At 37.3% G+C, this 141,932-nt stretch overlaps 11 protein-coding genes, 2 long non-coding RNA genes, 1 other non-coding gene and 3 pseudogenes across 36 annotated transcripts; 6 read left to right on the top strand and 11 right to left on the bottom strand.

Moving 5' to 3' along the window:
• Positions 1-24,946: 24,946 nt before the first annotated feature.
• LOC147942390 (uncharacterized) lies at positions 24,947-27,014 on the bottom strand. The gene is made up of 2 exons (XM_087456040.1): positions 26,302-27,014; positions 24,947-25,094 (listed from the first exon to the last, which is right to left on the bottom strand). Exons 1-2 carry the CDS (start codon positions 27,012-27,014, stop codon positions 24,947-24,949), a joined length of 861 nt encoding a protein of 286 aa, XP_087312166.1.
• Positions 27,015-34,341: 7,327 nt separating this feature from the next.
• On the top strand, positions 34,342-42,902 carry LOC104698784 (uncharacterized). 7 transcript variants are annotated; one of them, XM_087452865.1, is made up of 20 exons: positions 34,342-35,515; positions 36,032-36,491; positions 36,683-36,770; positions 36,857-37,038; positions 37,236-37,372; positions 37,659-37,725; positions 38,322-38,451; positions 38,548-38,662; positions 39,082-39,157; positions 39,231-39,413; positions 39,588-39,748; positions 40,106-40,211; positions 40,425-40,629; positions 40,742-41,010; positions 41,186-41,307; positions 41,561-41,705; positions 41,783-41,875; positions 42,066-42,139; positions 42,246-42,299; positions 42,412-42,902. In XM_087452865.1, exons 1-20 carry the CDS (start codon positions 34,563-34,565, stop codon positions 42,722-42,724), a joined length of 3,933 nt encoding a protein of 1,310 aa, XP_087308991.1. In that variant the 5' UTR covers positions 34,342-34,562; the 3' UTR covers positions 42,725-42,902. The 7 variants fall into 7 exon arrangements, 6 of the variants coding, with proteins under 6 accessions (XP_087308991.1, XP_087308996.1, XP_087308995.1 ...); XM_087452869.1 differs by having other exon boundaries at positions 34,474-35,515; positions 36,688-36,770; XM_087452866.1 differs by having other exon boundaries at positions 34,474-35,515; positions 36,652-36,770.
• Positions 42,903-42,932: 30 nt separating this feature from the next.
• Positions 42,933-44,982, bottom strand: LOC109124906 (actin-related protein 6). Of its 2 annotated transcripts, none has more exons than XM_010516401.3 (6): positions 43,898-44,982; positions 43,742-43,805; positions 43,579-43,663; positions 43,439-43,489; positions 43,302-43,364; positions 42,933-43,219 (listed from the first exon to the last, which is right to left on the bottom strand). In XM_010516401.3, exons 1-6 carry the CDS (start codon positions 44,774-44,776, stop codon positions 43,090-43,092), a joined length of 1,272 nt encoding a protein of 423 aa, XP_010514703.2. In that variant the 5' UTR covers positions 44,777-44,982; the 3' UTR covers positions 42,933-43,089. The 2 variants fall into 2 exon arrangements, with proteins under 2 accessions (XP_010514703.2, XP_087308997.1); XM_087452871.1 differs by having other exon boundaries at positions 43,934-44,959.
• Positions 44,983-45,270: 288 nt separating this feature from the next.
• LOC147942389 (uncharacterized) lies at positions 45,271-45,591 on the bottom strand. Its single transcript, XM_087456039.1, has one exon. It carries the CDS (start codon positions 45,589-45,591, stop codon positions 45,271-45,273), a length of 321 nt encoding a protein of 106 aa, XP_087312165.1.
• A 260-nt stretch (positions 45,592-45,851) lies between these two features.
• LOC104790619 (proteasome subunit beta type-6) lies at positions 45,852-48,726 on the bottom strand (the record flags this gene model as incomplete). Its single annotated transcript, XM_087456038.1, has 5 exons — positions 45,852-47,864; positions 48,011-48,085; positions 48,169-48,253; positions 48,318-48,373; positions 48,598-48,726. Coding segments are annotated over 5 exons (399 nt in total), but the record flags the coding sequence as incomplete, so codon positions are not given.
• LOC147942388 (glutathione S-transferase T3-like) lies at positions 46,325-47,495 on the bottom strand (annotated as a pseudogene). The gene has a single exon (XR_015558855.1). The product of XR_015558855.1 is annotated as a glutathione S-transferase T3-like (transcript).
• A 3,733-nt stretch (positions 48,727-52,459) lies between the features above and the next one.
• On the top strand, positions 52,460-55,551 carry LOC104790618 (zinc finger BED domain-containing protein DAYSLEEPER). The gene is made up of 2 exons (XM_010516400.2): positions 52,460-52,710; positions 53,433-55,551. Exon 2 carries the CDS (start codon positions 53,440-53,442, stop codon positions 55,405-55,407), a length of 1,968 nt encoding a protein of 655 aa, XP_010514702.2. The 5' UTR covers positions 52,460-52,710; positions 53,433-53,439; the 3' UTR covers positions 55,408-55,551.
• Positions 55,552-55,622: 71 nt separating this feature from the next.
• Positions 55,623-59,934, bottom strand: LOC104790617 (putative glycosyltransferase At3g42180). Of its 2 annotated transcripts, none has more exons than XM_010516399.2 (4): positions 59,420-59,934; positions 58,831-58,982; positions 56,677-57,052; positions 55,623-56,466 (listed from the first exon to the last, which is right to left on the bottom strand). In XM_010516399.2, exons 1-4 carry the CDS (start codon positions 59,690-59,692, stop codon positions 55,804-55,806), a joined length of 1,464 nt encoding a protein of 487 aa, XP_010514701.2. In that variant the 5' UTR covers positions 59,693-59,934; the 3' UTR covers positions 55,623-55,803. The 2 variants fall into 2 exon arrangements, with proteins under 2 accessions (XP_010514701.2, XP_019102236.2); XM_019246691.2 differs by having other exon boundaries at positions 55,756-56,466; positions 56,625-57,052; positions 59,420-59,699.
• Positions 59,935-61,108: 1,174 nt separating this feature from the next.
• On the bottom strand, positions 61,109-61,865 carry LOC147942387 (uncharacterized). Its single transcript, XR_015558853.1, has 2 exons — positions 61,654-61,865; positions 61,109-61,458 (listed from the first exon to the last, which is right to left on the bottom strand). It is a non-coding gene; the product is annotated as an uncharacterized LOC147942387 (long non-coding RNA).
• Positions 61,866-62,371: 506 nt separating this feature from the next.
• LOC104790615 (pentatricopeptide repeat-containing protein At3g42630-like) lies at positions 62,372-64,085 on the top strand (annotated as a pseudogene). Its single transcript, XR_015558852.1, has 2 exons — positions 62,372-62,500; positions 62,588-64,085. The product of XR_015558852.1 is annotated as a pentatricopeptide repeat-containing protein At3g42630-like (transcript).
• On the top strand, positions 63,619-68,735 carry LOC147942386 (ATPase 8, plasma membrane-type-like). Of its 11 annotated transcripts, none has more exons than XM_087452852.1 (14): positions 63,619-63,831; positions 64,355-64,440; positions 64,686-64,773; positions 64,889-65,245; positions 65,330-65,644; positions 65,727-66,173; positions 66,268-66,390; positions 66,493-66,597; positions 66,702-67,011; positions 67,104-67,618; positions 67,699-67,872; positions 67,958-68,140; positions 68,221-68,390; positions 68,481-68,735. In XM_087452852.1, exons 3-14 carry the CDS (start codon positions 64,723-64,725, stop codon positions 68,575-68,577), a joined length of 2,847 nt encoding a protein of 948 aa, XP_087308978.1. In that variant the 5' UTR covers positions 63,619-63,831; positions 64,355-64,440; positions 64,686-64,722; the 3' UTR covers positions 68,578-68,735. The 11 variants fall into 11 exon arrangements, with proteins under 11 accessions (XP_087308978.1, XP_087308983.1, XP_087308984.1 ...); XM_087452857.1 differs by having other exon boundaries at positions 63,691-63,831; positions 64,715-64,773; XM_087452858.1 differs by having other exon boundaries at positions 63,691-63,831; positions 64,355-64,475; positions 64,715-64,773.
• A 12,181-nt stretch (positions 68,736-80,916) lies between these two features.
• On the bottom strand, positions 80,917-86,433 carry LOC147942385 (uncharacterized). Of its 3 annotated transcripts, XR_015558848.1 has the most exons (4): positions 86,221-86,433; positions 85,719-86,002; positions 81,415-81,464; positions 80,917-81,228 (listed from the first exon to the last, which is right to left on the bottom strand). It is a non-coding gene; the product is annotated as an uncharacterized LOC147942385 (long non-coding RNA). The 3 variants fall into 3 exon arrangements; XR_015558849.1 differs by lacking the exons at positions 80,917-81,228; positions 81,415-81,464 and adding an exon at positions 82,609-82,911; XR_015558850.1 differs by lacking the exons at positions 80,917-81,228; positions 81,415-81,464 and adding an exon at positions 85,247-85,495.
• Positions 86,434-86,555: 122 nt separating this feature from the next.
• Positions 86,556-91,576, top strand: LOC104790614 (protein ENHANCER OF LHP1 1). Its single transcript, XM_010516393.3, has 12 exons — positions 86,556-87,030; positions 87,136-88,259; positions 88,394-88,570; positions 88,665-88,778; positions 89,184-89,288; positions 89,632-89,766; positions 89,862-89,917; positions 90,007-90,109; positions 90,202-90,318; positions 90,619-90,745; positions 90,844-90,974; positions 91,087-91,576. Exons 1-12 carry the CDS (start codon positions 86,754-86,756, stop codon positions 91,207-91,209), a joined length of 2,589 nt encoding a protein of 862 aa, XP_010514695.2. The 5' UTR covers positions 86,556-86,753; the 3' UTR covers positions 91,210-91,576.
• Positions 91,577-92,049: 473 nt separating this feature from the next.
• On the bottom strand, positions 92,050-92,829 carry LOC104790612 (uncharacterized). The gene has a single exon (XM_010516392.3). The coding sequence runs from the start codon at positions 92,816-92,818 to the stop codon at positions 92,255-92,257; it is 564 nt and encodes a 187-aa protein (XP_010514694.1). The 5' UTR covers positions 92,819-92,829; the 3' UTR covers positions 92,050-92,254.
• A 15,973-nt stretch (positions 92,830-108,802) lies between these two features.
• LOC104790611 (peroxidase 32) lies at positions 108,803-111,550 on the bottom strand. Its single transcript, XM_010516391.3, has 4 exons — positions 111,272-111,550; positions 109,950-110,141; positions 109,463-109,631; positions 108,803-109,386 (listed from the first exon to the last, which is right to left on the bottom strand). Exons 1-4 carry the CDS (start codon positions 111,497-111,499, stop codon positions 108,917-108,919), a joined length of 1,059 nt encoding a protein of 352 aa, XP_010514693.3. The 5' UTR covers positions 111,500-111,550; the 3' UTR covers positions 108,803-108,916.
• Positions 111,551-113,882: 2,332 nt separating this feature from the next.
• LOC147942384 (pentatricopeptide repeat-containing protein At4g18975, chloroplastic-like) lies at positions 113,883-115,275 on the bottom strand (annotated as a pseudogene).
• Positions 115,276-128,443: 13,168 nt separating this feature from the next.
• LOC147942383 (small nucleolar RNA R71) lies at positions 128,444-128,552 on the top strand. The gene has a single exon (XR_015560588.1). It is a non-coding gene; the product is annotated as a small nucleolar RNA R71 (small nucleolar RNA).
• The last annotated feature ends 13,380 nt before the right edge of the window (positions 128,553-141,932 follow it).

The following is a 141,932-nucleotide window of genomic DNA, read 5'->3' as shown; positions in this document are numbered from 1 at the left end:
TGTTTTTGTTGTCAAAATGTGTGACAATCCAATGCATCTAACTAATGGTAATATTTTGAGATGATTTGGAGTGTTTAGACAACATTTATACCCATTTTGTCCCGAAACATGCTAAAACCAAAAAAATATTGATTCAAAGCAGTAAACAGCTTTGTTTCTGTTTTTAGGGACAGAATTTGTGACAATCCAATGAGTTTAACTAATTATAAGAGTTTGGGTTGAATTTGGAATGTTTAGACAAAACTTATACCCATTTTGTCCCGAAACAAGCTAAAACCGAGAAAACATTGATTCGAAGCAGTAAATAACTTTGTTACTGTTTCTAGGGCCAAAATATGTAACTATCTAATTCATTTGACTATTTATAAGAGTTTCAGTTGAATTTGGATTTTTAGACAATACTTAAACCTGTTTTATCCCGAAATAGGCTTAAACCGAGAAAACGGGCTACAACCGAAAAAACATTGATTCAAAGCAGTAAACAGATTTGTTACTGTTTCTAGGGTCAAAATATGTAATAATCAAATGCATTTGACTAATTATAAGAGTTTGTGTTGAATTTGGAGTGTTTAGACAAGACTTATAACCATTTTGTCCCAAAACAAGCTTAAAACGAGAAACAGGCTAAAACTGATAAAACATTGATTTGAAGCAGTAAACAGATTTGTTTGTGTTTCTAGGGTCAAAATGTGTGACATTCCAATGCATTTGACTAATTGTAAGAGTTCGGGATGAATTTGGAGTATTTAGACAACACTAATACCCATTTTGTCCCGTAACAGGCTAAAACCAAAAAAAACATTGATTCGAAGCAGTAAACAACTTTTTTACTGTTTCTAGGGTCAAAATATGTAACAATCCAATGCATTTGACTAATTATCAGAATTTGGGTTGAATTTGAAGTGTTTAGACAAGACTTATACCCGTATTGTCCATAAACAGGCTAATACCGAAAACATTGATTCGCAGCAGTAAACAGCTTTGTTACAGTTTCTAGGGTGATAATGTGTTGCAATACAATGCATTTGACTAATTGTAAGAGTTTGGGATGAATCTGGAGTGTTTAGACAACACTTAAACCTGTTTTATCCCAAAACTAGCTGAAACTGAGAAACAGGCTAAAACCGAGAAAACATTGATTCAAAGCAGTAAACAGCTTTGTTACTGTTTCTATGGTCAGAATATGTGACAATCCAATGCCTTCGACTAATTGTTAGAGTTTGGGATGAATTTGGAGTGTTTAGACATCACTTAAACCCGCTTTATCCCAAAACAGGATTAAACCGAGAAAACTGGGTAAAACCGAGATAATATTGATTCAAAGCAGTAAACAGCTTTATTACTGTTTCTAGGGTCAAAATATGTAACAATCCAATGCATTTGACTAATTATAAGAGTTTGGGTTGAATTAGGAATGTTTAGACAAGACTTATACCCATTTTTGCCAAAACGAGAATACAGACAAAACCCAAAGAAAACATGAATTCAAAGCAGTAAACAGCTTTGTTTGTGTTTCTAGTGTCAAATGTGTGACAATCCAATGCATTTGGGGTGTTTAGACAACATTTATACCCATTTTGTCCCGAAACATGCTAAACTGAGGAAAACATTGATTCAAAGTAGTAAACAGCTTTGTTACTGTTTCAAGGATCAGAATGTGTGACAGTCCGATGATTTTAACTAATTATAGGATATCGGGTTGAATTTGGAGTGTTTAGACAAAACTTATACCCATTTTGCCCCAAAACAAGCTAAAACCGAGAAAACATTGATTCGAAGCAGTAACAGCTTTGTTTCTGTTTCTAGGTTTAAAATATGTAACTATCGAATGCATTTGCCTATTTCTAAGAGTTTGGGTTGAATTTGTATTTTTAGACAATACTTATATCCATTTTGTCCTGAAAAAGGCTAAAACCGAGAAAACATTGATTCGAAGGAGTAAACAGCTTTGTTACTGTTTCTAAGATCAGAATGTGTGACAATCCAATGCATTTGACTAATTATAAGAAATTGGGTTCAATTTGGAGTGTTTAGACAAGACTTATAACCATTTTGTCCCAAAACATGCTTAAAACGAGAGAACAGGCTAAAACCGATAAAACATTGATTTGAAGCAGTAAACAGCTTTGTTTGTGTGTTCTAGGGTCAAAATGTGTGACATTCCAATGCATTCGACTAATTGTAAGAGTTCGGGATGAATTTGGAGTATTTAGACAACACTTATACCCATTTTTTCCCGAACAGGCTAAAACTGATAAAACATTGATTCGAAAAAGTAAATAGCTTTATTACTGTTTCTAGTGTCAAAATATGTAAGAATCCAATGCGTTTGACTAATGATAAGAGTTTGGGTTGAATTTGGAGTGTTTAGACAAGACTTATACCCATTTTGTCAAGAAACAGGCTAAAAATGAGAAAACATTTATTCGAAGCAGTAAACAGCTTTGTTACAGTTTCTAGGGTTCAAATATGGAACAATCCAATGTATTTGACTAATTATAAGAGCTTGGGTTGAATTAGGAGTGTTTAGACAAGACTTATACCCATTTTGTCCCAAAACAGGCTTAAAACGAGAAAACATTGATTCGAAGCAGCTAACAGCTTTGTTACTAATTCTAGGACCAGAATGTGTGACAATCCAATGCATTTGACTAATTGTAAGAGTTTATGAAGAATTTGGAGTGTTTAGACAACACTTAAACCTATTTTATCCCAAAACAGGCTTAAACCAAGAAAACAGGCTAAAACGAGGAAAACATTGATTCAAAGCAGTAAACAGATTTTTTACTGTTTTTGGGGTTAAAATAAGTAACTATCCAATGCATTTGACTAATTATAAGAGTTTGGGTTGAATTTGGAGTGTTTAGACAAGACTTATACCCGTTTTGTCCCAGAACAAGCTAAAACCGAGAAAACATTGATTCGAAGCAGTAAAAGCTTTGTTACTGTTTCTAGGTTTAAAATATGTAACTATCTAATGCAATTGACTATTTATAAGAGTTTGGGTTGAATTTGGAGTTTTAGACAAGACTTATACCCATTTTGTCCAGAAACAGGCTAAAACCGAGAAAATATTGATTCGAAGCAGTAAACAGCTTTGTTTGTTTCAACGGTCAGAATGTGTGACAATCCAATGCATTTGACTAATTGTAAGATTTTGGGATGAATTTGGAGTGTTTAGACATCACGTAAACCGGTTTTATCCCAAAACAGGCTTAAACCGAGGAAATAGGCTAAAACCGAGATAACATTGATTCAAAGCAGTAAACAGCTTTGTTACTGTTTCTAGGGTCAAAATATGTATCAATCCAATGCATTTGATAAATTATAAGATTTTAGGTTGAATTTGGAGTGTTTAGACAAGACTTATACCCAATTTTCCCAAAATAGGCTCAAAACGAGAAAACAGACTAAAACCGAGAAAACATGAATTCGAAGCAGTAAACATCTTTGTTTGTGTTTCTAGTGTCAAAATGTGTGACAATCTAATGCATTTGACTAATGGTAAGAGTTCGGGATGATTTGGAGTGTTTAGACAACATTTATACCCATTTTGTCCCAAAACATGCTAAAACCAAAAAAACATTGATTCAAAGCAGTAAACAGATTTGTTACTGTTTCTAGGGTCAAAATATTTAACAATCCAATGCATTTGACTAATTATAAGAATTTGGGGTTAATTTGAAGTGTTTAGACAAGACTTATACCCGTATTGTCCCGAAACAGGCTAAAACCGAAAAACATTGATTCGCAGCAGTAAACAGCTTTGTTACAGTTTCTAGGGTCATAATGTGTTGGAATACAATGCGTTTGACTAATTGTAAGAGTTTGGGATGAATCTGGAGTGTTTAGACAACACTTAAACCTGTTTTATCCCAAAACAGGCTGAAACTGAGAAAACAGGCTCAAACCGAGATAACATTGATTCAAAGCAGTAAACAGCTTTGTTACTATTTCTAGGGTCAAAATATGTAACAATCCAATGCATTTGACTAATTAAAAGAGTTTGGGTTGAATTTGGAGTGTTTATACAAGACTTATACCCATTTTTCCCAAAACAGGCTTAAAACGACAATACAGTCTAAACCCAAAGAAAACATGAATTCAAATCAGTAAACAGCTTGGTTTGTGTTTCTAGTGTCAAATGTGTGACAATCCAATGCATTTGGGGTGTTTAGACAACATTTATACCAATTTTGTCCCGAAACATGCTAAAACGACGAAAACATTGATTCAAAGCAGTAAACAGCTTTGTTATTGTTTCTAGGGTCAAAATATGTAACAATCCAATGCATTTGACTAATTATAAGAGTTTGGGTTGAATTTGGAGTGTTTAGACAAGACTTATAACCATTTTGTCCCAAAACAGGCTTAAAACGAGAAACAGACTAAAACTGACAAAACATTGATTTGAAGCAGTAAACAGCTTTTTCTGTGTTTCTAGTGTCAAAATGTGTGACAATCCAATGCATTTGACAAATTGTAAGAGTTCGGGATGAATTTGGAGTATTTAGACAACACTCATACCCATTTTGTCCCGAAACAGGCTAAAACCAAAAAAACATTGATTCGAAGCAGTAAACAACTTTTTTACTGTTTCTAGGGTCAAACTATGTAACGATCCAATCCATTTGACTAATTATAAGATTTTGGGTTGAATTTGAAGTGTTTAGACAAGACTTATACCTGTATTGTCCTGAAACAGGCTAATACCGAAAACATTGATTCGCAACAGTAAACAGCTTTGTTACAGTTTCTAGGGTCATAATGTGTTGCAATACAATGCATTTGACTAATTGTAAGAGTTTGGGATGAATCTGGAGTGTTTAGACAACACTTAAACCTGTTTTATCCCAAAAAAGGCTGAAACTGAGAAACAGGCTAAAACCGAGAAAACATTGATTCAAAGCAGTAAACAGGTTTGTTACTGTTTCTATAGTCAGAATATGTGACAATCCAATGCCTTCGACTAATTGTTAGAGTTTGGGATGAATTTGGAGTGTTTAGACATCACTTAAACCCGTTTTATCCCAAAACAGGATTAAACCGAGAAAACTGGGTAAAACCGAGATAATATTGATTCAAAGCAGTAAACAGCTTTGTTACTGTTTTTAGGGTCAAAATATGTAACAATCCAATGCATTTGACTAATTATAAGATTTTGGGTTGAATTTGGAATGTTTAGACAAGACTTATACCCATTTTTCCCAAAACGAGAATACAGACAAAACCCAAAGAAAACATGAATTCAAAGCAGTAAACAGCTTTGTTTGTGTTTCTAGTGTCAAATGTGTGACAATCCAATGCATTTGGGGTGTTTAGACAACATTTATACCCATTTTGTCCCGAAACATGCTAAAATGAGGAAAATATTGATTCAAAGTAGTAAACAGCTTTGTTACTGTTTCAAGGATCAGAATGTATGACAGTCCGATGATTTTAACTAATTATAGGAGTTCGGGTTGAATTTGGAGTGTTTAGACAAAACTTATACCCATTTTGTCCCAAAACAAGCTAAAACCGAGAAAACATTGATTCGAAGCAGTAACAGCTTTGTTTCTGTTTCTAGGTTTAAAATATGTAACTATCGAATTCATTTGCCTATTTCTAAGAGTTTGGGTTGAATCTGTATTTTTAGACAATACTTATATCCATTTTGTCCTGAAAAAGGCTAAAACCGAGAAAACATTGATTCGAAGGAGTAAACAGCTTTGTTACTGTTTTTAAGATCAGAATGTGTGACAATCCAATGCATTAGACTAATTATAAGAAATTGGGTTCAATTTGGAGTGTTTAGACAAGACTTATAACCATTTTGTCCCAAAACATGCTTAAAACGAGAGAACAGGCTAAAACCGATAAAACATTGATTTGAAGCAGTAAACAGCTTTGTTTGTGTGTTCTAGGGTCAAAATGTGTGACATTCCAATGCATTCGACTAATTGTAAGAGTTCGGGATGAATTTGCAGTATTTAGACAACACTTATACCCATTTTGTCCCGAACAGGCTAAAACCGATAAAACATTGATTCGAAACAGTAAACAGCTTTGTTACTGTTTCTAGTGTCAAAATATATAACAATCCAATGCATTTGACTTATGATAAGAGTTTGGGTTGAATTTGGAGTGTTTAGACAAGACTTATACCCATTTTGTCAAGAAACAGGCTAAAAATGAGAAAACATTTATTCGAAGCAGTAAACAGCTTTGTTACAGTTTCTAGGGTTCAAATATGGAACAATCCAATGTATTTGACTAATTATAAGAGCTTGGGTTGAATTTGGAGTGTTTAGACAAGACTTATACCCATTTTGTCCCAAAACAGGCTTAAAACGAGAAAACATTGATTCGAAGCAGCTAACAGCTTTGTTACTAATTCTAGGACCAGAATGTGTGACAATCCAATGCATTTGACTAATTGTAAGAGTTTGTGAAGAATTTGGAGTGTTTAGACAACACTTAAACCTATTTTATCCCAAAACAGGCTTAAACCAAGAAAACAGGCTAAAACGAGGAAAACATTGATTCAAAGCAGTAAACAGATTTTTTACTGTTTTTGGGGTTAAAATAAGTAACAATCCAATGCATTTGACTAATTATAAGAGTTTGGGTTGAATTTGGAGTGTTTAGACAAGACTTATACACGTTTTGTCCCAGAACAAGCTAAAACCGAGAAAACATTGATTCGAAGCAGTAAAAGCTTTGTTACTGTTTCTAGGTTTAAAATATGTAACTATCTAATGCATTTGACTATTTATAAGAGTTTGGGTTGAATTTGGAGTTTTAGACAAGACTTATACCCATTTTGTCCAGAAACAGGCTAAAACCGAGAAAACATTGATTCGAAGCAGTAAACAGCTTTGTTTGTTTCAACGGTCAGAATGTGTGACAATCCAATGCATTTTACTAATTGTAAGATTTTGGGATGAATTTGGAGTGTTTAGACATCACGTAAACCGGTTTTATCCCAAAACAGGCTTAAACCGAGGAAACAGGCTAAAACCGAGATAACATTGATTCAAAGCAGTAAACAGCTTTGTTACTGTTTCTAGGGTCAAAATATGTATCAATCCAATGCATTTGATAAATTATAAGAGTTTAGGTTGAATTTGGAGTGTTTAGACAAGACTTATACCCAATTTTCCCAAAATAGGCTCAAAACGAGAAAACAGACTAAAACCGAGAAAACATGAATTCGAAGCAGTAAACATCTTTGTTTGTGTTTCTAGTGTCAAAATGTGTGACAATCTAATACATTTGACTAATGGTAGGAGTTCGGGATGATTTGGAGTGTTTAGACAACATTTATACCCATTTTGTCCCGAAACATGCAAAAACCAAAAAAAACTTTGATTCAAAGCAGTAAACAGATTTGTTACTGTTTCTAGGGTCAAAATATTTAACAATCCAATGCATTTGACTAATTATAAGAATTTGGGTTGAATTTGAAGTGTTTAGACAAGACTTATACCCGTATTGTCCCAAAACAGGCTAAAACCGAAAAACATTGATTCGCAGCAGTAAACAGCTTTGTTACAGTTTCTAGGGTCATAATGTGTTGGAATACAATGCGTTTGACTAATTGTAAGAGTTTGGGATGAATCTGGAGTGTTTAGACAACACTTAAACCTGTTTTATCCCAAAACAGGCTGAAACTGAGAAAACAGGCTCAAACCGAGATAACATTGATTCAAAGCAGTAAACAGCTTTGTTACTATTTCTAGGGTCAAAATATGTAACAATCCAATGCATTTGACTAATTAAAAGAGTTTGGGTTGAATTTGGAGTGTTTAGACAAGACTTATACCCATTTTTCCCAAAACAGGCTTAAAACGACAATACAGACTAAACCCAAAGAAAACATGAATTCAAATCAGTAAACAGCTTGGTTTGTGTTTCTAGTGTCAAATGTGTGACAATCCAATGCATTTGGGGTGTTTAGACAACATTTATACCAATTTTGTCCCGAAACATGCTAAAACGACGAAAACATTGATTCAAAGCAGTAAACAGCTTTGTTATTGTTTCTAGGGTCAAAATATGTAACAATCCAATGCATTTGACTAATTATAAGAGTTTGGGTTGAATTTGGAGTGTTTAGACAAGACTTATAACCATTTTGTCCCAAAACAGGCTTAAAACGAGAAACAGACTAAAACTGACAAAACATTGATTTGAAGCAGTAAACAGCTTTTTCTGTGTTTCTAGTGTCAAAATGTGTGACAATCCAATGCATTTGACAAATTGTAAGAGTTCGGGATGAATTTGGAGTATTTAGACAACACTCATACCCATTTTGTCCCGAAACAGGCTAAAACCAAAAAAACATTGATTCGAAGCAGTAAACAACTTTTTTACTGTTTCTAGGGTCAAACTATGTAACGATCCAATGCATTTGACTAATTATAAGATTTTGGGTTGAATTTGAAGTGTTTAGACAAGACTTATACATGTATTGTCCTAAAACAGGCTAATACCGAAAACATTGATTCGCAACAGTAAACAGCTTTGTTACAGTTTCTAGGGTCATAATGTGTTGCAATACAATGCATTTGACTAATTGTAAGAGTTTGGGATGAATCTGGAGTGTTTAGACAACACTTAAACCTGTTTTATCCCAAAACAGGCTGAAACTGAGAAACAGGGTAAAACCGAGAAAACATTGATTCAAAGTAGTAAACAGGTTTGTTACTGTTTCTATAGTCAGAATATGTGACAATCCAATGCCTTCGACTAATTGTTAGAGTTTGGGATGAATTTGGAGTGTTTAGACATCACTTAAACCCGTTTTATCCCAAAACAGGATTAAACCGAGAAAACTGGGTAAAACCGAGATAATATTGATTCAAAGCAGTAAACAGCTTTGTTACTGTTTTTAGGGTCAAAATATGTAACAATCCAATGCATTTGACTAATTATAAGATTTTGGGTTGAATTTGGAATGTTTAGACAAGACTTATACCCATTTTTCCCAAAACGAGAATACAGACAAAACCCAAAGAAAACATGAATTCAAAGCAGTAAACAGCTTTGTTTGTGTTTCTAGTGTCAAATGTGTGACAATCCAATGCATTTGGGGTGTTTAGACAACATTTATACCCATTTTGTCCCGAAACATGCTAAAATGAGGAAAATATTGATTCAAAGTAGTAAACAGCTTTGTTACTGTTTCAAGGATCAGAATGTATGACAGTCCGATGATTTTAACTAATTATAGGAGTTCGGGTTGAATTTGGAGTGTTTAGACAAAACTTATACCCATTTTGTCCCAAAACAAGCTAAAACCGAGAAAACATTGATTCGAAGCAGTAACAGCTTTGTTTCTGTTTTTAGGTTTAAAATATGTAACTATCGAATGCATTTGCCTATTTCTAAGAGTTTGGGTTGAATCTGTATTTTTAGACAATACTTATATCCATTTTGTCCTGAAAAAGGCTAAAACCGAGAAAACATTGATTCGAAGGAGTAAACAGCTTTGTTACTGTTTCTAAGATCAGAATGTGTGACAATCCAATGCATTAGACTAATTATAAGAAATTGGGTTCAATTTGGAGTGTTTAGACAAGACTTATAACCATTTTGTCCCAAAACATGCTTAAAACGAGAGAACAGGCTAAAACCGATAAAACATTGATTTGAAGCAGTAAACAGCTTTGTTTGTGTGTTCTAGGGTCAAAATGTGTGACATTCCAATGCATTCGACTAATTGTAAGAGTTCGGGATGAATTTGCAGTATTTAGACAACACTTATACCCATTTTGTCCCGAACAGGCTAAAACCGATAAAACATTTATTCGAAACAGTAAACAGCTTTGTTACTGTTTCTAGTGTCAAAATATATAACAATCCAATGCATTTGACTTATGATAAGAGTTTGGGTTGAATTTGGAGTGTTTAGACAAGACTTATACCCATTTTGTCAAGAAACAGGCTAAAAATGAGAAAACATTTATTCGAAGCAGTAAACAGCTTTGTTACAGTTTCTAGGGTTCAAATATGGAACAATCCAATGAATTTGACTAATTATAAGAGCTTGGGTTGAATTTGGAGTGTTTAGACAAGACTTATACCCATTTTGTCCCAAAACAGGCTTAAAACGAGAAAACATTGATTCGAAGCAGCTAACAGCTTTGTTACTAATTCTAGGACCAGAATGTGTGACAATCCAATGCAATTGACTAATTGTAAGAGTTTGTGAAGAATTTGGAGTGTTTAGACAACACTTAAACCTATTTTATCCCAAAACAGGCTTAAACCAAGAAAACAGGCTAAAACGAGGAAAACATTGATTCAAAGCAGTAAACAGATTTTTTACTGTTTTTGGGGTTAAAATAAGTAACAATCCAATGCATTTGACTAATTATAAGAGTTTGGGTTGAATTTGGAGTGTTTAGACAAGACTTATACCCGTTTTGTCCCAGAACAAGCTAAAACCGAGAAAACATTGATTCGAAGCAGTAAAAGCTTTGTTACTGTTTCTAGGTTTAAAATATGTAACTATCTAATGCATTTGACTATTTATAAGAGTTTGGGTTGAATTTGGAGTTTTAGACAAGACTTATACCCATTTTGTCCAGAAACAGGCTAAAACCGAGAAAACATTGATTCGAAGCAGTAAACAGCTTTGTTTGTTTCAACGGTCAGAATGTGTGACAATCCAATGCATTTGACTAATTGTAAGATTTTGGGATGAATTTGGAGTGTTTAGACATCACGTAAACCGGTTTTATCCCAAAACAGGCTTAAACCAAGGAAATAGGCTAAAACCGAGATAACATTGATTCAAAGCAGTAAACAGCTTTGTTACTGTTTCTAGGGTCAAAATATGTATCAATCCAATGCATTTGATAAATTATAAGAGTTTAGGTTGAATTTGGAGTGTTTAGACAAGACTTATACCCAATTTTCCCAAAATAGGCTCAAAACGAGAAAACAGACTAAAACCGAGAAAACATGAATTCGAAGCGGTAAACATCTTTGTTTGTGTTTCTAGTGTCAAAATGTGTGACAATCCAATGCATTTGACTAATGGTAGGAGTTCGGGATGATTTGGAGTGTTTAGACAACATTTATACCCATTTTTACCCGAAACATGCTAAAACCAAAAAAACATTGATTCAAATCAGTAAACAGCTTTGTTACTGTTTCTAGGGTCAAAATATTTAACAATCCAATGCATTTGACTAATTATAAGAATTTGGGTTGAATTTGAAGTGTTTAGACAAGACTTATACCCGTATTGTCCCGAAACAGGCTAAAACCGAAAAACATTGATTCGCAGCAGTAAACAGCTTTGTTACAGTTTCTAGGGTCATAATGTGTTGCAATACAATGCGTTTGACTAACTGAAAGAGTTTGGGATGAATCTGGAGTGTTTAGACAACACTTAAACCTGTTTTATCCCAAAACAGGCTGAAACTGAGAAAACAGGCTCAAACCGAGATAACATTGATTCAAAGCAGTAAACAGCTTTGTTACTATTTCTAGGGTCAAAATATGTAACAATCCAATGCATTTGACTAATTAAAAGAGTTTGGGTTGAATTTGGAGTGTTTATACAAGACTTATACCCATTTTTCCCAAAACAGGCTTAAAACGAGAATACAGACTAAACCCAAAGAAAACATGAATTCGAATCAGTAAACAGCTTGGTTTGTGTTTCTAGTGTCAAATGTGTGACAATCCAATGCATTTGGGGTGTTTAGACAACATTTATACCCATTTTGTCCTGAAACATGCTAAAACGACGAAAACATTGATTCAAAGCAGTAAACAGCTTTGTTACTGTTTCTAGGGTCTAAATGTGTGACAGTCCGGTAATTTTAACTAATTATAGGAGTCCTGGTTGAATTTGGAGTGCTTAGACAAAACTTACACCCATTTTGTCCCACAACAAGCTAAAACCGAGAAAACATTGATTCGCAGCAGTAACAGCTTTGTTTTTGTTTCTAGGTTTAAAATATGTAACTATCTAATGCATTTGCCTATTTCTAAGAGTTTGGGTTGAATTTGTATTTTTAGACAATACTTATATCCATTTTGTCCAGAAACAGGCTAAAACCGAGAAAACATTGATTCGAAGGAGTAAACAGCTTTGTTACTGTTTCTAAGATCATAATGTGTGACAATCCAATGTATTAGACTAATTATAAGAAATGGGGTTCAATTTGGTGTGTTTAGACAAGACTTATAACCATTTTGTCCCAAAACAGGCTTAAAACGAGAGAACAGGCTAAAACCGATAAAACATTGATTTGAAGCAGTAAACAGCTTTGTTTGTGTTTCTAGGGTCAAAATGTGTAACATTCCAATGCATTTGACTAATTGTAAGAGTTCGGGATGAATTTGGAGTATTTCGACAACACTTATACCCATTTTGTCCCGAACAAGCTTAAACCAAGAAAATAGGCTAAAACCGAGATAACATTGATTCAAAGCAGTAAACAGATTTGTTACTGTTTCTAGGGTCAAAATATATGTCAATCCAATGCATTTGACTAATTATAAGAGTTAGGGTTGAATTTGGAGTGTTTAGACAAGACTTATATCCATTTTTCCCAAAATAGGCTCAAAACGAGAAAACAGACTAAAACCGGGAAAACATGAAGTCAAAGCAGTAAACAGCTTTTTGTGTTTCTAGTGTCAAAATGTGTGATAATCCAATGCATTTGACTAATGGTAAGAGTTCGGGATGATTTGGAGTGTTTAGACAACATGTATACCCATTTTGTCCGAAAACAGGCTAAAACCAAGAAAACATTGATTCGAAGGAGTAAACAGCTTTGTTACTGTTTCTAAGATCAGAATGTGTGACAATCCAATGCATTTGACTAATTATAAGAATTTGGGTTCAAATTTGGAGTGTTTTGACAAGACTTGTAACCATTTTGTCCCAAAACAGGCATAAAACGAGAGAACAGGCTAAAACCGATAAAACATTTATTTGAAGCAGTAAACAGCTTTTTTGTGTTTCTAGTGTCAAAATGTATGAAATTCCAATGCATTCGACTAATTGTAAGAGTTCGTGATGAATTTGGAGTATTTAGACAACACTTATACCCATTTTATCCCGAACAGGCTAAAACCGATAAAACATTGGTTCGAAACAGTAAACAGCTTTGTTACTGTTTCTATTGTCAAAATATGTAACAATCCAATGCATTTGACTAATGATAAGACTTTGGGTTGAATTTGGAGTGTTTAGACAAGACTTATACCCATTTTGTCAAGAAACAGGCTAAAGCTGAGAAAACATTTATTCGAAGCAGTAAACAGCTTTGTTACAGTTTCTAGGGTTAAAATATGGAACAATCCAATGCATTTGACTAATTATAAGAGCTTGGGTTGAATTTGGAGTGTTTAGACAAGACTTATACCCATTTTGTCCCAAAACAGGCTTAAAACGAGAAAACATTGATTCGAAGCAGCTAACAGCTTTGTTACTAATTCTAGGACCAGAATGTATGACAATCCAATGCATTTGACTAATTGTAAGAGTTTGTGATGAATTTGGAGTGTTTAGACAACACTTAAACCTATTTTATCCCAAAACAGGCTTAAACCGAGAAAACAGGCTAAAACGAGGAAAACATTGATTCAAAGAAGTAAACAACTTTTTACTGTTTTTGGGGTTAACATAAGTAACAATTCAATGCATTTGACTAATTAGAAGAGTTTGGGTTGAATTTGGAGTGTTTAGACAAGACTTATACCCATTTTGTCCCAGAACAAGCTAAAACCGAAAAAACATTGATTCGAAGCAGTAACAGCATTGTTACTGTTTCTAGGTTTAAAATATGTAACTATCTAATGCATTTGACTATTTATAAGAGTTCGGGTTGAATTTGGAGTGTTTAGACACCACGTTTACCCATTTTGTCCCGAGACAGGCTAAATCCGAGAAAACATTGATTCGAAGAAGTAAACAGCTTTGTTACTGTTTATATGGTCAGAATGTGTGACAATCCAATGCCTTTGACTAATTGTAAGAGTTTGGGATGAATTTGGAGTGTTTAGACATCACGTAAACCCGTTTTATCCCAAAACAGGTTTAAACCGAGGAAATAGGCTAAAATCGAGATAACATTGATTCAAATCATGTTTTGTGACAATCCAATGCATTTGACTAATGGTAAGAGTTCGGGATGATTTGGAGTGTTTAGACAACATTTATACCCATTTTGTCCCGAAACATGCTAAAACCAAAAAATATTGATTCAAAGCAGTAAACAGCTTTATTACTGTTTCTAGGGTAAAAATATTTAACAATCCAATGCATTTGACTAATTATAAGAGTTTGGGTTGAATTTGGAGTGTTTAGACAAGACTTATAACCATTTTGTCCCAAAACAGGCATAAAACGAGAGAACAGGCTAAAACCGATAAAACATTTATTTGAAGCAGTAAACAGCTTTTTTGTGTTTCTAGTGTCAAAATGTATGACATTTCAATGCATTCGACTAATTGTAAGAGTTCGTGATGAATTTGGAGTATTTAGACAACACTTATACCCATTTTGTCCCGAACAGGCTAAAACCGATAAAACATTGGTTCGAAACAGTAAACAGCTTTGTTACTGTTTCTATTGTCAAAATATGTAACAATCCAATGCATTTGACTAATGATAAGACTTTGGGTTGAATTTGGAGTGTTTAGACAAGACTTATAACCATTTTGTCAAGAAACAGGCTAAAGCTGAGAAAACATTTATTCGAAGCAGTAAACAGCTTTGTTACAGTTTCTAGGGTTAAAATATGGAACAATCCAATGCATTTGACTAATTATAAGAGCTTGGGTTGAATTTGGAGTGTTTAGACAAGACTTATACCCATTTTGTCCCAAAACAGGCTTAAAACGAGAAAACATTGATTCGAAGCAGCTAACAGCTTTGTTACTAATTCTAGGACCAGAATGTATGACAATCCAATGCATTTGACTAATTGTAAGAGTTTGTGATGAATTTGGAGTGTTTAGACAACACTTAAACCTATTTTATCCCAAAACAGGCTTAAACCGAGAAAACAGGCTAAAACGAGGAAAACATTGATTCAAAGAAGTAAACAACTTTTTACTGTTTTTGGGGTTAACATAAGTAACAATCCAATGCATTTGACTAATTAGAAGAGTTTGGGTTGAATTTGGAGTGTTTAGACAAGACTTATACCCATTTTGTCCCAGAACAAGCTAAAACCGAAAAAACATTGATTCGAAGCAGTAACAGCATTGTTACTGTTTCTAGGTTTAAAATATGTAACTATCTAATGCATTTGACTATTTATTAGAGTTCGGGTTGAATTTGGAGTGTTTAGACACCACTTTTACCCATTTTGTCCCGAGACAGGCTAAATCCGAGAAAACATTGATTCGAAGAAGTAAACAGCTTTGTTACTGTTTATATGGTCAGAATGTGTGACAATCCAATGCCTTTGACTAATTGTAAGAGTTTGGGATGAATTTGGAGTGTTTAGACATCACGTAAACCCGTTTTATCCCAAAACAGGTTTAAACCGAGGAAATAGGCTAAAATCGAGATAACATTGATTCAAATCATGTTTTGTGACAATCCAATGCATTTGACTAATGGTAAGAGTTCGGGATGATTTGGAGTGTTTAGACAACATTTATACCCATTTTGTCCCGAAACATGCTAAAACCAAAAAACATTGATTCAAAGCAGTAAACAGCTTTATTACTGTTTCTAGGGTAAAAATATTTAACAATCCAATGCATTTGACTAATTATAAGAGTTTGGGTTGAATTTGGAGTGTTTAGACAAGACTTATAACCATTTTGTCCCAAAACAGGCTTACAACGAGAAACAGGCTAAAACTGATAAAACATTGATCTGAAGCAGTAAACAGCTTTGTTTGTGTTTCTAGGGTCAAAATGTGTGACATTCCAATGCATTTGACTAATTGTAAAAGTTCGGGATGAATTTGGAGTATTTAGACAACACTCATACCCATTTTATCCCGAAACAGGCTAAAACCAAAAAAACATTGATTCGAAGCAGTAAACAACTTTTTTACTGTTTCTAGGATCAAAATATGTAACAATCTAATGCATTTGACTAATTATAAGAATTTGGGTGTTTAGACAAGACTTATACCCGTATTGTCCCGAAACAGGCTAAAACGGAGAAAACATTGATTCGAAGGAGTAAACAGCTTTGTTACTGTTTCTAAGATCATAATATGTGACAATCCAATGCATTTGACTAATTATGAGAAATTGGGTTCAAGTTGGAGTGTTTAGACAAGACTTATAACCATTTTGTCCCAAAACAGGCTTAAAACGAGAGAACAGGCTAAAACTGATAAAACATTGATTTGAAGCAGTAAACAGCTTTGTTTGTGTTTCTAGGGTCAAAATGTGTGACATTCCAATGCATTCGACTAATTGTAAGAGTTCGGGATGAATTTGGAGTATTTAGACAACACTTATACCCATTTTGTCCCGAACAGGCTAAAACCGATAAAACACTGATTCGGAGTGTTTAGACAAGACTTATACCCATTTTGACAAGAAACAGGCTAAAACTGAGAAAACATTAATTCGAAGCAGTAAACAGCTTTGTTACAGTTTCTAGGGTTCAAATATGGAACAATCCAATGCATTTGACTAATTATAAGAGTTTGGGTTGAATTTGGAGTGTTTAGACAAGAAATACCCATTTTATCCAGAAAAAGGCTAAAACCGAGAAAACATTGATTCGAAGCGGTAAACAGCTTTGTTACTAAATCTAGGATCAGAATGTGTGACAATCCAATGCATTTGACTAATTGTAAGAGTTTGCGATGAATTTGGAGTGTTTAGACAACGCTTAAACCTATTTTATCCCAAAACAGGCTTAAACCGAGAAAACAGGCTAAAACGAGGAAAACATTGATTCAAAGCAGTAAACAGCTTTTTTACAGTTTTTGGGGTTAAAATAAGAATCAATCCAATGCATTTGACTAATTATAAGACTTTGGGTTGAATTTGGAGTGTTTAGACAAGACTTATACCCATTTTGTCCCAGAACAAGCTAAAACCGAGAAAACATTGATTCGAAGCAGTAACAGCTTTGTTACTGTTTCTAGGTTTAAAATATGTAACTATCTAATGCATTTGACTATTTATAAGAGTTTGGGTTGAATTTGGAGTGTTTAGACAAGACTTATACCCATTTTGTCTAGAAACAGGCTAAAACCAAGAAAACATTGATTCGAAGCAGTAAACAGCTTTGTTACTGTTTCAATGGTCAGAATGTGTGAAAATCCAATGCCTTTGACTAATTGTAAGAGTTTGGGATGAATTTGGAGTGTTTAGACAACATTTAAACCTGTTTTATGCGAAAACAGGCTTAAAATGACAAAACAGGCTAAAACCGAGAAAACATTGATTCGAAGCAGAAAAAAGCTTTTTTACTATTTCTACAGTCATAATGTGTGACAATCCAATGTCTTTGACTAATTATAAGAGTTTGGGTTCAATTTGGAGTGTTTAGACAAGACTTATAACCATTTTGTCCCACAACAGGCTTAAAACGAGAGAACAGGCTTAAACCGATAAAAATAGATTTGAAGCAGTAAACAGATTTTTGTGTTTCTAGGGTCAAAATGTGTGACATTCTAATGCATTCGACTAATTGTAAGAGTTCGGGATGAATTTGGAGTATTTAGACAACACTTATACCCATTTTGTCCCGAAGCAAGCTAAAACCAAGAAAACATTGATTCGAAGCAGTAAACAGCTTTGTTAATGTTTCAAGGATCATAATGTGTGAAAATCCAATGCATTTGACTAATTGTAAGAGTTTGGGATGAATTTGGAGTGTTTAGACAACACTTAAACCTGTTTTATCCCAAAACAGGCTCCAAATGAGAAAACATGCTAAAACCGAGAAAACATTGATTCGAAACAGTAAACAGTTTTTTTACTATTTCTACGGTCATAATGAGTGACAATCCAATGCCTTTGACTAATTATAAGAGTTTAGGTTGAATTTGGAGTGTTTAGACAAGACTTATACCATTTTTTACCAAAACAGGCCTAAAACAAGAAAACAGACTAAAACCGAGAAAACATGAATTTGAAGCAGTAAACAGCTTTGTTTGTGTTTCTAGTTTCAAAATGTGTGACAATCCAATGTATTTGACTAATGGTAAGAGTTAGGGTTGATTTGGAATGTTTACACAACATTTATACCCATTTTGTCCTGAAACATGCTAAAACCAAGAAAACATTGATTCAAAGCAGTAAACAGCTTTGTTACTGTTTCTAGGGTCAGATTGTGTGACAATCCAATGATTGTTAACTAATTATAGGAGTTTGGGTTGAATTTGAAGTGTTTAAACAAAACTTATACCCATTTTGTCCCAAAACAAGCTAAAACCGAAAAAACATTGATTCGAAGCAGTAACAGCTTTGTTACTGTTACTAGGATTGAAATACGTAACTATCTAGTGCATTTGACTATATATAAGAGTTTGGGTTGAATTTTGATTTTTAGACAAGTTTTATACCCATTTTGTCCACAAACAGGCTAAACCTAAAAAACATCGATTCGAAGCAGTAAACAGCTTTTTTACTATTTCGACGGTCATAATGTGGCAATCCAATACCTTTGACTAATTATAAGAGTTTGGGTTCAATTTGGAGAGTTTAGACAAGACTTATAACCATTTTGTCCCAAACCAGGCTTAAAACGAGAAAACAGGCTAAAACCGATAAAAAATTGATTCAAAGCAGTAAACAGCTTTGTTACTGTTTCTACGGTCAGAGTGTGTGACAATCCAGTGCCTTTAAATAATTGTAAGAGTTTGGGATGAATTTGGAGTGTTTAGACATCACTTTAACCCGTTTTATCCCAAATCAGGATTAAAACGAGAAAACAGGCTAAAACCGAGATAACATTGATACAAAGCATTAAACAGCTTTGTTATTGTTTTTAGGATAAATACGTAAAAAATCAATACATTTGACTAATTATAAGAGCTTGGGTTGAATTTGGAGTGTTTAGACAAGACTTATACCCATTTTTCCCAAAACAGGCTTAAAACAAGAAAACAGACTAAAACCGAGAAAACATGAATTCGAGGCAGTAAATAGCTTTGTTTATGTTTCTAGTGTCAAAATGTGTGACAATCCAATGCATTTGACTAATGGTAAGAGTTTGGGATGATTTGGAGTGTTTAGACAACCTTTATACCCATTTTGTCCCGAAACATGCTAAAACCGAGAAATCATTGATTCGAAGCAGTAACCAGCTTTGTTACTGTTTCTACGGTCAGAATGTGTGACATTCCAATGCATTGGACTAATTATAAGAGTTTGAGTTGAATTTGGAGTGTTTAGACAAAACTTATACCCATTTTGTCCCGAAACAAAATAAGACCGAGAAAACAATGATTCGAAGTAGTAAACAACTTTGTTACTTTTTCTAGGGTAAAAATATGTAACTATCTAATGCATCTGACTATTTATAAGAGTTTGGGTTGAATTTGGATTTTTGGACAAGACTTATACCCATTTTGTCCAGAAACAGGCTAAAACCGAGAAAACATTGATTCGAAGCAGTAAACAGCTTTGTTACTGTTTCTAGGATCAGAATGTGTGAAAATCTAATGCTTTGAACTAATTATAGGAGTTTGGGTTGAATTTGGAGTCCTTAAACAAAACTTATACCCATTTTGTCCCAAAACAAGCTAAAACCGAAAAAACATTGATTCGAAGCAGTAACAGCTTTGTTACTGTTACTAGGATTGAAATATGTAACTATCTAATGCATTTAACTATATATAAGAGTTTGGGTTGAATTTTGATTTTTAGACAAGACTTATACCCATTTTGTCCAGAAACAGGCTAAACCTAGAAAACATTGATTCGAAGTAGTAAACAGCTTTGTTACTGTTTCCAGGATCATAATGTGTTACAATCCAATGCATTTGACTAATTGTAAGAGTTTGGGATGAATTTGGAGTGTTTAGACAACACTTAAACCTGTTTTTATCGCAAAACATGTTGAAACTAAGAAAACAGGTTAAAACCGAGAAAACATTGATTCGACGCAGTAAACAGCCTCTTTACTATTTCTACGGTCATAATGTGTGGCAATCCAATGCCTTTGACTAATGATAAGAGTTTGGGTTCAATTTGGAGTGTTTAGACAAGACTTATAACCATTTTTTCCCAAAATAGGCTTAAAACGAGAAAACAGGCTAAAACCGATAAATCATTGATTTGAAGCAGTAAACAGCTTTGTTTGTGTTACTAGGGTCAAAATGTGTAACATTCCAATGCATTTGACTAATTGTAAGAGTTTGGGATGAATTTAGAGTATTTAGACAACGCTTATACCCATTTTGTCCCGAACAGGCTAAAAAAGAGAAAACATTGATTTGAAGTAGTAAACAGCTTTCTTACTGTTTCTAGGGTCAAAATATGTAACAATCCAATGCATTTGACTAATTTTAAGAGTTTGAGTTTAATTTGGAGTGTTTAGACAACACTTAAACCTGTTTTATCCCAAAACAGGCTGAAACTGAGAAAACATGTTAAAACCAAGAAAACATTGATTCGAAGCAGTAAACAGCTTTTTTACTATTTCTACGGTCGTAATGTGTGGCAATCCAATACCTTCGACTAATTATAAGAGTTTGGGTTCGATTTGGAGTGTTTAGACAAGACTTATAACCATTTTGTGCCAAAACAGGCTCAAAACGAGAAGACAGGCTAAAACCAATAAAACATTGATTCGATGCAGTAAACAGCTTTGTTACTGTTTCTACGGTCAGAATGTGTGACAATCCAATGCCTTTGAATAATTGTAAGAGTTTGGTATGAATTTGGAGTGCTTAGACATCACTTAAACCCATTTTGTCCCAAAACAAGCTAAAACCGAAAAAACAGGTTAAAACCGAGATCACATTGATTCAAAGCAGTAAACATCTTTGTTACTGTTTCTAGGGTCAAAATATGTAACAATCCAATGCATTTGACTAATTATAAGAGTTTGGGTTGAATTTGGAGTGTTTAGACAAGACTTATACCCATTCTTCCCAAAACAGGCATAAATCGAGAAAACAGACTAAAACCGAGAAAACATGAATTCCAAGCAGTAAACAGCTTTTTTTTGTTTCTAGTTGCAAAATGTGTGACAATCCAATGCATTTGACTAATGCTAAGAGTTCGGGTTTATTTGGAATGTTTAGACAACATTTATACCCATTTTGTCCTGAAACATGCTAAAACCAAGAAAACATTGATTCAAAGCAGTAAACAGCTTTGTTACTGTTTCTAGGGTCAGAATGTGTGACAATCCAATGATTTTAACTAATTATAGGAGTTTGGGTTGAATTTGGAGTGTTTAAACAAAACTTATACCCATTTTCTCCCTAAACAAGTTAAAACCGAAAAAACATTGATTCGAAGCAGTATACAGCTTTGTTACTGCTTCTACGGTCAGATTGTGTGACAATCCAATGCCTTTGAATAATTGTAAGAGTTTGGGATGAATTTGGAGTGTTTAGACATCACTTTAACCCGTTTTATCCCAAAACAGGATTAAAACGAGAAAACAGGCTAAAACCGAGATAACATTGATACAAAGCAGTAAACAGCTTTGTTACTGTTTCTAGGATCAATATGTAACAAATCAATACATTTGACTAATTATAAGAGCTATGGTTGAATTTGGAGTGTTTAGACAAGACTTATACCCATATTTCCCAAAACAAGCTTAAAACGAGAAAACAGACTAAAACCGAGAAAACATGAATTTGAGGCAGTAAATAGCTTTGTTTGTGTTTCTAGTGTCATAATGTGTGACAGTCCAATGCATTTGACTAATGGTAAGAGTTTGGGATGATTTGGAGTGTTTAGACAACCTTTATACCCATTTTGTCCCGAAACATGCTAAAACCGAGAAAACATTGATTTGAAGCAGTAACCAGCTTTGTTACTGTTTCTACGGTCAGAATGTGTGACAATCCAATGCATTTGACTAATTATAGAAGTTTGGGTTGAATTTGGAGTGTTTAGACAAAACTTATACCCATTTTGTCCCGAAACAAAATAAAACCGAGAAAACAATGATTCGAAGCAGTAAACAACTTTGTTACTTTTTCTAGGGTCAAAATATGTAACTATCTAATGCATCTGACTATTTATAAGAGTTTGGGTTGAATTTGGATTTTTGGACAAGACTTATACCCATTTTGTCCAGAAAGAGGCTAAAACCGAGAAAACATTGATTCGAAGCAGTAAACAGCTTTGTTACTGTTTCTAGGGTCAGAATGTGTGACAATCCAATGCTTTGAACTAATTATAGGAGTTTGGGTTGAATTTGGAGTCCTTAAACAAAACTTATACCCATTTTGTCCCAAAACAAGCTAAAACCGAAAAAACATTGATTCGAAGCAGTAACAGCTTTGTTACTGTTACTAGGATTGAAATATGTAACTATCTAATGCATTTGACTATATATAAGAGTTTGGGTTGAATTTTGATTTTTAGACAAGACTTATACCCATTTTGTCCAGGAACAGGCTAAACCTAGAAAACATTGATTCGAAGTAGTAAACAGCTTTGTTACTGTTTCCAGGATCATAATGTGTTACAATCCAATGCATTTGACTAATTGTAAGAGTTTGGGATGAATTTAGAGTGTTTAGACAACACTTAAACCTGTTTTATCGCAAAACATGCTGAAACTAAGAAAACAGGTTAAAACCGAGAAAACATTGATTCAGTAAACAGCTTTGTCACTGTTTCTTGGGTCAAAATAAGTAACAATCCAATGCATATGACTAATTATAAGAGTTTGGGTTGAATTAGGAGTGTTTAGACAAGACTTATACCCATATTGTCCCAAAACATGTTAAAACCAAAAAAACATTTATTCGCAGTAGTAAACAGCTTTGTTACTGTTTCTAGGTTCATAATGTGTTGCAATACAATGTACTTGACTAATTGCAAGAGTTTGGGATGAAGTTTGAGTGTTTAGACAACACTTAAACCTGTTTTATCCCAAAACAGGCATAAATCGAGAAAACAGGCTAAAACCGAGAAAACATTGATTCGAAGCAGTAAATAGCTTTGTTACTGTTTCTAGGGTCAAAATATGTAACTATCTAATGCATTTGACTATTTCTAAGAGTTTGGGTTGTATTTGGAGTGTTTAGACAAGACTTATACCCATTTTGTCCAGAAACAGGCTAAAACCAAGAAAACAATTATTCGAAGCAGTAAACAGCTTTGTTACTGTTTCTTGGGTCAAAATAAGTAACAATCTAATGCATTTGACTAATAATAAGAGTTTGGGTTTAATTTGGAGTGTTTAGACAAGACTTATAACCATTTTGTCCCAAAAGAGGCTTAAAATGAGAAAACAAGCTAAAACCGAGAAAACATTGATTCGAAGCAGTAAACAAATTTGTTACTGTTTCTATGGTCAAAATATTTAACAATACAATGCATTTGACTAATTATAAGAGTTCGGGTTGAATTTGGAGTTTTTAGACAAGACTTATACCCATTTTGTCCCAAAACAGGCTTAAAACGAGAAAACAGGCTAAAACCGGGAAAACAAATTCGAAGCAGTAAACAACTTTGTTTATGTTTCTAGGGTCAAAATTTGTGACAATCCAATGCATTTCACTACTTGTAAGAGTTCAGGTTGAATTTGGAGTGTTTAGACAACACTTATACCCATTTTGTCCCGAAATAGGCTAATACCGAGAAAACATTAATTCTTTGCAGAAAACAGTTTTGTTAATGTTTCTAGGGTCAAAATATGTTACTATCCAATGCATTTGACTAATTATAAGAGTTCGGCTTGAATTTGGAGTGTTTGGTCAAGACTTATACCCATTTTGTCCAGAAACAGGCTAAAACCGAGAAAACAATTATTCGAAGCAGTAAACAGCTTTGTTACAGTTTCTAGGGTCAAAATATGGAACAATTCAATTTATTTGACTAATTATAAGAGTTTGGGTTGAATTTGGAGTGTTTAGACAAGACTTATACCCATTTTGTCCAGAAACAAGCTAAAACCGAGAAAACATTGATTTGAAGCAGTAAACAGCTTTGTTACTAATTCTAGGATCATAATTTGTGATAATCCAATGCATTTGACTAATTTTAAGAGTTTGGGATGAATTTGGAGTGTTTAGACAACACTTAAACCTGTTTTATCCCAAAACAGGCTTAAACCGAGAAAACAGGCTAAAATCGAGAAAACATTGATTCAGTAAACAGCTTTGTTACTGTTTCTTGGGTCAAAATAAGTAACAATCTAATGCATTTGACTAATAATAAGAGTTTGGGTTGAATTTGGAGTGTTTAGACAAGACTTATAACCATTTTGTCCCAAAAGAGGCTTAAAACGAGAAAACAGGCTAAAACCGAGAAAACATTGATTCGAAGCAGTAAACAAATTTGTTACTGTTTCTATGGTCAAAATATTTAACAATACAATGCATTTGACTAATTAGAAAAGTTCGGGTTGAATGTGGAGTTTTTAGACAAGACTTATACCCATTTTGTCCCAAAACAGGCTTAAAACGAGAAAACAGGCTAATACCGAGAAAACATTAATTTGTAGCAGAAAACAGTTTTGTTAATGTTTCTAGGGTTAAAATATGTTACTATCCAATGCATTTGACTAATTGTAAGAGTTCGGGTTGAATTTGGAGTGTTTGGTCAAGACTTATACCCATTTTGTCCTAACACAGGCTAAAAACGAGAAAACATGCAAAAAACGACATCTTGAAGCTTTGTCTTTCACTTACACACATATTATCTTCATCCCTTTCATATTTTCTATTGTTATCAACAAAATCACCCTCAAATTCTTGTTTGGAATGAGTTGAAGCTTTGTCTTTCACTTCCACACAAAGTCAAACCATATCTATTTTCGAAATTGTCTACAATTCGCAACATACACTGGAGGTGTATCTTGTGGTCATTTCTGCATAATCTTCTTAGGAATCATGTAGCTCAATTCAACATCAGAACATCTCCTATCCAAAGCATAATCTTCATAAACCATCTCAATGAAATCCTCCAAACGCGTGTTACCATCAGCTGATAACATTCGAGATGATCTCTTGCTATCATTAGCAAACAACTATCTTCCTCTTCAAACATCCATTTTCAACATACAGGAATTATCTTCTCCATCTACAAAGAGTAGTTGATTAAGAAAATGAGTTCGAACAGGGGTTTGAAGAGAAGATGATTAGAAGACGAATTCGAACAGAAATCTTGAATTGAGACGAGTGGAAGAAGATATAGAAGGAACGAAAACAAGAGGAGGTAACGATGGACTAATTTTGATGAATACGATGAAAGGGTCGAAACCTAAATTGGACGGCTTAGATTCCTTGATCTAAGATATTGGGCGATAAATCTGCGACAAAACCAACGATAAATCTGTATAAACAAATCTGCCACCAATATTTTCTGAATATAAATTTGCGATAACTAGAAATAAGTTTGTAACCAAAAATCTGCAGATAAAGGTTCTTAACAAGTCTCTATGATTAAGTCTACCACCACTAAAAAGTTAGTTTAGTCAGAATTATGTCTGCGACCGATTATATCAAACAAATCCGCTGTCACTAAAATTAAGTCTATGACAAAAATAAGTCTAGTGTAACATTGAATAAAAATGTGATTATTACGAGCCAATCTAGCAATTATCTTTACTCAATACAACTATGTAGCCACTTGCACACTTATTATAAGTCTATAGTTACGGTAAATAAATTTGTAGCTACTTAACATAAAAAGTTTGTACATTAAGTCTGTGGTTAGAAAATAAATCTATAGGACAAAATAAGTCCAGAAGAACAAATCTGTCCAACAAAGAAAATTTGTGTATCGTCATAAAAGTCTATAAGATATGTATGTGGTTGGTAGACAAAAAGTATGCTACAGTCTATAGTCAATACATCAGCCACAACGTAACAACAAATTTGTGGCGAAAACAAATATGTCACAGATTGTAGAATAAATATGTTGCATAAAAATGTGTAAAACAAATTTGTAAATTAAAATCAAATCTGCAAAAAAAAAAAAAACTATGCAATAAAATCTGTCACAGATTTGTTTTACACATTTATCTGAAATTTCGCGAAATTCAATTTTTTTTCGTTTTGCCTTGATGGCACTAAAATTTTAATGGCATTTTTGTTATAATTTTTTTACAACATAGCATATAAAAAGTATTGCAGAGATTAAAAAACAAAAATATTTTTTTTTGTCAACAAAAAATTAGCTCAGAAGAGCCAATAGGATGGAAAAATGTTTACAAACAAGACATTATGCGGAGAAGTACGCGCTTGGCTTGCCAAATTTTCCGCATTTACGTTTGCATTTCTAAAAACAAAAGATAAAGAGAAAGAATAAAATTCCTCCCTGTCACTCTTGATGTCGTCGAGGTATGTCGAAAATGCATGAGGAGAAGACACCAACTTCAGCAAGTCTGAACAGTCCGTGTAGAAAGCCACTTCACGAAAACCATGTCCGATCATACAGCGCATAACCCACAGGAAAGCTTCGACTTCAGCATGCAAGGGAGAAAGACTCCGTCGGAAATTCTTAGCCCCCATGGTTGGCGTCGGATCCTGAAGTTGGGTACAAATCCATCCTACGCCTGCCAATGAGTCACCCGCCTTCCAAGAGCCATCAATAAAACAACGGTAGCCTGAATAACTAGCAGAAAGAGGACTTGCAGACGTCCTCAGCCTTAGGTTAGAGTCGGGTTGAGTGGTATTGAGATCCTCATCCGCACCTTCCTCCTGGGCCTGCTGCCAAGTTGTCGCCTCGCCTTCCGCCACCCGAATAATCTCCTCAGGCTGCTCAACTTCATTCTCGAAAACTCTTGCGTTCCTTTCTTTCCATATGTACCACACAATCCAAGGAAAGGCCGAAACATTAGAACCCGGATTCTTAGGACCCAAAAATGATCCAAATTTGAATACACTGACCCCATCGGAAAGGAATTTGCTCCCACCGGTACCTGACATAAAGCCTAACCCTTACGAGCCGGTGGGCAAAGAAAAAGAGTGTGGTTCACTGTTTCCTCATCAGCACCACACCGTACACATCCCAAATCACAAGGCAGCCACGCTTGTGCAAGTTTGTCGGAACCGAAAGGCATCCGGACATTACCTGCCACATAAAATGTTATAATTTTGGTAGACATTGAACCTTCCAAACGCTAGATAGGAGATGAGTAATTTCCGCCCCGCAACCACGAGAAGCATAAGGTTGAACCAAGCACGAGAAGCATTGCATTTGGTCTAAATTGAAGCATGTTGTGATTTGATGTCATTTCCTACTTATAAGAACCTAATACTGACTTTTAATTATCAATTTGTGCATTGCTTTAAACTCATGGATACCATACAAATATTTGGATCATCTTTCCCCTTTTTACCACTCTTGTTGGTCCACGTAGCTGATTCTATCATTAAGATCAGTTTCCATTACCCTTAACTTATCCTTCTTTTAAGCCATGTTTATTCTTGTGTGTAAGGCCTTTTTGGGATTGAGCTTGGTAGAAAGTGTTAGGTTTTAGCTGACAAGAGTAAAGCCTTGTGTAGTTCTAGTTTGCAATCTTCAAACTAGATAGGACTAGGTGGTTTAATTTTTGGGTTTGATACTTGGTTGAAAAAAAAATGAAAAGAAAAAAAAAGATAAAGAAAGAAAGAAAAGGTTGGAGTCTTTAGGAGTGGAATGTGTTTAAATAAATTTAAGCTCTAGTGAAAGAATGGGAAGTATGAAATTGTTAAAGATGGTTCTGATCAAAGAAAAAGAAAGAAAGAAAAGAAGAGTCTAGCAAAAAGCTTTTATGTCTTAAGGAATAAAGAGAAAAGGGAACCATAACAAATAAGAAAGAAGCCCCATTCCACTAGTTAATTCAAATAAGATACCTCTCCTAAGACTTAAAAACAAAAGAGAAAAGGGTATTTGAGAAGAGATGAACACAAAGGGTAGAACTAGGACAATTTAAGATTAGAATCATAGGATAAACACTTTGAGTACCTTTGGGTAGACAAGGTTTTGTTCTTGTATGTGTCTAAGTGTTCTTACCTTTAGCCTTCTTCTAAAGCTCAATCCATTTTTATGAGAGAACCTTGATATTGATAAGCCCCACTCTAAAGAGAGATCATCATTTTCTCTAAAACCTTTATTATCAAGCCAAGTGAGTTTAATGCATTGCATAAGTTGATTCATGTTCTTGTTTAATGAATGTTAAAGGAAATGGTTTATTTGAACGTATGTAGATGTCTAAGGCTTAAATCAGTAAAGTTTGTGATAGGCTTGTCTAAAATCTTTAAGTACAACTCATTCAACTTTCATCATAGTACTAGTAACTTGGACATTGATTCTAGCTAGTTTATTAGCAAGCTTTAGGAGCTGAGATCCCACTTTGAAACCTCACTCATCTACTTATGTCTTGTTTATTTGCTTGAGGGCAAGCAAAGACTAAGTTTGGGGGTGTTGATGTTCATATATTTCACCTTTTTTTACCCTAGTATATTCACATCTTCTGCATGATTTACCATCCAGTTTGGCCATTATTGAGTAGCTTTACGACTGTTTATGCATTAGAGTAGATTTGCATTGCATTTGCATAGTTTCTTGCATAAACATGTGATTTTGGATCCTAAGGAGCATGGAAGGATGCTGAGAAGGATTTGAGCTATCAAGTGAAGAAGATCAAGGAGTTAGAGCAGAAGGAACCAAGTCCGGAAGTCCACTCGACCACCACACTCGACCAGACATTCGACCGAGTGCGGAGAGGGACTCGACCGGATGGAAGAAGCAGAAGAAGAGGTCACTCGACCAAGCACTCGACCGAGCACCTGGTCGAGTAGACCGAGCCGCCTTCCTATTTTGTCTTCTAGCCATTTTAGGACTTCACCTCTCTCCTATATAAAGTCCTTGTACCTCATGGCCGCAAAGAGAGCACCTTTTTAGAGAAATAATATCTAGACCTAGTATTTACCCTTTTGGGAATTATCTACTTTTTGCCTTTCTCTTGCTTAGATCATTAGCCACTTTTGTATTATCTCAAAAAATCTTTGATACTTGTTGGTTCCATAATTTTCTAAGTACTGAGAATTTGAGTTTGATTTCTTCTTCAATATTTTAGATCTCTATCTTATCTATCTAATCATGCAAGTTTCATTGATTTTTAGGTTTATGATTTTGTTCATCATGTTTAGTGATTGTGAGTAGTGTGTAGAGATCTTAAAGATGGATTAGGCTGGGCAAAGGTTATGGGTGTTTAGATTGATCAAGCTTTATTGTTATACATCTCTTCTAGATTAGATATGCTCTATGCTATCTTTATACTGAGAAGGTAAGGATAGATCTTAAGCTTCTTAACTTCACACCAATGTTTAAGTTTCTAGATAAAGCTAATACTAGAGATTATCATGAAGCATGCTAAGAGATTAGATGCTTAAAGTGATTTTTGACATTGATGATCTGGTTGTTTCATGCCTGCTTTTATATGTAATAGCTAGTGAGAGCTAGGTCTAAGAGTATCTAACTTGATTGTTATTGTCATGAGAATGGATTAACAAGTATTGGAAGATCATTGTCTAGAGATTTTTCATTATTGATTAAGGTTTGTTGATTAATCTAGATAACCATAGTTTGAGACCAGCCCATGAATCCATCCTTAGGACCTTTCTTTGTTTATTGATTTCCTTGTTTAAGTATTGTTATTCGCTTGCTGTTTGATTCACTTTCGTTTTGCTCTGTTTTGATTGTTGTTTTGCCTCTGTTCTTCATCCGTAAGTTCACTCGACATCCCACTCGATCGAGCATCCGATCGAGTGCTTGATCGAGCATCATCTTGTGTTCTTGTTTATGTTCTGCATTTACTTGTTTCACTACTTGTTTCATTTCTTGTTCCACTCCTGTTGCATACATTTCGTTTCTGTTTGATCCTGTTTCTTTACTTGTCTTGCACTAGTTTAATTCATGTTCTTGTGTAGCCTCAAGCAATCAGGATATGAATACTTATCTAAGTCACTCCTGTTGCTTTGTTTTCACTGTTTACTTTGCATTTAGTATCCTGTCTTAGTAGCTTTACATTCTGCATTTTATCATCATCATTAGGGTTTTAGTTCAAAACATTCATCACATTTGGCTTGACTTAGATAAGTATTCATATCCTGATTGCTTGCATCACACTCATTATGGATTGACATCCTTTATGCTACAACAACATAAGGGTAATTGAAACACCTTGCATCCACCTGTTCATCATCCATCATCTCTATCATCATTCATTCATCACCACCATACAACAAAAAAGAACATGTTTTACAAAGAGCGAGCTGAAACAATACTCCTCCACCCATACGAAGGAGAGTATGACCGAATTGGTTCCATTGGATTGGAATTCTTATAATACCTACCTTTAATAACTCTGGCAAAAAGAGAGTCTGGAGCCTCAATTAGCCACCATAATTAGTTGGCCAACAATGCCGAATTAAAATCGTCCACATTCCAAAACCCTAACCCGCCCAACTCTTTACTACAACACAATCTCTACCAGGCTAACCAATGCATACCCCCCGACCGATGACTGGAACGCCACCAAAATTTTGCCACTGCACTGGTAAGTTTGGATGTGATCGTTTTGGTAACCGAAAACAGGACATCACAAACGTCAGGACCGCAGTTGCAACTGACTTAATCATCACCTATTTTCCCCCTTTCGACAGCAGTCTTGCTGACCAACCATTTGTCCGACCCTGCAGCCTATCCCGAACAAATGAAAACACCTTCATCTTAGACCCACCCAAGCTCTCAGGTAAACCTAGATATGACCCCATTCCGCCCAAATTTGTTATCCTAAGAACTCCTTGGAGTTCCATTTTTTTATCCACATCAACCGTATGACCAAACTGAACAGTGGATTTGTCAAAATTGATTTGCTGTCCCGAGGCAGCCTCATACTGTCATAATAAATCCAAAATAACCCCACATTGTTCCTTATCCGCCTTGCAGAAAAAGACTATCATCCGCAAACAACAGATTCGTGATTGGCGGAGATTTATTTGCAACATTAATCCCTGTAATGAGCTTGTCTTGCTTCGCTTTTTGGATCTTTGCGATCAAAAATTTTGTACACAAGATAAACAAATAAGGAGATAAAGGATCCCATAGACGTAATCCCCTCTCTTGGACTATAAATCCATTAGGTTGACCATTCAGAAGAACTTTGTATTCAACCGAGCTAACACAAAACATAATCCACCCGATCCATTTTTCCCCAAATCCCATTTTCCGTAGTAAATTTTCAACAAAAACCCACTCCACCCTATTATATGCCTTGCTCATATCCGTTTTGATTGCCATAAACTTCCCTTTACAAAACGGATTAGTCTGTAAGCCATGAAACATCTCTTGAGCAATCAGTATATTGTCTGAAATCACCCAGCTAAGAACAAAAGCTGATTGGGTCTCCGAAATAAGCCTCGGTAAAACCATCTTAAGTTGTTGGCACAAAAATTTGGAAATAATCTTGTAGCCAACATTACATAAACTAATCGGACGTAATTCTGCCATCTGGGTAGGCTTTGCTACCTTAGGGATAAGATAAATGTGAGTCCTATTTAAACACACATCAAAAACACCTTCGTCAAAAAAACGATTAACCAAAGCCACAAGATACCCTTTAACAACCCCACATGCCTTTTGGAAAAACAAAGCTGTCATTTCGTCCGGGCCAGGAGCTTTATCCAGATGCATCATAAATAAAGTCTGTCTTACCTCAGCCTCCGTAGCTGGGGCTGTTAACCGCACATTTACCTCATTCGTAATGACAGTGTGGACCTCACATAAGACCTCACCAAAATTTTCCGGATTAATTGAAGAAAACAGATCCGCAAAATATGACACTGCTGTATTGCATATATCAACATCCTCCGTAGACCAAGCCCCATTCTTGTCAAAAAGACCCGTAATCCGATTACGTGCCCGTCTCTGCTTTGTTTGAGCATGAAAATACTAATAATTTTTATCCTCCACCTGCATCCATCTATTCCGACTCTTCTGATACCAGTAAACCTCTTCATCCCGATAAGCCTCCCGTCATCGGCCATTAAGATCCGAGATTACCGACAAAGGAGTTGCATCATCCGTTTGAGCAACGTCCAACTGGTGTTTTAAATCCTCAATCTTGTCTCGACCAAAAGGAACATGTGCTTTACGCCACCGAGAAATAGCCCGCCTACAACTCACAATTCGCTCCACAAAACTAAATTGACCCTGAGGATGTTCACCACCCCATCCCACCGAGATCGCCTCCATCAGCCCCTCCTTCCCAACCCAACGACGATCGAACGTTAAACACATTTGTCCCCGTGACCATTTTGCACTAATGTTTACCACAAGAGGCTTATGATCAGGAGCGATCATAGGCGAATATTCTGTAACCGTATCAGGAAACAAATCATGCCAATCCTCATTACCTAATGCTCTATCCAACCGACATTGAATTGGTTTATTATCCCGCCAACCCCCCCCCCAAGAAAAACTGTCTCCAAGATAGGGAAATTCCAAAAAACCACAATCTTGAATTATCCCATTAAAAGAAAGGAATGAAGACGCAAGGCGCAGCTTTCCCCCTCGCTTCTCATGATTCCCTGTTAATTCATTAAAATCTCCAACCACAAACCATGGAGAGGACCTAGTGACCCCCATCCTTACTAAACGTCCCAAAACAAATCACGATGATTGGGAACCGGATCGCCACAAAAAATGTTAAGTGGATTAAACGTCCTTTGTAAACCGCTTCAATATCAATTAATCAGTTCGACTCATATAAAATTGAAACTTGAAAAGCATCCTTACTATAAAACAGAGCCAAACCACCACTGCAACCAATCGGATCTACTGTTTTTAAGTTTTGGTAACCAAAATGACCTACTAAACTTTCCAGCAGAGTTGAAGATTGTTTCGTTTCCATAAGAAATAAAAAAATCAGGTCGATGTTCCTTCCATAAATCCCGAAGATGTCCAATAATGGCCTTATTGCCGAGACCTTGACAATTCCAACTCAAAATATTCATTTAAAAAATATTATACATTTTGGTGGAACCCCACCCATGCCTACCTACTCTAATCCTTCAAAAGATAGGGAAAAACTTGTGCCCAAGGGGAGAACCCAAAAACCATATTTCCAACCAAGAGACCAAACTTAAGTGAAAAATAAAAACATAAAGATAAATAACCACACTCCCCTGTTCGAAGAACCAAAAATATAGTTCTCTCATGACCTTTGACAAAAAAAATAAGTATATTTTGGTGACGTATGTGACCAAATCAATTCTTTTAAACTTTTCTGCAAACCAGGGTGTTAGAGTCTTTGAGCTCCTATGGATCTATCAACAACGATTTATTTTTTTCTTATATATCTATATATGTTTGTTGTACGCTTGTGTTTGATTAGCCTATTTTATCCATTCATTAAATTGATGAGCTTCTACTCGTTATCTTCCTTTGGGATTGAATGAATAATGGTAACAATTATGTTTGCAAAAAAAAAAAGGGTTTCTGACCAACCAATCAAGGTTGAGAAATTAGAATAAAATTAATTGGCATAATTAAAGAAACAAACAAAATTATAAGCATGTTAATAAATGAATCCCAAATAGTTCAAAGATGAAAATATAAATTAAATAAAACAATCTAAAAGTACTACAATAAATTTTAAAATACAGTAGTAGAAAAAGAAGACTCATATATTAATCTTTTTTTGGATCAACATATTAATTCTTACTTATTCCTAACTGAAAAAGGAGAAAGTAGGAGAAAATTTTGGTTTAAAAAAATAAGAAAAATTTACCTTCTCATTAATTTTTCCCCCAATTAAACAAAATTGAAAACTTTGTTTTTGAATAAATTATTTAAATATGAAACGATCTATGTTTATATAAAAGTGAGTATTTATGAAATTTAGAATTAATAATTAACTGTATATTATCTTTTCCCTTTTTCTATTTTTTTGTAAAATTAATAACTTAAAATTAAAAATAAGTAAATAAATATAGTTTCGAATTTTATGAAATATATATATATATATATATAAAATCTCCTTATCATTATTTAGAAAAACTTTGTATCTATTTCTTTATAAATAATATTTTTTTTGTAATCAAATTCTTTCTATTAAATATTAACTTTTATATATGTTAAAATCTGATATTAATAACTTGACACATGTCAAAATTTTGTTAATGACTAACTTTCAAAATCCAACTTTATGTATACTAAACCAGTTAATGTATCCTAATAACGAGAAAATAAGAGATCTCAAACAAAATAACCAAAAAAAAAAAGAAGATTTGATCGATGACAAGGAAACAAAAGAGGAAAAATAAAAAAAACTCACACAACTCATGTAATATTTGTTTGGCTCCACTATTTATATATCCTTATTATATTCTGAGTGGCATTTCATTGTTCTTTGTTGAAAATCAAAATCAAATGAGACAGAGAAATTGAAAATTCGTGAGAGATTGATAAGCAGAAAGGCTGCAACAATGGCGGCATCGAAGTTGTCACCAACCGATACCTGGGGTTCGACTCTCCCTGGTCCTCCCAGCCGTAACAACTTCGGATCCGCCGATCTCAGTCCATCCGGTCTCTTTGCCTTCTCATCTGGCTCCTCCGTCTCTGTTGTCGACTCTCGTTCTCTCCAGCTCGTTTCCACTATCCCTCTCCCTCCTCCTCCCGGTGCTCTCTCTCCATTCGTCACTTCCGTCCGTTGGATCCCTCTCCCTTTCCCCCGTGATCTACTCTCCACCGAGCCCTCCGCCTCTCACCTTCTCCTCGCCGTTGCCGATCGTCACGGCCGTGTCGCGCTCGTTGACTTCCATCTTCGCTCCGTCGTCGTCTGGCTTAATCCTTCCTCCGATCCCAAGCTTGGGGTTCAGGACCTCTGCTGGGTTCAAGCTCGACAGGATTCTCATGTCCTCGCCGCGATTTCTGGATCTTCTTTTCTGTCACTCTACACAGTCTCCGGTGGACTTTTCTGGAAGTACGATGCCGGTACGGAGATTCTCTCATGTCTCCGCCGCGATCCCTATGATTCTCGCCATTTCTGTGTGCTTGGCCTCAAGGGGCTCCTATTGTCGGTTAAGGTACTCGGAGACACTGAGAACGACGTTGTGATTCAGGAGATGCAGATAAAGACGGATTTCACTGAGCTATTGAGGTTGGAAAGAGATGGCAATTCATCATCTTCTTCGCCTGCTTCAGCCGCATTTCCGTTATACTTTGCTAGATTTGCATTCTCGCCACACTGGAAGAATATACTGTTTGTGACGTTTCCTAGGGAGCTATTGGTCTTTGATCTACAATATGAGACACCCCTCTCGACCACGCCATTACCTCGTGGTTGCGCCAAGTTTCTGGATGTTTTGCCGGATCCAAACAAGGAGTTGCTTTATTGTGCTCATGTCGATGGTAGGCTCAGCATTTGGCGTCAGAAAGGGTAAGATATTTTTGTCCTTTATGGGTGAAAAGATGGGAAGAATATTTTAGGTATCATATTTTAGGGTAATGGTGCAATGTTAATAGCCTTGAGTTATCTGCTTCGATATGTTTCTTTTATTATTCAACTTTCTTTAAACTTGACGAATGTTTCTGAGAACTTGCTGAACTAGAAAGCTTTCCAAGTTATATTAGCTCATGTTTGATTATTGCAATCATGCTAATCTTTGAGAAAGTCAACCTCATTAGGGATCAATTCATAATTATAATAGCTTCCAAATCTGAAGTTCTTATCTGGTGCCCAGAACTTGTTCTGCATCTCAGGGGAAGAACCAATCTTTACCTATCTGGTCATACTTTAACTATCTGCTCTCTAGCTTCCTTTTATATAGTGTCTGAGAATTATGGTTTGAAAGAATCAGATGCATATGACTTTGTGTCTTCTAATGTTGATCAAACTTGGATACTCCTGTTCTGGTTGCTCATCTAAACTTCTCCTGGTTACATATCATTGCAGAGGAGAACAGGTGCATGTCATGTGTACCATGGAAGAGTTTATGCCATCTATTGGACTGTCCATCCCGTCTCCTTCAGCTCTGGCTGTTCTTCTCAGTCAATCGGACTCCACAATGCAAACCATTACAAAACTTTATCCAGATGAAACTTCTTCTGTGGATTTTGATAACCCATTTGACTTTTACGATGAAAGTATCGTTGTTTCCAAGACGACCTTTTTCTCCCTATCTGATGACGGTAAAATATGGAAGTGGGTCTTAAGTGCTGAAGGTGTTGAAGATGCTCTAAAAAATGCATCAGACTTGGACATGAGTATCGTAGGGGCTGATGTAGCACTCCCTGGAGCTATTCAGAAGAAAGATTTCTCAAATCTGGAGGATGGATTAGTTGTTACCCCTACAAATAAAAGCAGAGGTCAGACATCAAGTTCCTCCTTCGGAAGATCAGACCTATCATTTAAGGTAGGTGGCTGGAAGAATTTTGGGTTAACTAGTTACTTAATCACTATATAGTTGTTCCTCCAGATGTTAGAAGGTTGGTCTTACCAGGTTCATCATATATAGAGTTATGTTTTCCACAATAATTGTTTTGTGATCTTATCATTTTTTTCCTACTTAACAGGGCCTTTACTTGTTTACATCGCTCAATGCAGATCAGCCTGACTGGACAGCTTCAGCTTCTCTCTTCCACAGTCTCTACACTTGCTGTACCATCTCCGTCTCTTACGGCATCCCTAGCAAGTTAGTTGTAGTCTTCCTTGTATATGTAATACTAAAAGTGTTCCTCAGAAAACTCAAATGATTAAACGGATTGATTTCAAATGAAGGAGGGGGTAACATCCCTGCGGCAGCTGTTCCGTTGGTTGCTTTGGGAACTCATAGCGGGACAATCGATATTGTTGATGTATCAACAAATGCTGTTGCTGCAAGCACTTCTGTTCATACTGGTGTTGTTAGGGGCCTTCGATGGCTTGGAAATTCAAGATTGGTTTCATTTTCTTACAGTCAGGTGTGCAAATATATTTCAAAAGGAGCATGTTGAGTCTCATTGCTTTCATCTGTTTTTTCCTAGTGATTCCAATTTATGATTGGTTTCTTCCAGGATTAAGAAGAGTGTTAGGTTTAGTTGAATTTCCCTTGCTTATTCTAAAGCTTAATAGAATTGGGAATTGACATCCGGCATCATGCATCGGTTTGTGTTTTCAGGTGAATGACAAAAGCAGAGGCTACATAAATAAGTTAGTTGTGACTTGCCTTAGGAGTGGGTTGAATAAACAATTTCGTGATTTACAAAAGCCAGAACGTACTCCCATAAGAGCTCTTAGAACTTCTTCTTCCGGAAGGTTTGATTTTAATTTAATTTTTTTAGCTCGAGTATTTGATGCATAATAACAATGTGACGAATGCTATCAGGTTATCATTAATAATTTAAGCTTAGGAACATGTCTCTGGCTATTAAAGATCTGTCCCATTATCAGATGACAAATGTTAAATTTCAATCATAGAAGAAATTGGTTTACTATGTCAATGTTGAGGAACTATTGTAAAAGTGGAAGTTATTGGCTCTAGAGCGTCTGGATACCTCTTCTAAAGCTAACAGATTTGTTTTTTTTTTATGTTCTGATGCAGGTATCTTCTAATTCTTTTCCGTGATGCTCCTGTAGAAGTTTGGGCGATGACCAAGCATCCTGTCATGGTGAGTAAAGCTCAACCCCAATGTACCTTTGCTTTTCTACTTGACTTAGTCTCGTTGAATAGATGACAACAACTCTTTCTGTCTCATATGTTTACAAGCTTAGAATTGCACTTATACTCTGTAACTTTTCATCCATATGACATTTTCTTTTCTTTTGATGGCCAATTCTACATTTCATAATTTCTCATCCCTATCATACTTTATTCGTATATCCATTTACTGTCAATGCTTTTTGCAAGTGAAACTTGAGTAAGGAGGTATAATTTTGCACCACATAGGTTTGGACAAGCATAATGCCTAATAAGATCAATTATGCACAAAAAGGTTAAAGCTTGTGCCTTAAGATTTTTTAAGAGATTCATTAAAGCAACATACTTTCTGTGGCTTCTTATCTTGCCTATCCTCTTTCCGAAGTGCTGGAAAGTCTTTATTGCCATCTCAAGAAAAAAAGTAATGATGGTGTGTAGAATGGGTGAGAACGAGAACCAAAAGTGTTCTTAATATAAATATACTCTTGCATTTGAGGCTTTTAGATTCTGTTTATTAATATTTCATATCTAACTAGTGGAGCTTTCATATTCCTTCTAATTTTATAGCTTAGATCATTAGCTCTTCCTTTCACGGTAGTGGAATGGACGCTTCCGGCAGTTCCACGCCCAGGTCAAGGCGGTCCTTCTAAACAATCTCTCTCAGCATCCGAAGGAGTAGCTGCTCCAGCAGACTCTAGTGAGATGTTTTTGACAATTAAATCTGTGTTATCCTAATTTTACCCAGTCTTTGATGCTTTTTTTTCTAAGGGTTTGGTAATTGACACATCTGCAGCGTCTGTGGGCTCGGATGGATCGACTGAAGAAACTGTAGAGAGTTTTGCATTTGCACTAGTAAATGGTGCCCTTGGAGTATTTGAAGTCCAAGGACGTAGAATTCGAGATTACAGGTAAAAACTGATGGTTCCATTAACTCAATTGTTGTTCGGAAATTTTTCTTTCCATAGCAATTCCTTATCACAATGCAGATCATAATTAAGGGCTTTTAAATTTCTCTCTGTTTCTGAGAAGATAATATGAAATAGTGATTGCACGTTATTGCTTGCCTATTGTAGTGTTCCTTTCTCCTTATTCCATCTTGCTATATCATTTGTTTCTAATGCCATCTGTCATTAAATTCTTTCCTAAAAACAATTTGTGAGATAATGAGTAGATCTTTGTTGTCCAATTTCAGAAAGCGCAGAACTGCGTGTTATTTTTTTATCAGCTGCATTTAGATGAATTCGCAATCACGTTCTTGAACTTCAATTGTTGTGTAATCTTCTTCCTATATTCACTGACATATAGATGATCCCGCCTCTATTTCTAGACCCAAATGGCCATCTACCTCATTCGTTCCCTCAGATGGATTGGTTACAGCCATGGCATATCGCTTGCCTCATGTGGTTCGTTTCTTTTCACCTTCCAGTTCTCTCTCTTATTTTCCTGTGGAAATCATATCTTGCTATCTCTTTCCAGGTTATGGGAGATAAATCAGGAAACATAAGATGGTGGGATGTAACAACTGGACAGTCATCTGCATTTAATAGTCACAGAGATGGAATACGGAGGATCAAATTTTCACCTGTTGTTGCTGGAGATCGCAGTCGAGGGCGCGTAGCTGTGCTATTTAATGACAATACATTTTCTGTATTTGATCTTGTGAGTCTTAAGAGGAATTTTTGCATGTTTCTTGTGTTTTCAAAGGTGGTGTACTAGTATTATGCAATGTGAAGGGAAAACAAGAAGAAGACGGGTTTCATTGATACGTGTTTGAAATTGTCTGTCAACTTAAAATAACTCTTTTCTGACAGTTGCTGCTGAAAATTGATGCAGGATTCACCAGATCCGCTAGCCCAGTCACTTCTACAGCCTCAAATTCCTGGCACTCTGGTACTGGAACTTGATTGGTTGCCTCTGAGAACCGATAAGAATGATCCACTTGTTCTATGCATCGCTGGGGCTGATAGCACCTTCCGGCTCGTTGAGGTTACTGTGTATGTGTACACCTGTTCATTGAAAAATTATGATTAGTTTCTCCCTTTATCACTACAACGGTATTGAATAGGCATGTCTAGTTGTTTTTATATTTTGTTTGCAAGATGAATGTGCACCCTAAACCCTTGGAGAAAAGAACAACCCTTTCTCATGACCATGTAGGTGGGATGGTGTAGTGGAGTTGACAACTAGGCCACCCTTGTCCCTAGGTTAGGACTTAGGCATGTCAGGGTTAGGGCGAATAAAATAGTTTTCTTTTGTTTCTGAGGTGCATTATTATTGATCTAAGTTGGAATTGGCTACAGTCACTTACTTTGCTATCTTTTATTTCCAACTTTTTCTTCTGGATTTTGCAGAAATGAAAAAAAAGCTGGCTTTGTGCCCCAGTCTAAATCTGTAAAGGAGAGGTTTCGTCCTATGCCTATGTACTCCCCTATCCTACTTCCTGTACCACATGCACTGGTAACTTCCTTTAAGAGTGACTTCTTGGTTTACTTCCTGAAGTCTTTGTGGCATCAATCTTTGTTTACTTCTAATATCATGTAATTCAGAAGATACTAATGTCCTGCATTATCTTTAGGCTCATATAATCTCCTAAGACAGGTTCCGGGTATTGATATTCCGATTTACAGTAATGGTTACTCATGAAAATGTGTCTGATTATTATACATGCAGGCACTGCGGATGATTCTACAGTTAGGAGTGAAACCATCTTGGTTTAATACGTCTAGTACCACTTTGGAGAAGAGACCTCATTTGATCCATGGAATGGCTTCATCCTCTAAGGATCTTCGGAGTTACATGATTCAGTTACCACCTTTAGGAGACCCTGTCGTGCCAGAAATGCTGCTGAAGATACTAGAACCGTATCGGAAAGAAGGTTGTTTCATTTGTTTACTTTAGTGTAGTGTCACCACAGATTAACCTCTCTCTGTTAATATATCTGTTTAAGTATTCTAGTTTCTAACCTTCTTTAATTTCTTTCATGCCAGGTTGCTTGCTGGACGATGAAAGAGCAAAACTGTACGCTGATGTGGTCAAGAAAGGTTATGCTGCAAGATTTGCTTTTGCAGCTGCTGTTTATGGTGAAACCTCAGAAGCACTTTTCTGGTTGCAACTGCCTCAAGCCATTCGCCATCTGATGAACAAGCTGACGAAAAGGTCTCCGCAAAAACTCCCTTCCCCTGCTTCAGGAGTTGATGAAGCAACTATGCTGAGTAAGATATCATCTACTGGTGTATGGGCACCTGAAGCCAGGAAGGTAGATTCCATGTTCAGTTTCAAAATAAAACTCTTTTCCTTCACAAGATTAGCCATTCCCTTCTACCAGGATACATATAGATGATATGTTTGATTTTGGAAATGATGTTTAGATCGTAAATTTCCATTAACATAGTGTTTGTTGGTGAGCTTATATTCCACATTTTCCTGGACAGTGTGATGGTTCACTTAGATTGATGGCTTTTGAGCGAGAAGAATTACGGAAACGTGCTAATGAACGTCTTCCTTGGCATGAAAATTTGGAGGGGGAAGATTGCATTCAAAAACAAGTACACGAGTTAGTATTTCACTTTTAGAATGTCTTTATTGTTATTGTTTCAGTTTATTACTTGAAATTATGTCTAGTTTTTGTTGTAGATCCTGTGAGAAATGGAAACTATATATATTTTAGAAGCTTTTTAAGCTGAGAGAAAGATAGTTGTGTCTTGTATTGGTACATTATAGAATTTAGTTTTCGAATCTGAGTTTCCAGTTCCATGCTTTAAGTTTTGCTGTGAGAAGTGAATTCACTCAGTAACTTTTATGACCAGGCTGATTTCAGTTGGAAATTTGGAAGCTGCTGTGAGTTTGCTGCTTTCTTCCGCCCCAGATTCTCCCTACTTCTATCCAAATGCTCTCCGAGCTATTGCACTCGCTTCAGCTGTGTCTAAATCTCTTCTCGACCTCGCACTTAAGGTATCTTGTCTTGGTATATATGGTGGTCTTTTGTGTCTTAAAAAAATATCAGTCCATCACTTTTGTTACACACGTAGGTTGTTGCAGCCAACATGGTAAGGACCGACAATTCGCTCACTGGTACTCATCTTCTATGTGCGGTCGGAAGACACCAAGAAGCTTGTTCACAGGTTTAGCTTCCTAATCTCCTTCGTGATACTAAATATTGCATATTCTTCTGAACTAATGCTTCGACTGGGATTATCATTTTATTCTTATCATAACCATTTTATTAATTAATCACTAGGAAACGTTTTTTTAGCTGTCGTTTAATAATAGACAACGTTTTAGACACCAACTTTCGACCTTTCTAATATGCAGCTACAAGATTCTGGACGGTGGACTGATGCTGCTACCTTGGCTGCCACACATTTAGAAGGATCGGATTATGCTAGGTCTTTTCTTTTACTGTTTCACACTTTCACTGTTGGATCTGATTTATATTTCTATGAATCAGTTTATCTCGTGCCCTCTCTTAAACCACTCCCTCTTTATACTCAGGGTATTGCAGAGGTGGGCTGATCATGTTCTCCATGCGGAACACAATGTCTGGCGGTACTGTATCATACTCATCTTCGATACTGTTTAAATTGGATAATTTAAAAGTGACGTAGAATCCTCTAAAAAGAATCTCATAATCAAAAAGAATTACGTTGTATTGATGTAGGGCGCTTATTTTATATGTGGCTGCTGGTTCCCTGCAAGAGGCGCTAGCAGCTCTCAGAGAGGTGCAACAGCCTGACACAGTAGCCATGTTTGTGCTCGCCTGTCAGGAGATCCATTCAGAAATTGTAACCGAGCTGTCAAGCCTAGAAGATGAATCTGAATCTGAATATGCTTCTGGCGAAGGCACAGTACCTCCCGATCTGCCTGGTCTTGAACCAGGGAAGGAAGAAGTGACGGCAGTTTGCGAATATTTTCAACAATACCAGAGAAAGCTAGTGCATTTGTGCATGGACTATCAACCCTACACGGACTGATGAGAACTTATACAGCCAAACTCTTTCTCTGGCTTGGCAATTATATATTACTTTATCTCAGATAAACACACATGGGACTCTCAACCCTACACCGATGTTTCTGTATGTTGTACCTTAAGCCCTTGTTCTGTGTAAAATTGATTTTTAAGACCATATCAATTTCTCTGGTTGTTTGTTTGTTTGGTGGTTATTGGTTAAACGGTTGGAATTTTTCGAATTTCGGAAATTTAAGATCAAAAGGAAAACAATAACAATACACTTGGGTGTTTGGTAACGCACTAACGCTATGGTCATGCATTACAAATATACGACACACGACATATAATGTGGAGAATAACAACTCAGTTGATATTTTTTGGTTATCCTCAATGAAAGAATCTCCTCCGACAACGAGCTGATCCAAGTTCTTCATAGTCAGCCTTGGTGACACACATGGACTCAAAATCCGGGCTGGAAGCCAAAAGTGAACCCCCTCTCCATACACCTAGTATTGGGCTGCAAAAAGTAACAGCATCTTCCAAATAAAAAACGCTGCAAAAATTAAGGAAAACAAAAGGAAAGTATTGAGTTTGTTTACTCCTCCAGTGTTGTTATCTTCACATCAAAGTGGTCTGGGACTAGTGGTCGAAGCTCTACTTCCCTGCAATATATCAGACATCAACATCTCTAATAAGCATGAACCACTTTCGCGAGGGACTTTAAATTAAGACTTACAGTCTCTCCTTAAGTTGTGGAAATAATGTGCTTCCACCAGTTAAGATGATGCTGCCACAAAGACGGTCAAGGCTTTAGACAACAAAACTAATTCACTGGCAACTGAAGCCAAAAAAAAAACTGTATCCATTTGGAACCACCTTTGATACAAGACTGGTTGCAAATAAGAATGACATGAGCTTACAGCTCGGACAATGCACTCTGCAAGTCCTGCCTGATTCATCCCTGTCCCAAAACAAATAATTTACCATCATCAATCTTCTATGTACGACGACATTCGAACACTCTTTCATCGATACAAACCTAAATCCGCAGGCTGGAATAGCGTCTCAGGTACAAGAAAGCGCTCATTCGTTAAGTCAATCTCCTGCCAAAAAAAAACAAAAAAACCCTCACATTTAAGAGAAATCTCAACCTGCATAGAAGAAGGAAAAAAAAAAAAAAAATGGGAAACTTCACATTTTTGTTCATGTCAGCCTTCTTCCTGTCCCCAACCTTTGCCATGAAATCAGACTCCACATGATCTTTATCTGACAAGCTAAGAAACCTCTTAGCCGCTTGAGGGTCTTTGACATAACCTTTAGTATGTGTAACACCATCAGGAAGAACATATGTAGACTTGATAAGATTATTTCCACTTCTAGCAAGGCGGAGATCACGAAGAAGGTCAAGTGAGACAAAACAAAGCTTCTCCTTAGCATCATCAACTAAAAAAGTTTCATCCATAACATTTATAGATCTATAAGAGACCAATTCCTTCAAGTAATTAGTGAAAGCTTTGCCTCCTAAATCAATCCTCTTAATGGCGTGATTAAGAGTGAAATTGTGAAGAACAGGAACAGCGTGAGTGAAGGAGAAGCCACAATCAACAACGAGACTACACTGAGTCTTTGAGAGGACTGAATCAGGCTGACGACTAGCTTCATAGAGATGAACAAGAGACTGAGGATGAGCTACGTAGAGAGAAGAGAATCCGAAGTCCTCGAAGACAAGCTCGTCGGTGGAACGCTGAACGGAAGGGATCGAGAGTGGTGGCTCAGTGAGGAGGAGAGAGGAGGAGGAAGGAGTGATGTGGAGGAGAGAAGTGAAGAGGTGTGACCAGATGTCGCGTTCTAGGTCAGAGTTTATGAGGTAGCCACGGTCGATGGGGCGGCGAACAGAGGCGGAGGTGAGGTCGATCTCCTCGGCCAGAGTAGTGAGTGGTGATGGGTGGAGGAATTTCTTCGATGAGAGAGGTTTGTAGAGACAGTTTGGGATTACGGTGGTGGGATCACGCTCCCCGCCTTGTCCAGCTTTGATTAGACCGCCGCCGTTGTCTAGAACCACGATGTTTGACATTGATGACGACGGGTTCGCCGCCGGAGAACACTCTTCTTCCAAGTATTTTGTTTTCTTTAATTTTAAAATTGGGTTTAGGAACTAAGGGCATGTCCATCAAATAATTTAAGCAAAGTATCTTAAAACATATTTTATTCTTAATTTTGGAAAAAAAAAAAGTAAATTAAGAATTTTTAAAAAACTTTAATATTTCATGGATCTGTGTTAAATTTGAGATTCTTAAAAATATATATATATATATATATATATATATATATATATATATATATATATATATTATTGTAAATTATTATGGTATTTTATTTAAATTTATAATACTTGTATACTTTTAAAAATTGGTGAGCGATCAAAAATATTGATATCATTTAATTTACCTGTGGATCTAAAAATGTGTGTCATATCCAGAGGTTTTGTAAAGCTACAACCTCGAAAACAATTGTTGGATTTCCATATCCATGTGTATATTGACATTTCCATGCAGTTGGACAATTCCTCTACTCCCAATGCATATAATCTATGCTTCCTATCATTCCGGAAAATCCGCATAGTCGTTGAAGATCTTCTGGTGTGGGTCTGCGTAGGTACTCATCTCCAAATAAATGAATGATTCCTTCAACGAACTTTTCCAAACATAACATCGCAGTGTTTTTAGCAAGCTGGAGGTATTCGTCAACCGCATCCGCTGCAGAACCATATGCCATCATACGAATTGCTGATGTACACTTTTGTAGTGCAGAGAGACCTAGCCTTCTGCTACCATTTCTTCTTTGTTCAAAGTATGGAAGTTTTGTTGAGAGTGGTTCAACAATACGCATGAACAAGGGTTTGTTCATTCTAAAACGGCGACAAGAGATTTGAGAAGAATATGTTGCATCTTCACAGAAATAATTATCCCATAAGCGTTGGTGACCTGCTTCACATTTTCTTTCAATGTGGGCTCGTTTCTTCTTCTTGGGTGCAAACTAATTCATTGCTTGATCGAAACGATTCTCTAATGCTTGATCAAAATAATTGTCGAATGTTTGATCAAAATACTCATCCATCATTTCTTCAATGTTATTAGAAGAAGATGCCATTTTAAAGAAAAAAGAAAAATATATTGTAAAAAGGGAAGAAAATCTTGTAAAAGCTTGATATTGTGGGTACAAAATGGAAATGGAATAAGCTCTAGCTCTCGTTTATGTGTCTACGAAGATGCTCTTATGTAATGACGAGATTGTGGAGATGCAAAAGCATGATATTCTCGTCTGTGACCAAGTACATAGGTCCGTGAACCAAAAGCAACATGGATGTGACCAAAAGCTTCTTGTCCTAGCCATCCGCTTCTTGTCCGTGACCAAAAACTTGTTGTCTTCTTCTTCTTCTTCTTGTCGTCTGTGACCAAAAATCTTCTTGTCTTCTTCTTCTGCTTGTCGGCAATCCTGATGGAAGGACAAATAGAAACAAAAATCAATCATACAACCAAAATAGTTATCTAATTTTAAAACCAAACTACATGAACAACAAAGGAACATATACCAAACTGAACCGAATGAACAACACATATCATTGTAAACAAGTTAAACTCATTACATAGGCGATATCATTACATATCATTAAAACAAGTTAACACCATTACATATCATTAAAACAAGTTAAACTCATTACATAGCCGATAAACTCAAAGTCAAAAGCATGATGCAACAACTGAAAGAAACAACACAGAAGCAAACATACACTCAAAACTGAAACTAACTTGACAACATGTCATTAATTATATTATTCTTCAAAGCGATTTCCATTTCAGTCAGAGGCTCAGTTTTAGCAAGTAGACGGTCAAGAATTTTATGTTTACTTTGCTTCTTTTCAATCATACTATGTTTCTCTTTCAAGGCAAATTCCTTTTGCCTTATCTCCCACATGTTCTGAAACTCGACAAGAGAAGCGCCTTCTGGCAACTTTATTGGCTTGTTTACAAGCCTTTTACCTTTCACCTTTGTTGCCTTAATACCAGTAGGCCGAACTTCCTCCTCTACATGAGTAACTGGAACCGAGCTTGATGATTGTGAATGAAGATCATCACACTTCCTTCTCTTTGATGCTCCATTACCTTTCGCAGAATTGGATCACACCATTTTTTATCATTGCGAAGCTCCCTCCAAGCATGCTCAAGGGTGAACTTCACCTTATAATCATTTAAGAAGATTTCATTGGCCAATTTCATGACATCACCTTCATTCTGGCCACTTGATTTCAGCTTTGTTGCAGCCTCATAGCTTCCAACAAACTTGTAGACTGTTTCGTTGATCTTCTGCCACCTTTGCTTACAATGCCTAGGCTCTCTCTTTTCTACACCAACTAGCTTAGGACTTCCAGCACAATATCTTGCGATTCGTGAACAAAAAGTACTAAATTTTTGATCAACAACAACAATTGCATCTTTGCTAGTGTTGAGCCAAGCACCAATGAGCACCACATCTTTTGTGTGTGACCACTTCCTTCTACGCTCCTTTGATTTCTGTTCACCTATAGTCGCCTCCTTAGCATACGAATGGGTTTCAAGAGTGTGGCTTTCTTGTTGACTAGTTAACAGGTCCATAAAACCTTGACCTTATGGATCCATAGACAAGTTTTTGGGTTGTGTTTAAAAGAGGATCGAGAATAATGAAGGGTTGATGGTCTGGTTAGGTGTGTAAAGGAGAAGAAAGGTATGTGTTTAGCTTCAGCTAAACACATAATAGATAACTGGAAGTGAGGTGTAAGTGTATTTGATTTTTAAATGTGACATGTAATCAGTGACAACTACCAAGCATTGAGTTTAACCTAACACTAGACAATAAGTGTTTAACTGTGACAACAACCAACAATGTGTGTTTAAGTTTGCAATTAATGACAAGTACAAAGCAGTGAGTGTTTAAGTGTGACAGTTACCAAACAGTTCTTGTTCAATTTAATGATGCAAATTCATGATGCAAATAGCCGAAAGATCAAGAAAGAGAAAGATCAAGAAATAGAAAGATCTGATACATTTACCTTTTGGATTCCATAGCACGAATTAGCTAAAACGAGAGTTGGTAGCCATTAAGCTCCTTCCAGGCTCCACACACACCTTCAACAAAAATTCCAAACTCAGTTTATCCAAACTATAAAAATAAGAACACATGCTTTTAGTTAGTTAAAGGTATCCTATAAAGGATATCAAAATTTGAAACTTTAGTCTTGCTTCTGAGAATTTTGGTCAGAGAGATGACTTACTATGACAGTTCGTACAACGCCTCCACTGGCTCCATCACGGGCGATGACTAGTGATACCGCCTTCAGAACAAGTTGCTGCAAAATACAATAGCAAGGACCAATTACAACAAATGGGATTTGCGAGAGTTTGGCAAAAGCAGAAATATAATGATAGTTACCTCGGCTTCTTCTTTGGTCATGTTTTCTTTCCAGGCCTGATCAAAGAACCCGTAAAGATATACAAACTGTATAATCTTCAGATATATAAGCTAACATAAGCATAAATTCGTCTAGTTTCGTCGAATCAAGGCACTAACGAAACACTCACGTATCCTGGTGAAGGAAGTAGCGAACATAGTCAGAGACAACTTGAGAATCAGCAGCCTCCAAAGTGTACAAGAAGAGAGCTAGTTGTAATTAGTAAAATGCATCTTCAATAACCCAATAGCAAGTTAATATTGAACAACAAAACATCCAAGTAAGAGACCCAACAATCAAAAGAGTTTCAATAAGAAGTCTAGCGAGCAAAACAGTCACCACAGAATTGGTCAAACAAAAACAAAATTGAAATCCCTAAAGATAGATCCAACAAAGCGAGAGGTTAATACCAATCTAGAGCGGCAGATGTAGACATTGTCAGTGAGTTGAGTGATCGTATCAGAAGCCCTGTTCGCTACGTACTTCACGGGCGATGCCTGTTGAGTTTGATCTGCAATCAAGCAGCCTCCTTCCTTGAATCATCCACCAGTCAACAGACGAAACATCACTGAACAACAGTATTCAAAGGCCAACAATAGTATTCGGTTTCACCAAACTCCATAGGTCTCGTCTCACCTACAGAATACAACACAGAACATCACAAAGAAGACAAATAAAAATCAATGTTACAAAACCACACAACAATAGAGATCAAAAACGAAAAGAAGAAGAAGCAAAATTGGAAGGCAAACCGTGGAGGAGGAAGAAAGAGAGAGGCTGGTTGAGGAAGCAAGAAGGTGAACATGTAGCAGACACAATCCCTCCCAAGTTCTGGCTTCATACAGACATACACGTCTCAATGGTTTTGCAATCCTGTCCAAACAAAAAACTGAGGAAAAAGATGAGAACAAAGAAAAAAGATGAGAATTTGCAAAGATGTATCCATATCTACTACGCCGCAAGATTCACATTTACCAAACACATGGTTTCTTATGATCAAATAAAGTATAAAACGCAAGTATACAAACAAACAAATCAATTTCAGATTCTCAAACAGCTATCATCATACAACCATAATTTTACTAAAATCGATTCCAATTCGTATAACTCTAATTCTTCTCACATCCATAAAACTATGATGCATGTCCATCTACAGATGAAATCAATAAGATTCTGACCAAGAAAAAAACTTACATAGCATCTGATTTTGTTAATCAATTGGCTCTCGAATTGATGAACGGAGATCGTCGATGGTGTCTCTTACGGTGGAGATGTGATGCCTCCTGGTGAAATCCACTTTCCGACTAAACCACCTTTCAATTCTCGGCTTCTTCTCTATGGAGATGATATCGCCATCAATCGGGAGAGAGAAACGAGACAGAAAACCACATAACAAAAAAATAAAAGAAAACTTTATTTTTCACTCACCCAATCGGAAACTGACACACCAACCAAATTTCTACAAAAATCTAAAACATCCTATGTAACCATCGATCCTAAGTTAAATCATACAAAAGAGAATTAAATTTAATTTGTTATAATACTTTAGCAACTCTTAAGCAACTGGTTAAATTTTTTGATGGAGATGACCTAATGGTATAGCTAGAAAGCCTCAACGATTTTAAAGAGAAACTAGTAAATTACCTCACTAGTGTTTCACCAAGGGAATTTTCCCGTGTTACAATGAGATTTTGTAAACCAAATGTATATATATGTTTTAACATGTTTGATTGAAATTTAACGCCGTTTAATAGTTCCATTACGGCCACTAAAACGCTGTTAAGTTTCAGATTGAAATCTACCAACTATTTAAAGATTTTATTTGACACCAATTTAATATATCAGGTATTTTTATTTCAATCAAAAACTGTTAGATAGTCAACGTTCAAATAGAATTAATTTTGAGATTTAGGAATTTTTCCATATACATAATAAAAAAAACAAAGTACAGAGATTCTCCCTTTTATCAAAGTTAAAGCTAGGGAGTGTTACTGGTATATGATTTAATAAAAAGTTTAGTGTTATCTAAAATTTATTGTTATTCAATCTTGTTGAAATTTAGTACTATTATTTTTGTGATTTGTAAAAAATTATTTAAAATTTTAACAACTCTTTCATTTATCCACTTTCTATGATTTTATTGAAGTCATCAAAATTCTTCATAAATTATTGTATCTTTGAGAGAGGGAGAGAGAGTGGAGATTTCTATTTAACCAAAATTTATTCCAAAGGTAACTAGATTAATTGTTTTGTAGATATTTTTGATTTAGTTAGATTTTTACTTCCTATTAGTCGGGTTTTTTTTCCCGTTTACTTATGTTTTCGACTATTAGAATTTCAGTTTTCTTTTGTTTCTTTTTTCTTCTACATGAATTTAATTTCAAATTCTGTATTTTTGTGATTGGGTTTATCTCTAGCTTTCTCCCTCTCAATAACAAAGTAATTTTTATGTCGTTATTGTCGATTAGGCTTGAAGAAGACCTTCTACTTAGATCTAAGGCGGAACTTTAGCTTTAGAGATTGAATTATGTTGAAGCTTTTTCAAGGTTGTTCAGATGAATCTCTAGAGAGAAGGCTCAAGAGCGTGACTACAAGTTTCATCTATTTATAAACACTTCTAATGTTTAAGACAATTATCGGCAAGAGAATTGAAAATCGATACTAAGGTTGTTCTTATTACTCTGGACCATGTCGTCCTTTTTTTCCCTATGGTCATTTGCATTAGAACAATGTGGAAGCCCTTGGTTAATTCAATTAGTTAGGGACATCGGAACATATGAACCAAACAATATTTCTTGGGGCTATTTCTCTATTTCTAAACTTTTATTATTATTTTTTAAACTAAAAATAAATTTCAGTGTATTGCCATTTTCTAGTATTAAAAAATTACGAAGATGAGAACCAAATCTAGACTTTTTCTAGGATAACTGGATAAGTATACATTTTGTCCACCAAAATAATATTTATCTATCATGTATTTTTTAGGCAACTAAAAATAATATAAATTTATATTTATTCTTCATGACATCTTGTAAATAATAACTGTTATTTATTGGTACTAGACATAATTTTAATATTTGTGGACAACTTATGTATGTTGTAATTTTTGTTACAGAAATAGTTTCTACGACCTAATAATGTATTTTATTTCAAGTCATCACTGAACACACATCATAAATTTTTTTGTTTTGAAAACATTCAAAATTCCCACTTTCCCATTTCCTACCTGTCACCAATATTTTTTGTTCATCACATTTTTGTCCATAGCCTCCAGATAGAGTCAACATTATTTACTCTAAATCCTAAATAGTAAAATCTACCCCTAAAAACTATACCAAAATCTAAAATTTTAAATTCAAACCTACAAAAATAAATTATACATCCTTAAAATCAATCTTTTGTGTTATGGGTATTTGGAAAAAAAATATTTTGTGGTATTTTGGGAAAGAAAATTTAAAATATGGTCTTTTTAGAAAAAAAAAATTAAAATGTGGTATTTTGAGGAGTTCTTCAATAATAAAACTGGAGAAAAATCCTAAATATTTGTAAGCAATCAAAAAAATTATTCGGTTTGGCGTTTTTTAATCAGACCAAATTTAACCGAAAACTTAATTAAAATAAAAAACCAAATGAATTTTAAACTTAACAAATTATTTCGGTTCGGTTCGGTTTTTTTGCCCACCCTAAACAGGACATGTGAAATAAAAAAGGGTCCGTGTGAAGATGATGCGTGTGTCCGTGCGAGCGAAAGAATTTTGCTTAGATACATACTGACTGAACAGGGACGACGTCCTATTTCCCCCTCCGAACTATCATATCGTACCAGATTCACCTCAATCTTTGACCTCGATCTATATCTCCTACGAACTTAAGTATTCCATCTATTTCTACCCGAAGCCATACTTCTATTACTATTTCCCCTTCGAAATATCATATATCACCTATTGCTCCATGAATCTTGGTTTATACGATTTGCTATTGGTTTACTATTTAATTAACCAACTAATGAACTCATTTAACCGGATTTGACCAAAATTTAATCCAATTACAAAACTAAATCAAAAAAACTTGAAAAACAAAAATTCCCAAATCGATTTTTCTTCTCTCTTCTTCTCTTTTTCTTCTTTTCATTAGAAGAAGAATTCGAAACCCTGCAAATAATCAATAATAAAACAGGTAATCAATTACATAAACTTAGATAATTTACACATGATTTGACCAAAAGGTTGATATTATATATTTAAAAGCCCAATAAGAGGCCCAAATATTCTCAGAGTGATATCAACCTAAACCCTTATTTAGACGCATTCGATAAAGATAATAACAAACTTATCTCTTTCGTCTTCTCTTTTTTTTTTTTTCATCCAAAGGTCCAATTAGCCTCTCAAGCCCAAATCTCTCTTTTCAGAGCTCTCTCTCTCTCTTCGCCGGAGATCGGCTCATACCTCCGTCACCACCGTACGATACCGGGGATTTTCCCTTCTCCTCCTCGACATAGAGTTTCAATTTTCCCCTCGCCGCAGGTACTGGTTCTCGAAACCCTATCTCTCGATTTAATATCGCCTTATTTTCTTGGATCTGTTTTCGGGATTTTTTTTAACAAATTGTGGCTCGTTCGTATCTCGAGTGTTTGGTTCCTGCTTTTTGAAATTGTTATCTTAGATCTACTCTGTGAAAATTCTCAGCTTGGATCTGCTAATTTCTGAAATAATTCAACATTACGCCAATTTTACTGGGTAGAAAAAGTTTTAGGTCGTTTAAGGAGCCAAAGTTTTAAAAAATTTCTCATGGAGGCAAAGGTAGTTTGAATAACTTGAATTGTTGTTTGTGTGTGTGATTTAAAAGAAAAAGCCCGATCTTATGTGCTCTGGTCTGGTTTTAGTTCCTTTGTTTGAATCACCTTCGTTGTGTTCAACTTTTGTAATCTGGGCTCTAGTTTTTGTTTTGCAGCCCATGTTTGATCGACTCTCAGGACCTTTAAAAATTCCAGATCTGTGTTTTGTTTTGTTTTTTTTTTTTTGTTAAGTGGTTGGATCTACGCGATAGCTTGAAATACCTGTTTTGCCCCTAGATTATTTACCGTGGGTCATGGCCTTGTGGAATAGGCCCAATGATTAAATAAATATTTAAATAGTTTAGTCGTTTTAGCCTCCCATCAATTTCGGATAATCGTTATAACTTAATTACAATTCTGTGATGTGTGGGCTTTGTAATAATTTATATTTGTTTGGTTTTTGTAATGTAGCAAGAAGATGGAAACAGCTTTGGAGGTGTACAATGATGACACTGAGATGAAATCACCAGAAACCCAACCCATCAAGCGTCGCAAGAAGAAGTCAATGGTGTGGGAACATTTCACAATCGAGTGTGTAGAACCAAATTGCAGAAGGGCTTTCTGCAAAGGATGTAAGCAGAGCTTTGCTTACAGCAACGGTAACAAAGTTGCTGGTACTAGCCATCTTAAGCGCCACATTGCCAAAGGGACTTGTCCTGCGCTTATCCATACACAAGACAATGACAACAACCAACTGATGGGTACTCCTTACACCCCCAAGAGTGACACCCCGAGAAGACGTTACCGAACCCAGAACGGTAGTTCCTATGTTGCGTTCAATCAGGACAAGTGTCGTCAGGAGATAGCTAAGATGATCATTATGCATGACTACCCTCTTCACATGGTTGAGCATCCAGGGTTCATCTCGTTCGTGCATAGTATTCAGCCCCACTTTGATGCTGTGAGCTTCAACAACGTTCAAGGAGACTGTGTGGCGACTTACCTTGCAGAAAAGCAGAATGTCATGAAGTCTCTAGAATGGATTCCCGGACGCTTCTGTCTGACGTTGGACTTCTGGAAGTCTAAGCTTACTCTTGGGTATGTCTTTATAACTGCTCACTTCATTGACAGTGATTGGAAGATACAAAAGAAGCTTCTCAATGTTTTGATGGAATCGTATCCAGAAGCTGACGAAGCATTGAGTCTTGCCGTTGCCAATTGTGTTTCTGAATGGGGTCTGGAAGGAAAGTTGTTTTCCGTCACCTTCAACCATCCGGCAAGTAACCCCGCGGTTGAAAATATCAGACCTCTACTCTGCATCAAGAACCCTGGGATTCTGGATGGTCAGCTAGTAATAGGGAATTGTGTTGCCCGGACATTTAGTAGCCTTGCTAAAGATGTGCTGGAGAAAGGAAAAGATGTGATCAAGAACATCCGGGACAGTGTGAAGCACGTGAAAACCTCAGAGTCCCATGAGGAGAGGTTTGTTGAGCTCAAGGAACAGCTTCAAGTTCCAAGCGAGAAGCTACTCTCTCTTGATGATCAGACGCAATGGAACACAACCTATAAGATGCTCGTTGCTGCTTTAGAATTAAAGGAAGTCTTCTCGTGCTTAGACACTGCTGATCCTGACTACAAGCAACCTCCTTCAGCAGAGGATTGGAGGCATGTTGAGGCACTTTGCACATTCCTGAAGCCTCTTTTTGAAGCAGCCTCCACTCTTCGATCTAGTGAAAACCCATCTGCTGTTACCTTTTTCCATGAAGTTTGGAAGACACAGTCAGATCTGTCTCGGGCGATAGCTGGAGAAGATCCTTTTGTCGCAACTATTGCTAAAACCATGAAAGAGAAGATTGACAAGTACTGGAGAGACTGTAGCTTGGTTTTGGCTATGGCGGTAGTGATGGATCCTCGGTTCAAGATGAAGCTTGTTGAGTTCAGTTTCTCCAAGATATTCGGAGAAGACGCTGGGAAAAACATCAAGACCGTGGATGATGGGATCCATGAGCTCTTCAGCGAATACATGGCGCTCCCTGCACCGCTAAAACCAACATCTGAAGGTGGGAAAGTGGATGGACTGTCGGATTTCGACACGTACATAATGGAGACGACAGGGCAGAATCTTAAATCAGAGCTGGACCAGTACCTTGATGAAACACTGCTTCCCCGTGTTCAGGAGTTTGATGTACTTGACTGGTGGAAACAGAACAAGCTCAAGTACCCAACATTGTCGAAGATGGCTCGAGACATCCTCTCGATCCCTGTTTCGGCTGCAGCCTTTGACTATGTATTTGACATGGAACCAAGGGAGATGGATGAGTACAAGACGTCACTGAGGCCTGAGACAGTGGAGGCCCTGATTTGTGCAAGGGAATGGCTTCTTGAGAATGATGCTTCTTCCGCAGCGGCACAAATGTCAAGTGCTAACATCAAAACTGAAGCATAGGTGTGAGACTTTTGCTTCATTATCTCTAAATGTTGTTGTTTTCTAGAAGTTTATATGTTGTCTTTTGTGTTTAGTCTTAAACCCACTGTGTGATTTGCAATTAGGAATTTGCCTCTTTAAATATCTACTGCACATTTTGTCTGATATGTTCTTTCCTAGATGAAGTCTACGTAGGGATCATCAACTGATCTAATTGCCTCGATGAAACCTATCTCTTAATTCCAAAACTAAAACCTTTCTTTCTAACAATTTTTACAACGTATACGAGTAATTGAACTCCAGACAACCGTTTTGGTACAAGGAGAAATTTTTTAAAACAACTCGTAAAAGAAACCTAAGAACAAAAGGTAATGTGAAGACTATTTTTTCTTGTAGCTAAAAGCATTAAATGTAGTATCAAGAAGACAATTTAATGTTAAGCCTCCTTAACCAAACGGAGTGAAGTATCATGTGGATCACATCAAACGGTTGAGCCGGGCGATTCACCACAAAATGCCTCCTAACTTTCATAACATTTTGATACATCCTTATATACTTATCATGTGGAATCTTTTGCAAAATCTTCTTAATGTCAGGGATTTTATTGACCGGAATATCTACCGAGAACTTGCTCCAATCAAGCACGTCACTGAAGGGAAGCGAGTAGTTGTCAGATATAACGACTGGGACGCACCCTGAATAAATGGCCTCGACCTCTCTAGGGCTAGCAACCTCGTAGCCACTAGGACAAAGACAAAACTTGCTATGACCAATCAAATCATGATAGTTTTGTCCTTTTGTGAGGCCGTCATACACTTGAGCGTCTTTATCCTTTCCTTTCCAGTGAGTGAACAATACTTCCCTAATGTATCCGTGAGCTCGTCCTGCGAAGAAAGCTAAGATCGTCCTGTTCTCAGGGTTTTGGCCCATGTACGGTGGCTTTAGCTTCCCTTTAGGAATGTTAATCTCCGGTATAGAGAAATCAATGCTTGGTCTGAAACCTTCCGTTGTGTTGGCGTTGCATAGTCCTCTGATGAAGTCCTTGAAAAACTCTGGCTTACTATTCGACACATCGGGAGCCTAATTAGTCACGTTATGTAGAAAATAATTAGTCCGCTGTTCGGTCTAACCAATCCAAACCCAAACAAAAAAAAACCCGACTTGTAACCTAATCCTTCAAATATTTTCTACATAACTAAAAACCATATCAAACCTAACAGAATGATATAAATCCATACCTAACACCAGATGATATCAGCAAATGAACTATATAAATTGCGTGTGAATTACCCAATCGTGGCAAGAGACCATGAAATGGTCAGCGCCATTGCTTTGGTTCCAAAAAGGGTGCTTGCGAGCCACGACATCTACATAGTCGTTAAAGATCCGGTAGAGGCGGGCTCGGTTGAAATCGGAAGGCGAGGCAATAGGCTTGTAGACGTACTGGACGATGTTGGCAACGGAGAAAGGCAAGAAGAAGGCATGAGCTTCCTCTGGCCGGGCAGCCCTAAACCGACCGCTTGGTCCTCCCATTATGTTTCCCAACTCGTCGATGAACTGTCCCTCAATTCCGTAGATATCGTTTACTGGTCCATCGTGAACCAGTGGCTGCTCTCCTTCTTTGTACGACCACACCTTAAATCTTTTCATCATTTCTATGTGACTCCTGATTTTTTTTTTTGTTCAACATTATCTTTCTATAGTTAGTAACCTAGCTAGTATCAATATTTAAACAATCAACCAAAAACAAGTACATAGTAATTCTATCAAAAAAGTTTTTCGAGGAAGATGTCTTAAGTTATCTATATGCATATTTAATTAATCAAATAGTATGAGCTGGTACCTCTTCGAAGCATTTTAGAAATTTTAATAATAAGTTTGAGATTTAATTACCCCAAAGTAAAGTATAGCCGGTTATTATGTCAATCAAAATGTCAATTTTTTTAATCAGTTGGCTGTAAATAAACAAGGAATTAAACTAAAGATGATATTTAGATTTTTTTTTTGTGAAGATAATATTTAGATATGTAATTAAGCAAATTGACTTTTTTTTGTTTATCAACCATTAGGTCATAACATGCTGGTTCATTAGCCTAATTCCTATATTCGTAGAGAGAGGAAACTCGATCCCTGGTATAAAATTGTCTTGTACATTAAAGACTTACTTTTGACCACTCCACTAAGGTCACACGTTAGTGCAGTAATTTAGTCTCTCACACTTTACTAAAAGTCACTTCAAATTAACTTCTTTAAAATAATCTTTTTGGAAAAGAGTTGAAAGTCTAATTAAGTTTGGCATATTGGCAGTAACTTAGTCCGTGAGAATTCCACAACATCACGTGAGACTGACATGCACTCAGTTTCTAAAAATCAGTGGAGAGTTTGGTCAAACTATGCCCTCAAGTTAGGCAATCTATTACGATAGGGTTGACTTTTAATTTTGGTTCATGCATAGATAATGTTATGATAAAAGTAAATAGATTGACAAAACATACTGGGAGATTTTCAAAAATACTCATTTTTCAATGTAAAATCACTAAATACTATTTTGAAAAAAAAAAAAAGTTAACATAACACCAACAAATAGGTTGGGAAGGTTTTTTTTTTTTTTTTTTGGATAACTTTCCTGGGATCCGGAGAAATTATGTTAAATTTCAAATCTCCGTGGCCAATACTACTTGAACATAGATGGCGGAACTTTTTTTCGTTTTATGAGTGGATGAAAGCGACTTAATTTTTTAATATTTCAGTTAAATTTAAAAGTCATTTTTGAGATCCCTTTCAACGATTTTATGACATCAAAAACCTTAAAATTGTGGTATTATTAAAATTTTAGAAATTTGATGAAAACTTTGGAAAATAAACATAAAAATGGTCTTCTTTTACATATGAGATATAGTCTTTGAGATCATAAAATGATCAAATTGTTGCTCACTAAGTTTTTTAACTGTATTTTAAGCACTGGATACGATACATTGAATAAACCTTTTTTTAACGTAATATTTAATTACTCTATAGTTCTATTGTAGTTTCAAATTACAAAAAAAATAATAATCAAAACAAATAAAAATAAATATAGTTTTCAAGATTTAACAAGCATTAATTTTGTTTTTGTAAACTCATCGGTTTGATCGTTCAATACAATTTCAAAGGAGACAAAAACAAAAAAAGTTGTAACATATTACAACTTGTTTAATATTTTGGTTCCATGAACAAAAATACATTCTCGAATATATCGATTCATCAGTTTATATGATATATTTAATTTTCTCTGTAGTTATTTGCCAAATTATATGATCTTTCATCAGTTTATGTTCCGTTGATGGCAGTTTAGATACTCTTTTTTTTTCAATTTCTGAAATCGGTATATAAAATCAAACTTAGAATTAGAAAATAGAAATAATTATAAGAACAAATCAAATAGGGAGGCAAAGTAAACTCAACTGATGAAAGGCAAAGGAGTTTCTGTAGATCTGGCCTGTGGGGATATAAGTAACTTCTTCGTTGGATGTGTAATTCTTAGAAGCAACGGCTCTTCTAATTGCTGCCCTTGCTTTCCTCAACTCTTCTTCTCTTCTCTCAAGATTGCTCCTTCTCTGCCGACATTTCATTTAATTTTGTTATTATGTTATATAACTATATAATCGTAACTCTTACTTCATTTTTACTACTAAAATTAAAAGATATACGACCGGTTTTCTATGCAAAGAATATGCATGTACATGTCAAGTTGACCAAAAGAAAAGATTATGAACGTTTCAAAAGTTGTAAGAATCATTACTATATACATATACATCGAGTACTAATATAGTATATGTACCATGCATGCGAATAATATAACACATGCATAGATCATGGTGATATGTTAGCAGATTGTCGAAATTCGTGTATAGGTTTGAGAAAAATTATTCATTATTCAATCTTTCATATGATTTTCACCATATAGCTTTCTACCTACGTAGATTTGAAAACATTAATAGTAATCAAAGAGCAAACCATAATACATATGCATGATCATGCTAGAGATACTTACCTTTATGGAAATCGGAGGAGAGTGTATTGAAGAAGAAGGTGAGGATTGTAATGCATTAGTGTGATCAAGAAGAGAAGATAGAGTAAGTGAAGAGAAGAACTGTGTACGATGAGAAGATTCATTACTAGAGGAAAAACAAAAGACTAGGAAGATAAGAATTAGAAGAAGCACCAATGTAAACCCTAACAAGCAAAATCTCTTGGGATAACTTTTTGACATATTTTTTTCCTTATATATGGTAAAAGGCTTCTCTGGATCGTTGTCTATTTTCATTTGGCTTCTTGAACCTTTTATATGCTACTTCAAGCAACTCATGTTTGACTTGGCGAGTTTTAAAATAACATTACTATGACATGCACCTAACCAATTAAGCGGCGTAAGAACTAAGAAGCCATCTTAGTCGACGTCATACGCTCCTTCGACACCAAATATTCTGTAATAAGGCCACCATTCGTCATCTGAGAGATTTCTGGAAAACACAACACCCAGATTTTTTATTTCAGAATGACCAATGTGGCCTTATTACCAAGACCTTTCAGAATCTATATAAATATCAACTAATTGATATCATAATTCATTTCGTGACAAAAAAAAAAATATCATAATTCACAACTTATCTCAACTTTCAATACGCAAACACACAATTTATTACATACCAAAAAAAAAATGTAACTGTACGGTTAAAATTAGTAGAATAGACAAATTCTTTTCCCTTTATATAAGCAGTCCAGCTTTTTTTAGAATTCAAAGAAAGAAGTTAACTCTTCCGGGATCAGTTTGTCCTTTGCATCTGATTTTAGTTGGTGTTTGGGTGTTTTCTCCAGTAATTTAACCAAATCCAAAAAAATCATAATTATGTTAGTTTAATAATATGAAACATGTTTTCTTTAAAACACACTTATATTATGTTAGTCAATCATATTACACATGTATAGTGAAATTAGATTATATTGTGTTTTTAAGAAAAAAATTATTTGATTTTATATCCACCGACACATTTTCTATATAATACCAAATTTTATGTTAAAATCATACCCCCAAAAAAACGTATAGTTAACTATGATTTTGCTACCCCCTTTTTTTTTTTTTGTTTCTGCTAGTTTGGACTCTACGATTTGTTAACTTTATCAACAAATATATATATCATCAATGCCACAATGTCCATGCTTGGAACAACGTAATTTTTGGGTAACTCTCACATGCTCCTTAACATGACTTAATGAGAATAATAATACTAATTTGACTAGTACATACTTTTTCTCTAGTCAACAGACTCGAAGAATACTACTAAATGTAGAATAGTTAAAATTACAAAACTCCAATCCCTAGACGTAAAGTTGAGTCGCTCGGATTAAGCAATCTCTTCTTACTGCGAAAATAGCCGCCAAAAGTTTTTTCACGTATTTGGATTTCGGTGTCCGTATTTTTTTTTCATTTATAAAACTTGAACAGTAGAGTAGTAAAATACTGCAATATATTTTTAGAGAACATCCGAACATAAGAGAAAACTAGACTTTTTAATACTTCTGTAACATCCGTACTATCACAAAAGACGAGACAACATGTAATACATTTAGTTTGGTTAAAAATGTATTTTTAAAAAAATTTATCAACGAACAAAGTTTAAACTACAACTCTTAAAATTTAGTAATTTGGGGAAAAGAGAATAGAAGGAGGTGAGTAAATAAGTTTACCGAGTGAGAAAATCAAACTCTGCCCACTACACATATAGTAATCACGTTCCAAATACAATCAACAACCATTACTTAGCATCAAAATGTCTATCAATCAAACTAACAAGCAAACATCTTATTTCTCCTCAATAAGTTTCATCTTATTTTATGCACTTTTGTGGCAACTACCACATTTAAACATTTTTGTTTTTTACATTAATTAAGAAGTTTTCCTTACCTTATATGCTTGGCCATTATCACTTTTTCTGGCTCACAAACCCCATTCCTGGAAGACCATGACCCATAGCTCGATTCTTCTTGTACATTACAGTCCAACATCTACAAGTATGCTTTCCTTTCTTCATTCTGTGTTCATAACAATTTTTGTAATATAGAATATACACTAAATCATAACATCAAATCGTATTACTAATGTGATTCACATATATCATATTACTAGCAACCTACTTTACCATGCATACAAATTCACACAAACACTTTTAATCAACAAACAATTTTCAGAGTCTAAATTCACACAAACACTTTCAATAATAATCGCACCTGAGACAAATTGTCAGTAGGAACCATTAGGGGGAGGTATTGGTTTAGGATTTAGAAAGAATTTTAATGACTTTATGTTGTTGCTGATTGTTAGAATCATAGAAAATTGAAAGTTAAAAATGAAGGATTCTAAGAGATTGTTTATGAAGTTTTTTAAAATCTTGATGATTTGTTTTTTTCTAATCTTGTAAAATCTTTCTATTTGATGAAAGAGTTTTCATGACTTTTGTTATGAAGGAAATTATATAAAATCCTAAACCAATAACATAAAATTTTAATTTATTAACAATCCAAGATTCTTTTGTTTTACTTGAATAATATAAAACTTTTAATGACTTTATAAAACTCTTAATCCAATAACACTAAATTTATCAAGATTTTAGATAACTTTTTACAAATCCACAACCAATAACACCAAATTTTTAAAGAGTTTTTAAAAGTCTTGATTGAATAACAACATATTTTACCTAACTTTTAAAGTCATTAGTCTGTATTACAAATACTTCCCAAATGAATATTTACATTCGTAGCGAAAAAAAAAAAAAAAATTGTAAATACTTGTAAACCGGAACAGATAGTCTCAAAAGCCCAATAAAAACCTCCAAACAAACAAAGGAATTTTCTCTAGGCCTGCAGATACTCTTCATCCATAGGCCTAACTAGATTCTCAAGCCCAATTATATATTTCCTCGTCAGAGATCATCGACTCGATCCCTCCTCCTCCGCACCGGCAATGCTTGCGACGGGGATCACTCTAGCTCTACCTTATCCTCTCTCTTTCAAAACCCAAAATCTCAAGCCCTTATCTCTTTATACTGATTCGTCTCCTCACTCAACCGCTCGTAAGGTACTTGCTCCAATTTGTTAATCTAAATTTGCATTGCTTCACTCTATACATATCGTGATTTTTTTTTTTTTTTATTGGTGTCTACAGTTGATTAAGGAATCGAAGTTATCAAGAGTTTTTAGTCGAAAGATACAAATCGTAGACTATGCTTCATTAGTTCAAACCTTAAGACAGAGAAGATTGCCTGAAGTAGCTCATGAGATCTTTATCCAGACGAAATCAGATAACTTGTTGCCAAATTACAGAACCCTTTGTGCTCTAATGCTTTGTTTTGCCGAGAATGGGTTTGTTCTTGGAGCAAGTAAGATTTGGATGAGATGTTAAATAGCTCTTTCGAGCCTGATCTATTTCTCATCTCAAAGCTTATCTCTGCTTATGTGAAGGTTGGTTGTTTTGATGAAGTTGCCAAAATCACCAAGGATGTAGATGCAAGGTACCCTAAGCTGCTTCCGGTTGTGTATTCACTTGCTATATCCTGTTTCGGAGAGAATGGCCAGTTTCAATTGATGGAAAGGATTATAGAGGAATTAGATGCAAAGGGAATGCCGTTAGATTCTGCCACTGCTAGTGCGGTTGTCAGATACTATGCCAGTTATTTCGGTGCTTTAGATAAGATGGAGCAGGCTTATGGCCGGCTTAGGAAGTTTGGGATTGTGATGGAGGAAGAAGAGATGAGAGCTGTGTTGCTAGCATACTTAAAACAAAGGAAGTTTTATCGGCTCCGTGAGTTTTTGTCAGATGTTGGTCTCTGTAGAAGAGACTTGGGGAATCTGTTACGGAATTCTGTATTACTTTCATATGCAGCTGACTTTAAGATGAAAAGCTTGTAGAGAGAGTTTATTGGAATGCTTGATGCTGGTTTCACTCCTGACCTTACAACCTTTAACATTCGCGCCCTTGCGTTTTCTAGAATGGCTCTCTTCTGGGATCTACATCTCATTCTTGAACATATGAGACGTTTGAACATTGTTCCAGATCTTGTGACTTTCGGATGTGTGGTTGATGCATACATGGATAGGCGACTAGCAAGAAATTTGGAGTTTGTATACAACCGAATGAACTTGGACGATTCTCCTGCTGTCTTAACTGATCCCCTTGTATTTCAAGTACTCGGAAAAGGGGATTTCCATCTTAGCTCAGAAGCTGTTTTGGAGTTCAGTCCACGGGAAAACTGGACGTATAGAATGCTCATTGGAGTTTATCTCAAGAAAAAGTTGCGGAGAGATCAGATTTTCTGGAATTACTAGCTATACCTGCCACCTCTTTTCTGCAGAGACTGTCATGCTTTGCTCATTATCACTATCCGGATGGTTTGAAACTCATTGAGGCTTGTGAGTCTTCTTCTTTGCTCATTATCACATTCCTATTCCTACATAGGTGTATATATTACAAAGTACAGGCACATATTTACATTCTTGCATAATTTGCATTATACCAAGCATTTGGCTTCCCCTTTTTTTGCTCCTTCTTTGAATTGATGGATCATACCTACATTATATGTATTAATGGATTTCTATATCTTTTCTCTATTTCTTTTGGTAAATAAGATTTCGTGTAAAAATAAGATATAATGATTGTTGAAAAAGCTTCAGCATAGCAATCAATATCAATTAAAAACAGTTTCGAGGACAAGTATATTATTTTGGGTTGTGAATATGTTGATCATCTAGGACTACTAGATCACAATCCAAAGTATATCTATAGGCTGTTTACTACTTAAATTAACTTCAACTATTTTATTTTCTTCGACATATTGACTCCTCGAAAGTAAATTCGGGCAATTTACATTAAAATAGAAGCCTAAATTTGAGATGCACTATTTTTAGAAAGCTTAACTGAAATGTACGAATAAAGACAGAAGGAATGAAGCGAAAGATAAGGTGAGGCACTAAACCTGCTGAAAGAGAAGAAAAGGCTCCGAGAATAAAGATGGATCGCTGGTGAGGGTTTTAAATGTAACACAACAAGGGTTATTGTGAGTGTGTTCTTGTTTTGTATTTTTTTCTTTTCACTAGGTATCTTGTATAAGACGCTTCTTCTTCTCTCTCCCTCCCTCTTATGGTCTCCTCTTAAAAGTGTCTTGCATGACCTGTTAGGAGAGGGTATAAGAGCAAGGAGAGAAGGAAGAAGTCGATTCTTCCTTCGGATATATATAACTTCTTATATCCTTATTAATTATTTTTAGATCGACTTCGATCATATCTCTCTTTTAAGGAAGAAAAATGGCATCTGAGATCTCGTGGGACGAAATCAAGAAAGAAAATGTGGATCTTGTAAGAATATATATTTTACATATTTGTGGTTTTTTGGTATAAACCACAGTTTTGAACCAGCTAAATTGGTCTTGTGGAAATTCTAACATTAGAACTATTTTGGTGACAATTTTAGGAGCGGATCCCTGTTGAAGAAGTGTTTGAGCAACTAAAATGCTCAAAAGAAGGTTTGTCAAGCGATGAAGGAAAGAAGAGGCTTGAGATATTTGGGGCAAACAAGCTTGAAGAGAAATCAGAGAACAAGTTTTTGAAATTCTTGGGGTTCATGTGGAATCCTCTCTCATGGGTTATGGAGTCTGCTGCAATCATGGCCATTGTTTTAGCAAACGGAGGAGGAAAGCCACCGGATTGGCAAGATTTTATTGGTATTATGGTGTTGCTTATCATCAACTCCACCATCAGTTTCATCGAGGAAAATAATGCTGGCAATGCCGCTGCAGCTCTCATGGCAAATCTTGCCCCTAAGACTAAGGTATGCAAATTTTTATTAATACATCTGCACATTCTCTTTTTTTTTTTTTTTTTTTGTTATCTTGTATATGATATTTGATTGTAGGTGTTGAGAGATGGAAAATGGGGGGAGCAAGAAGCTGCAATCTTGGTTCCGGGTGATCTGATAAGCATCAAATTGGGTGACATTGTTCCTGCTGATGCTCGTCTTCTCCAGGGAGATCCTCTCAAAATTGACCAATCGGCTCTTACCGGTGAATCCCTTCCAGTCACCAAACACCCTGGAGATGAAGTATTCTCAGGATCAACCTGCAAGCAAGGTGAGATTGAGGCTGTTGTGATTGCTACAGGTGTCCACACCTTCTTTGGCAAGGCTGCTCATCTTGTTGACAGCACCAACAATGTTGGCCATTTCCAACAGGTACTTGAAAAATGAACAACTTTTTTGGATACTGTAACAATTGTTCTGTCTGTCTAGGCTCTTACAGTTGGTTTTTGTTCAGGTTTTGACTTCAATTGGTAACTTCTGTATATGCTCAATTGGATTGGGGATGTTGATTGAGATATTGATTATGTACCCTATCCAACACCGCACATACAGAGACGGCATTGATAATCTATTGGTACTTTTGATCGGAGGAATCCCGATTGCCATGCCAACAGTTTTGTCTGTAACAATGGCTATTGGGTCACATAGACTCTCTCAACAAGGTGCCATCACCAAGAGGATGACTGCAATTGAAGAAATGGCTGGAATGGATGTTCTCTGCAGTGATAAAACTGGAACTCTAACCCTTAACAAGCTCTCCGTCGACAAGTCCTTGATTGAAGTGTTCCCAACGAACATGGATACTGATTCAGTTGTATTGATGGCTGCAAGAGCCTCCAGGATTGAAAACCAAGATGCCATTGACGCTTCCATCGTCGGAATGTTGGGTGATCCAAAAGAGGTACATACTTTTTTTTGTGAAATTTGGATTCATTTATAAGTTAATTACTCTTTTATATATCCTCATTATTATTATTTTTTGATGATATAAATAGGCGAGAGCAGGAATCACAGAGGTGCATTTCTTGCCCTTTAACCCTGTAGATAAACGTACAGCCATCACATACATCGATGAAAGCGGAGACTGGCATCGGAGCAGCAAAGGAGCTCCTGAGCAGGTAATGAAACTATGATGCTTGATTTTTATTTTTAATGTAACTTATAAGTATATCTTTTATCTGATACCATTAGCTTGTTTCTGTAACGTTATTTATTACTAGATCATTGAACTCTGCAATCTCCAAGGAGAGACTAAAAGAAAAGCACATGAAGTTATAGATGGTTTTGCAGAACGTGGGCTTCGTTCTCTTGGTGTTGCTCAACAGGTATATCATAGTTAGACTCATCACGTAATGGACAGAAATATCTTTGGTTCTATCTAAAAGAGTTGACGAAAATTCTTTTTGTTTTTTTTTTGATACAAATGCAGACTGTGCCTGAAAAGACTAAAGAAAGTGATGGCAGTCCTTGGGAGTTCGTTGGTTTGTTGCCACTCTTTGACCCGCCAAGACATGACAGTGCGGAAACTATTAGACGAGCCCTTGAGCTTGGTGTCAATGTAAAGATGATTACTGGTGACCAACTTGCCATTGGTATTGAGACTGGCCGTAGGCTTGGCATGGGAACCAACATGTACCCATCCACTTCACTCCTTAACAATTCAAAGGATGAATCATTAGTTGGCATCCCTGTCGATGAGCTCATTGAGAAAGCTGATGGATTCGCTGGAGTTTTCCCTGGTAATATATTGAAATAGTCAATGTTATAACTAGTTGTTGACCAATAATAATAATAATTCTTCAGTTACATTGTTCTAATTTGGTTTACACAGAGCACAAGTATGAAATCGTAAAGAAGCTACAAGAGAGGAAGCACATTTGTGGGATGACTGGAGATGGTGTAAACGATGCTCCGGCTTTGAAGAAAGCGGATATCGGAATCGCAGTGGCAGATGCTACTGATGCGGCGAGAAGTGCCTCAGACATTGTTCTAACGGAACCAGGACTAAGCGTGATAGTGAGTGCCGTACTGACAAGTCGCGCTATCTTCCAGAGGATGAAGAACTACACAATCTACGCTGTTTCTATCACTATCCGTATTGTTTTGGGATTCATGCTTGTTGCTTTGATCTGGAGATTTGATTTTGCACCTTTCATGGTCTTGATTATCGCAATCCTAAATGATGGAACCATCATGACCATCTCTAAGGACAGGGTTAAACCTTCCCCGGTGCCAGATTCTTGGAAGCTCAACGAGATTTTTGCCACTGGCGTTGTTCTAGGAACCTACATGGCTCTTACCACTGTGCTCTTTTTCTGGCTAGCTCATGATACTGACTTCTTCAGCGTAAGTAGTATTACAATATCACAATCAACAACATTATGTTTGGTATTATTAGACTTAGTTTTTTCAATATTAAATTTCAGAGAACATTTGGGGTGAGGTCCATTCAAGGCAATGAGGAAGAGCTTATGGCAGCTTTATACCTTCAAGTGAGCATTATTAGTCAAGCACTTATCTTTGTCACCAGATCAAGGAGTTGGTCATTCGTTGAGCGACCTGGGTTTTTGCTCATAATAGCCTTTATTATAGCACAATTGGTAAGTAGATTCTCTTGGTTCCATATTGTTATCCATTTTAATCATTAGCGTCTGAGACATGTGTCGGTTTTATGCAACAAACAAGGTGGCTACATTGATCGCTGTGTACGCAAACTGGGGATTTGCAAGAATTATAGGTTGTGGGTGGGGATGGGCTGGAGTCATATGGGTATACAGTATCATTACTTACATTCCTCTTGACATCCTCAAGTTCATCATCCGTTACGCCCTCACTGGCAAGGCTTGGGATAACATGATCCAACAGAAAGTGAGCAAATTATTTTTCGGAAAATTTACCTCTAAATGCAATATTAGTTGTGAGCGTCATAGCTGTTTAATCTTTTGCAGACTGCTTTCACAACAAAGAAAGATTATGGAAAAGGAGAGAGGGAGGCTCAATGGGCACTAGCTCAACGTACACTCCATGGCCTACCACCCCCTGAAGCAATGTTCCATGACAACAACCACGAGCTCTCTGAAATAGCAGAGCAGGCTAAGAGGCGTGCCGAAGTTGCTAGGTAATAAACTTAATTATCATTGTCAAATTTGTTACAAAATATAATTGGACAGACCAACCAATCTAACAAGGTATCGTTTCTTGTTTGTAGGCTGAGAGAGCTTCACACTCTAAAGGGTCATGTTGAATCTGTAGTGAAGCTCAAGGGGCTTGACATTGATACCATTCAACAACACTACACTGTTTAATTATTTCTAAGATTACACCCTAATGACTAACAAAATAAGCTATTTATTCTCCTTATATTGTTTTTAAACTTACATGTAACGAAAAGAGAGCAACAAAATGAGATATAACATATTTTTCCGTTGGATGAAATTTAATAATACCTAGTTTATTTACAAAAGTTCTTTCTTTTCTTCCATTTCATCTTTTTTATTTTATTTCAACTACACTACATAGTTTATATTCTTTCTTTTCTTCCACAACAAAGCTCTGATTTTGAACTCAGATCCAGAAATGGATTTGTCTTTTAATTTCATTTATTTGCTTCAGATGAAGTTGATTCGACTGGTCTGTTTCTTTGGCAGTCGAATCCAATCTTTGGAGGTGGTTCAACGGAATTAGGATGGGTCCAAATCCCAGCTATCTTTCTGTTTAAGTGAATTTGATTCTCTCTAGCCTTTGGTTCAGCTTCGGTGTGAAGTCATCTCGACGGGAGAACAGAAAAGACTATCATCCACTATCTGAAGAAGATGTTATCGGGGCCATGTTACCTCGCCCAGCAGATGAAGAGTTCTTCCTCCCCGCACCTTTAAATAAGTTCTTCAACTGGAGCATATCAGCAGCTATAACCTTGTGTCTTCCCCTGGATTGGCTGAAGCACTTCTCAAGAGGTATTGGGTTGAGTTTCAATTGAACATTTAGCGGTATAGAAGGGGTTGGTTTCTTCTTCCTTTGGCTGGTGCTCTTCTTCATCTCGGTTCTACAATTTCCTTGCTAATCTGTTTGGCTGCAATTTACCCATTCACCTCAAGTGCATTTGTTTGTTGTCTGTTCTCTGACTCTTCTTCATCTGCGGAAGAAGATTTCATGCGTCGTTGTCTTCCTGTCTTGGAGTCCTTGTCAAGATTCTCTCCCGACTGATTTGGTTTTTAGAGATGAATTTTTATTAGCTTAGCAGTGTTTGTTGGGTTTGGTTTAATATTTAGTTTGTAAGATTCTTTGGTTGTTTAAGTTTCGGGGGGTTTCTCTGTATCCGCCGGCTCTGCCTCCAAAATAATTTTGATCCTTTTCGGCTTTGAAATTTCAGGAGATTTGATTATTTTTGAGAGTTTTTATATTTTCTGAAAAGTTAATGAACGTGATTCTATCAGATTTTAGAATATTTTTACAACACATAAAACGAAAATTTGAAAAGGGCTTGGATGTATCACCGATGTGAGGAGGTCTACTCTATGTAGAGCTTTGCCAAATGGTCGAGCAGGGTTGATGTGGCTCTAATAACCGGTGACTACAAAGGTAGTTGCTGGTCCAATGTTGAGAGAGAATAGATTAAAGAGGTTGTGGTAACCACTACTCCTTAGAGTGGGGGTCATAATGCCACTAGTCTTCAAGATTATATAAGGAGACTTCAGAAAGTGGTTGGTTTTCGGTTTAGAGGGCTTTGAGTTTAGGCAAGGTATAGTTAGGAGGTTGGCAAAGAATTGGTAACCTCCGCTCCATAGAGGTGAGATCATAATGCCAAGCTTCATCAAGCTGTCTCCATAAGTGGGTGAAACATGTTATTTTGTGGGTGTGGTGATGAATTATGTATGGAATGATGACTTATGAATGAATAGATGGCAGAGTGTTTCAATTCCCCTTATGCAATTTTAGTATAAGAGGTGTCAATCCAATCTGAGTGTTTGTGATCAGTCAAGATGTGCGTATGAGTCTAAGTCAAGCCAGGTTGTTTGTCACTAACAATCCTATGATGAAATGTAAAATGCAGAAAATAAAACTACAAGAGCTGGGAGCTAAATGCAAATGGAACAGAATGATTATGACAATTATGAAGCTAAAACAGAAATAGAAACTATGATAATGCAAGTATTGAACTAATGCAAGGTGAGTAATGAACATGATACTAAATGAATGCAACAGAAATGCAACTAGAGTGAAACAGGACAAACACAAATCATAAACACAAGTTCTGGGTTGGAACTCGAGCAAGCACTCGATCGAGTGCTGATCGAGTGCAGGGTCGAGCTGGACAAATACGCAAAACAGAGCAACACAAGAAAAACAGAGCAATAGCAAAACGAATCAAACAACAGGATTTAAGCTAAGAAATCAATAAACAAGGAAGGTCTTGAGGAGGGATTCATGGGCTGGACTATGAATGAGGTCATCTAACTTGGTCAACAAATCTCAAACAACTTGAGCTAATCTCTAGACATATATTTCTAAGACATGTTTAATCCACTCTCATGGCAAGAAACAATCAAACTCATGCATCCCTAGACTTGTTCTCACAAAGTAAAGAATCTACACAAGCAGGCATTAAGCAATATGTTAAAAATCAAACAAGACTTCTAATCTCTTAGCAAGCCTTATGATAGTCTCCAGATCTAGCCTTATCTATGCTCCTTAGACATTGGTGTGATGCTAAGAGGCTTGAAATCAGATCCTACCCTCTCAGATATAGGATCAGCATTAAGAACATCTAGCCCAGAAGAGATCTACAACAATCAAGCTTGACCAAATCAAACAAACCTCAAACACAACCCAGCCTAACCCATCCTCAAGATCTTAAACAACTACTCACAAGAACACATGATGAACAACAAAGTCATAAACCCAGAAAATGATGAAACTTGCATGATTAGATAGATAAAGCAAAGATCTACAATATTGAAGAAGGAATCAAACACGAATTCTTAATATCTTGAAAGTTATGGAACCAACAAAATCCAAGAATTCTTTGTTTTTTTTCTCCTTCAAGGAAGTACAAGATCTAAAATATAAAAGAGCAAAAGGAATAATTCCCAAAAAGGTAAAAACTAGGTTTTTGACTCTCTCAAAAGCTAGACTCCTTTGGTGGCTGCAGGTACAAGCCCTTATATAGAAAAAGTAGTGGAAGCCCTAAAAACGCTAAAAGACAAAATAGCCAGGCGGCTCGACCAACTCGACCAGGTGCTCGGTTGAGTGACCGGTCGAGTTGGCTCCTCTTGTGCTCCTCCCACTCGGTCGAGTCCCTCTCAGCACACGGTCGAGTGTCTGGTCGAGTGGGCAGTCGAGTTGGACTCCGGACCTTGGTTCTTCAGCCTTAGCTCTCTTGCTTTCTCCTCATGATTGCTTCACTTCTCCTCAGCATTGCTTCCATGCTCCTTAAGCTCCAAAATCACATGTTTATGCATGAAAAAATGCAAATGCAATGCAACTAAACTCTAATGCAAGAACAGTCCTAAAGCTATGCAATAATGGTCAAAATGGATAGCAAAAGATGCAAAAGATGTGAATATATTAAGGGAAAACAGGGTAAAATATATGAACATCAGTGGGATCATCCGTAGGGTATCCGATTAACATGGTTTTCAAAAGACTCCTATGCCATTCTAGCAACAATGGTGGTTTAAGGTTCAAAAGCAGTCTTTGGACTAAAGGGACCATTAAACTAACAAAAGGTTTTTTAGGGTGGGAAAGAGTGGAGTTCAGACCAAACTTGGATACATACTAGTCTCGATACAAGTAGTTCACAAGCAAATTAGAAGGAATATGTGTTCTGCTACCGAGGAGAACTCAACTTGATCAAGTAGAAAACACTGATGCTAACAGATTTGAGCTTGATATATAGCCATCATAATCGGGTCAGAGTGGCTTCCAGTTCAGGGATGTGCCATAGTTTAACCAAAGTAAATTATCTACCAGGATTCTGAGATAGGAATGGAGAGCAAACGTAGGCCAAAGGGGTAACAAAGGGGAAACAGAGAACGCCGGGGTTTTAGAATTCTTTGTTAAGATCTTTCACGGCTCCGGCATCAAAACAGATCTCCCGTCCATCTGCAGCCAAGTAAAACCCTTGGAGAGAGGATATAGATCTGAGGAGCGGCGTTATCGTGGGATTGACTACAGAAAGAGCCAGCTCGAGAGACAAAAGACAAGGTTACCGGAGCATTCGAGGGGTTGAGGGGTACTATCAGGCGGCTAGGGAATCAGAAGAGCAAGTTCGCCAAGCGAGGGAGTCGGAGGCGGAGGAAGGAGAGGAAGGAGATGAACCTGAAGCATTGCCGGAGGTGAGATCTGAGATCTCGAGAGGACTCTGGTGAGAGAAAAATAAAACTTTACGGAGCTTTGTGGACAGAGGAGAAGACGGAGATTACATAACTAGAGCCCAGCGGCGCCAATCGGTCTTGACGCTACTAGGGGAAGCTTCCTCGTGGTTGTGCTAGAGAGAAAAACGGCTAGGGCGAACTCTAAAATAGTGATGCTTTTAGTTTTCAAATGTTCTAAATTCTCCCTTTAAGGTATGATTTTATTAGTTATGTTTTTCAACTAAGAAACAAACAAAAATCTCAGAGCAGCAAATTTTTACAATAGTTGTAATATGTTGAATAACAGTAGATTTCAAGTAATTATTATAAACTATTGATTGAATAACAAGATATTGTACATTATTTTATTTGATTTTACATAAATTCCAAGTTGAATAACATAAGATTTTAAAAGATTTTTTAAAATCATCAGTTGAAAAACAAGTGATTTTAAGAATACTGTAAAATCTTTTAAAATATCAATTCAATACCCTCCTTTTATTCAAAGAATTTAGGGGCCTCGATCTATACAAAAACATTTTTTTGTTTGTGTACTTTTGATAAATAGTTCCGCTAAAGTATTGAGGAAAACTGCCAAAATCAATTTCAACTAGTATTTGCTAAATGTTTTCTCATACCTATACTTCAATACAATGCAAATAACAACATGAACCGTATTAAAATTAGAATTTGCTGGCTGAACTTTATGAAATGTTGTCAATTTCAACATATGTTCCAACAGTGTTGAGTCGGAGTTTAACAATGTTGAGTCAAACGACTCATGGCGTCTACATGGCAATGAAACTGACTACAACGACGTCGTTTTGGTCATTTCATAACAACTAGAAAAACACCCAAAAGTGACTTTGTTGCTAATTTTTATTTTTTTCTGAAGATAATAAAAATTTGAGAATTTTCTATAAATATTCCTTTTGGTGTACCCTTTTCAAAAATATTGTTATAAACTGATAATCATGAGAGTGATTATCCATCGCATTGATCTTATCTTCTTACCACTTGGTCCTCAAGTTACTTAGTAATCAAGTAACTAATGCTTATCCATTTACTAAACCCCCTATATATATGTACTTTCCTTCACTTGTAAAAGTAAGACAAGAGTGAGAAAAAAATGTAATAATAAGAAGTAGAGAGAAGAATTTCTTTCACTTACCTCTCGTCTCTTTCCCCTTATATATAGTGTATATAGTTATACATACATATACACATATACATGTATAATATAATAATATTGTATTTTTGTGTTATGTTTTATAACATGTTATCAACACGATATCTTTACCGCTGGAGCTTTTACGAGATAAGTAAATTTAAATTGTTTTGATTTATATTTATAGAACAGAAATATTATAGACATCGTGAAATTATGTCTTTTTCTGGATTGATCATCACAAGTTGAAGGCATTGCCTCTTTTACGATCAAATCTATAGCTAAATCATATCCGGATAGATCGTTAGATATATGGTAGGCTCTGCCTCCTTCACGATCAAATAAAAGCTATGTCTTTTCCGGATAGATAGATTGTTATATATGGTAGGTTTTGCCTCCTTTACGATCATATATAAAGCTATAAATTTTGGATTGATCGTTTTATATTGTAGGCTTTGCCTTTTTCCAGATATAACAAAAGACTATGTCTTTTCCAGAATGATCGTTAAAAATGGCAGGCTATACCTCCTATATGATCAAATATAAAGGGTATATCATTTTCTGGATTGATCGTTATAACTAGTAGGTTTTACCTCCTTTGCGATAAAATATATAGCTATGTTATATCTGAATTGATCGTTTGATATATGGTAGGCTCTGCCTCCTTGACGATCAAATTAAAGCTATGTCTTTTTCGGATAGATAGATTTATATATATGGTAGGATTTGCCTCCTTTACGATCATATATAAAGCCATATAATATTTGGATTGATCATTTGATATGGTAGGCTTCGCTCCTTCTTTACGATCTAACAAAAGGCTATGTCCTTTACCGAAAGATTGGCTTTGCTTTCTATATGATCAAATATAAGAATATATCGTTTCCGCATTGATCGTTATACATATAGAGGTTCTGCCTCATTCATGATCAAACAAAAAGCTTTGTGTTTCCGGATTGATCGTTCTATATATAGAGGTTCTGCCTCATTCATGATCAAACAAAAAGCTTTGTCTTTTCCGATTGATCGTTATACATATAGAGGTTATGTCTCATTCATGATCAAATGAAAAGTTTTGTCTTTTCCGGATTGATCGTTATATATGATAGGCTCTGCCTACTCTACGATCAAAGAAAAGTTATGTCTATTAAATTCTTATATAAGGCTATAGCTCTTATTTGAGATTCTGATTTTATAGTTTGTTTATTTAGTTTTGTTTATTCGTAAAGAATATTTATATGTGTTATATAAGATTTAAAGACATTTCTCTTTTCCGGATTGATCGTTATATATGATAGGCTCTGCCTACTCTACGATCAAAGAAAAGTTATGTCTATTAAATTCTTATATATAAGGCTATAGATCTTATTTGAGATTCTGAATTTATAGTTTGTTTATTTAGTTTTGTTTATTCGTAAAGAATATTTATATGTGTTATATAAGATTTAAAGACAATGAAATGTCTTTAAAATCAAAAATATATTTCTCTTATGAGAATATATAAAGCATGTGTACATATATTTTATATAGTGCAAAAGTAATTGGAAGGTCTAGATGAGCTAGTCTCTCGACTTTCAAAGACATCAAATTCATAATTATCGATGTCTAGTATTCTCCGAAGTCTCAAACAAAACTCATGGAGTTTTCAAAGACATTTTATATTTATTGTTTATTTAAATTTATTTAAGTTTATTTAAATTTTTATTTATTGTTTACGAAGTCGATGATGATATACCTCCTCCTTAATTCTGTAGTAGGCTATGCCTCCAAAATCATATAATGTTGGCCCATTCACCATCCTTTTGGATTAACAAGCTCATTGTATATATATGATGGTTTGATTTATTTGATAAATCCGGAAATGAAACTCCAAATATAACTGATCTAAAAAGAAGATTCGTTCAGAGGTGAATGGACATAAAATTCATCATCTTAAGAGGGGTAATACTAATCTCACATCTTATAAGGATCTAAGATAATAGACCGAAAACGGTATGTTGTTGATCCTAAAGTGGGATTCAGTACGAGAAGAATGAACTCCAAGAGTTAACATCTCGAGGGGAAGAATTAAAGGAATCCCACATCGACAATAAGTCGATAAACTTTGGTGAATTTGACACTCCAGAGCAATATAACTTTGGTGAAGTCATATCCTTTAGTTTATCACATATATATGTCACATGTGATAAAGTGGAACATCCATGATGCTCACTCTTGAAATGAGCTATAATGAATCGTTCATAGCGCAATCCCAAGAGATTGTAAAACGGTTCTTGGTGATTTAATTTCCATGTCAAAACATGGAACATGCAGTTTTGCATGTAGTCAATATTATATATGAAGCCAACAATTTCTAAAGAAATATTTCTCCCATGTTATGTATTCATGGTTGGAGATCAAATATTTATCATTTTGAATCTTATGGGTGTGTGATTTATATTTTAAAATGCTCCCCCACACCGCATAAAAATATCATCCAAAGAGAATGAAATATATAGATGCAGGAGATGAGTCTCCGCTCTAATAATATGGAGCCATCTTATGAGAGATGTGCTTATTGCAAGATTTGCATATCATCATGTTGGATTATAAAATTCTCCATCATTATGGGAGAATCATCGAATAGTTTTGGATATTTTTAAACAAATGAATATGAACTTTAAAGTTCAAAAGTTTAAAAGTTCAACAGATCATTATTCAAAATATATATTGCAAATCAAATGCAAAAAGCTGATGAATGAGATTTCATATAATTATTGATCCTCACATAAATAAATATGAACTTGTGGTTCTAAGCAATCTCACATCCCAGCTAAAAATAATCCAATAAAAATATTTCTCTAGCGGATGACATACTAAGTCTATGACACATAAGAAACGTGATAGACAACTTTGGTTTCTAAGATAAATAAAATCCTTAAAAATAAAAAAGAGCAAGTTAAAAAGAGGATTATACTCTCAAACGAGGAGAAAATGAACTCCTAAAGAGGAGTAGATAGACTCTTAAAAAAAAAGCTAATAGACTCCCAGAGAGGAGCACATATACTCTTCAAGAGGAGCAAGATAAACCTAAAGAGGAGCAAGATACTCCTCAAGAGGAGTAGAGAAACCGATTGATATGGTTAATAACGAAATCAGGTACCCGAATAAAATTATTTATATAATAATTAAAGAGATCTCGATTAACCATATCATTACGGGAAATGGGAGCCAAATACATACATGTCGACAATAAAATGATATAGCGCAATGTGATTAATGAGGATCATAAATCTCTGCTCTGTGAGCATATAGAGATATATATTGGCCAATAAAATAGGTAATCAAGTCTATATGAACTCGTATGAAAACGAGTAATTTTTGGACTAGTGGTCAAAGCATCAAAAGAGTATAATGATATATAACAAAATGGTGTGTCACGCCATGTTTTGTTAAAATACCCTATCAAACAAAATGGATGCTATATTAATGGCTTGAAATATGCCTCATAAGATGCTTGAAGAGCTTATCCCGAAATATATATGATATCATAATTATTTTCTTGAGAACTCGTAACAGTGATGATTTTGAACATCATCAAAACTCTTGAAGAGTTATCTAGTATAAAAAATCTTGAAAAGACAAAAGTGTCTCCAGCTATTCTAAACTAAACATCTATCGAAATAGATGGTATACTAATCACTTCTAAAGGAAGTCAAATATATATATATATATACTCATATAAGATCATATATAAATGCTGACGAGCATTTATATATTTTATGAATTTTGCATAGCATTTTCTGCTAATCTCTTTGCAGCATATCCTATTAGTAGATTTTGAGATGAGTTAAAATGTATCTTCTATTGCAAAGGTATGATTAACTTGGCCTTATTATATTCTAGTAACCCCGAGTTTGGTCTAGTTGTTTTTGCAGATGGAAGATTTATATCGGATCTAAATAAAGATATATCGCAAAACAACGACTTCGCGACGTTTTAGTGATAGACTTTGGCTGTCGTTTTTTCAAGTCATGCCAAAATCACTGCTCTTCATATGCCATATCGAGAATCCATAATGGCTCAGATGATGCCCGAACGTCAACTAATAGTTACATGCCTAAGATTGGAGCCTCGCAACATGTTGGCGAAGAACTTCGAACTGAGGGTTCGACCAACATCAACTAGTTAATGCTTGTTGAGACCCATTAGCAAGAAACAACCGAAAGACAACAACTCTGCTTGAAGACTTTGTTGCATATGTCACTCAAATTAAAAAGGAAGTTACACCAAGAGCGATAAAACAAGACAGATTCCTCTATTACACTCAAGAATTCGAGAAGAATAATGTAGTTGATAGCGAGTCCATCAACTCAAGTAACAATGTAGCAGAGTTATTTACATAATGCATCTTCAGATATCAAAGTCCATCTTTTGAAGATGATACTTCCAGGGGGAGAATATGATGATTTGTGTGGCTGCACTCTTTTTCCCTTATTATGTTTTTTATCCCACTAGATTTTTCCATGACAAGGTTTTTAATGAGGCAGCAATAACACGCAAAATATCGATCTAAAAAAAAAAGAAAAAAGAATGTCAATGGTGAAGGTCTATCTCTCTTCAAAGGAATGAAGAGAATGATTGATATGGATCATCTACGGAAGATATAAAGAAAAGTAGACTCGTTTGTTCGAAGCAGAAATGATTGATATGAGTCATCTACAAAACCTATGAAGAGAACAAGACTTGTCTATTCCAGAAGGGATTGTATCACTGTACTCTTTTTCCCTTATCATATCATGGTTTTTCCATGATGAGTTTTTTAATGAGACAGTACACAATAAGTAAATGATGATGCATAATCAAGGGGGAGTGTTATAAACGGATAATCATGAGAGTGATTATCCATCACATTGATCTTATCTTCTTATATCTTGGTCCTCAAGTTACTTAGTAATCAAGTAACTAATGCTTATCCATTTACTAAACCCCTATATATATGTAATTTCCTTCACTTGTAAAAGTAAGACATGAGAAAAAGATGTAATAATAAGAAGTAGAGAGAAGAATTTCTTTCACTTACCTCTCGTCTCTTTCCCCTTATATATAGTGTATATAGTTATACATACATATTGTGAGACCCGTTTAGGCCCATTAAAGGCCCATCCTTTTTGTTAAATAAAAACCCTAAGCGAGTGTGTATATGTGGGTGCATGTATTGTCTTCTTCGTCATAGCCGCTTTCAAAGTTTTCGTTCCAACTTCGATCACTCCCTTGTTTCCGTAAATCTGGATCTCAAGTCACCATCACCATCCTCGTTGAGATCACCTTGTCTGTGAGAAAGTGGGAACGAGTTGTTCGCCACATTACGTCGAGCCGTAGTCATCACCGCTTGAGTCACCGTTTGTCTCCATTGTTCACTTCTCTCGCCGGAGTCGAGATCCATCACCGGTGGTTCGTTTGGGTAAGGAAATCCAAACATTAACCTGTTTTCCATCTCCTTCACGTCACTGTTTTAGTCTCTTTAATCTGTTGCTTCTGTCGTAAGTCAGGTCGTTGGCTTCTTCATCTGCAAGTTAGTTCGTTGCTGTTGTTTCTGGTTGCTCCGCAAGCTAGGTCGTCTGGTTCCTTGGGCAGTAAGTCTCTGGTTCCTCTGCTCTGGTCCTCTTGATCCGCAAGTTCCATATTAGGGTGCTGAATAGTTTTCTTCTTGTGCAAGTTTCAGGTTAACCGCTTTCAACCTCTCCGTTCCTAGTGTCGTTTTCAATCAAGAGACAAGTGGGGGAGTGATTTGCGGATTCATAACACCTCATTTACGCTTTTGTGAATCAGATAAGCATTAGTATAGAGTTAGACATTATTTATTGTTGGTTGCTAGGTGTTAGAGTAATAATATTTACATGCATTAATAATGCTTGCTGCATGGTTATTTAATACGTGATATGCATGTCAATTGTTAATGCCTGAAGTCGTAATGCTTACTGCATGGTAATATGATGACGTGAGATGCATGATGCTTGTTAAGGTTTTATGTCGTACTTTAGTTTTGATGGTGAGAAAATTATAAAGGAAATAATTATAACGGAATTGAGATTGTTGGACTGTAAAGAACCGACGGGTTCATTATGGGTCATAAACCGCTGACGAGCAGGGGAAAAATCGAGCTATTGGTTGTGGTCTTCTAAGAAAAGGGGTTTGGGAGCCGGAAAAAGTGTTGATGGCCAAACCTATTATCAAAGTAAAATACTTAAATATATATTGAAAGATAATTATTGTGGAATGTCTTAGTCTTTCACGCATGTGAAAGCTATATGCTTGTTGTCTGATTTTATGCTAGTGTTTGGAAGTTATGTGAATGTGTATTTGTGAGGTTATGTTTCGGTGGGCAGTGTTGACCACCTCACTGAGTAATTAATTACTCACTCCCTATTCTTTTCTCCTCAGGTCTTGGTGAGAACCTCGAGTAGTTGCAAAAGTTCGTCTCGCTTTGTGGTGTGATTTTGGGAACATTGGGTTTAATAAGTTTACTGGTTAATTCCTAACTTTTTTTTATGTTCGGATTTGTTTTTATCTAAGAAATTCTTCTATTTTTTTTGACAAGATTATTGAGATGATACATTAAGGTTTTTTATTTAAAGAATAATTTTTTTTCCGGAATATAGAAATGTTTTTATTATATAGAAATGTTTTAAAATAAACTTTCACTAAGGAAACTAGTGTACACTCAAAGGGTTTGGGAATGGGTTGTGACACATATACACATATACATGTATAATATAATTATATTGTATTTTGCGTTATATTTTATAACAAATATCTCTTTCATCTATCTATTTTTAAAAATACCTTTTTAAATATGTAAAATTATAAAGTTTTATATGGTTCACAAGCTACTTCTAGATAATAACTACTATCTCTAGACTTCCAAATACTTATAAAGTTTTAAAACATTTTAAAAGGTTTTTAAAGATTTCTAAAAAAAAATTAAAAAGTTTTTAAAAGGTATTTATACTGTATTTATAAAATATAAAAAAAATTTACACACATAGAAAAGTAATTTATGTATATTTTTATAAGCTTACACACAAATTTTGAAAATTTATAATTTTTTAGTGGTTTTTTGGTAAAGTTTAAAAGAGAAAGTATTTTTAAAAAATGGTATTACAAAAAGGGTATTTTTGAAATCTCCCTAAAAATGTAAATAAATATATAAAACTCAGAAAATAATGATTTGGGAAAGAAAAAAAGAATACTAAGGATAAATGAAGAAGAATAGCTAATGCCTAATGGTGCCGAGGCCGGTGACCCCTTGGTCCATAGTAATCTTCATGGATGTTAGGCAACGAATGATGCGCTTTCTTAGAACCTTGATGATGAACTCTCTGCTTCACTTTGTTTACAGCTACTAGTTGTTCATCATGTCCAGTAATACTCATTGCATAAAATCTTTGAACCACCTATATGTATTTGCAATATAAACAAACCATTGAGATCAGTCCAATCGAGATAAATCATAAGGGATAAATAAAAACAGAGAAAATTTTTATAAAATAAATTTAGAAAAAAAAAAAAAAATCTTAGGTGTACAAATATTTTTTGGTATAATTTGTTGAATCCGTGGCTGTATTTAGTACATAGCTCACCTTAATTTTATTACTGATGAGTTCTCTCACAGTTCTTTCCAATCGAGAACCTGCAAAATCATGACCCTATCTTATTAGTATCTCCACGCAAATCTTAATAATGATTAAACTAGAAAACTCCAAATATGTAAAAAAGACATAAGTATAACCAAATATATTGTACTTTATTACCTTGAACCGGCGTTAATAGAACAAAGATGAGCAATACAGAAATGAAAAAAGATGATCTCATTTCAGAGACGTATTTTATAGGTAAAGATCGAAGATATAGAATCGTTGTATTGTTCTATCTTTTATTGTGAAGAACCCAGGTACATAGAGAATAAATTAAGATGTATTTATAGGTCTTCTCAAGTTTTTGTATTATTTTTTCTATTATATTTTAAGTATACTATGCACATAAAACTCTTTAAACAGGATCACAAACTTTTCCATAGTTTTTGTAAATGTTGCAAAAAGCGCAATCATTTTTCGACATTGACGTTGGTTAATTTGAATGAAGTGATTATTAAATATTTTCCTTAAGAATACTCATGTAAATAAAAATTAAAAATCATAGAATCAATGCTCCTCTATCTGTCTCTCATATATATATATAAGGATATTTATGGATTTGGGGCTTTATTGGGCAAATCTTTTAAATTATGAATTATAGTCTATACTCTCAAATTTTAGGTATTTTTGGACTACAGAAAAAATCAGTTTTGCTCCTATCTTCTTCTTCTTCCTTTTTCACCAAACAACGACAACTTTTCTTCCGCCGATCAAATCCTTCTGCTTCCTCTGCCTATCAAAACCATGGCTTCTCACCTTCCCATCAGCACCGTCTCTATTACGTTTAACACCAATTATTTGGCTTCTAAAACACAACCTCTCTCAACCAAAACTATAATTCAATAGATTCAACTTAATTTTGTTTTGAGTGAATAAATCTTAACCCTAAGAGGATACTATCTTGTAAACCTAAGGGATCTAATCAAAAACAATTATCAAATAAAAAATTCTGATCATCTTTAAAATCATCTCATTTACCTAGATTCATCATCATCACCATTTCGTTCAGTCATCGGCGAAATCACAGGTCAAAAAAAAAAATTCTTTTCCTTTTTTGAAGAGGGTAAAAACGTATTTTTATCCAACTATAAATGCCCATTTCTGCAATCACGGACAGAAGTTCCTAATTCAATAAAAATCTGGGAAGAAATGCCTTATTCTGTAATTAATCCTATATATATAAGATTATGATCCGTGATACAACATGAGTTGATATGTATATATATATATAAACTTTATTCAAAAATTATATACTTATAACTGAAAGATAATTTATTATTATAGAAAAATAAACTTCATTTGAAAGATGTCCTGCATGGCCAGCTTGGGGTCCGTTTGGGCGGCTAGCGAGAGCTAGCGGGAGGCTAGCGGGGTCCACAGACAGTCCGTTGGGGGCAGCTAGCAGGGAGCTAGTGGGGTTCACGGGACAAGTTCTTACAACACCTAATAACAGGATTTTCACTCAGGGTATCAATTCCCTATGCAGTTGTAGTACAAAGAGTTATCAATCCAAATGGTCGTTATGCTAGCAGATAAGATTTGATCAGAACTATGCAAGTCAAGTCAAGAAATAGTTGGGTTTGATCTAACAATCCTAAAATAAATAAATAAAAAGCAAATAAATAAGAATCACACGACCTAAGCACTCGGTGCAAGCATTCGAGTACAGGATCAGGTGGGGTGATCGAGTGAACAAGATAAACAAGAACAACTCGAAGGTATACTCGAAGCAGGTGATCGTGTACCTGTTCGGGTAAGGGATCGAGTGATGAATAAAAATGCAAACAATATAAATACGAAAGCTCCTAAGGATGGGGTAATCGACTCCTAAGTGTTCCTGAACAATATGGATGTCCTACATGCCTCAAGAAAATATTCCCTAGACAATTAATCTCGAATACTTGTTAAAACACTCTTGTGATAAAAACAATCAACCTTAATCACTTCCCTACCCAACTCTCGTTGGAGAAACATGACCAAGCAGGCAATACAAACCGATTCATTATTGTCAATCAACCCCTTACTCATCTAATCTCGTAGGCTAAGTGGGTAAATCTCTAGCATTGATTGATTCAAGAATTTCATCTACATCTCTCGGTGGTAAAACGCCTTAGATCTAATCTCAACCTCTCGGTCTGTTGATAGCATTAAGAACACCAATCTAGAAGGGAATTTATAAAACACAAATATCAAAGCTAAGACATCCTAACCGATCAAGAACACAAATTGTCTATCCCATCCCTAGAAACTTTACTACACTACTCAGATCTCATTGCAGAAAACATAAAAGCATAGATAAACAAAAATTGCATTATATTGAAAATAGAGTAGAGTAGAAGAGTATAGAATCGAAAATGCAAAAAGAAATGAAATTAAATCCTAACAAAAGTGTAGAAAGAGTTTTGAGTCGCTCAGTTTCTCTCCCAGAAGCTCTCGCTCTCTGTTCTGAGGGTCTGCGGCGTGCTAGGGCGAGTGGAAGAAGAGGGAGGGTTTATATATGGAAACCCATTAATCCTAGCTTCCTAGTCCTGCCCAAGGGTCTGCTCGATGAGGTGCACAAGGATGTGCTCGGGTTGCTCTTCGGATAAGCTCTCGGATTGTTCTTTCTGTTCTTGGATCCTCTTTGATCGGGTTGGTGTTCGGGCTGTTCTTCCTGTTCCATAGCTCCTTCGGGTAGATACTTTGATTTGACCTTGTTTCTCCCCATTTTCGACTCTTAAGCACTTGTATTCATCCAAAATATGCAAATGTAAGAATGAAAAACCCTAAATGGCCTAAATGTGGATTCCTACAGTAAATGACCTAAAAATGCTCAGGTTAGGGTAAAAACAATGCAAAATATGGACAAAAAGGGATCATTAAAACATGTAAATTAGAGAGTTATCAGACCCCCAAACACAAATTGAGATGCAAGCGTATTTAATAAACACTCAGTGAGGCAATCCTCCTATCTACTGGGCTATACACACAAGCAACCGAGATTCAAATGTTAAGCAACACAACAAACCAGGGAAAAACAAGCGACAAAAAAGTTGGTGTCGACCGACACTGACCTCTACTTGGTGTCGACCGACACCTACCTGGTGTCGATCGACACCGACCCCGCAGAGATGTTCTGCTCGAAGCCGATCATCAAATCTCCATTTCTAACCTTCTCCAATCCGTCCCAAACTCACCCAAAAGCTTTAGGAACCTATGAGAACCATAACACAACCACCACAAGCAAGAACAACACCACAAACAACATAGAATCAAGCAAAACATAAGAAATCTCAGGCTTAGATCAGCCATGGTCTTGCACTCACCTCTTTAACAGAAATAATTGACCCCACAACAACGAATCCAACCTTTAGAAGCCTTCTCCTTTGTTCCTATCACAAGATACAAACTCTCAAGAACACCTTTCTCCCTCTTGTTTCTCTCTAGAACGGCGACTCACAACCAAAACTCACGACCCTAGGTCGATTTTCCATTAAATACTCGGGTTATAAGGTTTCCTTAAACCAAACCGAACCAAAACGATGAATAAAACCAACCCAATCGACCAAAATCGAAAGTCATCCTAAATTTTAAAATATCATTCCTAAACATTATTCAATCCCTATAAAATATTCCTAAATATATAGAAATATTTTTTCTCAGTGTCATCCTGAGCTGTCAAGGTATCTTTCCTGAATTTCAAAGAACCTACACGAATTTTTAAGAAACTACCATTTGCTTCAATAACCATCAAATTTCACAAAATACACCATCCATAACATAACATTTGTAACATAAATGATGTGAAATATTAAATACCTACATAGCATCTGAAAGTCTGCAGGTGTAAATCTAATAAAAACACCACCATTGGCCGTTGCAACACTACCATAAACTCCACAAGCTAACGAGAGTAATTCCAAGTTTATCAAGCAACACAAGGGTTACGTTCTGTTAAGGGATTGTTCCATATTTTTATGTTTCTTCATGATCTAAAAAACTGTTGTGCTTTCTCTTTTTGCAGATTGTTGGTGGGTTATGTGATAATCTGTTGACATGTATAATAAGAGCGTGGGATTATAGCAAACCGTTGTTTGTTACAAATGCAATGAACAGATCATTAGAAGCAAACAATCTTCAACTCTAGCTCTTTAGCTAAGTTGCTTATGAATCTGCAGACCATTAGAAGGAAATAGCCAAAAGAGCTAATCTAGAGTCCAAACTATCCAATACTGAGCAAGAAAAGTCTTAATGAGAAAAATATGATTTACCTTGCATAATGTGTTAGTACACAAAAAACAATGATCACCAATCTTGTTCCAGCTAGACCATTCATGTTCATCAGTATATAGAGTCACGTTATGGGAAGAGAAGGTTTATCAACAAAGATGAGAGATGATTGAGAAGCGACAACTTTGACTTCATCCCATTCCCAGAAACAATAGCATAAATTGATGAACTTAATTGCAGCCCCACTTCGATTTGCACCCAATAAGATACGAATCTTCCTTGTTATAGCACCTCCTTGCATATTTATTTGTTTCTACCTCCATCTCTAAAATATCCATAAGAAAGGATCACTTTTATTATACGCAGATAGTATCTGCCAGATATGTATACTCATCGAGAGGAGTATAATTCGAACATGGATTTTATAATGTAGTGCCAGAATTTTTACTTGAAATCGATCAAAAGATCATATTTTGTGAAATCAAAAACGAAAGGAGAGATTCAATCAATGGATTTCATTATGCTTATGGTTACAAACGTTACCTTGCAAAGCCGGAGACTCGTCGGATCGATTTGGTGTCGAGGTGAAGCGTCGGAGAAGGATGAAGAGAAGAGAAGTGATTCCGGCGGAGATCAAGCCAGGAGCTGATGTGGATAATTCCGACGGAGATGAAGCGTTCGAAATAAAGAAGGAGAAACTAATTTGAAAGAGAATTGTTTGATTTTGTGTATATAATTTTGTGCTAGTTTTGGACTAAAAAATTAAAATTGTGCTATTTACGAGAATATCTCTTATTCTTATTTATTTATTTTTTTGTAATTTCTGCATTTTTGCAAGTTATTGTATTAATATTTAGTATATTTACATTTCCCAGTTCGAACTACATTTTTCGAAGACAAAAGAAAGTAAAAAAAAAAGAAAAAAAGAAAAAAAAAAACCCGCGCCTCCCATGGTGAGACTGGCGCCAAAATCAAGGTTAAGAGGGAAAATTGCCCAAATCTCTCAATCAGATAGAAATTAAAAAAAAAAGAAAAAACCCTAGAGAACCAAACCAGCCAGAGAATCGACATTTCCGATGAAATCACGATCCTTAAAGCTCCGGGAAGCTCATAAAGTTGGCGGAAGCGCCGCCTTCTGCTCTATCCTGTGGGACCACAAAGCGGAACATTTCGTGACCTCATCTTCTTCGGATCCCTCAATCTCCGTCCACGACGGACTCTCGCCTTCAACTTTACCCCCGACGATTCTCCGTCATCACCAAGACGGCGTCACCGCATTGGCTCTCAGCCACGACTCTACTTTCCTCGCCTCTGGATCTATCGATCATTGTGTGAAGCTCTACAAGTTCCCAAGTATATTATTATTCACATCACTTTCCTTCTCTTTCTCATCACTTACATTTCAGTTTGTGTTGATAAGTTTTTCTGTGTAAATCTTTTTTTTTTTGCCGCGTTTAGGTGGGGAATTTCAGACGAACGTAACGAGGTTTACGCTTCCGATTCGCGTGCTTGCATTTAATGGCTCAGGGAGTCTATTGGCAGCTGCTGGAGATGATGAAGGAATCAAACTTATCAACACATTTGATGGTTCTATTGTTAGAGTTTTAAAAGGTCATAAAGGACCTGTGACTGGCTTAGATTTCCACCCTAATGGTGAGCTCTTGGCTTCGATTGACTCAACTGGTACTGTCTTATGCTGGGAACTCCAGAACGGAATCGTTTCGTTTATCCTTAAGGGTGTTGCGCCCGACACAGGTTTCAGCACTTCCATTGTGAATATTCTTAGATGGAGCCCCGATGGAAGAACCCTTGCCGTTCCTGGTTTGAGAAACGATGTGGTCATGTATGATAGATTCACTGGGGAGAAGCTTTTTGCCTTGAGAGGTGATCATCTCGAGGCTATTTGCTATCTAACCTGGGCTCCTAATGGCAAGTATATAGCTACATCTGGTCTTGATAAGCAAGTGCTTCTCTGGGATGTTGATAAGAAGCAAGACATAGACAGACACAAATTCGAGGAGAGAATATCTTGTATGGCCTGGAAACCAAACTGTAATGCTTTGTCTGTCATTGATGCCAGGGGCAAATATGGAAGTTGGGAATCTTTAGTTCCATCATCCATGATCTCTCCTACTGTGGGTATTCCAGACATACTACCAAAGAAGAGGAATGAAATTCTTAATTTTGATGACGAAATTGAGGAGGAACTTCATGGTGCATCTGAAAGTTTAAATGATTCTTTTGTAGATAGTGATGATGGAGAATCTCATCATACTAGCAGGAAAAGACTGAGGAAGAAAACTTGTTTTGACGATGATGTTGATGCATATGAGGAATTTAATGATGGGAGTAGCTTACCTTCGGCATCTGAATTCAGGAAAAAGTCACATCGAGCACATAGAGAAAAGCAGTATGCAGGAAGTGGGGCTTTTAAAAGCACTGCAGCATCAACCAAGTACAAAATGCAAAGTTCCTTTCAACCTGGTGCTACACCACTGGAACCAGGAAAACGGACATTCTTGTGTTACAATATGTTGGGATGCATAACTACAATTGAACATGAGGGGAACTCCCGTATTGAGGTACTTGAGGCGTACATTTGTTACGTTTTTAACTTGATGTTTTACTTTTATAAGTTTTTCAAAAAGAAAGAGTCATACACTTGTTTCTTTTTGTGTAATTTTTAGTTTTTCTTTTGCTTGCACTTGAAATGCAGACAGATTTTCATGATACTGGAAGAGGTCCACGAGTTTCATCAATGATTGACATTTACGGCTTCACCATGGCATCAATCAATGAAAGTGGATGTGTTTTTGCAAATCCCTGCAAGGGAGAAAAGAACATGAGTGTTCTGATGTATCGACCATTTAGAAGCTGGGCCAGTAATAGTGAGGTTAGACGATCATTACGTACACAGTACTCAGCAAAAATTACGTGCCAGGACAGGAAAATATATGACTTGGTTACTTGTTGATTGTTTCATCCAGTGGACGATGAGGTTTGAAGGTGAAGAGGTGAAGGTTGTTGCTAATGGTGCTGGTTGGGTTGCTGCAGTTACAAGCCTCAATTTGCTTCGCATATTTAGCGAGGGTGGTTTACAGGTTTCTTCTTTTGCACTTCTTTATCTTGTGTCATAATTCATTCAAGATGATAGGCTAAACAGCCGACTGCTCATAGTTTGCCACTAAGTGTTGTAATGGTTTATTTTTTTGTTTAACTTGCTCTTGTGAATTTTGCCTTGGAGTATTCACAGATGAAAAGTTTCTATTGACGCAACTATATAGTTAGCATGAGAATCTGCAGCTCTTGTAAAACACTGAACTAATTGAAACAAAACGCTTGTAAAAAAAAACAGAATTTAACAGCAAACAGGAATATCGCATATAATCGGTGTATTTTGACATGAACAGATCTCAGTTTGAAACAGAACGCTAGTGTGTAATATGTTCTGTAGTATTGAAATACTTTGTTTATTTGATCTGATAATTTATGGTCATTTCTTGCAGAAACATATTCTTTCCCTTGATGGGCCTGTAGTCACTGCTGTAGGACGCAAGGATCATCTTGCTGTGGTAACTCATGTTTCAGACTGTCTTCCTTCCAATGAACAGGTAGGTACTATTTCTCACTGGTTCGTCGCTTAGATTAAACTTGGAGTCACTTGGCCTCCCCTAGATAGTAAATAGTGGAGAAGGGGACATCATCTATACGTGTTGATACCGATACATTGGGATAGGCTTTTTTGGTTTTTGCTGTGGTTTCACTCTACAAAAATTCAGTTAATACTATATGTTTAAAATATTTGAGGAAAGTTTCATACAAGCACATGTTGGTATCATCCTCTCATATAACATATTTCAAGATGATCGCACTAGATCCAAACGACAACAAATATTCAGTCAGGTTATTATCTACCATGCATCCTCGCCTCATCATTGTTTCAACAATTTCCAGGTGATGGAATTTAGAGTCTTAAACATATCAAAAATGACTGAGGAGGTGAAAGGCCGTGTTGCGTTAACCCCTGGCTCACGTTTAACATGGATAGGATTCAGTGACGAAGGTTCTTTGAGCTCATATGATTCCAAGGTGTGCTTTCTTGCATCTCTGCTCACTCATTTGCTATTGCTTTGGTGCTCATTGCATACAACACGCACTACAACAAAAAAATGTTTTTCATACAGGGCGTGTTGAGAGTTTTTACAGGTCAATGTGGTGGCTCATGGATCCCAGTCTTCAGGTTTCTTGCCTTAGCTATCTACAATTTCCAAGAAGGTTTCTTATGTTTATTCAAGATGTTTGTACTTACTGAACTCATTGTAATTGCAGTACCAGTAAAGAGAAGAAACAAGAAGAAAACTACTGGGTCGTTGGCTTGAATACAACCAGTGTGTACTGTATAGCTTGTAAACACCCTGAGATTTTCCCACAGGTAATATATTATTGTTCTCGATGCTAAGATGTTTAAAATTTTCAGAAAAATAGGCTGCTTCACTACTATTCTTCCTGCCGTTTCATTTTCAGGTGACACCAAAACCAATCTTAACCATACTGGACCTCTCTCTCCCGCTTGCATCCTCAGATTTAGGAGCAGCATCTCTAGAAAATGAGTTAATGCTAAAGCAGCTGCGTTTATACGAGGTTTTCCTTTCTACTAGTTATACCATTTTTATCTGCTGTTATTTCTCCTTTTTCTGGTCAAGTTTTGTTAAGCAGTATGATCTGTGTCCCCGAAGTTTTAGCTACCGAAATGTGTGGGAATTAGTTAGTTGTTTTGGGTAAGCAACATGGATAATATATCAGGAGAATCTCTGCTGTTGTGCAACCTTTGTTTCCATACGTTAATGTGTGGCCAAACTAGAGACAGAACATCACAAAATCTGCTGAAACTAGTATCAATATCGATGTATTTGACCAATACCAATACTTTCCTAATCTCAGACTCAACAAAGAGTGGACGATATGGCTTCGGCCGGGGTGGATACCACAGCACTTGAAGATGAAGCTTTTGACATGGAAGTTTCTCAAGATAAATGCATATTAAGGCTCATCAGCTCGTGCTGTAATAGTAAGTTAATTATTTATGTGTCACACATTTGTGTGAAGTCAGATTCTAAGACCATTATTATTCAGGTTTTAACAACAAGATTCTTTACATTCTTTCAGGTGACAGTTTTGTAAGGGCCAGTGAACTTATGAGGCTTTTAACTCTAGAAAAATCAATGAGAGCAGCAATTACACTGGTTACAAAACTCAAGCTTCCTTTTTTGGCAGAAAAGTTTTGCAGCATACTTGAGGTACTCTAGAAGAACTTTCATTTCTTGAATATCGCACAAAATAGAAGAAGATAAGATACAGACCACCATTTCTTTTCTTATGTAATGCTAGCTTCTGGTTCTTAACTAACAGGAAAGGTTGCTTGAAGAAGCTAACGAGGCGACAACAAATCCTTCGCAGAATCCAAACAGAGAAGTAGTTACGAGAGTTGAATCCAAGGTTCAGAATCCTCCAGCTTCGGTCCAGACTAGTTAAAACACAGAGGCAGTTATGAAATCTTCTGCAACTAAGCTGTCTGCTACTACATTTGTAAGGAAAGCAAAAGTTTCAGAAGGTCTTAAGCTAGGGAAGGAACAAATGAAGAAAGACGAAACTGAAGATGTGAAGATAAAAGAGATCAAGAAATTGAATTTAATAAAGAATCCGGTGAACAATGTTAACAAAGAAGACAGGGGACTGAGAAAGGAAGTGAATCAAGAAGAAGCTCGACGTTCTTCAAACCCGTTCCTGAAATCAACTGTTTGATGATCTTATTTGGATGTTGTTTTGATTAAAAGAGTGATGGATACATCTGTTTCACTTTATTTTATATTATGATCCTACAACTGAATGATTACAAAAACTTATGATACAGGATTAGTTAAAGAATCATTATCAAAGGTATGGTGAAACAGAAACTTGAACTGTAGAAATTCTGCAATCAGCCACCTGTTGAAGCTTTCTCATTCTACATGATCATATGGAAGGATTTGGCATTGTCTTATTCCACGATTTTTCTATGAACATTGTCCTCAATCTTCACAGCTTCCTCCACACATTCTTTCCAGGTCGTCTTCCTGTATTTGTCTTCCTAAGTGTTCCTTTGGACAAGAGCTGCTTAACGTACACCACTCACAAAGGATCTGTGGAAACTTCCCATTGCTTCATCCACGCTCAAGATACCGTATCACATACCACCGTCGAGGTGCCCAAATCCAAGCCTAGTCTTAAAGAGTTTCTAATTAGGTTTTTGGTGCTTTTCCTTTTTACATTTGGATGTATCGTGGCCTATATAACGGTTTAATAGTACGCTTTACCATATATATATCTATGGTAAAGATTGCTTGATACATACATACTCATAGATCTTTCATTATAAAGATTGCTTGATACATACATACTCATATATATATTTTTTTGGTGCAAACATACTCATATATAAAATACATGCGTCTTTGTACAGCAAATAATATTTTCTATTTAACCAAGACATAAAATATAACTTTGAATGCCCCCGAATCAATTAACACAAAATGTGGACTCATACATGAGTCTTCTCTTCCAGTTCCATTGTTTTAACATTCACTTCTTCAACGGTTGTGTTACAGTTTCTTGTTAAAGAACGTTCACTTTGACTCTCCGCATCTAACCCTTCCAACTCTCTAACCCAGTAACAATGCACCACACAAGCCAAAACCAGAACCATCATCTGCAACGGAATCATCACCATGAAAACCCCACATTCTATCCTAACCAAAGCTTTAGCCTCTCTAGGGTCCCGTGGCGATATCAGAAAGGAAAGACTCTGATTTTCTCTGCTAAACATCATAAAAACTGCCATCAACTGACCCGTCAAAGAAGAAACATGAAGTGTGACTCGCCCGATGAAACATGATCTAGATTGGTCCAAAGAGGCACCCGCAAAGGAAGAGATAAGAGAGAGGAGAGAGACAGCGAGGACGGCTAAACCGAGTGAAGTTGGAGGGTTTCTAAGAATAATGATCGGTACGAAAGAACAGAGGGAGAGGATGAGGAGTGTGAGATTCAGACACGATACGAGAATGTTTTGGAACAAACATAACTTTCTCTGAAAATAAGAAGCCATTGATTTTGTATTTGTGGAGTTTGTGAAATTAAAGTTTATTTTCAAGTTTTATACAGAGAAAGTAATAACTAAGCGCCCGTTGGGGAGAAGTTGTAACGGCTATGAATCATACCCTATGATGATAAGGCTCAACCTCAACGGTTCTATTGACAATAGGACTTCTCAAGAATATTTTAGTAGTTTTCTTACCTTCGTCTCATGAAAATGACGGTCATATATATTTCGAATTACTAACAATATTTCATCATTATTGCTTTTGTAAATGATATTTCATCATTATTGCTTTTAAAAATGTCTGAAAATAAATTGTTACTCGCGCGAACAGAAATTTGGAAGACATTCTTTCTTTATATATGACTAGGATAGTATCTGGCCGCCGCGCGAGATAGTTTTTTTTTTGGGTTAATTTTGTGTCATGTTTGTAATTTAAAATCATTATTCTTACTACAAAACTAAAACAAAAAAGTCATTATTAATATAGTTTGTGACATTGTTCATTTGTAATATTTTTTTTCTAGGTTTTTCTTATTACTTTTTCCTGATTTTTTCTTTGGCAATGATTTTTAATTATTGTAATGAAATTATAGACTAAAATGATAATTTTTAATATATTATATTGCATTGGAGAACCATTTTTATTGTTAATTGTGTTTTCGTGTTGGCTTCTTTTCTGCCGCGCGAAATAAGGGGCAAGATCAAAACTCAAAACTAATGTAGAAGTTTTTGAGAAAACGAGTAAAATTGGATAAAGAAATAATGCATTTCATGGTGGTTAAAGTGAAGCTCCAAAACGATTTTCAAAGCTTACCTTGAAAACTGTCGGAAACTAAAATCTTGACTTATGAAAAAAAAACTTTTCATATCTACAAGCTCTCTACAAAATACATCTTCTTTCATTATCACATTAAAACCAGACAAATCCTATTTTTAGATCTTGAACATAAAAAATGGCATACATGTTCAAAGTTTCATTAAACCAAACACACACTAAATAACATTTGAAAACCAATACTACAAATTAAAGGCCACTAACTACGACTGAACTCTTCTTGTTAACCACATTTGTCCACTCTTATACACAGTAAAGGATAACTGTCCAGACTCAACATCATCAGCTTCGTGCAACGTGTTCCCTTGTGGTGACATCACCTTCAAGCACAAAAGAGAACGTTGCAAAAACTTCCACTATGACCAACCGAGGTGATTGATTGAGATTGAGGTGAAATCTATATATGATCTATTCAGATAATGAACACAATTCCTAACTTGCCATTGTTTTATACATCTATATAAACGATGGGCTATATTGATACAATTCTATCACTTGTTAGATCATCGGTCAGACAACTTTATAAACCTACAAGCTTGTTTCAGGTTTCAGATTTTACCATTAACCAACCGAAGTTTACTCTGTTCTACTCATTGTAACTTCCAAGAGAAGGGCTTAAATAATGCAGGGTGATAGTACGACACGAACTCCGGAGATCAATGGATTCTCGAAGAACAAGTCGCAACTTTGAGTTCTATTATCTTTGTATCAATGGATCAAAGAGTAAGAGAATTCGAAGACTTGGAACAAGAGAAACTTCTCTTTTATTAAAATTCTTTAAACGGCTGTCGTTCACGTTACAAAAAAAAGAGTATTTATATGTCTCCGCAAACACAAAACCCTCGTAGGAACTTGTCGAGCAAGTAACAACTACACCGACTTAAGAGAAACCCAATAATAAATAATAAAGCCCAACAAAACTAATAAAATAAATATAAAGTCCAACAAAAGAATTAGAAGATGTCGCTACATCAGGTCGCCAGGGGTGAAGAAGAATTCGTCCTCGAATTGACGTCGTCATCATCACTAACATACGAGAATAGGTGCTTAACGTTAAAAACATCGGCTGTATGCATGTGAGGAGGCAAACGAAGTCTATAAGCATTATTATCAATCTTCTCGAGAACCTCTAAAGGACCAATCTTACAAGCCTTGAGCTTGTTGTAAGTGGATTTAGGAAATCTATCCTCTGTCAGAACAGCCCAGACCAAATCACCAACGTCGAAGTGTACGTCACATCTGTGAATATCAACATCAGCTTTATACTTCACGGTGGCAGCCTCCAAATTAGCTTTGACCTGGTCATGAACAGATTGAAACTCTTCAACAACATCACAAGCCCTCCCATGAAAACGTGTACGATCCGGAGCTACATTTAAGTCAAGTGGACCGCGGGGAACAAAACCATACATCACGCGAAATGGACTAAATCCAGTGCTACGATTCACCGCATGATTATGCGCAAACTCTGCTTGACAAAGAACCCTATCCCAAGAACGAATATTGTCACCAACCAAACACCGCTAAAGATCACCTAATGCTCGATTAGTCACCTCAGTTTGGCCGTCCGATTGAGGATGATAGGAAGAAATCATATCCAGACTAGTGCGTAATAATTTCCACAAGGAGCGCCAAAAGTGGCTCAAGAATCGAGAATCTCGATCAGAGACAATGGAGAAAGGAAGGCCATGGAGACGATAAATCTCTCGGAAAAACAAAACAACAACTTGGGACGCATCTGTCGTTTTTTTGGAAGTGAACCATCTTAGAAAAACGATCAACAACCACAACGATAGAATCATTACCACGTTATGTTCGCGGTAAGCCAAGAACAAAGTCCATACTAATATCAGTCCACGGTTGTGTCGGGATCGGCAAAGGCAAATCCAAACCCACATTAGAGGCTTTACCCTTTGAAGCTTGACAAACTCCGCATCTGACAATAAACCCCTCAACATCCCTTCTCAACATCGGCCAAAAATACGAGTCAGTCACCAACTTTAATGTCCGATCACGTCCAATGTGACCTTCACCATGCAGTTCCCGAATAACTTGAAGTCGAAGAATACAGGCAGGAATACAAAGCTTTGTTCCACGAAACAAAAATCCATCGACCACCAAATAATCAGAGCTACGGTCCAGCTCAATGTCACTCCAAATTTCTCAAAAAATGGATCCGTAGGATACAACTCCGGTAACATCGCAAAACCGGTGATAGACGTATGAGACGTCATGAGAAGTGAATGTTGTCGACTAAGAGCGTCAGCCACTTTATTAAGCGATCCCGTCTTGTGCTTAATCACAAACGTAAATTGTTGCAAATAGGCAAACCACAAAGCATGTCGTGAAGAAACTTTATCTTGAGCCCCCATATGCTTAAGTGCATCGTGATCAGTAAAAAGCACAAATTCTTTGTGAAAAAGATAGTGACGCCAGTGCTTAATGGCTTGGACCACAACATATAATTCAATGTCATACGTACTATAACGCCCACGCGAGCCCGCTATTTTTTCACTAAAAAAGGCAACAAATTTGCACAGCTGGCTTAACACCGCTCCTATGCCTGTTTTGGAAGCGTCACGATGGAGTTCAAATGCCAAAGAAAAATTGGGAAGTACCAAAACGGGGGCTGAAGACAACTTCATCTTGATCTCACGGAAAGCAACTTCCGCTTCATCCGTCCATATGAACTGGCTTGACCGCATACAGTTCATTATTGGGGCCATGATACCGCTAAAATGCTGAATAAAACGTCGGTAAAAGGAGGCAAGGCCATGGAAGCTTCGTACATCGGTAACTGTCTTCGGGGATGGCCAAGATTTTATCGCACTGACCTTAGATGGATCAACTTTCAAGCCGCTGCTAGAAATGACCTAACCAAGGAAAAGCACTTCCAACACGCCAAATGAACACTTCTTAGGCGCAGCAAATAATTTCTCACGGCGGAGCACAAGTAGAACGTCACTTAAATGGTCAAGATGTTCTGAAAGAGTCGAACTAAAAATCAGTATATCATCAAAATAAACGACAACAAACCATCCAATGAAAGGTTGCAAGGCTTGATTCATAACACGCATGAAAGTGCTTGGAGCATTTGACAAACCAAAGGGCATAACGAGCCATTCAAAAAGACCCTCTCTAGTCTTAAAAGCAGTCTTCCACTCATCACCAGGGCGAATACGGATTTGGTGATAGCCACTCTTGAGATCTAACTTGGTAAATATAGAAGCAGAACCAATTTGGTCAAGGAGATCATCCAAACAAGGAATTGGAAACCGATACCTCACCGTAATTTTATTAATCGCCCGACTATCCACACACATACGCCAAGTACCATCTTTCTTGGGAATAAGCAAGGCTGGCACTGCACACAGACTAAGGCTTTCTCGCAAATAACATTTAGCAAGAAGGTCCTCTACTTGCTTACAAAGTTCATCATGCTCCATCGGGCTCATACGATAGTGAGGTCGATTCGGCAAAACCGTATTTGGCACCAAGTCAATACAATGCTGGATATCATGCATTGGTGGCAATCCCTCTGGTAACTCACTAGGAAAAACATCCTTGAACTCGTTCAGGAGAGCATGAAACGCAATAGGTGTAGTCTAGTCTCTGTCACTGATGGAGAGTCTGGTTTCAAAATCAGAAGATACGTTAATTCAGCATGTTCAACTTCATAGAAAATATGAGCTTTTGAAACCAATAACGTGGATTTAGGATTCGTAGCTGGATTCGTGGATTCCTCAATATCGTGACTAGCAACAAGAGGTTCGGAGGCAGACCGTGACGATACCAAAGTAATACGGTTTCTGATGGAACCCGGGTCCTGGCCGTACCGCGGTGATAACCGGTACATTGGTACCATCGCCTAGCAGCTCGCGTAGGAGCATAAAACTTGGTCCAGAACATCAATGTGGTACCAACGAGGCCCAAGGACCATCAAGGGGAGCAAGGCAAGATCATATAGTACGCGTCCCAAGGACATCTATTCGAAAAGCCAAGCTCCAACCTTACACCAATGGCTCATGGCTAGCATCACCAATGAAGAGCCTTGGGTGCGACCAGCTTTGGGAAGCTTGGTTTGTGTGTCTTCACCATCACGCTAGCGTGAAGACACCCCTAAGTCATTAGAAGGAGCTGTACTCTTTTTCCTACTTCGGGTTTGTCCCAATGGGTTTACCGAAGGGGTTTTAATGAGGCAGCGAACTCTAGTGCATCTCCACTTCATTCCCGCTTGGCTCATGACTTGGAAACTTTCATTGACAAGATAATGGGCCAAAGAAGTGAAGATCCTATCAGCCACGTCCCACCAATGATGTGGCAACCCTATCTCCTTCCTTCCTTTCTTTTATTTCCTTTGAACTCTCTTATGACCGTTGGATTGGTCTTTGCTTTGATTTACTTTTGCTTTTACTTTATGGCCAAGTGTATGGTTTAGATCATGGCCGCGCGTCTAGGGTTTTAGTGTCTCCCTTATGTAAGCTTGCCTATATAAAGGCCTAAACCCTCATTGTAAAGGAAAGAATGGAATATAGAAATTATTGGCCCAAAGATTGGATCTTTGTTCATTGCTCTCTCCCGCTCAAGTCCGGGACTTGGCTCTAGAGAAACTCTAGAAGGTTCAAGAACCGGGTTCATGACCTTCTAGTCCGACCGTATCACGGGCCGAGCCATCTCCCGTGTGTCGTCGACTCAATCCACCGTCCGTTCATCCACTGCGTCCGTCCGTATGTCCGTACGCAGCGTCCGTTCCCATCCGCTTCCTAACTAGAGCCGAACGAGTCGAGTATCTCCTCGTGACTCCCTAGTCCATCCGCGTTCAATCCGCTCACTCGTCCATCCGACGCGTCTGTACGTCCGTACATAGCGTCTGTTTCCATCCGCTTCCTAACTAGAGCCGAACGAGTCGAGTATCTCCTCGTGACTCCCTAGTCCATCCGCGTTCAACCCGCTCACTCGTCCATCTGTCGCGTCCATACGTCTGTTTATCGGCAGCGTCCGCCGCGTCCGACCATCTGTCCGTACGTCTGCTGTTCTGCGGCCATTCGCATCCATTCTCGTCCCTAACCGAACCGCTTCTCTGATCCGCTCCACTGTATCCTCCGTCTGTACGTCCGTGAACCACGTCCGTAGTCCGGGGTCACATCAGTTTGGTATTAGAGCTAAAAGTTCCTCACAAGGTCGTATCTTTCCTTCCTTTACGTCCTTGTACGGTCAAGTTTGAGTCTTGTTTAGGGTCTAGTCTGTTTGTATAAAGTTTTGTTCTTGCTAGGTGTTTAGTGTTCTTGAGCTGTTCTTCGTTCGGGTAGTCTGGATCCATAAAGTTGTGTTCTTTTGTTTAGTCGTTGTTAGTGGTGGCCTAAAAGCCACGTGTAGCGTCTAGAATCTCAGCGCGTGTGGTCCTTCTTTTGTTTTGAACTTAGGTTGTCATGTTGTGCTTTTGCTTTTGCTTTTGCTTTTGCTTTTGCTTTTGCTTTTGCTTTAGCTTTTTCTATCATTAGCTGTCCAAGGTCTGTCTATTTGTGTCGATCCCAACAAACAGAGAATCCACGCGTTCATCTTTGTGTAGGGTCTGCTCGAACGGCCACGCGTCACAGATCGTCCATACCGCGACCACCGCCCGTACCGCGACCGCCGTCCTTACCGCGACTGCCGTCCGTACCGCAACCGCTGTCCGTACCTCAACCGCCGTCCGTACTGCGACCGCCGTCCATACCATGACCGCCGTCCGTACCGCAACCGCTGTTCGTACCGCGACCGCCGTCCGTACCGCGACCGCCGTCTGTACCGTTGATCGTACGTAGTTCCAATTCCGTGATCGTTAGCCAATGCTTGATTCGACATTGATCAAGTATAGAGCACGAAGATCGTTATTCCGATGATGAACCATGGTACCAAGAACACCATGGTAGTAAACCGGAACCAGAGGCTACCGAGGACGAACCATGGTACGATGAACACCATGGTACTAACCCGGAACAAGAGGTCACCGAAGGCGAGTCATGGTACGACAAACACCGTGGTACAGATCCGGAACCTGAGACTTCTGAGGACGAACCATGGTACGAAAGGGACTATGAAGAAGGGCATGGAATACCGGACCGCCATTGGCCGTCCGCTCCACAAGCCATACCTTATCGCGAGTCATGGCCGAAAGGTGACGAAGACTCCGAAGGCGAACACTTGGGTCCTTACTATGCGCCACCGCGGTATCACCGAGAGCTATAGAAGGAGTACCCAAGACGTACCCGCAAAGTTCCGACCTGGTCACCGTGCGGATCATCCAGCAAGTCAAGGGCGTACCGTACGCGAACACAAGATCTTCCGAGCTGGTCACCCCGCGCATCACCGGCCAACAAGTCCAGTCGCGGCCGAGCTAAAACCAAGCCAAGCATTGTTGGGCCTTGGGCTAAGTCAAGGGAACAAACCCCAAGGACGCTGGTGTACTCTCCCGGAGCAACAAGTTTCATGGACGAGTTGATCTCTATCCAATCTCAACTCCAACACCTTGGAGAAATGTTGGGCCAAGTAGAGACTTCTTACACCCATGGGGAATCATCGTGGAACCAACACTCGGCCCTTGTGTCTCCACCAACGCCGGATCCGCGACCAAGTTCTAATCCGGACCGTGATGAGACACATCAGAGACGACATGTTCCGACCGTACAATGCCGTGAGCTGCCCACACGGTACGAGGAACCAGCCCAAGGAGACGTCCGTCCCCAGATCATACCAAGGCTGGAAATGACAAGGACGCAACCGGACCATGAACCAGACAATAAAGAAGAAGTCAACGGCCCAGGAGGAATCATAGAGAAGCCAGCCGAGCCGCCGGATCACCAAGCGCATATACTCGGTGGTACAAGCCCAGGCAATCAACCGAACAGCGGTCAACTCCTTACCGCTCCTGATCGAGACCAAGCCGACATTCGACTACCGTGCTCAGAGCAGGCCATGGTGCGTGAATCTTCATCCAGGACGTGTATCGAACCACTAGGCGACGCCAAAGAAGATTCTGACTGTGTGATCAGTTCCCTATTCGGTGCTCACTCGGTAATGGGGAGTTTCAAGCTCAAGGAGTCACCGGAGATAGCCATTGATGGATTTTTGCACTCGGTAATGTTCATGAGTACTTCAGGTAGTAAGCTCCAGGTGGGAGTCGCCTATACCGTGCCATCTTTCTCCACTCGTAGCGCCAAGGCCGTTTCCGCACAAGGTCCTATGGCGACGAATTTTGGCAAATACGGTGCGGACAAAACCTTTGTGTGGCATCCAGGAGAGTCCCCACAAGCAACCAAGGTTCATGATGGGATAGGAGCGACCAATGTTGCTGGCCTTACCGGGGAAGTCTTATCCTTTTCTCTTAAGGCCTTACTTTTTCCTTTTGATCCCGGTAAAATTAGACCTTGGTTGAACGTTGATGCTGCTGATTTGGTTTCCTTTTTGATCCAGGTTTTGGGCAGAGTTTTGCGGTCAAAACCTTTTCAAGAGGGAGGGAACGATGGAACCCGGGTCCTGGCCGTACCGCGGTGATAACCGGTACATTGGTACCATCGCCTAGCAGCTCGCGTAGGAGCATAAATCTTGGTCCAGAACATCAATGTGGTACCAATGAGGCCCAATGACCATCAAGGGGAGCAAGGCAAGATCATATAGTACGCGTCCCAAGGACATCTATTCGAAAATCCAAGCTCCAACCTTACACCAATGGCTCATGGCTAGCATCACCAATGAAGAGCCTTGGGTGCGACCAGCTTTGGGAAGCTTGGTTTGTGTGTCTTCACCATCACGCTAGCGTGAAGACACCCCTAAGTCATTAGAAGGAGCTGTACTCTTTTTCCTACTTCGGGTTTGTCCCAATGGGTTTACCGAAGGGGTTTTAATGAGGCAGCGAACTCTAGTGCATCTCCACTTCATTCCCGCTTGGCTCATGACTTGGAAACTTTCATTGACAAGATAATGGGCCAAAGAAGTGAAGATCCTATCAGCCACGTCCCACCAATGACGTGGCAACCCTATCTCCTTCCTTCCTTTCTTTTATTTCCTTTGAACTCTCTTATGACCGTTGGATTGGTCTTTGCTTTGATTTACTTTTGCTTTTACTTTATGGCCAAGTGTATGGTTTAGATCATGGCCGCGCATCTAGGGTTTTAGTGTCTCCCTTATGTAAGCTTGCCTATATAAAGGCCTAAACCCTCATTGTAAAGGAAAGACTGGAATATAGAAATTATTGGCCCAAAGATTGGATCTTTGTTCATTGCTCTCTCCCGCTCAAGTCCGGGACTTGGCTCTAGAGAAACCCTAGAAGGTTCAAGAACCGGGTTCATGACCTTCTAGTCCGACCGTATCACGGGCCGAGCCATCTCCCGTGTGTCGTCGACTCAATCCACCGTCCGTTCATCCACTGCGTCCGTCCGTATGTCCGTACGCAGCGTCCGTTCCCATCCGCTTCCTAACTAGAGCCGAACGAGTCGAGTATCTCCTCGTGACTCCCTAGTCCATCCGCGTTCAATCCGCTCACTCGTCCATCCGACGTGTCCGTACGTCCATACATAGCGTCTGTTTCCATCCGCTTCCTAACTAGAGCCGAACGAGTCGAGTATCTCCTCGTGACTCCCTAGTCCATCCGCGTTCAACCCGCTCACTCGTCCATCTGTCGCGTCCATACGTCTGTTTATCGGCAGCGTCCGCCGCGTCCGACCATCTGTCCGTACGTCTGCTGTTCTGCGGCCATTCGCATCCATTCTCGTCCCTAACCAAACCGCTTCTCTGATCCGCTCCACTGTATCCTCCGTCCGTACATCCGTGAACCACGTCCGTAGTCCGGGGTCACATCAGTTTCCCTCATAGGCGAAAGAATGTGTATTAGCAAAGACATCATGTGTCGTTCGATGATCATGCTGCCAAGGTCTCCCTAACAAGAGATGACACGCATCCATAGGAACAACATCACACAACACCAAGTCTTTATAGTTTGAACCCATGGAAAAAGGAACCCGACATCGTTTAGACACGCGCATGTCGGATTTAGACGTAAGCCATGCAATTTGATACGGATTAGGATGAGACTCTATAAACAAGCCCAATTTTGTCACTGCTTCCTCGGAAATCACGTTGGTGTAACTGCCAGAGTCAATGATTGAAACTACAAACTTTTCCCCGAATGGTACAAGTAGAGTGAAAAATGTTAGTATGAAGCCATGATTCTTCAACACCGTGTGGAATCATGAAATTTCTCCGAATCATCAACATAGTCCCTGTATCACCAAGTACTTCTTCTGTAGTCTCATCAGGCTCATTGTCGTCTAAATAATCATCATAAACAGGTGCATCACTTGCAAACAGGCCGAAACGTTGGAGAGTGGGACAACACGCTTGACGATGACCTTGTTCCCCACACTTAAAACACTTAGAAACCGGTGTTCGCGTCTGTCCTGACATACCACTATTCTCGTGAAAATGATTGTGTCGCACAGCTTCACTAGATTTGATTGCCCCAGTTTCAGTTGAAGAACCCAAACGCAAACGAGATGAATTCCAAGAAGACGATTGCCCACGAGCTTGCTGCTCAATTAATAAAGCACGTTGATGTGCTTCCGAAACCGTCATGGCATTAAACTGTAGTAGAGTGTGCTGAATTTGTAAACGAAGACCGCCAATAAAACGCGACACTCTCTGCTCTTCGTTCTCTGTTAATGAATTTCTGGCCAGTAAAGAAAAAAAATCTGATGCATACTCATCAAGACTTCGAACCTTGTCTCAAATTGTGAAGTCGTGTGTAAAGGGTGCGTGTGAAATTATAAGGCAAAAAGGCCTTTCGCATCAGCCTTTTCAGCTTTTCCCACGAAGCAATACGATCCTTGCCTTCCCTTGCACGTGATTCCATAGTTTGCTGCCACCACGCCGATGCTCTGCCTCTGAACCGTGTTACCACATGAGATACACACATCTTATCAATAACTTCTTTGAACGCCAGCAATTCTTCCGTTGTGTTAAGCCAATCGCGAAACTCATCAGGTTGTAGCCCTCCAGTAAATTCAGGTATCTCAAGTCGAAAACCTGATTCCCACCGCCTATCTTCGAAACGTGGAGCTGCGATGATGTCACGATGTTGATGCCTCTGATCTGGTAAGTCACCAAGTGGTGCAAAAGGGTTATCTTCAACGTCCTCCTCGTCATCAACTTCATCGAAGACTGGCTCTTCTTGTCTCCGCACACCTGGAACGTCACGCTGAGCTTGGAAGATAGCTCGTACAGCAGATTCAACAGTGGTTCGCATGGTATCTCGAAAATTCTGTTGCATCTCAGCCATCATCTTCCGAAATTCATCGTTATGTTCATCGAGCTGGGTTTGAAGATTTTTGTTTGGAGGCATGATTAGGATCTTCGTCTAAAATACCAACTAATGCAGGGTGATAGTACGACAGGAACTCCGGAGATCAATGGATTCTCGAAGAACAAGTCGCAGCTTTGAGTTCTATTATCTTTGTATCAATGGATCAAAGAGTAAGAGAATTCGAAGACTTGGAACAAGAGAAATTTCTCTTTTATTAAAATTCTTTAAACGGCTGCCGTTCACGTACAAGAAAAAGAGTACTTCTATGTCTCCGCAAACACAAAACCCTCGTGGGAACTTATCGAGCAAGTAACAACTACACCAACTTAAGAGAAACCCAATAATAAATAATAAAGCCCAACAAAACTAATAAAATAAATATAGAGTAAAGCCTAGCAAAAGAATTAGAAGATGTCGCTACATCATTAAAACTTATCTCTTATCTCCTCCCGTCTCTTGCCTCTCTCTTATTGATCGCTGGGGTGGTTTGCCTTACAATAGCCGCTGCCACTCTTGAATGATCCAGGTCAAGATTTATCTACAATTGAACGGAACTGATTTTATCTGAGGCTGATGTGTCAGTTGAGGAGAGCAACACATCCTTCTTTTATTGTATTGATTTATGCTATCTATAAATCCATTTGTAGAATTTCTTTATCTTTTTTTTTTGTTAATTGTATGTTTAGCTTATAAAAATATTTTCATTAACTTGACAATAACTGGATACAATTATAGAAAAAAATTACACAATATTACCTTTTTTTGCTTAATCAGTAGTACTTACTATCTTTTGTAAACCTTATTATCTGTTAAGCTTTAAAGAAAAAATAAAGTAATTTGATTACAATTTAATCTACCTATTTTAGCTTTGAAAATAGAGCTACGAAAAAATAAGAAAATTAGATAAGACAAGGTAAATAAATAAATTTGGGCGGTTTACAAAGAAATACACATTTTTTGTAGATCGATTATCTTGAGACTAAGCAAAGAATCTGTTGGGATACAAACCAATGTCCCACATCGGAAGATATCATACTAATAGGGGAAGGAACCCAATAATAGGGGAAGGAATCCAATAAGAAATTTGTGAGGGCTGGAATACTTAGACCCAAAACAGATAATATCATACTAATAGGAGAGTTGGTATGAGAGCCTAGGTTGAAAAGTGGGTGTGGGCTCTGTGTTCGGTATGGGAAGATCTCTCAAAAAGATGACACGATTATAGTGCCTTAAGAATACTTTAGGAATAAGGGGTGTCAGAGCATAGGTACCTATGGTTTCGCTAGAAGAGAGGTCAAAGGATCGTGATACATGGTTTGAAGGGAGAATTGTTGGGATACAAACCAACGTCCCACATCGGAAAATTAGAAAATAAGTTTCTAATATTTGTCACTAACTCCAATTAATATGAGATCTTTTGGGAAGGACCCAAATAAAAAATCTGTAAGGATTGGACCAGTTAAGCCAAAACGGATAATATCATACTAATATGGGAGTTGGCTTAGGCTTGGACATAAACAAATTTGGGAGGTTTACAAAGACACCAATCTTTCACATGATGTATGGTTAGAGGCATTTGAATGTTCTTCCATCTACCTACAAGTATCACGATCTAGTGTTGAAGCAGAATATCTAGGTGTTACGTTAATAATGTTGTCGCATAACTCACCTAGCTTTGTAATCTCTTCCTTACATGTGATGCCCTCTTAAGAAAGCATCCATTGCATTTTGCGACAATGTCAATGATGTGTATCGATCCTGTCATCAAATCTGGTTCAACATCATGGCACCAAACATGTCGAGATTGACATAGATTTTGTACGGGAACAAGTGGCACCAACACATCAAAGTCTTTCACATTCTATCTCCTCTAAAGTTTGATAATATCTTTAATAAAGGACTACCAACTTCTACGTGTAATGATTTTCGTTCTAGTCTAAACATTCGGCCACCTCTAGCTCGAACTTTGGAGGTATGCTAACATATATATATATATATATATGTGAATATTTTATTTGTATATAGAATATTCTCAAGTACGTAGGAAACACTACTTTGTATCCTAAATATACTTATGAATTTATGATTAATGAATGATTAGCTCAAGATGCCTTACCAAATTACATCTAGGTACGTTGAGTGTCACTACTGCATGAATATGCACACACGTTTAATTAAGTTTCAAGAATGCGATGTTTTTTTTGCGGCATGGAAGATAGAAAATCTTGAGTTTTACTTTAGTTATTTTTTTGGTGTTCTGATTGAATTATCTATCAATCTATCATGATGATTATATTGTTTTGCTTATGATATAAGATTTAATAAAGCTACGGGATTGAGCTGTGTATCATACTAATACGGGAGAATATAGGACTTTATATTGTTCTGGTTATGATATAAGATTTTATACACTGGATTGAGCTGTGTATATATCGGGTCTGCCTCGTTCTCTGTCCAAGTTAACGGTGAGCTTGCGGGTTTCTTCCAAAACAAGCGAGGTTTGAGACAAGGGTGTTCTCTCTCTCGCCATATCTCTTTGTTATATGTTTGATAGTTTTCTTTTTCAGCTTTCTGTGATGTGGTCTGGATTTAAACTCGAGAAGAGCTAAGAGTGCTTGGTCAGAAGTGTGTAAACCAAAACAGGAAGGTGGTTTGGGGATCAGAAGATTAGGTGATACTAGCATGGTGTGCATTTAAAAGCTTATCTAGCGTCTTTTATCAGCTAGGGATTCATTATTGGTCAGTTGGGTTCATTAGAATCTCATTCGAACGGATTCTTTTTGGTCTGTAAGTGTAAAAAGTGGATTAGGTTCATGGATGTGTAGTAAAATATTGAAGTATCGAGATTTGGCAAAAAGTTTGTACGCTATGGAGGTGAGCTCTCGTGTGAATACATCCTTTTGGTATGGTGTCCACTGGGTAATCTATTTGACAAAACTTGGTGCCCGCGGCAGACCGGTCCTAAGATTACGGAGGCCTAAAGCATTTATTATACAAGGTATTATAAAATATATTAACTGTAAGCATATGATACAAACAATTAAAAAAATACAAATACTGCTGCTTTGGGGCATCGAACCCTCGACATGGGGTATGTTTGCGTACAACAGAACCAACTTAGCTAGGACCTTGTTTCACTAATTAACCCAAATTATTTTGTAAATATTATGTGACCTAAAGCAGATGCTTTGGCTGCTTTAGGGGTGGGTCGGGCCTGGCCCGCAGTTGCATTGACATGGGTATACAGAAACACTCAACACTCGCGGAAGCACTTAACTCTCATCAGCGACGTAGGCACTGGGTTCCCTTTGTAAACCAGATTGAAGATGAACTTTAATCTATGCGACAGAAAGGCCCCTAAACTGGTCCTGATCGGATCATTTGGAAGTAGAAAACTGGCTCCTTTAAAGGCGGTTTCTCCTTTTCTCAAGCATGGTAACAGATACGACAAGTACATCCCATTTGTGATTGGTCTAATGGTGTATGGTTCCCAAACTCCACACCTAAATACTCCTTCATAACCTGGATTGCTATCCACAATAGATTGGCTATGGGTCACCCATAATGGGTGACAGAATGCTCCATTGGAATGTTGGAGCTCAGGGTGAATGTGTTCTCTGTCGGGATCATGTGGAGACAAGGGATCATCTCTTCTTCAGTTGTCCCTTCTCCTCTCAAATCTGGTCTGCGTTAAATCGAGGTCTGTTAGGTCAACGTTTCACCACCACCTGCGACTCCTTACTCCCTATGCTCTCAGAAACTTCCACGCCACAGGTCCATCTGTTTGTGCTGCGGTATATTTTCAAATCTCAATTTATAATATATGGCGGGAAAGAAACCGGCACCGTCACGGTGGTGATACTCCCATGCTACCCACAAGATTAATCCGCTTCATTGACAAGCACATACGCAATCATCTTTCCACTTTGACGATCACCACGACGTACGAAGGTGGCCTCTGTTATTAGTTTCAAACGGGGAGCATTCCCTAACTTAGTCGTTTTTTTTTTTCTAATTTTTTAAACTTTTGGCTGAAATGAAGCATTCATCGCAAATAATTTTTTTAGTGAATATAATTTTACATTCATACAAAAAAAAATAAAGATATTAATTTCTACATATAATGCATGCTTAATTTTTGTTAAGTATCATATTAATCTGATGGGTCATTTTTATACAAATCTTATCGTTTTTCTTAACTAGAGTTGTCAATTTTATGGGTTAGTACTATTAAAATTGAGAATATCGATCTATCGCGCGGCTAACAAGACTAAACTAATATATAATACAGATCTGCAACTCTTCAAAATAACATTTTTTTTGGTAGGATTCTTCAAAATAACATTAGATTATTGTCTTTCTATATCTACTTTTTAAAACAATAGACATAAGTTTTATGCATATTTATATATATATATATATGTGTATATATCTATTACTTTTGCTTTGAAAAATTAATCAGCAAAATTATAATGATTTTTAGTATCCTAAAAGCTTGCACAAGGCGCAGACCAATCACCAAGTGTCTTCACGTTGTTAGATCAATCATTAGTTAAAGGATTTTTCTTTTGTTGTTAATTAATATTTGGTTAATATTATTATTAAAAATTTCAAAAAAAAGTAAAGAGAAAACTACCCCAAAAATCCATTAAATCTAAAAAGAGAAAAATTTCTTAGATAATAAAATTTAAATTGTTTAAATTAACAAATAAAAAGAATTATAATTTTAAAAAAAAAAAACTTAACTATGTTTGTTTGCTTTCCTTTTTCCATCAATTGAGACTAGATAATTTACTTTGAAAAGGTTATAAGAAAAAAGGAACGAAAGAACATATATTAAGACGAAATGCTCTTTATTAACGTTTTGAGCATTTTATTTTCACGCAAACATATATTTTTGGTTGCCCCATGTATGGAAACAACTATTGCTATATTATATAGAGCTGACAAAGTCAACGATTTCAACCACATCATGTAGGAGCGAATTGGAGTTGACCACCCTGCAATTCTGTCTGATCTGTCCTTGAGTTCCAGTGAGAGGTGTAATGTTTCCCATCCTATTCATTGCTTCCACAAAAGCATTGAAGAACTTTTGGGTGCCATCAGCATATGATCTGACCAACGGGATTGTGTCAGTGGCATTAGGGCTGGAAAACAATTCTTGGTCGGTCTGGATAAGTCCCTTTAGCTCTTTTAGATTCACATAGTATTTGTTGTCAAAAACTGTCGGTGTACGTAAATCGAAATCCACCAAGACGGTCTGGTTACCATTACGTGGACATTGTCCACGAAGTGTCTGGAGGTAGGTAGTATTGAGAGTAGGGTCGGGTAAACCAGTGTTGCTAAAGTTGTATAGCCTATCCATAATAAATTGGCATTGGTTTTTACCAAATGTGTGACCACCTAACCAAAAGAAGAGATAAATTATCAATAAAGTTTCTAAACTAATTAGATGATGATCATCAAGTATGAAAATTACCAGAGAGTGCAACGAGATCCGACGGACGGTCAAGTCCAACATTATTAAAGCTGGCCTTAAGTTGTGGAAGCGTGAAGAATGGAGCGGGAAGATTTGCATTAGCGAGATCAAAAAATGCTTGTAAGCTGTCTCTTCTCCCCAAAGGAACCCTCCAAGAAGGACCTCCTGCCTAAAATACCCATATTTGGAAATAATTATTAGTTTTGTAAATTTAACAATTAGGTTATTTTCTCAGTTCTTTATTTTTAGAAATTTTGCTTTCTTTCTAGTTACCAAAAAACGAGTTTTAAATATTTTTCGCAATGAATCTTGAAGCCATGTCTGGTAGTAGATCTGTGATAATAACAAAATTTGGATTATACTGTACAACTTGCGAGTTGCAGCATGTCCATATAATGATTGTCACGTTTAATATGTTCGGTGACGACTTCACTGAAGAATTTGAGACTACTTGTAATAAATGAAAAAAAGAGAAGATAATGCATACCAAATTTACAGATTGTTGGGCAGCGATGGTAAGCATATCTGCGCATGATACGGTCCTTGGACATGCTGTCTCAACTGCTGCTTTCATCCTATCAATCACTGGAAATCCTCGAGCCGAGTTTGCATTTGGAGCCGCCTCTTTTTCTGTTCGAAAGGATGTTGTGTTGTCTAACAAAATCGATGCATCGCAGCCCTTTGAAAAACGAAAATAATCAATATATTAAAATCAGAATTAGTTTTTGTTTGTTTTAGTCTACAAAGTTATAAGATAAAAGGAACGAAATGCTCTTTATTTACATTCACTAAAAACATTTGTTCTTAAACAAGTTAGTAACTTAGTATTCATTTTTGTTTACATTATATAAAACTTCTAACACAAAAAGTTCAACATTAATTATACATTAATTAGGTTAACAATTACATCTTATTCGAAGGCTGAAAATATCCCAGAAATAATATATAAAATGATATACAGTATTAGGTTTTCACGTATATTTCTATATATATTTCCAAATATTGTGTGGGGTTTTCAGTGTTGACGATAAGCTTACTTTTGAATGATTTCTATAAAATGTTTTATTTATATTCTATAATAAATTATCGATATAAACTGATAACATGTTTGGTACGGGTCCATGCTTTTTTCAAATTAATATATAAATAATTCATGTCCGTCGAATGCATAGGAGATCAAATCTTACTACAATGTTGTGGAATCATTTCTTTATAAGTCATGACTCATCATCATTCTTGACGAATGACGACAAAAGCTAAAATACTAGACGGTAAAATACAAAAATATCACATCTAAATACGTGAAATTTTATATTCACATTTTTGTAAACCAGATTTCGTTAGCCCAGTGATTTATTATTATTGTGGATAAAATATCATGGTAACTAATAATACTAAAATAAAATATTACTATAGTTAACTAAATCTTCCAAACATTTAAATTTATAAATGTCAAGGCGGTAAATCCCATATTACTCATAAATTAATTAGCATAACTACAATCCTATTCAACCCATAAATTAGGTTAAGTTGACAAAACAAATCGTTAGAAATCAATACATCAATATTTGGAAAATTTCTAAACAAAAACTTTATCTTATTTTTATTTGGACGTTTAATACCTAATATTTTTTTATTGGAATAAGAATATTTAATGTATTAGATTGATGTAAAAAAATCTTTATTTTTAAGGGTTAGTAGAATCAAACACACAACTTAACAGATGTTAACAATTAAAAGATTACTTTAACATGCTAACCAAAAAAATGAAAAAAGGTTACTGCTAAAGGTGAAAAAACAATATCTTACATTAACGAAGCAGTCGTGGAAGTGAAGACGAAGGATGCTTGCAGCGATGCGAGGATCTGATCTGAGCTCATTTACGATGGTGTCCCGAACAATGGTAAAGACGCTAGGGCATGTACTGTCGTAGAAGGTAGGGGTTAGTTGAGCACGGGACTTAGATGATTGAAGCATAAGAAAACCCAATGTTATTAGGGTTGTCCAAGTCGACAAGGAAAGATAAGAGAACTGCATATTTGGTAAGAAGATTAACCTATTGAATTGGCTTAAGTTGAGAAGATGAGGAAGCTGCATATCTTAAAAGATCCTTTTATAGGCGAAATGGGTTCTGTTTTTTTCCTCTTTTCCAGCGAGTACGTTACTTTACCAACAAGTTTTTCACGTACTCATATTTAACAATGTATATACTGTATACTTATACTACATTAATATATATATTTAATAACGTGTATATACTGAATACTACATGCGTCGATTAGCGATTAATTTCTTAAAACCCAGTAACAACTATTCTTACTGAATATTTATGATATCGGTTAAGGTTAGATATTTTGTGTAACCCTAACTGTAACTGTTTAATAAACGGTTAAACACGGTTCCGATTCAAACGATTTACAAATATATACATTTATGGTTATTTAATGATATGGTAAGTATTGTTCGATGATATGATATAATTGATATTATTTATTTTTCATTGATATATTTTTTAATGTACTCATATTTCTATATATTATATGATTCATATTAAATTAATAATTATTAGTATATTTTCTTACGTTTTAAAATGGTTACGGTTAAATTATGCAGTTAACAAATAGTTTTGATTTGATTACAGTTAATTAACTGTTACAATAAATATAATTTTAACTATATATTTACCATTACTGTTATAAACGATTTTATATGGTTATGGTCCGATGGTCTAATACGGCTACAGTTTAGTTTTCGTCAGGCCTACCCAGACTTCACCTAACACTAGTAAAACATATTCCATTTTTCTAAAAAAATGAACGGTCTTTTATCTAAGGACTCGTGAACAAGAAATGAGACAATTAAAAATTGCAAGTGGACGTCTATTTTTATTTTCGTTTGCGTTTGTCCATGTCCAGATGTTGCATCAGCCAACAACTAGTGTCTGGGTAGTTTGTGTCTGATTCGGTATGATTTTTTGAGATATGAAACGATTAAGATTTTCTTAGTAAATAATCATTCTGAATTATCTGAATCAAAAAATTATCTTCAAATGCATCTTCAGTTTTTCCAATGTGTTTGCTCCGGCTCGTCAATGTTTGTCACGATGCTTCCTAGTATTGCCATTGTCACAGGTCATAAACTGTGTCCTCGGACATGTTTTATTAGGATTGGTTAGACACCTCAATGTCCGTAGTTTCCTATTAGAATTTAAGTTCAAATGACATTAACTCAAAGTCAATTGCTCATTGTTTCAAGAAAACTAACTTAGGGCAGCTAGGAACAAAGAAAAAATGCTAACGTAAAGATGGAGGAAATGTACAAAAGAGGAAATGAGGAAATGTACACTAGAAATAAAATCTTCCATTGCCGGGAAAAGAGGAAATGTACAAAATGAAATATAAAAGAAATATGAAACCGTTTACCTAATTAGGTAGCTAATTGAAATTAAGCAAAGTAGTTGAAGCCATCTTTCTGGACCTTGTTCATTAAAAGAATAACTGAACAAGTGCACAGTTTTGAATGACAAATTTAACATATCAATGTGAAACATCTCATTTTGTTCTTTATCATATAATTTAATTATCTAACATATTAACCCAGAAGTTAAGAATGTTCACGTTCACCCTTACGTTAGATGATTACGCTCCTACCTTTAATGAAATATCCTTACCCTTTACTCTTTTAACTAGGTGAATACGGGTTAATGAAATATCCTTACCCTTAATGGAATATCCTTACCCTTAATGAAATATCCTTACCCTTAATGTATATAAAAAGATTACAGATATATCCGTTAAACCTAAATATTATGGTGAAGTCATCAATCGTAAGGATTTTACTAACTTTAGTTACTCTGCGTATTCTTGAACCAACAATCTACAGTTGTGAATATTTTCAACTAATCTTTCAATCAACAATGAAAACTCCCCCTCTCTTCTGAATATATACAGTTCTTTCTCCACCATCGTTCTTTGGCTCCTCTTCTTTGTCCTACACGCTTGTTTACAAACAAACGTTTGAAATAGAATGAGCGAGATATCAATTATCACCGTTCGGATGGAAAACGTGGGTAAGAGTGGAGAAACATGCATCACCATATCATATATAATATCCAGAAGGCAAATCTAATATTATTCAACATGAGGCCGTTCATCAATGTTAAAACACGTTTTTGACCCTGGACCCTGCAATAACAAAGAAAAATAAATATCTAGAGCGAGTAGATAAAACAATTATGCACATTAGATCAAGTAGTTTCATAAAGTCTCTTTTACAAGATGATTAAAATATTAGTATGTATATTTTTATAAATGAACTTAATCCCCGTAGAAAGAGAACAAATGCTGGAAAGTTGAGTTAATCTCGAAAAGATACATGTAGGAGTCTCGTCACAAGCAAAAATTCCTAGTCTGATATCCTCTCAATTATGCCATCGTGTTCCATATAAAGATTTTGCCTCGTCAGCTCTTTCGCCCATATCAAATGCCAATAAGAGGGTATCGTGTGTTCCCATTGCAGCGCCTTGCCATTTGCTTAACATCCACTTAGCCACCCATTTTCTTCATTAAACCAAACAACTCATGACTTCATATTTAGAAAAACTTACACTTGAACATAAGAAGTCGTATTGCTGTACTTGAATCACACGATGCCATTGGCTTCTCTTAAGATTTGCAAAAGCCTTAGCTGCAACAATAACGGGAAAAATATGCCTCCCAATCTACCCATTTGTTGAAATCTCCATACACAGCCTCTTTTTCATTTGGGAGTCCAAAGGACTGTCAGTTGAGAGTTATACATATCAACATGGCCTATTTTGTCATCCTTTTAGTTACGAAAAACATATATTGTAACAGGATTTTCACTTACCATTTGGACAAGATTAGGTGCTTTATGTCCAGACCCAACAGAGTAGAAACATTCTTCTTCCACAAATGTTGCTACTTCTTCCCCACTTTCTTTATTTCCTTACTAATGAATCAATCGAAACAAACAAAGTCAAAGATTACTCAAGAAAGAGATGGAACCAAACATAATTTAGAACATATCACTTGTAATGTAACAAACAAACCTCTCCACAACGGCTCCATAACCTATGTCCAAATTTACGGTTTGCTTCTCTGAGAACTTGAAATTATATCACCATAATTAACGACATGTTGTGATTCACATCACATGAATCATAAGCAACCAAGTTTTAAAGAACCAAAACATAGATAGATTCTAACAAAACAAAAAATAGCCATTAAACAGAAAAATAGTAACCTACAAGAACATATTCCCTTTGCCCTGATGCAAAAATCAAAACTTGTCGCCTTCAACGAGGAGTAACTTCCACAAATTGAAAATTCAACCAACAAAAAACATACAAATTCCTTGAATTTCTAAAAAACAATTCACATTTGAAAAACAAAAATACAATCTGAAATAGAGTTTTAAACTATGTTTTTTCGTCCAAAGAGTAAATTTCCTGGTAACACAACAACTTGTTGAAGAATAAAAGTCAATATGAGAAGAAAAGGGAGACTATATACCTGGAGATGACCACTCGATATTTTTATGTCTTAGAAGTTCTCTCCCAGACACAAACATCGAGGCGCCGCTAATATCAAAATTCTAACGCCGGTGGGGCTCAGGAAACCTTGTCCTCTGCTCCCATTTGTAGCTCTCTTAATCTTCTTATTTCCACCCTATTTTTTCTCCCTTTTGGATCTTCCCCTGACCTTCTTGAATTCCCTAGATCCAGACAAAGGCTTGTGTATCTTCTTCTTGATCTGGAATGTATGTCGATTCTGTAGAGCCCCGTCCTTCATCGTCACTTGAGCTCTGCGAGGTAGAGACGGCTGCGATGGCTAGCGACAGCTTCTACAGAAATACGATTGTTCTCCGATGTTGGACTCCCGCCTCAACCTTTGCCACCCTCTGAGATTGGCAGAACTAGTTAGTTTGTTTCACCAGAGATACGAAAGCCGCCGTACGGATCAACCTCCCGGGCCATCTACAAAAACCCTTGGTTTGCTGTGGATGAGCTCCAGTTATGTTCTCGGCTTGCAAGCATCTCAAGGTTTCCTTTCCAAACTACTAAGATCCGGGTCTTTTCTATCTTTACTTATGTTCTCCTGTAGACATTGCCTAGTTCTATTGGTTGAGCTTGTTGTCCGAAGACTGCAACTGATAGTCCAATTATTTAGCTTGTCTTGGATTATTTTTTCTATGATAGAAACCTGGAATCTGCTCACCTTGTGCCAGTGTTTGTTGGGTCTAAGTACTAGAAGAATCAATGATTTTTCAACCCTATCCCATCTAGTGTTTCCAGTTCTCACTCAAAACAGTGAAAACTCTTTGTTTTTGGCTTTCGGGAAAGCCGCTCTATGAAGTTTCTTTGTAATCCTTCTAAACCTTGAGGCTTTGACCTCCTATCTTTGTATTGTTGGTTCTTGAAGTGAATAAAACCATTAGTTTGACAAAAAAAAAACCATCTCCAATCTATATTTTTATTTTTATTTCTCTAAAATAGAGTATTGAGTTAGTGTAAGAAAATAGAGGTGAGAATAGAATTGATCTATATATAGAGCAATATGGAGAAAATGTTGCTCTATAATAGAGTTTTGACTCTAAAATAGAGTGGAGTTGGAGATGTCCTTATTGCATCATCACACCAGAATAACAAAATTAAGAACTTTAAACAGATGTGGAATGATCTCAAATAAAAAAAAAAGGTTTATATATCTAAAAGAAGTGACAAATTTAGAATAAACAGATGTGGAATGATCTCAAATAAAGAAAAAAGGTTTATATATCTAAAAGAAGTGAAAAATTTAGAATCTTGGACCCTTTGCTCACTAAAGTGCTCGATGTCTTATGCATAATTGGCAAAATTGGGTTTGGGTTTCCAACAATTGAACAACCTATCAATTTCATAATAATCGATGATTGTTGTGAGAAAGAAGAAACCCCTTCATAGCATGGATTTGTAGAGGGTGCTTCTTTTTGTAAGTAGAATCGTTTCTCAAGGAGTGGTAATTGTCCAGCAAAAATTTAGGTAATTTATTTGATACAACCTGATCCATATATTTTCATAATTTATAGTTAAAAACGCTATAACCATGTGTTCGAGGGTAACCCGCACGACTTCATGGGTCTGGCCTTGCTAAGTTTTACTAATCCGGTATGTGGTGGTTTACTACGGACTAACCGGGTGGTGCTAAATCACCCTCCTACAATGAATCTCCCAAGTTTGTTGAGGAAAGGTGCAACTCGGAGCTCGACGAAGTGAACTAATCCATTGGCTCAGTGTAAACAACTACAAACGTGATTCTCAAAAGGATTCCTGAAGAAGCCTGATAACTCTCTAATTTACATGTTTTAGACACCCATTTTTGTCCATATTTTACATTATATATACCCTAACATTAACATTTTTAGGTCCTTTACTGTAGGAATTTGCATTTAGGCCATTTAGGGTGCTGCATTCTTGCATTTGTGCATTTTGGATGAAATCATGTGCTTTAGAACCTACAATGGAGGAAAAGAAGGTCAAATCCGAGCATGTACCCGAAGGAGATTTTGAGCAAGAAGAATAGTCTGATGCTCAACCCGATCAAGGAGGATCTAATAGCAGGAAGAACAACCCGAAGACCTATCCGAGGAGCCACCCAACTTGAACCTCGTGCACCGCCCGAGCAGACCCTCGGGCAGGACTGGGAAGCTAGGGTAAAAGGGTTTCAATATATAAACCCCCTCTTCCTCCTCTCGCCCTAGCACGCCGCAGACACTCAAACCAGAGAGCGAGAGCTTCTTAGAGAGACCTTGAGCGACTCAAACACTTTTTCCACTTTGTTAGGATTCGTTTTTATTTTCTTTTCCATTTCTTTCTAGATTTCGATATTGTACTCTTCTACTTTTACTCAATTTTTCAATACAATGCAATCTGCCTTTTCTTGTGTTTTTATGCTTTCTACAATGAGATCTGAGTAGTGAAATAAAGTTTCTAGGGATGAGATAGACAAATAAGTGTTCTTGATCGGTTAGGATGTCTTAGCTTGAATGTTTATTTTATATAAATTTCCTTCAAGATTGATGTTCTTAATGCTATTTTTATACCGAGAGGTTGAGACTAGATTTAGGGTGTTTGCCATCGAGAGATGTTGTTGAAATGCTTGAATCAATCAATGCTAGAGATTTACTCACTTATCCTAATTAAGAGATTGGATGTGTGAGTTTATTGACAGTAATGAATCGGTTTGTAATGCCTGCTTGGTCATGTTTCTCCAACGAGATTTGGGTAGGGGAATGACCAAGGTTGATTGTTTCTATCACGAGAGTGTTTTAGCAAGATTTAAGAGATTCATTGTCTAGGAAATATTTGCTTGAGGCATGTAGGACATCCCAAATTGGTCAGGAACACTTAGGAGTCGATTACCCCATCCTTAGGAGCTTTCGCATTTTGATTGTTTAGCCTTTTATTCATAACTTGACCCCTTACCCGAACTGGTACTCGATCACTAGTCTTATGTATACCTTCGAGCTGTTCATACTCTTCTTCTTAATCCGATCACTCCCACCCGATCCTGTACTCGAATGCTTGCATCGAGTGCTTAGGTCGTATGGTTCTTGTTCTTTTATTACCTTTGCTTATTTTAGGATTGTTAGATAAAACTCCAATTATTGTTTGGCTTGACTTGCTTGTCTTTGATCATATCTTATCTGTTAGCAATACAACCATTTGGATTAATAACCCTTTGTACTACAACTGCATAGGGAATTGATACCCTTGGGGAAAATCCTACTATCAATTTGGCGCCATTTCCATCTGGTTGAATTTTATTTGCTACGTTTAAGATTTCAGCACTTGCTAGATCAAGTTCTTTTCTATACTTTGGTTCAGAACTGACTTGTTTCCTTTCGTGTTTGTTTATTTTGCATTTCAGGTACAATCCGAGTACCTACCCGACCCATCACTCGATCACCTGGATCGAGCAGACCTTCGTGTACTCCCTCGGATAACTGATTATGCATGTAAACACGATCCAAGGGTAGCCAACACTTGAGTTCTTTCATCGACAACATCGACAGACCAAGGTTACTCCGTCAACTAAGTACCGCAACCGCAATCACCAATAATTGAGGAGGTCATGAATAATCATAATGGTCCACTAGCTCCTTAAGAGAGGACCAACATAGGAGCAGGAGATGCTCCATCTACTCACACTCAAAGACATGGCATTATGCCACCATGCTGTTCAAAACAACAACTTTGAGATCAAAAGTAGTCTCATCGAGATGATATAAAACAACAAGTTTCATGGACTGCCAATGGAGGACCCATTGGACCATCTGGATGAGTTTCGTAGGCTTTGTAGCCTAACCAAGATAAATGGAGTTAGTAAAGATGGATTCAAACTACAGCTTTTCCCATTTTATTTGGGAGACATAGCACACATCTGGGAGAAATCACTTCCCAAGGAGTCCATCACCACGTGGGACGCATGCAAAAAGGCGTTTCCCACCAAATTCTTCTCCAACTACAGAACCGCAAGGCTACAAAATGACATTTCCAGCTTTGTTCAGAAAAGCAGTGAGACGTTCAGTGAAGCTTGGTGATGTGTGTAGAATTTTACTCCAAATCTTTTACTTGAAAAGACTACACGATGACTGAAAGTGCACAGTTAATCAATTATAGTATTTTAGGATCGATCCCACATAGAGTAATAGCAAGCACAAATTGAATTAAAAGGGAAAGAACTATGGCTAAGACTAAAGAAGAGATTGGGGTTTTGGTTTTCCTAATAACTATTGCAAATAAATAAAAGTAAATAAAAGCGGTTTAAAACTATAAGACTAAGGTGTTGGGCGTTTTGGGAGTCATCTTAGGGTTTTCATGGTTCTAAGCAATATTAAGTGTAAGATCTAACAAGTAAATACTAATTTTCGGTTTAGGTTCTCAACTATGAAACACTAATGAACTAACAAGCTATTCTCATAGAATGAAAGTCTAATGTCTTCACACTCCGTTACTCAACTTTCGCAGGCAACGTCGCATGTCAACCAGCTAGTTAAACAAGTTCGATACATTCACCAAACTTCACAACTCAACTTATGCAGGTTACGAGCAAGGCTTTGGTATAACACTAGTTCAGAGAAGTAGGATAACACGGTTAGCGCTCCCGTTCTCTAGATCAGTACTTGGTGATCAATCCAAGGATAAGCATTAAGATAAAGATGTCCCAAAAGAACTCTAATATAGAACCGAAAATAAGATCTAACAACCTAATTGAAGCGAACCTATGAATTCCACTTGAATCAACCCATAGAACCCAACAAAGTAAACAACTCACTCATGATGCAAAGAAACAACATTGATATTATACAGTATAATATCAAAGGTGAATCAATAAACAAAAGGGGGTTCAAAGTAAACTTCTCTATTTGTAACAAAAGTAACTTGATCCCAAAAGCAAAGTAAGTATGAAAGAAATAAGGAAGAGTAGAGATTTGGTGTCTTCGGCAATGGCTTCTAAGAGGAGGTGAGAGAGGACGAACTTCGACGGCGGTAAAGGGTCTCTGGTCGTCTCTAGGTCGGCTTCTGGTGGCGTGGATGAAGAATTTAGAGGCACAAAGGAAGTACACCTCAAAACCCTAGGTCATAAGAGTATTTATAGGGTTTTGTTTAGGGTTAGGGTTTTGTAAGGGTAGAAACGTCTTCTCTTCTTAAGTTCAGGACAAGGGGCGGCGAAGGAGGCATCTGGACCGTGGAGGAGGCTTGGACTGGGCTGTGGTGATGGTCGCTGGTCAGGCCTTGAATGAAATCCCATCCGTAGGTCGGTTCTTCTTACGTTAGTTTATAACACGTCTCGGTAAATCGGGCATAACTTCCGGATGAATGAATGGATTGACTTGATTCCACTTCGAGGAGAAATATGACTCTTCCAGCATGATATATTTTGAGTTGTGGAAGGTCTTCAAAAGTGGCCCGTACTGTAAAGCTCTGAAACTTTCCTAAAACGTATTTTCCTTGTCTTTTGGTCCTTTTTGCTATAAAACCTTCTTGAAACCTAAAATACTTGATAATAGACATTAAAGCATTGAAATCATATCAAACTTTTCCTAAATGCATATGAAAACTATAGCTAATATGAGTAAAATAATGATGTTATCAACTCCCCTAGACTTAGACTTTGCTTGTCCTCAAGCAAATAATCAGAATAAATCATGGAAAAGAGGTTTTGAAAATACTGGGAATTCACTTATCTTTGGGGATATTGTCTTTGCACTCTTCATCGCCTTGACATTAGGAACTTCCATTTGTAATCCACCTTGAGAATCATCAACTCTCCTTGATCCCACAATTCTTTAGAGTCTCCAGAATCTGCATTGTCATCTCTTTACATAAATTAAAGCAGTAATAAAAAGTGAAATCTTACCAAGGGAAAATCGATCAATGGCTTGCAGACTCTCTTCAAGCCAAGACTTTTTTCATATGATTCCTTTCCTCTCCCTTTTCTCACTTCTTTTTTTTTTTAATCAAAGGTGTAGGCGAATACTGGGATCATCCGTAATTTACCTACCCCTCGCTTCCAAGCTTTGTGTGATCATTTGACTCAAGAGTAGAATAATGAGGTCACAGGTAATTTACCTACCTCTCTAAACTGATCAAAATCATCTCATCTTTTATTCTCTCTTTTTTTTTTTTTTTTTTCTTCTCTTTTTGTTTTTTTAGTATTGAAAGGAAGAGAGAGGGGACCATACATTTGAAGAAGTGCAATGTCTTGTGTGGCTTGAATGTAGAGATCTAGTCCAATGTATACCAATTTCCAGGGCTTGATAATTAAGTCCGGTTTAGGTCCTATAAAAGTTAGAGACAACGTTAGATCATCTGAATATCCATCGAATAGGGACTTGGAGGATTGTTGAGTCGGCTTACAGTCTTTCCAAACTTTGGTTCTGTTGTCTAGCATAATCAAGAGTCATAAGAGTGTTAATCCAAATCAAATAAACCGTTAGAATAAGATCATAATCCCCTACTAGTTTTGACTCAATAAAAAAAAAATGTGACTCGATAAAAATGTCAAAAATATTGATGTAAAAAGTGGAAAAATGTCTCAAGTCAAAAAAATAGAAAGTAGCATTAGTATAGGATGGAACATCCTTCCCCCCAGACTTAAATCACACCGTCCTCGGTGGGAAAAAAGAAAGAGATGAGGATTATAAATCATAAGGAAAAGTGTAGGGTTTAAGAACAATGTCACCTTGATGGAATGATGTTGCGTTGACTCTTAGACATTTTATGGTTGCCCAAAAATTGTCTTAGAATTCGGCTGTGGAATGAAAATGTGGTGACTAACCGTTTGTTCTTCCTTTCGTTGCTTGAGATCGAGTATGAACTAGGCTAAGTTCAATCGAATGGTGTTTGATATATCTCTAAATGCATCCTCCTTGAAACAAAAACCTAAAACCATCAATAATAATGAGAAACAAAAATAATAAAAACATACCTAAGTAAAAGAATGGTGATGGTAGGTGGTAAGGATGGTGGTGGTTCGGAGTTGTCTCGCGGTACACGGGTGAATGGTCGCGGATGTAAGCAGCATGTACGGTGGGGCTTGGTACGCGGGACATGGCATCGGCTACAAGTGGTACGGCTGGTGGGGACTCTCGGCATCGATCAATCAAGGATGATGATGATCCGTCGCCTTCGGCATACATCTGTCAAGTTGAACATGGCCGGTCAGTAGGTGGTTCTTGCCACTAGTCATGGTGTGTTGCCAATCCATGGACCTTCTTCTTCCTTCTTTTTGGCTTTTCTATTTTCTATTTTTTTTGTGTTTTTTTTTATAAACCTGAAACTAAAATGTAAAAATATTAAAAGTAAAAGAAAATAAATCCTAAAAATAAATACTTACTAGCTTGGGTTGCCTCCCAAGAAGCGCACTTGTTTAACGTCGTTGGCTCGACGGTGGCGGCCAAGTTAGGCTTGAGAAAGGTCAGCTTCGGGAATCAATGCTCCTTCGGCTCCTTTGATATCTTGATAGTTTGCTCCAGCTTCAATAACAAGTTGTCCTTTTGCAGAAGTTTCAAAAACTTTTGCATGAAGAAGAACTTCCTTAGTATGCCTTATCATCTCTTGGATCTGTTCCTTGCTCTCTCTACTTAGCTCAGGAGGAACTATGATCTTGATCTTGGAAATTTGTGGTGGATTAGGCGTTTTAGGTGGCTTGGGTAGCAGGTTGTTGGCACTTGTAGATGCAGAATGGTCAAATTGCTTCAGCTTGTCTATGTTAGGATCCATCGGCTCTTCATGTAATGAGTTTGTCGGCCATAGCTTTGGCTTAGAGATAGTAGGATATGACTTCTTCTTGTTGATGTTAGCAAAGGTTGTCCTCTTTGACTTGTGGTCGATGATGGCTCCAACAGTAGCTAGGAATGGTCTTCCTAAAATCAAAGGTCTCTCGGTCTTGTCTTCCATATCCAGGATGTGAAAATCTGTAGGAACTATACAGTCTCCTACTACAAGTTGTAGGTCTCGAACAAAACCGTCGGGAACCTTTTGTGATGAGTCTCCAAAGACTAAACTGAGGTTGGATGGAGATATGTCTCACAATCCTAGTGTATCGGCTACACTTCTTGACATAATATTAACATTAGCACCAGAATCACAAAGAGAGTTAGAGAATTCAATGCCTGTTATGGAGCATGAGCAAACAAAGCGTCCTGGGTCTTCAGCTTTAGGTAGTCTCCTTAAGGGGTAGTGGCTAGCGGTTTCTTCATCAAATGGACATGTCATGCGAATAAGATCTTCATAAGATTCAAAGAGTGGTACCATAGGCTTGGCTTCACGGTAGTCAAGGGCTGGTACGGCTGAGATAGCATTGCAATATCCTTTCGGATTCTCTTCGCGTTTTCCCGGAAGTACACCAACTTGGCGTGGAACAGCATTAGCGGTTTGAGCAACTTGAGTTTAAAGCTTCTTGACATGGATAGAAATGCTTTCAAACTTCCCATTCAGTTTGGTATAGATGTTGTCCATCCTTGAGTTGATCTCTCTTGATTGCTTTTGAAAAGCAACAAGGAGTTCTTGCATCTTTGTGTTGGTATTAGCTTCAGCTTGAGTGGTAGGCGCCTGGGCTGGTCCGGATTGGAAAGGCGGCTTGTTGTTGTTGAATTGGGGTCGAGGCTGAAAGTGTAAGATCTAACAAGTAAATACTAATTTTCGGTTTAGGTTCTCAACTATGAAACACTAATGAACTAACAAGCTATTCTCATAGAATGAAAGTCTAATGTCTTCACACTCCGTTACTCAACTTTCGCAGGCAACGTCGCATGTCAACCAGCTAGTTAAACAAGTTCGATACATTCACCAAACTTCACAACTCAACTTATGCAGGTTACGAGCAAGGCTTTGGTATAACACTAGTTCAGAGAAGTAGGATAACACGGTTAGCGCTCCCGTTCTCTAGATCAGTACTTGGTGATCAATCCAAGGATAAGCATTAAGATAAAGATGTCCCAAAAGAACTCTAATATAGAACCGAAAATAAGATCTAACAACCTAATTGAAGCGAACCTATGAATTCCACTTGAATCAACCCATAGAACCCAACAAAGTAAACAACTCACTCATGATGCAAAGAAACAACATTGATATTATACAGTATAATATCAAAGGTGAATCAATAAACAAAAGGGGGTTCAAAGTAAACTTCTCTATTTGTAACAAAAGTAACTTGATCCCAAAAGCAAAGTAAGTATGAAAGAAATAAGGAAGAGTAGAGATTTGGTGTCTTCGGCAATGGCTTCTAAGAGGAGGTGAGAGAGGACGAACTTCGACGGCGGTAAAGGGTCTCTGGTCGTCTCTAGGTCGGCTTCTGGTGGCGTGGATGAAGAATTTAGAGGCACAAAGGAAGTACACCTCAAAACCCTAGGTCATAAGAGTATTTATAGGGTTTTGTTTAGGGTTAGGGTTTTGTAAGGGTAGAAACGTCTTCTCTTCTTAAGTTCAGGACAAGGGGCGGCGAAGGAGGCATCTGGACCGTGGAGGAGGCTTGGACTGGGCTGTGGTGATGGTCGCTGGTCAGGCCTTGAATGAAATCCCATCCGTAGGTCGGTTCTTCTTACGTTAGTTTATAACACGTCTCGGTAAATCGGGCATAACTTCCGGATGAATGAATGGATTGACTTGATTCCACTTCGAGGAGAAATATGACTCTTCCAGCATGATATATTTTGAGTTGTGGAAGGTCTTCAAAAGTGGCCCGTACTGTAAAGCTCTGAAACTTTCCTAAAACGTATTTTCCTTGTCTTTTGGTCCTTTTTGCTATAAAACCTTCTTGAAACCTAAAATACTTGATAATAGACATTAAAGCATTGAAATCATATCAAACTTTTCCTAAATGCATATGAAAACTATAGCTAATATGAGTAAAATAATGATGTTATCAACTCCCCTAGACTTAGACTTTGCTTGTCCTCAAGCAAATAATCAGAATAAATCATGGAAAAGAGGTTTTGAAAATACTGGGAATTCACTTATCTTTGGGGATATTGTCTTTGCACTCTTCATCGCCTTGACATTAGGAACTTCCATTTGTAATCCACCTTGAGAATCATCAACTCTCCTTGATCCCACAATTCTTTAGAGTCTCCAGAATCTGCATTGTCATCTCTTTACATAAATTAAAGCAGTAATAAAAAGTGAAATCTTACCAAGGGAAAATCGATCAATGGCTTGCAGACTCTCTTCAAGCCAAGACTTTTTTCATATGATTCCTTTCCTCTCCCTTTTCTCACTTCTTTTTTTTTTTAATCAAAGGTGTAGGCGAATACTGGGATCATCCGTAATTTACCTACCCCTCGCTTCCAAGCTTTGTGTGATCATTTGACTCAAGAGTAGAATAATGAGGTCACAGGTAATTTACCTACCTCTCTAAACTGATCAAAATCATCTCATCTTTTATTCTCTCTTTTTTTTTTTTTTTTTTCTTCTCTTTTTGTTTTTTTAGTATTGAAAGGAAGAGAGAGGGGACCATACATTTGAAGAAGTGCAATGTCTTGTGTGGCTTGAATGTAGAGATCTAGTCCAATGTATACCAATTTCCAGGGCTTGATAATTAAGTCCGGTTTAGGTCCTATAAAAGTTAGAGACAACGTTAGATCATCTGAATATCCATCGAATAGGGACTTGGAGGATTGTTGAGTCGGCTTACAGTCTTTCCAAACTTTGGTTCTGTTGTCTAGCATAATCAAGAGTCATAAGAGTGTTAATCCAAATCAAATAAACCGTTAGAATAAGATCATAATCCCCTACTAGTTTTGACTCAATAAAAAAAAAATGTGACTCGATAAAAATGTCAAAAATATTGATGTAAAAAGTGGAAAAATGTCTCAAGTCAAAAAAATAGAAAGTAGCATTAGTATAGGATGGAACATCCTTCCCCCCAGACTTAAATCACACCGTCCTCGGTGGGAAAAAAGAAAGAGATGAGGATTATAAATCATAAGGAAAAGTGTAGGGTTTAAGAACAATGTCACCTTGATGGAATGATGTTGCGTTGACTCTTAGACATTTTATGGTTGCCCAAAAATTGTCTTAGAATTCGGCTGTGGAATGAAAATGTGGTGACTAACCGTTTGTTCTTCCTTTCGTTGCTTGAGATCGAGTATGAACTAGGCTAAGTTCAATCGAATGGTGTTTGATATATCTCTAAATGCATCCTCCTTGAAACAAAAACCTAAAACCATCAATAATAATGAGAAACAAAAATAATAAAAACATACCTAAGTAAAAGAATGGTGATGGTAGGTGGTAAGGATGGTGGTGGTTCGGAGTTGTCTCGCGGTACACGGGTGAATGGTCGCGGATGTAAGCAGCATGTACGGTGGGGCTTGGTACGCGGGACATGGCATCGGCTACAAGTGGTACGGCTGGTGGGGACTCTCGGCATCGATCAATCAAGGATGATGATGATCCGTCGCCTTCGGCATACATCGGTCAAGTTGAACATGGCCGGTCAGTAGGTGGTTCTTGCCACTAGTCATGGTGTGTTGCCAATCCATGGACCTTCTTCTTCCTTCTTTTTGGCTTTTCTATTTTCTATTTTTTTTGTGTTTTTTTTTATAAACCTGAAACTAAAATGTAAAAATATTAAAAGTAAAAGAAAATAAATCCTAAAAATAAATACTTACTAGCTTGGGTTGCCTCCCAAGAAGCGCACTTGTTTAACGTCGTTGGCTCGACGGTGGCGGCCAAGTTAGGCTTGAGAAAGGTCAGCTTCGGGAATCAATGCTCCTTCGGCTCCTTTGATATCTTGATAGTTTGCTCCAGCTTCAATAACAAGTTGTCCTTTTGCAGAAGTTTCAAAAACTTTTGCATGAAGAAGAACTTCCTTAGTATGCCTTATCATCTCTTGGATCTGTTCCTTGCTCTCTCTACTTAGCTCAGGAGGAACTATGATCTTGATCTTGGAAATTTGTGGTGGATTAGGCGTTTTAGGTGGCTTGGGTAGCAGGTTGTTGGCACTTGTAGATGCAGAATGGTCAAATTGCTTCAGCTTGTCTATGTTAGGATCCATCGGCTCTTCATGTAATGAGTTTGTCGGCCATAGCTTTGGCTTAGAGATAGTAGGATATGACTTCTTCTTGTTGATGTTAGCAAAGGTTGTCCTCTTTGACTTGTGGTCGATGATGGCTCCAACAGTAGCTAGGAATGGTCTTCCTAAAATCAAAGGTCTCTCGGTCTTGTCTTCCATATCCAGGATGTGAAAATCTGTAGGAACTATACAGTCTCCTACTACAAGTTGTAGGTCTCGAACAAAACCGTCGGGAACCTTTTGTGATGAGTCTCCAAAGACTAAACTGAGGTTGGATGGAGATATGTCTCACAATCCTAGTGTATCGGCTACACTTCTTGACATAATATTAACATTAGCACCAGAATCACAAAGAGAGTTAGAGAATTCAATGCCTGTTATGGAGCATGAGCAAACAAAGCGTCCTGGGTCTTCAGCTTTAGGTAGTCTCCTTAAGGGGTAGTGGCTAGCGGTTTCTTCATCAAATGGACATGTCATGCGAATAAGATCTTCATAAGATTCAAAGAGTGGTACCATAGGCTTGGCTTCACGGTAGTCAAGGGCTGGTACGGCTGAGATAGCATTGCAATATCCTTTCGGATTCTCTTCGCGTTTTCCCGGAAGTACACCAACTTGGCGTGGAACAGCATTAGCGGTTTGAGCAACTTGAGTTTCAAGCTTCTTGACATGGATAGAAATGCTTTCAAACTTCCCATTCAGTTTGGTATAGATGTTGTCCATCCTTGAGTTGATCTCTCTTGATTGCTTTTGAAAAGCAACAAGGAGTTCTTGCATCTTTGTGTTGGTATTAGCTTCAGCTTGAGTGGTAGGCGCCTGGGCTGGTCCGGATTGGAAAGGCGGCTTGTTGTTGTTGAATTGGGGTCGAGGCTGAAAGTGGTTGTTGTTGTTTCCACCAAAGTTGTTCCTTTGAAAGCTGTTAGCTTGCTGAGGATAATTCTGATCTTGGGGATTCTCCACATTTGGGTTCCTATAAGAAAGGTTAGAAGTGTTTCTAAAGTTGTTGTTGAAGTTGTTCTTGTACCCTCGGTTTTGGTAGTATCCTTGAGCACCAACATAGTTGACTTCTTCTTCTTGGTCAAAAGAATCTTCTTGAAAAGGCTCCATGTTTCCATTGTTAATAGTCTCACAAGCGTTTACTCCACGTTGTTGGTTCCTAAGAAGTTGGTTCATCATGTTCTTGAGTTCAGCAATCTCCTTAAAGTAGGAATTGCTAGAACGGATTGTTCTATCAAAATCGGTGCAAGTGGTTCTACTACTTGCAGCAAGGTTGTCGATGAGAGCTCGTCCTTCTTGAACGGTCTTTGTAGTGAAATCTCCATTGCTGCCCATGTCGAGTGACAATTGATATTTAGGGTGTAATCGTCTATAGAAAGTACTTAAAAGGTTACCTTGAGCAAAACCATGATGGGGGCATTCACGTTCATAGTCCTTGAAACGTTCCCATACTTCATAAAAAGATTCGACCGGTCCTTGTTGAAAACTTTGCAGCTTGTTGCGAAGAGAGTTGGATCTCGACTTGGTATAGAAATGGCTAAGAAAGGCTGACTTGCATCCTTCCCAACTAGTAATCGATCCAGGAGGTAAAGACTTTAACCATCTATGAGCCTTGTCGGCTAGAGAGAAAGGAAAAAGCTTACACTTCAAATAATCTTCGGGGATTCCATTGGTTCTTGTTGTAGAGAAGATTTCTTCAAAAAGATCAATGTGGTCCATCGGATGTTCGGTAGTAAGGCCATGGAACTGATTTTGTTTCATCAAACCAATAATTTGAGGTTTAATCTCTTAGTCACGTCTTGGAGGATGAGTGATACGGATAGCAGCACGGTCTTGAACGAATTGGTTAGGAGCATCATAATCGGCTATGGTACGGTTGGGTGCGGCACGTCTTACAGGGTGCACATAAGCAGGTTGTTTTCCGCCAACTTGAGGAAGTGGTGTTTTAACGACGAGAGCAGGCTGGTGAAGAGGAACATCGAGCTTGTCTCCCACGCCTATAGGATTAGCATCACGAGGAGCTTGTTGATGGTCTTGGCCAACTTCAGGGTCGAGTTGCGGATCAGCGGCTACAAGGTTGGGATTGCCATCTTGTGCAAGAATCGGTTCTCCTTGCTTGTTGAGGGCAGGAGGTATCAGCGGTTGGTCGAGGTTAAGGAAACCTTGGTTCTGGTTCCTTTCTTTGGCCATGAGTTGTTGTCTTCGAAGTTTTCTGATTTCACGTTCTAGTCGATCAATGTCTTGAATTGGAGATACGGTTCCGGAGGGTTGACTCCTAGTCATGCATCCAAAAACAGAAACTAAAAGGGAAAATAGAGGTTATCGACAAACAATAAAATTAAAACTAAAATCGAAAAATTCAAAAGAAAAATTCAAAGTGTCTTAGACGAGAGTTCTTATCAAATTCAATGGGCAGCTAGTTACTCCCCGGCAACGACGCCAAAAAGCTTTGATGTGTGTAGAATTTCACTCCAAATATTTAACCTGAAAAGACTATACGACGACTGAAAGTGCGTAGTTAATCAATTGTAGTATTTTAGGATCGATCCCACAGAGAGTAGTAGCAAGCACAAATTGAATTAAAAGGGAAAGAACTATGGCTAACACTAAAGAAGAGATTGGGGTTTTGGTTTTCCTAATAACTATTGCAAATAAATAATAGTAAATAAAAGCGGTTTAAAACTATAAGACTAAGGCGTTGGGCGTTTTGAGAGTCATCTTAGGGTTTTCATGGTTCTAAGCAATATTAAGTGTAAGATCTAACAAGTAAATACTAATTTTCGGTTTAGGTTCTCAACTACGAAACACTAATAAACTAACAAGCTATTCTCATAGAATGAAAGTTTAATGTCTTCACACTCCGTTACTCAACTTTCTCAGGAAACGTCGCATGTCAACCAGCTAGTTAAACAACTTCGATACATTCACCAAACTTCACAACTCAACTTACGCAGGTTACGAGCAAGGCTTCGGTATAAAACTAGTTTGGAGAAGTAGGATAACACGGTTAGCGCTCCCGTTCTCTAGATTAGTACTTGGTGATCAATCCAAGCATAAGCATTAAGATAAAGATGTCCCAAAAGAAATCTAATATAGAACCGAAAATAAGATCTAACAACCTAATTGAAACGAACCTATGAATTCCCCTTGAATCACCCCAAATAACCCAACAAAGTAAACTACTCACTCATGATGCAAAGAAACAACATTGATATTATAAAGTATAGCATCAAAGGTGAATCAATAAACAAAACGGGGTTCAAAGTAAACTTCTCTATTTTTCACAAAAGTAACTTGATCCCAAAAGCAAAGTAAGTATGAAAGAAATAAGGAAGAGTAGAGATTTGGTGTCTTCGGTGATGGCTTCTAAGACGAGGTGAGAGAGGACGAACTTCGACGGCGGTAAAGGAGTCTCTGGTCGTCTCTAGGTCGGCTGCTGGTGGCGTGGATGAAGAACTTAGAGGCACAAAGGAAGCACACCTCAAAACCCTTGGTCTTAAGAGTATTTATAGGGTTTTGTTTAGGGTTAGGGTTTTGTAAGGGTAGAAACATCTTCTCTTCTTAAGTGCAAGACAAGGGGTGGCAAAGGAGGCTTCTGGAACGTGGAGGAGGCTTGGACTGGGCCGTGGTGATAGTCGCTGGTCAGGCCTTGAATGCAAGCCCATCCGTAGGTTGGTTCTTCTTACGTCAGTTTATAATACGTCTCCGTAAATCGGGCATAACTTCCGGATGAATGAACGGATTGACTTGATTCTACTTCGAGGAGAAATATGAATCTTCCAGCTTTCCATAGACACCATGCATGGTATATTTTAAGTTGTGGAAGGTCTTCAAAAGAGACCCGTACTGTAAAGCTCTGAAACTTTCCTAAAACGTATTTTCCTTGTCTTTTGGTCCTTTTTGCTATTAAACCTGTAAAACCTTTTTGAAACCTAAAATACTTGATAATAGACATTAAACCATTGAAATCATATCAAACTCTTTCTAAATGCATATGAAAACTATAGCTAATATGAGTAAAATAATGATGTTATCACTTGGGATCGTTTTAAGGGATACACAAGAAGATGCCCTCATCATGGGTTCAGCAATGCTTCGTTGCTAAGTACACTATACCGAGGAGTAGTCCCTAAGATAAGGATGTTGCTGGACACCACTAGTAATGGGAAATTCCTCCACAAAGATGTTGATGAAGGTTGGGATCTAGTGGAGAACTTAGCTCAATCTGATGGGCATTACAATGAGGAGTATGATCGCACTATACGCTCTTCTGGAGAGGATGATGCCAAGTACAAGAGAGATATGAAAGCACTCAATGACAAATTGGACAAGCTCCTCAACCAACAGCAGCATGTCCACACCATCTCAGAGGAAGACCAATTTCAGCAATAAGATGGGGAGAGTGCTCAGCTAGAGGATGTGAACTACATCAATAACCAAGGAGGTTACAATAAAGGGTACAACAACTACAAACCGAACCCGAATATGTCATACCGTAACCCAAATGTTGCAAATCCTCAAGACTAAATCTACCCATCTACAGTCCAAGGGAACCAAGGCCAGCAAAAGCCTTTTGTCCAATACAATCAAGGCTATGCTCCTAAGCAGCAGTATTCTGGTACTTACCACCAACCAATTTCACCACCTGGATTCCTACCACAACAAGGCCCGCAGAACCAATCTCAAGAAGCTGACTTGCACGGCCTCATTCAACAGATGATACAAATTCAAGCATTGACAGCAATTGATAATGCAAAACGATTCGCAGAGTTGAGAAACAAGATCGATTCTGGGTACAATGACCTAAACGCTAAGTATGATTCTCTTAGTACTAAGCTGTGATACCTAGAAGGCCAACACAGCACACAACCACTTCCAAAAATCAACCAACTTCCAGGTAAAGCTGTTCAGAAACCAAAAATTATGCCACAGCCCAGTCCATCTTTCTTGATGATGATTTTGAGGACTACCTTACTGAGGACAGCGATGTTCAAGATGGGGATGTACGAGTATGAACCCAATCCTTCACCCGAGGAGAGTTATCGAGCTGAAGACCGAGCACAGGTTCAAAAAATCGCAAACCAATGCACCACTCGAGGCTGAGTCCGATGACACACTCGATGGTGGTGATCGGATGATCAATCAGGTAGATGTTCAGATGACAGATTAACCTCAACTGCCTGCAGCTGAGGAAGGAGAATTAGAGGAAAGGTTTAGAGCTGCTCTTGACATACAATTAGAGGCGCTTGCAGAGCGTATGTCCAAACAAAAATCCCCGCCTCCTAAGCTCTTGCTACCACACAAACTTCGAGTTGAAATCATCAAGGAGACAGCTCAGCTGGATATTGAGGTAAAGGAAGCTGTCAAAGAGATTGGGAATGCAATCCTGAGGAGTGGAGTGTGTTTAGATCCTGAACTACGAACTGAGGAGAAATTGGAGGATCCCGGTTCTTTACTTTGCCATGTTCAATAGGCCTTCGGATTTTCAACAACTGCCTGTGCGAATTGGGAGCTTCAGTCAGCATCATGCCACTATCAGTTGCCAACAAGATGGGTTTCAGCAGTTTTGAACCAAGTAGCATGTATTTGGTTCTAGCTGATAGAACAGTCAGACACCCCATCGATATCCTGGAAAACCTGCCTCTTAGGATTGGAAGAGTGGAAGTTCCTATCGATTCCATGGTCCTTGATATGGATAAGGAACCTGAAGATCCACTGATCCTAGGAAGACCATTCTTGGAAACAGTAGGAGCAGTGATAGATGTGAAGAACGGGAAGATCATAATTGAGCATGGAGAGCACTTCAAAATGGAATTTTGCATCAAGAAAATAATTAAAAGGCCAACCATTGATAGTCAAGTTTTTTTCACCCAAACAAAGGAAGGAAGAGTCAAGCATCACAAAGAAGTCCATACTGCATTTGCTGTGGAACCATGACAAAACCTGAATAATTGGTTGGACCATTCTGTTTCAGTGGAGGGGTTTCTAGAATATTTCCCTCCTAAAACCCATGCTTGAAGAATATGAAGAGTCAAACTTAGTGACTTAAAACAAGCTCACTTGGGAGGAATTCCCAAAGGTATCCTTTATTTTCTTTTAATTTCATTTTATTTATTTTGTCTTATTTTAGTTTTTTACATATTTACATATATTTATAAAAAAAATGAAAAAAGGAAAAAGGAAAATTTGGGGAACCCTAGGCTCTACCCGAATCCGTACTCGACGCGCCTGATCGTGTTCCTACTCGGGTGGCGAATGCAGTCTGAATTCCACAAAACCCTAGCCCACTCTTTGTGAAACCCTAGCAGCAACCCTTTCTATTTAAGAGGACCAACCCCTCTTTGCCCAAGACAAAATCGATAAGTCCTCAAAACTCTTTAACTTCCATCTTCTTATTTTTCCTTTCTCTCAAACTCGAGTGCTATAAGATTTTCGGGAACTAACCCTAATGATCTTAACTTTAGCTCTCCTTTCTTTTCAAGAACTTACCAATGGCTCCCAAGATGAAAACTTACCAAAAGAAGGAATCTAGGTCTACCTCCACCTCTACGAGAACCGGAGGTGACAGCGTGGATGCTCGCGATTCACAGGGAGGAGGAGACGTTTCGCATTCACAAATGTCGAGTGGACGTTTCCAATCCCCCACACGATGCTCAACCTGATCTGCCACCCGAGCCAGCTCTCGAGCAACCGATCGTGTAGACACCCGTGTTCGCTCTCCTAGCCAAGTAGCGGTTGCAAGCCGCCGATCTCCTCGACATAGGGACCTGTCTACGTCTGAGAGAACCGTCTCTGACCCAATGGAGGTCGATTCAGACGTCGAAGGAGGAGAGCCGGCGGAGAACCAAACCTATTGAAAAGCAGAACCGTGGTTGCAAGAGATAAGAGACCAGCCTCCGAAAAGGCTGAGAAGGTAGCTGAGAGGGCAGCGGAAGAAAAGGATCCAGACACGGAGGGTGAGAGTCATGACCACGAAGAGGAGCAGAGAGAACGCCCCCGGTTGGCATCGAGGAGGCTGAAGCAAAGAGAGATGGAGAAACCGGCCAAGCTCTTCAAGGTCCTCCACAAGATGAGCTTTGTTGGTACCTGCTACCCCCACCGCGAAATGATGAAACAGTTGGGAATCGCAAGAGATGTCGAGTTTCTCTTCGACATGTGCCACCTTGGCCAGATGATGCGAACCAACCTCGAAGCTTATGAGGAGGAGACGGTTCACTTCCTTTCCACGCTACGGTTAAACTACTTTGAAGACCACTCGACCTTGCTACCCGATGGGGGGATCGGGTTCATCACCTTCTCTATGCGCAACAAGGAATACCGACCTACCTAGAAGGAGATGGAGGAGCTGTATGGATTCAAGGCTGGGTGATGTAAAGAGAGATACAAGAAGTCTTAACTAATCAAGAGATTGTTAAGCAAGACTTATATGTGTAGGAACATGATACGCCCAAAATTCGAGGATCACTCAGCCGGACTAAAAAGGATAAAAACTCGCCAAGGTGCAAGGTGCAACAACGGAGATTTAATGGATTGAGGGGTTGCACAGCAGTTGCGGAAGGCTGCTGATATTCCCAACTCCAATCGCTGCTAGATATGACACACTTGTCCAGCAAAAGGAGGCTGTCGCTTGGATATTACACACCAAGAAACAAAGAAATGTTCTAGACAAAGAACAAAGAGATAGACTCTTAAAATGAAAAAAGAAAATTGATTGATGATTCTCAAATGAGATTACATGAGTTTATATAGAGATAGAAAACTTGGTCACAAAGCCAAATATTATTCTTGAAACTAAAACACAATAAAGATAGATAGTTGAATGAAGATTCAACTCTTTGAAGTTTGTCTTCCCAAGGTGTCCTTCCCAAGGTGAGTTGAACTCTATTTTTGTCACTCTTCTTTGACCACAAAACAAAGTGATTATTTTGGACTTTCTTGTACTTGTATTAGGCTCAAAGTGGGCTGGACTTGATAGGTATCATCCCCAATAGTTTTTCCCATGCTCTCTTTGGCCATAAGCTCTTGTTAAAGCTCATTTAGTGTTTCTTTGATCTTCTTTGCCTTTGACTCTTTGATCCAACTTGCTGATGAGAAACAACATGGGATGTATCTTACTTCATCCTGGACTTAGTAGAAACAGCTCCTGGTTGCCATACATAATTTTGGAAGCTCCTAAACCAATTGGACCTAAAGCTCTTCAAGTGTAGAACTAGATTGACTTCCTTTGGCAAATGGGGCGTAACCTTGTGGTTTATTGGCCAAATCTTGTGTTCGTGGGCTTGTTGGAAACATAAGCGATCCATTGACATCCTCCAACTGATTTCGTGTCTAAATGGTGGCTGAGTTGGTCTGTGTAATACAATCTTTGGCTTAGACGTGAAACTGGAACTCGGATAGATCCACTGAGTTGAAATATTCATATCTTCACATATGAACTGATCTGAATGTGATTCCAATTCTCCATATTTCTACAGTGAATCAAGATTCCAGAAAACTTTGGTTCATAGCTTGAATCCTTCTGACTTGGTCGTAGTCCTCCTTTGAATACTCGTAGGTCCAAATCGCGTAGCCATGAGTTCAGCTGAGTTGTAAAATGAATAACTCCTTCATCCGAACTCTGATTGGACTAATTCCACCTCGAGATATGTTCTAGATGAGATAAGAATGTATCCCAAATAGTAGTTTGGCTGGAAGAGTTGACCTTTGACTTCGTTCGAGGTGAGCAAGACTCAAGGGTCGTCTTGGATGGTCTCATGATCACATCAGAACAAATACAAGAAATCTCAACTAATCTAGGAGATTGTTGAGCAAAATTTATATGCTTAGAATTCTAGGTTTCTCTAAAGATAAAAGCAAGAGTTCAAAGACTTTATGAAGAGAAGAGTTCTCGACAATATTATTAGAAATTAAAAGCTGCCATACAAAGATAAAGCTCAATGCTTAAATAGAAGAGAGGGGTAAAGCCACTAGCCCTAAATTCAATAATGTTAAACATCTAAAGAGAATCTTAAAGAAAATGAAATAACATAGCAAAAGGAAATTGAATAACACCAACATAAAAATGAAACATGGAGAAGAAGAAATAGCTAAGAAGCTTCTAGAATGCTACATTACTGAGAGTGGAGAAAACATGGAAGTAAGCAAGGAAGAGATGAAATCCCTATGGCTGACAATAGGAGATAAGCTTCCCTACAAGTCTACAAGCTCCAAATCTGCTCAAATAAGAAGCCCTGTTTTGAGGTATTTTCACAAGTCCCTAGCCTGCACTCTGTTTGCTAGGAAGGAAACTGGGAATTTGAATGATCATGAGCTCCAACTGCTAGACATTTACTTGTGTGGAATATTGGAGTACTAGGGATGGTAGAGCTCTAGTGGGGGATGTGGCGGACACTAGCTTGGTTGTTGTGCTGCTTGACCAGTTTTTATATCTGAAATCTTGGGCAATGAAAACCGAGAGGCGGGAAGGAGCTGGAGAGATCTCAATAGGAGGTTTGGTCACACCGATCTTGGTAGTCTGCGATGTGCCCCTAAAGGGGGTGGTGCGTGAGCCGAGATGGATAGATATCGACTACCTCACTTTGGCGAGATTCTTGGATTATGAGAAGCCAAATTATATGTTACTCTTCAAGTTCGTTCATCTAGCAGTTGGAGCTACTCAAATGATCCTGCCCAACGTCGTGTGCACAAAAATCCGGCTAGGGGCGAACATAGACTTTATGCCACCATTAGAAGAGTTGTACAACCCTGAGGGGGAATCCGAAGCTGAAGAGAGAGAGCCAACAGGGCAAGGACAGGGAGACAATTCGGAGGATTACGATTTTGAGGCGTATGTTTGCTCTCAAAAGCAACCAGTGGGAGAAAGAGAAGCTCACAAAAGAATCGGGTGGTTGAAGAGGATGAACAAGTTCTTAGCAAAGAAGGTAAAGGACCTCACTGGCACAGTAAAGGTGATGGGAGGACAGATCAGGGAGTTGAAAGACAAGGCAAGCTGTGCCTCAGCTCCCACATGGATGGGGAGGAGCGGACCACTAGGAGGATCCGAGGTTTGGCACCTGCAGAGCCTCATAGGGCATCATCATACGAGCCACAGGCAGAGGAGGCTGTTACCAGACCCGATAGGTCCCGAAGAAGCCACTTAGATGCCTATCCGACACCTAACCCAACGGGTACACAATGTCATACTCGATGCCTCCATCGAGCATCCATTCGGGTGACCACTCAGCTACCTTCCCTTGGCCTTACCAGATGTTGTACACCATGTCATACTCGATGCATCCTGCAAGCAGCTACACGGGTGACCATTCCGGACCTCTCCCACCATACCCGTCGTACTACCCGATGCCCTACCCGATGAGCTACGCGATGCCTTACTCGATCAACCCCTCGGATGCTGGTCCGAGCAAGTCGTCTGTGCACATAACCGAGCTCTCTGATGAGCGAATCTCGGCACCTGCTGAAGCTAGTGACGATCCGGGGTACACGTTGGCGAGCATGGAGGCTGCCACAACCTCCTTCTTCACCAACCCATGAGGTACCACTTTCATCCAAACTATTGTTTATACCATTGCATTTTCACTAGTTTTATTCATTTGAGTCTGCATCTATTTGCATTAAAAACCCAAAAAAAATTAAAAAAGAGTGTTCATGTAGTTGCATTTACATATTAGGATTGAGTCTAGATTGCTTCATATAGGATTGTTGCATATGGATTTTAGGGGACAATGATTAAAACCACCTTGTTTAATGTCCAACCTTAGGATTGAAATTATAGCCCTTAATCACAGTTCATTGTTGCTAGATCAATCTTTGGGAAAAAATGACAAATCTTTGTCTAGAACCTTGTGTCTTTTGAAAGCTTCCTCCACTTGCTTGAACATTGAATCATCTCTATATGATTGGACTTAACCTAAACTTAAATTGTTGATAACTTTATATTTTACCATCTATTAGCATGCATTTATCTCCTGTTTTGCATTGTTTAGAGTTAGTTTTAGCACATTTATGTCTTTTATTCTCAGTTTATGCATTTGGATTGCATTTGCATATTTGTGTGCATAAACAGGTGAATTAGGTACTTTGGAAGCACAAAGGAGAAGTTGTGATCAAAAAGGGACATCTTGCAAGGGAATAAGGCTCAAAAGAGGAGGAAAGCAATCACTCGACAATGGACTCGAGCACACACTCGACCGTTTGACAAAAAACACTCGGTCGGATTCAAAAAACGTCCCTCAAAGATCGACCCGAATAAAGATCTTCCGTTGGCATTCAGGTTCCAAGTTCTTCACAAAAGTTATAGAAAACCGAGTTAGCTTTCCAATGCCGGTGGTCTCCGGCCGATCGGAGTTATGGTACAAAATTTATCCCAAATTCACTGAACAGATATCATCCCAGATCGAGGACTCGACCGTTGGAAGAAGCAGAAGAAGAGGTCACTCGACTATGCACTCGACCGAGCACATGGTCGAGTTGTGAACCGCCTCTCTATTTTGTCTCCTAGCTAACTAGGGCTTCCCTTCTTTTCTATAAATAGGTCTCTTAACTCTGGCCACAGAACAAGCTCGTTTTTTTAGGTCTAGCCACCAAAAATTGTAATCTTCATAACTTTTGATCCTTTAAGTATTTTCATTTTATTTCTTCTACAAAGTTGCTTATTTTATCATCATCTTTATGATTATGTCTGTTTCATCATTTTCTGGGTTTGTGTTCTTACATCTCATTTATTAGATTCTGAGTAGAGATAGATTCTTAAGGATGGGTTAGGTTGGTAGAGAACTTAGTTTGTTTAGGATTGTTTAAGCTTGAATTCCATAAAATCCTTTCTAGATTAGATATGCTCTATGCTATTATTATACTGAGAAGGTAAGGATAGATCTTAAGCTTCTTAGCATCACACCAATGTCTAAGTTGCTAGATAAGGCTAAGTCTAGAGATTATCATGAAGCATGCTAAGAGATTAGATGTTTAAAGTGATTTTTGAAATACCTTGAAATCACTAGGGAGGAAGTCCCTATGGTATCCTTGTATATATTGGTTTAATTTTTGGTTATTTTGATCTTGTTTTAGTGTTTTGGTGGTCAGGGAAGCAAGAGAGTTTAATCAGAGGAAGAAATGAAGGATCGGAGACCAACTCGACCAGCCCACTCGACCGAGCGCTTGTCCGGGTATGAGATCGAGTTCCTCCTTCTCCAGCAGCCTTGAGGTACTACTTTCACCTAATCATTGTTTATACCATTGCATTCCATGTTTTTATCTTGTTTCTGGATTCTTAAATCCTCTTTCAAATTTCTCTTACACAAGGGACTGTGTAATTTAAGTTTGGGGGAGGGTTTGAGATTACATTTTATGTTGTTTTCTGTTTTCTTATTTCAAATTTTTAGCATAATCATACAAGCTTCTGCATTGCATCTAAGGTATAGAAAAACCATAAAAATTTGAAATTTTTTCAAAAAAATCTTTACAAAAACAGAGTGTTCATGTAGTTGCATTGCATTCTAGGATTGTCTTTAGTATATTGCATATAGGATTGTACATATGCATTGGGGAACAATGATTAAATCTACCATGTTAGAAGTAGATTCTTAGGATTGAACCCACAACCCTCATTTATATTGCTTTGTTGCTAGTTCAGTCTTTGGAAAAAAAATAATAAATCTATGTTTAAAGCATTGTGTCATTTGAAAGCATCTCCTTCTTGTGTGAAACTTGCTTGAACATTTTTTTGCATCTCTATAATATTGGACATTAATCTGATCATTAAATATCTTGCTTATGGACTATGAATGCTAGCTCATGGAACTTTGAATTGGGTTAACATTCTCTTTTTACCACTCTATTCATTTAACCCAATCTCTTGTCATACCTTGAAATCCCAGCCTTTTCTTTGGTAGTACTGATTTTTTTTTAGTGAGGCCTCTTTGTTGATAATGCTATAGGATGTGGAATCTTGAGAGTATTGAGAACGACAAAGAACTGGCTCTTGCTTTAGCTAGGTTTGGAATCATTACAACTAGCTAATAAGATTAGTTTTGAAAGAAATAGGTGGTTAGAATGTTGATTTGGGTTCAGGTTTGGGAACAAGAGAGAATAAGAAGGGAAAGAAAGGTTTACTTGGTCAAAAGAAAAGAAAAGAAAAGAAAGGTCTATAAGGTTAAGTTTGGTTATAAGCTCTAAGTCTCAAAGAAAATGTATAGAACGTATTGTTATAATCTCCTAGAATCAAAAAGAAAAGAGTAAAGAAAAATCAAATAAGATTGGGAGTATAGCAAAGAAAGAATATGAAAGAGAAGGAGCTAGTGTTTAAAATAAACAGTAGCCTTAGAGATATACAAAAAGAATAAGACCAGAAGTTACAAAAAGGGGTTCAAGAGATCAAAGTTTGAGTTTTTGGGTTGAAAATAAAGAAAAGAAGGATGAGAAAAGGGTAGAAAAGCTTCTAGGTGGGTAGAACATCAAGAGCTAAGCTTTGTTTGCCTAAATTGTTCTCAATCTTAGATTGGTTTCACAACTGTCTAGTATTCCTTCTTGTTTGAGAGTTAATCACCCTAAAAACACAATTATCAGCCTACCTTCAAAAGCCTTACCCTTCAACCAATTGAGCTTGATTCATGTTCCATTTGCAAGGTTACACCAAACACTTTAATGAATGTGAAAGAGATGTTCAATGGGATTGCAAGTCTTTACTAATAGATAGGAGTTGAACTAGAATGGTGCATTGTGATAAGCTTAGGAAAATATTTGTAAACACTTTGACTGATTCTTTGCACCATTGAATTGCATTTAAGGACTGTGGTTTGAATCCTTTGTTATTGCTCTTTGTTTATGAGTTCCCATCTTCAAGCTTCTCTTCCTTCTTATGTCATGATTGTTTGCTTGAGGGCAAGCAAAGACTAAGTTTGGGGGAATTGATAACTTTATATTTTACCATCTATTAGCATGCATTTATCTCCTGTTTTGCATTGTTTAGAGTTAGTTTAAGCATATTTATGTTTTTTATTCTCAGTTTATGCATTTGGATATAATTTGCATTGCATTTGCATATTTGTGTGCATAAACAGGTGAATTAGGTACTTTGGAAGCACAAAGGAGAAGTTGTGATCAAAAAGGGACATCTAGCAAGGGAATAAGGCTCAAAAGAGGAGGAAAGCAATCACTCGACAATGGAGTCGAGCACACACTCGACCGTTGGCCAAAAAACACTTGGTCGGATTCAAAAAACGTCCCTCAAAGATCGACCCGAATAAAGATCTTCCGTTGGCATTCAGCTTCCAAGTTCTTCACAAAAGTTGTAGAAAACCAAGTTAGCTTTCCAATGCCGGTGGTGTCCGGCCGATCGGAGTTATGTTGCAAACGTTATCCCGAATTTACTTAACAGATATCCCAGATCGAGGACTCGACCGTTGGAAGAAGCAGAAGAAGAGGTCACTCGACCATGCACTCGACTGAGCACATGGTCGAGTTGTGAGCCGCCTCTCTATTTTGTATCCTAGCTAACTAAGGCTTCCCTTCTTTTCTATAAATAGATCTCTTAACTCTGGCCACAGAACAAGCTCGTTTTTTTAGGTCTAGCCACCAAAAATTGTAATCTTCATAACTTTTGATCCTTTAAGTATTTTTCATTTGATTTCTTCTACAAAGTTTCTTATTTTATCATCATCTTTATGATTATGTCTGTTTCATCATTTTCTGGGTTTGTGTTCTTACATCTCATTTATTAGATTCTGAGTAGAGATAGATTCTTAAGGATGGGTTAGGTTGGTAGAGAACTTAGTTTGTTTAGGATTGTTTAAGCTTAAATTCCATAAAATCCTTTCTAGATTAGATATGCTCTATGCTATTCTTATACTGAGAAGGTAAGGATAGATCTTAAGCTTCTTAGCATCACACCAATGTCT

This window comes from Camelina sativa, chromosome 6, assembly GCF_030686135.1.
Source record: "Camelina sativa cultivar CO46 ecotype springtype chromosome 6, ASM3068613v1".
NCBI classification, from domain to species: domain Eukaryota; kingdom Viridiplantae; phylum Streptophyta; class Magnoliopsida; order Brassicales; family Brassicaceae; genus Camelina; species Camelina sativa.
This window is presented reverse-complemented; position numbering and strand designations above follow the sequence as displayed.

Bases quoted from the DNA above. Each gene is read 5' to 3' on its own strand.
- LOC147942389 (XM_087456039.1), bottom strand. From the start codon at position 45,591: ATGCGTATTGTTGAACCACTCTCAACAAAACTTCCATACTTTGAACAA.
- LOC147942386 (XM_087452852.1), top strand. From the start codon at position 64,723: ATGGCATCTGAGATCTCGTGGGACGAAATCAAGAAAGAAAATGTGGAT. The intron at 67,012-67,103 runs GTAATATATTGA...TGGTTTACACAG, and splicing joins ATTCGCTGGAGTTTTCCCTG to AGCACAAGTATGAAATCGTA. The intron at 68,391-68,480 runs GTAATAAACTTA...TCTTGTTTGTAG, and splicing joins AGGCGTGCCGAAGTTGCTAG to GCTGAGAGAGCTTCACACTC.
- LOC104790617 (XM_010516399.2), bottom strand. From the start codon at position 59,692: ATGAAAATAGACAACGATCCAGAGAAGCCTTTTACCATATATAAGGAA. The intron at 58,983-59,419 runs GTAAGTATCTCT...AAATGTCGGCAG, and splicing joins CTCCTCCGATTTCCATAAAG to AGAAGGAGCAATCTTGAGAG. The intron at 56,467-56,676 runs GTAATTCACACG...GTGACTAATTAG, and splicing joins TGGTCTCTTGCCACGATTGG to GCTCCCGATGTGTCGAATAG.
- LOC147942390 (XM_087456040.1), bottom strand. From the start codon at position 27,014: ATGTCAGGTACCGGTGGGAGCAAATTCCTTTCCGATGGGGTCAGTGTA. The intron at 25,095-26,301 runs GTTTGTAAACAT...TGCTAATGATAG, and splicing joins ACTTCTCCGCATAATGTCTT to CAAGAGATCATCTCGAATGT.
- LOC104698784 (XM_087452865.1), top strand. From the start codon at position 34,563: ATGGCGGCATCGAAGTTGTCACCAACCGATACCTGGGGTTCGACTCTC. The intron at 38,452-38,547 runs GTGAGATGTTTT...ACACATCTGCAG, and splicing joins AGCTGCTCCAGCAGACTCTA to CGTCTGTGGGCTCGGATGGA. The intron at 39,158-39,230 runs GTTCGTTTCTTT...ATCTCTTTCCAG, and splicing joins CATATCGCTTGCCTCATGTG to GTTATGGGAGATAAATCAGG.
- LOC104790614 (XM_010516393.3), top strand. From the start codon at position 86,754: ATGAAATCACGATCCTTAAAGCTCCGGGAAGCTCATAAAGTTGGCGGA. The intron at 88,571-88,664 runs GTTAGACGATCA...TGTTTCATCCAG, and splicing joins GCTGGGCCAGTAATAGTGAG to TGGACGATGAGGTTTGAAGG. The intron at 89,289-89,631 runs GTAGGTACTATT...AACAATTTCCAG, and splicing joins GTCTTCCTTCCAATGAACAG to GTGATGGAATTTAGAGTCTT.
- LOC104790612 (XM_010516392.3), bottom strand. From the start codon at position 92,818: ATGGCTTCTTATTTTCAGAGAAAGTTATGTTTGTTCCAAAACATTCTC.
- LOC109124906 (XM_010516401.3), bottom strand. From the start codon at position 44,776: ATGTCAAACATCGTGGTTCTAGACAACGGCGGCGGTCTAATCAAAGCT. The intron at 43,664-43,741 runs GTTTGTATCGAT...GTTTTGGGACAG, and splicing joins ATTCCAGCCTGCGGATTTAG to GGATGAATCAGGCAGGACTT. The intron at 43,220-43,301 runs GTAAACAAACTC...TACTTTTTGCAG, and splicing joins AAGATAACAACACTGGAGGA to CCCAATACTAGGTGTATGGA.
- LOC104790618 (XM_010516400.2), top strand. From the start codon at position 53,440: ATGGAAACAGCTTTGGAGGTGTACAATGATGACACTGAGATGAAATCA.
- LOC104790611 (XM_010516391.3), bottom strand. From the start codon at position 111,499: ATGCAGTTCTCTTATCTTTCCTTGTCGACTTGGACAACCCTAATAACA. The intron at 110,142-111,271 runs GTAAGATATTGT...CGTTTTTCAAAG, and splicing joins TCCACGACTGCTTCGTTAAT to GGCTGCGATGCATCGATTTT. The intron at 109,632-109,949 runs GTATGCATTATC...TGGGTATTTTAG, and splicing joins CCCAACAATCTGTAAATTTG to GCAGGAGGTCCTTCTTGGAG.